Genomic DNA, 144,179 nt, shown 5'->3' on the forward strand with positions numbered 1-144,179 from the left:
TTTTTCTTCACCAAACTAAGAAAACAGTCCATAAAAGCCGGTGTTTCTGTTCTGCAGCTACTGAGCTACTGTTATTGCCTTTGTTTGCTCAAGGAAGTTTATTCAGCTTTTTTTATTTGTACATGTTTTAATGCACGCTGTAGCTCACATTATGGCCACTTTTCTACAGTGCAGTCCATTTTCCGAAAACACTGCCTTTCTTTCCCCCTTTTTTTCGTTTTTTCCTGTTTGGTTTGTGCAGTTCTTTGTACATCCGGCGTGTACCTGCGCGAGAGGCGCATCTGTCCTACCTCGTGGTGACGTCAGATCAAGCCAGTAGTTTGTCCTCAGTCGCTGCCTGAGCTGGGACTGCTGAAGATATCTGCGAGGAGGAGGAGGAGGAGCTGTCAAAGTTTGAGTTGCCCACAGAAGGAAAAGTCTTTTTTACTCAACGAGCAGAGAGGGAGAAGGAAAGGCGACGTTTTTAAGTTTTGGGAAAGCGGAATATCTCGGCTTGTTGGCATGGAATGACACCTTCTCACCGGGAGCTTCAAAATAACACGATGGCAGCCCGTTTTCTCAAGTGGATCAGTCTCACGTCTCTGCTTTGGCTGAGCTTCTGCGGTCTGGCAGAAAATAAAGGTATGTGAGGTGTACGTAGTTGGGTCTTAATGGTAAGCAGGCTTTCACTTTCTTCTCTGTCAGCGTTAACTTAAAATCACAGAGAAATCTCGGGCCGGTCACGAAGCCGCAGAGAAACTTGATCCAGAATAGGAGGAGGGGGGGGAGAAAGTTTCTCACAGTCTCGCTGCTCCGGTTGTAACCTGGTTAAAGCTACAGAGGGGCTCAGAAGAGGTTAGTCACTGAAAACGAACACACTGATTTTATTATTATTATTTTTAAAGAAAGAAAGAAACGAGAAAAAAAAGTGATTTTTCCTTTTAGTCAATTGTTCAAATCTTTCCCCACCAAAAAAAAATCTGGCACTGACCGTACCGAGAAAATCTGCACCACTCTGAGGACCATGCAGGCAGGCAACGGATGTGGATTTGGGAAATTTCTGCCTTTTAATCTCGTCTGTTTATGAAATGTGCGAGCACTGTGTGAGCTTTCCATACTCCGTTTTGTGACAAAACTCTTACTGGCATATGCTGAAGTACACTTCATAAATGTGGATTTCTTATCCTTTCTCACAGACCAGATCTCACACCAGTGGTCACATTTGTTTGTTAGTATTTTTAAGCATCTTCAGACGTGATAAACATCTGATCCTAGATCAGCTCGAACATTCTCCTTAGTCGACTTGCGCAAACGATATGAAGTTGGGTTTTGTTTAAGTGTTCTTTTGGCCCTGAAAATAAGGTCAAAGTAGTCTTATTATTTTTAAAGATAGCAGTGTTATGACTGTTCCTTTACTTTTCTCCCCCTATTTTCAGTATCCTTGAGTTATTTGGAAAATCAGTAGTACGTTAGTTGTTAGCCTACTTTCAAAAACTTACAAATTATATATATATATATATATATATATATATATATATATATATATATATATATATATATATATATATGTATATATATATATATATATATATATATATATATATGTTATTTACTCCTTGTTGGTTTGAGTTACTCAGGACCCACAGAGGGGAGATGTTAGGAGAGAACGTGACCAAACATATCACTTTAATCCCTAATGGATTTAACTTCCTATTCTCGTGAATCATGTATCATTACTCATTACAGTGTTGTTCCCCTTTTTAAGCGGATAAGCGTGTACTCATAGTGCCACCGGCCCACGTGCAAGCCCCATCTCTCCTGTCTGGTTCCACGAGTGGAGACCAGTGCCGCTTTGAAGAGAACCATAACAAATCAAAAGTGTTTGCGAGCCAAAAAGACAGAGTCCCTAAATATTTCTGGGCTTCTAAACAAACTGGACATTTCATGCAGCAGCAAGTCTCCCACAGTAAATAAGGATTTTGGAATTTTATTAAGACAAGAGAAGATTAGTGATGAGCAGCTGTGATGACAGATACGCTGTGCAGTACTATTAGGTTTAATTACACTTCTTTTTGTTAGTTTTTTTTTTTTTTTTTTTTTTACAACTGATCCCATTTGAATTTCCAGTGAAGTGTGAGCTGCAACATATGTTTCTGACAGTTCAAGTTGTTGTTGTTGATTCGTGTGTTTTTGGCCAGGGGCTGAGACAGATGTTTCTATGTGCCACGCTGTGTTTTAACTAGCACACAGTGTCCAGAGCAGTCAAATTGATTTGAACAAGATGGCAAATACATCTCCATGACGCTCCTTTGGAATCAAAAGTCCAAATAACAAACTATTGGATATTTGGGCTGTTGTGCAATCGTAATAAACTCAAGTAACATGTAAATGAAATCATGTTATTGATTAAAGAAAGAGTTACTAGGAGGGTCGTGCCATCGCTGTGCTGCAGGTTTATCCAGTAACTTGAGAAGAAACCAAATATGGAGTGAGTTTATTAATAATTACATGATGAACACTTGAAAACTTGAGCTGTTTAGTGCTTGGATTATAGTCTTGTCTTGGGGAGATTTACATGTGTATGTGTAAAGACATGCTGATACCAGTATACTTACTGTAGGACTGGATATACATGATATTACTATGGTAGTAATGGGGGCGCGAGTGTGTTACGCCTTCTAGTATTTAATTACTTTTCCTGATGTTTTACATTTTTACGGGCACACCTTCTCAATATTTTTATTGTGATATTTGTGGAGATGTCATATTCATACATTTTCTTCTCCAAGGTCACACTTGTTCTGAAAACTATACTGGCTGTCACAGGGCAAGAGGTGGGGTACATCCTGGACAGACAAAGACATATTTTCACCTATGGGCAATTTAGAATCACCAATTAACCTAGCATTCATGTCTTTGGACTGTGAGAGTACCCACACAGGACAAACTCCCCAGTAAATGCCCCAGATGTTTGGTAGATTTGATCCAATGCCTTTTTTGTTGTAAAGTGATGGTCATCACCATGCCACTCCAGCTTAAGCTTTAGAAAAAAGTAGGGTCGTTTTCTTAGGACATCAAGGAGAGTGTAATCCTTGGACTTTAAAAAACAAGACCGGCAGATGCACATTTTCCAGGGATGCTTGACTAGTCAGTCTAACTAAGCAGTGTCTGTTTGACCTATTAAAATGTGTTTGTGTTGCTGGGAAGCAAATGAACATCTGGCCAGTGGTTTACACTTAGAAGAAGCAAAAAAAGAAAGAAAGGAAAATGTAAGTTTAGAAAAATTTGAAATTGGTTGAGATCATGGAAACTTTTTTGCATATTGTTCTGTGTTTGGACTCCTGTTTTTTGTTTTTTTGTTTTTTATCTAAGTTTACAGATCATGTGACCTATTTCACCCTGGAGGTCTCTGTGCTGGAACTGAGTTTCTGTCATGGAAACACAATCAGCGGCATTTTTTTTTAAAGGTTTCACTGAAGAGGCCACCTGGTAGAGCTAAAATACATGCAGAACTGCCGTGCTTCAGTTCTGTTACATCAGATTTAGGAGCGTTACAGTTGAGATCAAACTTGTGGTCGCTGGCAAGATTCAAGAAGCATTACAGATGTAACTTTGTATTTATTATAATCATAACTTCATATTTACTTTGGAGGCATAGCTCCGGTAATCCAAAGAAGCATTTAAATCAGCCAAAGTTGCCATCTGTGATGATTTAGCTTATTACATTTCTACACTTTGCTCGCCCATTTAGCCCACCTGTTTCTAGGGGTGCTACTGACAGGCCATTAAGGCTTTTGGAAATGAATTTGAGATTTGATAATGCAGAAGCTTTTCCCTCAGGACGCCCGCCTGTCACTCTTGTGTTCCTGCTGCAAAATGGAAAAGCTCCTCGTTCCTTACACTGGCATAATTAGTTTGTTATTGCGAGTAATGCCCACAGCTTCGCCCAGCAGCCGACCGCAAGTAATAATGGATGATTTATTTCACATTTGCTAAATGGTTTTAGAATGATTACTCCTTTGTGACTGTTTGTGACTGGCTTTGTACTGCAAAGGCGATGATTATATATTTTTTTTATTGTGCACTCAAAAATTTCTAAGCACTTCTACTTTTTGTTGTAGAATGATGCCAAGCCGGAAATATGCAGTAAAACCTTCCTAAGAGCCACTCTAACTGACACATGAGTTAACCAGTGAAAGATGAAACTAATCACAGGAGCATGTCAAGAGCTAAATCCTTAATCCCAAATCGAGGCTCCCTCGCTTGCTTTTGACACAATGTAACCCGCTTATATCAATATGCTTCCCCCCCAAGTTAATCAAGTTCTGGATAGAAAGCGATAGAAAGATAGGAGGAAGTCTGCCTCAATCACTGCATTTACATCTGCTTGCACACCTGCAAAAGTTAAGCTGACTCATGACAACATTTCAGTCCTGCAGTGCATCCTGAGTAAGTGCTTTTCCCTGTGTAACAAGCCAGCTTCCCCCATAAGTCATCTGTTTTTTTTCTTTTCTTTTTTCATCACTTTAAGAAACCCATTTCTTTTCTAGGATTGGATGAATGTTAGTAGTGAAATATAGTTTATGATCTTGTGTAATCCTAGAACATCTTGCATGCATTTTAGTGTTCTGAGTGATCCTAGTACTGCTGTGGCTGCTGCTATCTCTTGCAGGTCTGCTGATGACCTTCCCAGATTTACATCTGCTGCAGTCATTGTCAGAAATCATGTTTTTTTTTTCCCTTAATGTTTGGGCCATGGGAGCAGGAATATAATTTCTTCGTCCTTCTTCCGCCTTCTCTGCTTGCTTTGATGAACTGCACCAGGTCTGAGCAGCATAGACTGCTGCAGAGGTGCAGGATTTCGGTTTCACCCTGTGACAATAGTGCCTCTGTAGAAAGCAGGTTATCTGGCAGCACTGATACTTTTGTCGAGCAACTGAGATCTGTGCTGTGTAGCAGACTCACCCGAGGCTAGACATCCATGTCATCAAGAGGAAGCCTAGAAGTGAAGCAGCTTTTGTTCTTTTTACCTCATTTTTTTTTCTGAAAAGACAATAAAATCTATTGTGTCGACCTACAAGTCAAGTAGTATTGCACTTCTGTAAATGTTATGCATTTGGTTCCACTACCATGAAGCATAAACCCAGAAATCCTCGAAAGCCTAAAGAAGAAGTTTCTTCGATGAGTGATGAAGCATTTCTCCAGATGAGCAGAATTAGCTTTCTGGGGTGTAGCGTGTAGACTTTAGGCAATATTATCCATTAAATGCTCCAAAAGCCTCCAACACCACAAACAGAATCTTGTTCATTGAAGACTCGATAGTTTATAGACAGTAACCAATGGATATTCACAGCATTTGTGCAAATGCCATCCCTCCTTACCATACGGACTGTTTACCTCAAGGCAACCGAGGCTTGCTCAAACATGACTGGTCAAAAGAATTCAGACTACAAAAGGAGGACAGATTGAAACCAAACAGCTAGAATACTAAAAAAAACAAAACAAAACAAAAAGAACTGCAACCATTGCTGCAGATTAATGTTCATATTGAGATATGTGTTTATAGTGGCAATGGGGATTGTCTGGCTTTTGGAGTCAGCCTCAAGTGGCCTGGATTGCAGTCTCTAAAAACTTTGTTTTCTCAGTCAGTAAGCCAGTGTTTTTACTGCAACAACTAAAGATGCTACCCATTCTGTAGTTTATATACATTAAGTGAGAAACCAGCATGGAGTAAGGGGCTAGATATGTGGGTTACTTATTGGGTTACTTATGGTAACAAAGCCATCCGCAGCACTTTATGGCCTTTCCATGATCCGCTGGTTGTGCATGGAGTATTCAGTGGAAAGAGACCCAGAGTTGAGCTGGAAAAAAAGGCTTTCTGCTATCTCTCATCTCATCAAGTGCAGTGTCGTGTCAAAAGGGAAAGGAGGCCAAAGCTCCAATAGTTTTATTATGACTGCATTTGTATGTCTTAAAGAATGCTTTGCTGAGGTGGGGGGGGAAAGGGGCGTTGTGGGATTGTCACACTTTTGTCTGATTTCATTCTTTTTCCTTTTGGAGTAATGCTTCAAGCCCTTGTTTGGCTGAAAAATAACTTTATCTTTGGTAAACATGCCATACAGCAGCTCACATCTGATTCATAATGTACTAGAAATTCACAGTGTGTTGATAATCAGTGTTTTTCTAGGAGTGCCTCATGTGTAAATATGAAACTTGGGTTAAGCTGCAGTGAAACTGCTGAAACAGTAAGCTGACTTTAGCTGGAAAGTGGGCGCTGAACATATTTCCATCCTGCAGGCTTTTAGCCTGAATGAAAGCCATGGTTCTGCCACACTGCATAGCCTGTTCTGAAACACGTTTTTCTTTAGAAAGAAATAGGTTGCTGTATTTGTATTCAGTGTGGAGCTCTATAGATGTGCATGTCATTGAGATGTCAATGGGACGGACAGGGGTTGTGCACAGATCAAAGGAAGAATCTCAGCAGCAGAGACAAGCAGGAAAGTCGGGATACGCAAACAAACATCAGAAGGATGGAGTGCGATCTTTGACTTTGTTATCCGTGTCCTTGTTTAATTGTTCATCAAAGAGGCGTCGTCTTCTTTTTTTAGTTTGCTGCCGCTTCAGTGTAGCATCCAAATTGCAGATGAGAGTCTCTCAGCATTATCCTGCAGACCTCCTGCAGGTGTGTCGTCACCTCTGTTGACCTCCACGTCATTATGAGGCGCGATGCTTCAAACTGCATCCCAGCCAGAAGAGGAATCCCCTACAGGGACGAGAACAATAGCTTCACAAATAAATGTCCATCTCAGAATATTTCAGAAGAAAGCATTGTTTGTGAGGGGTGGTGACCGATCTCAGAAACTTGCTTCCCTAATAGCATTTAGGCTCTTCCTGTGCGGTCTGAGCGTGATTCACTAATGTGAGACTGTGTTAGAGGTTTGGACCTTGTGGCACAATATGGTTAATTAGTCCAGGTTATGTATATGAGTCCCAACGTTTGTCAAAAACTATTGCATTAAAGGTCCAGGATGTTTAATTGTTCACCACTTTGCAGTGTAAAGAGAGGGGCTTTCCTGCTTCTCTTCCTGATTACAAAAGGATGTTAGAGGTCCCCCAAGAGCATTTAACCAGAAGCATTATGCTATTTTTTTTATTGGCGTGCATTGGCTTTGGTCCATTTTTTTGCTCAAAAGATTTGTTTTTTCCATGCTCACTCCTAACAGTGCTGACAGATACTGATGTAAAATTGTTCTGCTTCAACTGATTTAAATTGACTTCATGCAGCTGACTGTGTAAAGCTTGGCTTGAGAGTGAACATCAAACTTTATCAGCTTAATTTTTGGCAAACATAAATCCTGATGCCTTTCAAAGGAGTTCTGATCAGGCTTGTCTGGTCCGTAGTTTTTATTACCTATGAAAAAGAGTGTTTCCTCTGTTATTAAGGCATTATATGCGCCATTAAACGTTTGCATGTCATGTCAATCAAGACAGACTTACAGTATATGACTCCCTTTTATAGATTGAAAAGGTAGTGCTGTTGAGTAATTTCTAGTCAAATAGAAAACAAAAGGGATTTGTCTTGTTTTGTCCAAAGAATTTGGCATGTACTGTGTGTTCAGTGTGGAAAAGAAAAACAGGTTCAGTGGTGTTTCTACCTTTTCTCTGTCATTCAGCTCGGCTTACACTTCGGCATTAAGATAAAATAGGCTTGTTGACTTCATGAATTTAGTTTAAACTCTATGTACACAGGAAAATTGTGTGGTCATGTGCTATGCTCACATCTACAGACATTCAGAATCTCTTAACTTATTTCTTTTATTCCAGTCTAGACCTCCTTTTCCTGTCATTGAAGATTGATCTGAGCTTACTGGGTGCCAGCTGTGGTGAGCTTCCCTAACAGGAAGGATTCTCTCCTAAAGCAAATTTTAAAGCTCGAAATGAAACAACATTCATAGTCTGTTTGTGGCTGCCTTCTAAATAAGGTAATAGGAGTGCGCGCTTGACTGAGAAACGCACACAAAGAAAAGGAAACATGAATACATCAGCCTCAGAAACCCCAAGTCTGGACAAAGGGTTCCTTATTCAAGACTTTGTCGTCTTCTTTGACCTTATCTTGTCATGTGGACATGACTTTACAACCCTGTGTCAACAGGGAGAAGAGAGGCGTGCCTATTAGCTCAAATTCATGAGGCTGCTGCGTGAATAGCGGAATCAGTTGAGCTGATATTGAATCAGGGCAGCAAATCCAAGTTAGATATAAGAGTTTTTTTGGAAATGAAAAGCTCCACTAAGGCACACAGTGTTACATATTACAATGCTAAAACACTGATATTTAAGTATTGTTTTAACTGTGTTAATGATCAGTACAGCTAATCATTCAGATTCCTATACAGATAAAGCTGGGACAGGTCTACTGATATAACTGAATGTAATAGATTGTAAAGCAGCACATCCAATAGTCTAATACAGTGGTCCCTCGCCATAACGTGGTTTACGTTTCGTGGCCTCGCTGTTTCGCAGATTTTTTTGTGTGCAATTTTGCATGCTTTTTTCTTTTTCTTTTTTACAGCGCATTGTGTTCTGCGTCCTGATTGGCTGTAGACAATTGTCAATCAATCTCGTGCCGTGTCTCCTGTACAGTACAGAATGCGTTCAGCTTGTCAAATTTACATAAATCTTTGATTGCTGGCAGGGTGACTCTGAAGTGCTGTACTGTATGTTTGTAAGTTTTCTCCACAACAAACACAACAATGTTGACGAAACGTTTGCACCGTCGAACGCACCTGTGGTAGCACCCAAAAGGCAGAAGAAGATGCTAACCATCACTCAAAAAGTTGGACTTCTGGACATGCTAAAGGAAGGTAGAAGTTACTGTATTTTACAGATTATAAGGCGCATTAAGCGAAAACAAAACATTCAGATAAGTCAAACTTTACTCAACTTATTCTTCTTTCTTCTACCACTTCCATACCATTGATTCATTAATGTTGAATTCTCTCACAGCTGCTCCATTCCCATGTTCTGAACCAGAAAACAGGGTTTGATCTTTGGTTTCATTCTATAATACTGGACTTATTTTTCTACGAAGGTCGAACTTTGAGAGTGTTTAAACAAGAGAGAAAAGTGTGACAATGTTCATGCCTGTCTAACAAAAGTGTATAAAGTGTGCAGTGAGGGGTTTTATAGCCTTAAAACATCTCTATATATAATTGTAAAAAATAAAGCTGACTACTTCGCAGTTTTCACCTTTCACGGGTTATTTTTAGAACGTAACTCCTGTGATAAACGAGGGACTACTGCACCACAAATTTCAGCCAGTCATTCATATCAAAAGAAGAACCGCTGGACACCAAATGCATTAGGACTTATCTTTTAGTTCTTGTCCAGTTTCTTCACATTCTTTTCAGGACACACTGCTGACCATGCTGAGATATGCCAAGTTCTCAGCTAATAGCTCATTGGGATTCAACCTGTTGGTGCTAAAAGACTATTTTTATGCTTATCAAACTCAAACTGCGCTATTGTTGGCATTTTTTGGGAGATTCGTTGAAAGAACAAATTATGTATTTCTAAAATCACTTTAAAAAACTACAGGTAAAGGCATCTCATTGGAAGAAAAACATAAAGAAATGAGGCTTATGTTTATGCCTACAGGTTTGTCTCCAAAACAGAAAGAGCTCTGTGATTACCACCAGGTTATCTCCTGATAGCAAGTAAAGTACAATTCTGACAAGTGAATAACCGTCCTTCCTTATGACAAACCTCTGCCTCAGTTACGAGCAGTTATAACGCTGTTGGCAGAGTTTTGTGGCAGGGTGTGTTAGAGGAGGAAAAGAAGATCAGCTCTTCTCTTGCTTTGGTTCCAGCATTTTACAAGCCAGCATCACCTCTCGCCGATTTCATCACCATCGTAAAACGTGTTTCATCGCAGCCATTTATAGATGGGCTGACAGTGTTTTTCATGATATTGTAGCTGTGGCAGTGACTTCTACAGAGTTGATCCTTGATTTGTTTTACTCCAGCAGCACTAAAATGTAATATACTCAACGCCCCTCGTGAGGTACCTTTTCTAATTGCCTGGTAGGTTTCAACAACACCAATGTTTCGTTGAGCTCAGAATTAATTTCCTGGTGGGACTTTGAGCGGAACATCTTCATTACTGCATGTTTTCATAATTGAAGCCAGAGGCTTGTAAAAAAAAAAAAAAAAAAAAAAAAAAAACAAGCACTCCTTCACTGGCAGTGTTTCCTTCAATAAAAAAAGATTGAACCCAACCCTGTCATTGCGAGACTTCCCACTAAACCATTAGTCAAGCTCACATATTTTATATACCCACAAATCGTATCACTCTTAAAGCATTACTGATAAATGGTCAATATATACACCTCCATTTTCATTTTCATAACAAACCACTTCAGCTGGGTGGAGGATGGGTAGGGCTGATATGCCCTGGAGAGTGCAAATCTGGACCAGTGCCAGGAAGTAGGATTAGCCCGCTGAACTGTCACTGTATCCACTTCACCAACAACCTCTTCCTGAGCTGATTAGGCAGGAGTCTGCGATTATTATTTTTTTGTCATATCAATCCACTTGTTTTAGTATTGTTCCTATTATCAGTCACCAAGATTTACACAAGATTAAAAATACTTAAAACCAAATTGGGTTTTCAGGTCAGAGGACACGTAAGCAGGCGACTAAATTTGATTCCTTTTAAACACTCGAGTCACTGACAATATTGATGTTAGAAAGCCGTCTTTGCTGTCTTTCTTTCTTCCTTTTTTGTCCACGTTGGTTACTGTTTAATCCACTGATTCCTTATGCTTCTGAGCTATAAAATGATCAAAGTAATAAATGTTTGGCAACTGCTGGTCAATTTGAAAAAGAACGTGACAAATCTGAAATGGGATTCTGTGTTTGGAGTTGGAAGCATCTTTACATCTGCTGAGCTGTGTTTAAATCACGGTTATATAATGAACAAAGCAATCGCACTACATGGTTCACTGAGGAACTAGACTGAGGCTTTTGATTATGGTAGATGAGACGTTCAGATTTCCTTTTTCCGCCACTTGAGAGACCTTCTCACTTAAAGGTTAAGTCAGTTTAACCTCAAGGTCCATTTAGTAGCCGCTCTTGAGCTTTCAGATATGTCAACTTATCTATGCCTGCTCTAGAAATTTGCACTCAAGCAAATTTCCCTAATTTTATTTGTTTATTTTAAAGGAAATCCACCTGGGAGAGTGGGGATTTAGGCTTGTGCATAGTCAGAACTGAGTTTTAACTTATTTTTAGCCAGTATAAAAGACATGCTTAGGCCGCATGCCTGTCTGTTCGAAGACAGGCATGCGGCCATGGGGAAGGATTGAAGATGGTTGCCTATTTTTTTCTTCTTCTATCTCTGCAGGTTTAATGTTGGAAAGTTTTTTTTGTTTTGTTTTTTTGTTTTTATCCCGCGTGCACACTTATCGTCCATCCTCCGGTGTAGTCATTAGAATTTGTAGTGTGTGTTTTATACACTGTGCATCCGAGCCGTGGTCCTTGTGTTCAGCAGTGTAGCTGATAGCGGGAAAAGAGTCTAGTCTGCCAAGTCTCATGCCTTTGATGACTGACGCAACGCAGCCAGGCTTGAGGTTGTGCAAACGCCCTTCTCTGTCTCTAGTGAGGGGGTGGCCTCCTCAGTCATAATCAACTTAAGCAAGCAAGCTTTGGACATTGTTTTGGAGCTGCATGTGTGATGTGCTTTTTTTGTCAGGAAAAGGAGAACGCCCCGCACGTTAACAATGGAAGAAAACTGAGCTGTGGGCTTTGGAGAGAGGTGTTCGATGAAAAACTACCAACACTTTCTGTCAGTCCCTGCTATTCATGCGTCTATTGTGGAGATGAAAATACTCCAAAGGTTTTAACAGAGCACTCCCTGGCTTCATGTGCTTGGCAGCGGCCCACCATAGCATCTCAAGCATTTTTAGCTTGATGTGTCATCAGGAAGACGTAGCTAAACTGTAAAGCATTTCTGTGCAAATTAAATCGGTCATGCTTCTGGCAAGTACAACACAACATGCAACTAAATACCCTTTCACAGCGCTGAAAAATTATGAGAGTTCCTCAGCTGTACAAACTTATTCCCTGAGCTCCGTTTGTCCCTGACACTTGCCCTCTGCCAATGTGGATGAGGAAGAAACTACTCATCGGTGGACTTGGGGCCTGCTGATGTGTAAAGCGCAGGCTGAATTTGTGAGTAAGGGATGAGCCACAGAGCAAGGCTTACTAACACAAACCCCAGGGCTTTTACAGAATATTCCTTTTATGGGGTCACTCTCTGTGAAGACTCCAGTGGGGCAGAATTGCTGGAGACATGACTAAGGCTCTAACAGAGTTGTTGGCAGGCAGCGCTGTGAAGCAGTGGCTAGAGCTACACAGAAATGAGCCTGTCAGCTATCGGGCTAAAAATAAGAAGTCCTTAAGCAGAAAGGGTGTCTCGAAGAGCGTTTATCTCTTTTGTTTGGATGAACTGAGGACTTCAGTCGATGAGAGTTATCTGTCTGTCCTCTGTGTTGAGGTGCTCCAACCTGGGGGCAGTTGAACTGGGCTGGGAATGCTTAAACCAACAGGGATTTCCCGATCCACATCTGCTTTGTCTTGCTGGAACGATGTGTGAAGTGTGTGGGCTACTTTTGCTAGTGGTTGTTGGTTTTCTTTCTCGCTCTCACTCACCCTCATTTCTTCTTTTCCAGGCATGGCTCAATGATGATTGTTGGAAAGGAGGATTTGGGGGGGGGGGGGTTGGACGCCCACTCGCTCAGTCTTCCTCTCCAGCTTCCTGTGGGATTGAAGAGTAGTATGGTTTTAACAGGGAAGGAGAAAGAGAAGGAGAAAAAGTGGGGGGGGGGGCTGGGAGTTGTCTTGGCCAGAACGGTCTTCAATAGGGAGAATGTCTGGATGTTAAAGAGGAAGTGGGTTAAATGTCAGAGCATTTCAGGGGAATGGTGGGTGCATTATTGGAATGTAAATGGGGATGAAGTGGTGAGTTTTGAGTTACAGCAGTGGAGCTGATGGGTGCCTTTACTGAGCACTAATGGACTTTCCAACAGGCTATGAAGGAGACTCGCCTAATTAAAACTATTCCTCAATTATTTCAGCTGTTCTTTTATACTCATCATTTATACAGGAAGTGTTTCAGCTCTGGAGTAGAAGGAGCACAGTTTTGTTTAGTTCACTCCGGAAAAATCGACTTTCTTCCCACAAATTTCCTTCTGAAGGTTTATCTCTTCTGTTAACTATGAAGAGAAATGTTGATTATTCACAGGAGAAGCTCAAACAATAACTAGGATGAAAGTCAGTGAGTTAGGCCTCTTGTAAGTCAATAGGCACATACAGTAACATATTTATTTTTTAAGGATTGGGTGAACTTTGTTCACTGAAAGTTAAAGAAAACCAACACACTTTTTTCTCTCTCTTGCCTCCAGCAAACAGTTGCTTTTGTTTCTCTAGTTTCTCCTTCTCTTTGTCTGAGACTTCTGCCCATGGTGCCCCCCAAAACACATCATTTCATTCAGCAGCAACACAGCAGGCTATAAACACAAAAATGACACATATAATCACACGATGAGTATTTAACAAACACAAGCAGTAGATAGCAAACAAAGCTTTTTAAGGATTTTCTTTTTCCAAGCAACTAGGCAAACAAAACTTTGGCATCCACTGTCCCTTTCATTCTGTTTTGGTTTCTATTAACTTCTAAGCGAAATCATGTTTGGCGCAGTGGAATTATTGTGCAATAACCTAAACTGCTGGACCAAAACGGTAAAGCTGTTGGATGAGAAACCAAAACAATGAGCTGATAGAGTTTCGTGGAGCTCAAGGTAACTTCATAATCAGGTGTTATTTCTTTGTCGAGGTTTGTCCTTTCACACACTGTGAGCTGACCTGTTGTTAATATTAAATATTGATTATTGTTGCCTAAATTAGGAAAAGTAGTAGTTTTTTTTTTTTTTTCGTTTATAAATAGAGCTCACTGCTTTCTCCCAAAGGTCAGTTGATTATCCCATTAATGTAGCCTTTCCAGCACTGTGTACTGCCTTAAGGTCTTGAAAATGCTGATCACAGTATGCAGCAGTGAGTATACATACTTTTTTCCTGTGTTTGTGCAGAACCTAAATCCACAGTTTCCTCACACTGAGGTGGAGAGTAAACATTATGATGGGTCCAGCCACAGGTATCTGGAGTGTCTCAGTGACTGGTAGAGAGGAATCATCAGGAGCAGAGAGTAAACATGAACCTTTTTGGTCTTTATTTGGTCACTTTGCTGAGCTTTTAACAGCTAAACTTCACTGACTGCGCTCCATCTGCAGCGGGGCCAACAAATGTAGTCACTGGGACTGAACTGTTATGAGGACATGTGATGTATTGAGTAAGACCCTTCATTTGCTGGTCTTCTACAGCTGTCCACCCCTATGTTTTGTCCCCTTTGTTGGCCTTTAGGGAAAGGTCATCCACGGCCATACGTCAAGTGTTCAGCTTTACACCCTCTTTCCACAGTTTGACCCCACAGCCGGGTGTCCCACATTTACTTCTCTGTTGGCTAAACCACAAACCAATCCTGACATTTTTTTTGTTCTTTTTGGTTTCAGTTTTTTTTTCCCCTGTCTTTTCCTTTCAGTCACTTCTTATTCTCAAATAGTACATGAAGTTCAGTTTAAATCATTCTTCGTGTCCTCCTCTCCCTAAAGACGACTGTTAACAACCATCTGGTTCAACATTGAGGGGTAGCCAGCTAACCCCATGCAAGAGCAACTTCCTGAGATGTCAGAGGGCCTTGTGTTTTTGCATTCATTGGGGATAGGGAGGGAGAGTGTCTCCATGTGTGTGTGTGTGTGTGGAGGGGAGGGTATCCTCTGAGTCCACTACTGACCCCTTTTTCTTTTCTGAGGCCCGAAGATGTTTTCTCTTAGGGATTGATATGACTCCCACGCAAAGGAAGAGTGCATTTCCCCTCAGCAAAAAAAAGCAGGACTTAAAAATTCCTGATATCCTAACTACAAAGTATGTTTATATGAATGAAGCGCAACACCACTGAATGCACATATGACCACTTGTAGTGCCTTCTCAATCTCAGCCAATCAGAAAACATAAGAGAGGGAAAGGGGAGCTTGAATGTACTTCTTTGAATTTTTTTTTGCATCATTAACTTACTTGCCTTTGGGAAATTTACAATTCCCTTAAATCTGAAGGTTCAGGAACTAAAATAACCACAACACCAGTAATCGTCAACTTGAAACTGAAGCCAACTAAAGCAGATTGTATGGTTTCTTCTTCTCTTCCCATCACCATCCTCTTACAATACACATGTACTTCTAAATAGGTGAATTAATCTTGGCATCGATTTGTTATAAAAGTGGCGGATACACTGGAGATTGAATTGTGCAAGATATTTTACCGTAATGCTGTTGACTTGAGAGAGTCCTGTTACTTAGCATCGTTACCTCCCTTTAATCATGTATACGTTTTCAGGTAATGTAATTATGAGACTCTGGACAGAGCATAATTGAATCGCAGGTAGTGAGTGAGAGGAAGAGAAAGCGGCAAGACCATTTCTGTTGTCTGCAGAAAGGTATAAAGCATTATGATTTAATTTTGTAGATGGCGGCTCACTTTGTTGGAGGAAACCATTAGAGGGATATCAGGGGAAGTTTGGTTTACTTTCGTGAGGACTCGTTATTGCCTTAAAGGGGGGGGGGGGGGGGGGGGGAGCTAGGTTTCATCCAAACATGCAAATAAGACCTCAAATGTAAATTTGTGCGACTGACTTTTTCTTTTCTTGTCTGGGTTTAGTGAGTAAGATTGTACATTCGATCTCATCTTGTTTGGTTAATGTCTCTCAAATGTTTACACTATATTGTCTGCTTTGACTGTGGTGTTGTGGCCCGTCGCAATTTGTACCCATTTTCTCAATAAATAATTATGATTTTGCCAACCATCAAAGAAAAGGTTTACATTATATACATCAGTCTAAGAATATAATCTAAGAATATTTATGCTAACACAAACATACCACAGCCCTTTAGTCGTATGGGATGACGATATAAAAACGTCTATCGTTTCATTCGTTGACTGTAGAAAACATGGTTTCATTTTAGGCTATCGTTTGTTTCGTGGTGTCGCAAAATTTTACGGCAATATTTTTTTTCATGGTTTTGATGGTCACTGTAGTGGCTATATTAATTTCTTAAAGTTCTCTCTTTCTCTTATATTTAATATAACCACACTATGGACAAGCGCCTGTTTTTATGGGCTGTCGTTAGCAACAACGACGGTAAAACCATCGCATGTCCGCTTGTTTATTTTCCACATAAACCTTTCACAATAAAGCTCAAGATCCTGTTGAGACTTTTCAAAATAAACGGAATCACGTGAAAAAGTATGCAGAGTGTTGACGGATGAGAAGCAAAAAAGAATCGTCAGGTGCTAAAAAATAAACCTTAGACTCAGACGTTAGAACAGGCTTTCCCCCGCAGCACGCCGTGTAATAAATACTCACAAAGAAAACGGCGGCCGTTACAACTTATGTCTAAAAATGTGTAGTTTCATGCATCAGTTATAACACTTGACTCCAGCTACACGACGCCCAGCTGGAAACACTTCACCTACCCGAGATTCACAGAATTTACAGAAAATATTACATTTTTTGTGATTTATATCGTTATCGGGACGATAGATGTTTTATATCGGGATATGAGATTTTGGTCATATCGCACAGCCCTACCCTTTAGTTCATGTGTCATTTTAAAGATTTTTAAAGGAAAAGTGCAAGATTTGGAGCTCAGCAAACGGTATTTACCAGGATAGAGAGTGTTGACGTTCTAATGTAACCCCTACATCAGAAAACAAATGTGCATTCGCCAAAACGTTGACCCATTCCTTTGAGTCCTCAGTCATACAGGCCTAGAAATCGATCAGCAACCACCGGCTGCTAATGAAAAATGTGTATTCCCCGAATGGTTGGCTATTGGTAGCTGGAGGTTGATGGTGTTGCAGGAAAAGCCTCCTTGTGATTGCTTTGGTTGTTAGCAGGTTGCCTGTAGTTTTCAAGGAATCTGCTCATGCTCATGCTCATTGAATGCAAAGTGGTCGCAGCAAGGCCTTTGGTGCAGCACATGTACATCTTCACCTAGCAACTGCCAGCGGCCTCCAGCAACACACACACATTTTTCCTTGACAGCTTTAAGCTGACAGGTGAGTCATAAAAACTAGCACCAGTATAGTTTTTATAGAGACAGAAATTAGTTATAAAAGCCCAAAATGTTTTTCTTTGTTTTCACTAGGCAGAAAACATGTTTATTTGTGCTTTAAAGGTGGGCATTTTAATGCTTGGACCTGTGAAATGGACTCATTTCTGAAGCCAGCCTCAAGAGGCCGAGGGAGGAATTGCAGTTTTTGGCGCTTTTGCCTTGACTTCATTTTTCAATCCTGGATGTTGCAGCTCATATTTATGCTGTACAGACATTCAGTCTCAATTCTCTCCAGCCCATTTTCCAGGATTACTAGGTTGCCTACTCGAACATTGACTTGAAATCTCAAGAGGAGCGCATTTGACTAATTTAATAGAGCACCTGTCGTAAAAACAAAAACCAAAAAAACAGAAATCTTTTCTAAATCTGTCATCAAAAAATGTTGAAAAAATATAAAAGATGTTCTTTATTAGGCAAATAACAAACCAAAGTCACCTATATTTGAGCTGGCACACAGGACTTCTCTGAGAAGTAAAAAATGAACAGAACATTCAACGGCAAATATACGTTTTCTCTTCAGGAATCCATTACTTGTGTGGTGTATTTTCATCTTTTTTGCAAAACAGTAAAATTAAAGATTCATGCATAACAACAATAATTGCACTTTAGCATAGCATTTTGATTAAAGACGGCTTGCACACACTGATTTATTACAGCAACACAGCAAACAAGAGCAACCAGAGAGCACAACTTCCCCTGAAGGGCAAGGGCCATAGCCTACTAAAACTCTGGTGTTTTATGATGTTTTTGTTACAACATGCTGACATCAGCCTTTTGTATACAACACGCTGATGACTGAGCTTTGACCATGACCTTAAAGTATTACATATTAAAATGGTGTATTTTATTATCTTTATCCATATGATTGAAGCAGTATTGGCAGAATTTTTTTGGCTTCCAGAAGCTGAAAAAATGAGAGATTTTAAGATATTCATGTTGTGTGTGCTAAGCTGCGAACAAACAAACAGACAGACAACCGATTAACCCCCTTTGGGGGAAGAAGGACTTTGGTCATTACCAATACTGTTTATTTATTGTTGTTTTGTATGTGTGTATGTATGAATGGTGAACCAAAGACAATTTTCCATTGATCAGGATAATAAAGTTATTTTATTGTGGCTGTATGTCAGGTGGCAGAGCAGGTCAGCCACTAATCAGAAGGTTGGTGGTTCGATCCCAGGCTGCCTCCTGGCTGCATGCCAAATATCCTTGGGCAAGATACTAACCCCATGTTTGCCTACTGGTGGTGGACAGAGGGCCCGGTGGCGCCAGTGTCCGGCAGCCTCGCCTCTGTCAGTGTGCCCCAGGGCAGCTGTGGCTACAATGTAGCTTGCCATTGCCAGTGTGTGAATGAATGGGTGAATGACTGAATGTAGTGTAAATACGCTTTGGGGTCCTTAGGGACTGAGTAAAGCGCTATACAAATGCAGGCCATTTATTCTATTCTGTATTCTCTTTGTAAATGTTTATTAAAGACATAATGAGATAATTATCTCAAATACTAAACAATGGTTTCTTTTTTATGTAGTGGTGCAGATGCCATAGCCTCCAGAAACAGATATGTGCCCGCACACCCTCGACTTCCAGCACTAGTTCCCAAGTAAACATCAAAACATGCGACTGGACGTTTCTGCAAGTTTAGATGACTCGTGATCGGGTTTATCAGGTCCTTTGTCATTCTCTGACTGGGTACTGATCAACGGAGCTCAATCCAGCTTGTGCTGCTTAGAGTGTTGCACACTTGCATATATGCTAGTGCACACACCCACACACTCATGCCGTACCACTCCCTGCACCTACCTCCTGGACGTTTTGTGACGACAGTACAGCTGAAATGAGTGAAGCAATCTGCAATTAGTCTTTGTCACAGTATCAGTTACATCATAAGAAACCCCACCCTTAACCTTGCATTATAGCAGGCTGCAGACAGTAGGTTACATTTCAGAATCAACGGTTTATGGACAAAAAAAAGCAACTAAACAGGTTCCTGTCATTTCCAGTCTGCGTGTTCATTTCCTCACTAGCAACAGTTTGTCTCTTTCAGAGCGAAGGTAGCTTACCACGTCTGCAAACTTTTATTGTAAATGTGATTCAACATGAGTCATCTTCATTTGGAGAAGGTTCCCAGGTTAAAGTCTAACACACATTATTCCCAGCACAATTATAGAGCAATCTTTTTAACAGCAGATTTTAACAATTATGTCCCACAGCTTGACCTCATTTGTTTTTTCTTTTGTTGCTCCTGGAAGTCCATTTATGGTCGTAGAATATCAGATCATTTACCACCTGCAAGAGAGTTGTGAAATCACCAAGTGGACAAGGAGAACCTTTACTGTGGCTGTGTGCCTGCTTGCTCGGCCAATTGGCTGTTTGCTTTACTTCCTTGTTTGGCACTCAAGGTCTGATCTTCCCTTGGAGGAGATTTGTTGAACCATCAGCCTCACCTGTCTTTTTCCACCTTCACTGCTCATTATAACTCAAAAAGGGAGCAGGCTGCTTATATATAACTGGGAGATATGCATGTATATATACTCTAAGTGATTGTCTCTGTTTGCAAAATAGCGTTCAGGATGTTCAAATCAGGTTTATTAATATTCACAGCTGCAAAAACCCGACAACCTTTTGTTTGTTACAGTTTGGTTTTTGCGATCTGAGTAATAATTAGAGGGCTAATTACAACTCACGTGGCTCTTCTAATTAAAACTGTCAGCTTGCTTTTGCTCATCTGCCTCTGTTACTCTGGTGTTGGGCTGCTGGACTGCAGGGTTCATGTCAGGGAGAACCCTCAGGGACCAGCTAATGAGGAGGAAGAAGAGGGAGGGCGGTTGACAGCTGTTTGTGCCTAATTCTCACTGATTAGCTTCCTTTTGCGCTTAGTGTGTATGAACCCAGCACAACATCATAAGTAAAACACACAGTGCGATTGAAAAACGCAGTTTTATCCTTTGATACCAGTTGAGAAACCCTGTTCTTTTCCCTCAGTGATGTGAATCACATGTGCCTTGGTTAGCACAACTGCATGAGCTGTTATGTGTTGTGAGGTGTGTCTGAGAAATCGGACCAAGTTGTTTGGCTTTCTTTTGTCAAGAGCAGGCATGTTTGGGAATGTGCTTTAGGGATTACGCCAGCACCGCAATTTCTAATAACCACGAGGAGGAATATTTTGTTTTTCAGAGTTAATTGCTCAAGTGAACCCATAATTTAAATCTCAATCAATTACTTGCTTATTATGCGTGCATACACTGTGTGTGTGTGTGTGTGTGTGTGTGTGTGTGTGTGTGTGTGTGTGTGTGTGTGTGTGTGTGTGCGCGCGCGCGCGCGTGCGTGCGTGCGTGTGTGTGTGTGTGTTAAAAAGCTGTTGCAGTGATTAACTCTGCTGGCTCTCTCTTCATTGCCAGTCAGAACCTGTTTGACCAGCTTGGGGCCTAAACATGCATAAGAGAAGATGAGCTGTTCTAAATAAAATCCATTCATTCATTAAAACAAAAAAAAGAGCCTCCCTGTTTGTTGCACTACCTTCCTTATTCACGCATTGTATTACGTAACATTAAATAGGCGAATTTATCAGCCCATAGTTGTTCTCTGGGAGCTGAAAACTCAGAGAGCATTCATTTATCAACATTGTTTAAGCACTAAATTGTCATTTCGTCATGTCATGAATCCTGCGATTGAGTCAAATATGGTTAAACTAGAAATTAGACTTTTAATTTTGAGATGTAGACATGTGAATCTCCTCTCCAAAAAAACAAAAACCTACAACTGTCATGGAATTTGTGACACACCAGAACTTTTCTGGAGAATACCACAATGGGTTGGACTTACTGGTCACAGGGATTGTTTTAACCAGCCTTCATACAAGTGGAAAGATTGAGACCTTTGCCAGCATAAAAACACGCAGCTGACTTTGACTCGTGGGCCAGAACTTAACTCGTCACTGAGATTTGATTTTGTTGCAGATGCAGCCCAGATCTGTTATTTTCACATGAAAGCATGCCAAGTTATGACTGCACAGACTAAATTCTCCAACAGAGATACACACACACACACACACACACACACACACACGCACACACACACACACACACACAGACACAGAAAGTCATAAACGGAGCCAGCGTGTTGCGTAAGCAGGGAATGTTTCTGTTTCTGACTGATTGCACTGTGGGCCTTGGTTTAAATACTTTGGTGACTCTCCACTGCAATTCCACATGATTTACAATCTGAATCTTTTAACATTTAAATGAAACAATGATGAATTCTCCTTTCTTGCAGTGTGCCAAGGTGTAACCAATCGTTTAAACCTTTTGGGAACTAAAGAGGACCACTACAGGAACATGGTGAAGACCTACAGCAACTGCACCGTAGTCTTGGAGAACCTGGAGATCACACACATGGAGGATCACCGTGACCTGTCCTTCCTCCGGGTAAAAGCTGCACTTTGTTAGGAGTTGAGGATAAGCATGTATATAGCAGATTAGAGAAAGAGTGCGATTAAAAGTTGTCCAAGCCCCTTATACTGGATGTGTGTAGCCTCTTGCATCGCTTCAGTTCAGATAATTAAAATCAGTGGAGAGTGAATAGGTATGATGATTCGGTGTATTTATAATGCTGTGGATGGAGCTTTGCTTAAGGTTGTATAGGGGTTTGCACACTGGGCACACACACTCTCATGAAGGGTTGCACACACAAAGACAGAAAAGCATACAGTCAGCAGATATTATTCAGAGGTTTTAAGGCTTTATTTCCACTGATATTAAGAGGAAGTGTCTTAAATGATGTCACTTTTAGAGTCCTATTTTTTCATCCTTACTTTTCTCTCTCATCACTTTGGACCTGCCCAGCGTCCACAGTTCAGATTAGCCCATCTCTAAGCCGACCCAGTATACTAATTAAGATCACCAGAAGTTATTGTGGCTCTGTGTATCACCTCTTGAGCAACATACTGTACATACTGTGCTAACCATTCTATTAGTAGTACTGGTGGGCTGTCTGTAGCCCTAGAGGTAGACCTGAGGCAATATAGTTTGGCTGAAAGTTTTATGATCCAGTGCCATCGACACATGTTTTTGGCTTGTGAGCACATCTGTCTATTTCTTATGTATTTGATATGTGAAGAGCGCATCGAAGGAATCCTTTACATGAAATATCTCAAGAAAGATGTCAAAAATAAAGGTCACCCTGACTTCATGAAACACATTATTTTGTCATAACTTAAGCATTCATATGCTATTGATGACCGCTTTTCACCAGAATAGTACAGAATAGAATTAAAGGGATGACATATAAAGTGAAACTTGACTGGTTAGCAAATACAAACAACTGTGAGTCTTATTCTAGTTAGACAGAAAACCCTGATTTGATTTATAAGATTTAGAGTTGACATTGTGGAGTTAACCATACATCTCATAGCTTTTATTTATATTTTCTTATTTTTAGCATCCATCACATACACTGTATGAACAAAAGTATTTGGGCCACACCTCTTAATCTTTGAACCCAAGTGTTTTCAGTCCCATTGCAACAGGCGTGTAAAATCGAACGCCTACCAATGCAGTCTGCATTTACAAACATTTGTGAAAGAATGGGGAAAGAAAAGACTGAATTTGACTTTGGTGCTATTTTAGGATCCCACTGTTGCATCAAGTCAGTTTGTGAAATTTATTCCACCATCAACTCTATGTGCTGTTATTGGAAAGTGAAACTCAGCCTGAAAGTGGCAAGTTACCAGTCACCAGTACCTGAGGAGCACGGTGTGCAAAAGTCACCAACACTCTGCCAGAGGAGGTTTAAACATCCTCTGGTATTAACATCAGCACAAAACCTGTGTGCTGGGAGCTTCATGGTATTTTTCGATGTCTAAGCAGCTCATTTAGGTGATATGTGTAGGTGTTCCTGTGCTTCTGAACATTAATTTACACACCTCTATCAGTCTACCAGTGTTATGGACCACCAGTTTCACAGTTTTCTCTTAAAATATTAATGTAAATGTATATAAAGGTCGTTCAGAAAATACAAAAGTTTTTGTTTTTTTAATTCAAAAATTAAGTTTGTCTTTTTTTCGTTCCAGTCAATCAAAGAAGTTGGTGGCTACGTCCTGATCGCCCTCAATACAGTATCCAGGATTCCTCTGGAGAACCTGCGCATCATTCGAGGCCATTCTCTCTATGATGGAAGTTTTGCTCTTTCTGTGATTTCCAATTATAACAAATCTACAAATAAGGGCACCGATCAGATTCTTCTGACCAGCCTGACAGGTAGGTTGACCCCTAAATATAATCATGTTTTATATGACACTCAGTATTATTACAAACTATGTAAATATTCCAACGTGTGCATGTTTGCGTAGTAGTTCATATGAAGTTTTCTTTTTGCAGAAATTCTTAAAGGAGGAGTAAAATTTTTGACCAACCAGCTTTGCAATGTGGAAACAATCCAATGGTCTGATATTGTTAATGTTGGAAACATCAGCATTGATCCAACTCCTAGCAAAAACAAAAATTGTAAGTATTACTTTACACCAGAACACAAAGAAATAATTTGTTGTGAGTTAAAAGGTTTTTAATTTTGTGCTTTGCAATGTTTCTTTTTCAACAGGTGGAAAATGTGACTCAGGCTGTTTCAATGGCTCATGTTGGGCATCTGGTCCTGAAAACTGTCAGACTTGTAAGCACTGTTTTATTAATTGTTAGCTTATTCACTGCAAACAAGAGCAAGGTAAAACAAATCTGTGCGCACAATCCTCCAATTTTTCATTTGAACATGTTTAAAGTACTGTAATGCACGGTGATGATAGGGCATCAGAATCAAAAGCAGAACAAATTCATTCCTGGGCTTGGACACTCCACTCAACTTCTGCTGCTCTCATCTCCAGTGACAAAGCTGAACTGTGCCCAGCAGTGCTCCAAGAGGTGCAAAGGACCTTCACCAAGTGACTGTTGCAATGAGCATTGTGCCGCGGGGTGCACGGGACCCAGAGCTGAAGACTGTCTGGTGAGACAAAGACACTTTTAATGTTACTGTGTGATATCGTATAAACATGTGACCAAGGCCTGTGTTCACCAGCCAATGTTTTAGTTATGCCTTGCTAATATAGGTCGGATCCCCTTTTGCCTTCAGACGACCTTAATTATTCATGCCATTGATTTTACAAGGTACTAGAAACTTTCTTCAGAGATTTTGGTTCATGCTGACATGATAGCATCACACACATTTTGCGACACAAAATCTTCTTTTGTCCAATTTTGGTGAACCTTGTTTGAATTGTACCCTAATTTTCCTGTTTTTAGCTAATAGGAGCAGCCATTAGTGCCACGTGATTGGTTGATTAGATATTTGCATTAACAAGCAATGGAACAGGTGTACCTGGTGAGTGTAAGACTCCCAGTCAAACAGAAACCAACGCAAAGTCACCAAAACTAATAAAAAACTGTTCCTAAGTGCAACACTACACTACGTAATTCTGCTACTCTGTAGGTTCCTGAAGAAGACCTTCCAACAGAATAAAGCTCTCACTCTCAGACATCTGTTTTTATCATCCGAAGTTTGTTATTGGTTTCAGTAGAGATGAGATGTGGAGCGTCTGATTAGATCTTGCACTTGGCAGTGCCTTGAATAACAGCGTCTGTTCTGCCTCTCTGTGCAGCTATGAGTATTAAGTCAAGGCTGTGATAAAGGAATGCAGTGTTATCATTAGTGCGGGGCTCTGTTTTGGTCCCAGTGTGCTAGATGACGCTTGTTTGTGCTGCAGGCCTGTCGGGACTTCCAGGATAATGGGGTGTGTAAGGACTCCTGCCCAGGCCTTCATCGTTACGACCCCAACCTGCACCAGCTGGTTCCTAATCCGCATGGAAAGTACAGCTTCGGGGCCACCTGTGTCAAAAGCTGCCCACGTAAGGCCGGCTTTAACCAGATCATTTTTTAGTTTTTTTATTTTAGGGTTTTTTTTTGCCAATTTCAGTTAAACTTTTAAGCCTGCTAGACAGATATATTACATTAGCCTACATTGATGCGTGCATTGTAGCTATGTCTCGACAGTCAAGATAAATAAAAGTAAAATAATGGGTCCCAATCGGCAGTATGAAGCTCATCATGCATGATTACACTTTTGTTCCATATTGCGGCATGCTGACTTGCAGAACAGTTGCCCAGGTTGTCCTTCAGGGTGGTTAGACATTCAGTCGTGACAGTTTGTCCAAGTTTAATTTTAAACTGTATAAACAAGAAAAGCAAATGATTGAGAGTGTGTTAATGCAACAACTGCGTTTTATCATTTTAACTTGCACAGGTCTGTCCCTGTATTTCTGTGTTTATATTCTGTCATCATTATGCATTAGAATAGAGAATAGAATAGAATAATCCTTTTATTGTCCTACAAGGGGAAATTTGGTTGTAACAGCAGCAAGAAAAACACATATACAAACAAACAGGACACAGGAAACAGAACAGAAACATACACCTGTTTTTTTACATATTTACATCAAGGACAATAATTACCAAAAGCAGAGTACTGTACAGTTATTAAAATTAAATATGTATGTAAACAAACATGTTCAAATGTGTTTGTTGGGAGCGGTTTTGATTGTACAATCTGACAGCTGCAGGGTGGAAACGCTCCTTCATGCATCTAGGATGCAGCAGTCTGTCACTGAAGGAGCTCTGCAGTTCAGCAACATTGCTAGTTAAACTGCTGTATAACTAATAAAAGATTATTTGCTACAAAAAAGCTTTTTTTCCCAGATATTTTAATATGATTTTAAGATGATTTAAGATCCATCTAGTGCACATGAATATGAGATTATCAGCAGCAGCAGCTCATGTTTTGCATATTCTTCCAGGTAATTATATTATTTCTGATTACGGCGCATGTGTGCGGACGTGCAACGATAACACATATGAGGTGGAGGTAGGAGGAATCAGGAAGTGCGCCAAGTGTGACGGGCTGTGTCCAAAAGGTAAGAAGATAAGCTGTTACTGTGCAATCTGGACAAATATTTCTCACCGTGTACAAAAAACAAACTGTTTGTAGCTACGCTAAGAACAATTTCTTATTATGTTGTTTTCAGGTTAAGCTGTAAAATGTAAATACGACAGAATGCAGTAATTTGTAAATAATTTAACCCTTTTAATTGAAAAGAGTGAAGGAAAACAGATGTTTCATTGTTTTTAACTTGATGCAAACGTCTTCAAAAAGTTGGGACAGCAGCATGTTTACCACACTGTAAGTTCTAATGGAAATGTATATAACTCCTGCCAAGTTGAATCTTTATAATGAATGCACATTAGACACATGCACTAAATGCACATAAGATTTCAATTTCAAAGACATGTCACTCATCCTTAAGCTATTTCTGTTTGGTTTTATATTCAGAGGAACACAGATACAACTGAACAACATTTTTATTAAACTCAGTCATTTTAAGGCATTTTAAACAACTGAGATGATTTTTTTTTAAAGCAAATGGCATTGTTTTGGTGAAAACTCATAGGCCAGATTTTATGCACCAACTTGTTAAAATGTATGTAACTCCTGAATCTTTATAATGAATGCATATTAGACACATGCACTAAATGCACATAAGATTTTGATTTCAAAGACATGTCATGCATCCTACGTATATTCAGAGGGATTTTAAACAACTGAGATGAATAAAAAAGCAAATATTATTGATTTGGTGAAAATTTATAGGCCAGATTTTATGCACTGACTCACTTCATTAGGTGTGGCTTATTAAAATGTTCAAGATGACCTGCTGAGGTGAGCATCAGAATGGGCAAGATTTTAGTGACTTTGATTGCACCAGACGGGTTGCTCTGAGTATTTCAGAAACTGCTGATCCACAGAGAAAATACCCAGTTAGCTGCAGATCTCTAGGCAATTAATGCTGCTGCTGACCATGTCTTCCTTTTATGACCACAGTGTTCCCATCTTCTGATGGTTGCTTCTAGCGAGATAATATTTCACGTCACAAAACTGAAATTATCTGAAATTAGATTCTTGAACATTTTGAGTTCGCTGTACTGAAATGACAAATCGGCAATAACTGTGTGATGCTATCACATTAATATGGACCAAAATCTATGAGAAACTATTATTAAACTATTATGATTATTTTTTATTGTTATTAACTAGTATTTTTTTTAAATATTTTTTAGTGTGTAATGGACTTGGAACAGGAGAATTGGTTCACACTCTGTCTATCAATGCCACAAACATCGGCTCCTTTGAAAACTGCACCAAAATCAATGGAAACATCGACATCATCCACACATCAATTTATGGGTAAGTCTGGGCTATGACTAGCATTGCTGCCTTTGTGCTCGATCACCTTTACCAGCAGTCAGTACGGTGTATTTTCTCATTTTTAGGGATCAATTCACCAAAACACCAAAGATGGATCCTGCCCAGCTTAATGTGTTTAAGACAGTTAAAGAAATTACTGGTAAGACTGCGTAAGGGCTGAGTCATGCATCTAAATGCGTGCATCTAAACAGTTTTAAGGTTAACAAACCTTGTTGCTTCAGGGTACCTGTGGATTCAAACGTGGCCAAATACCATGAGCTCACTGAGTCCTTTTGAGAATCTGGAGGTCGTTCGGGGGAGAACTAAACGGTATGTTCCTTGTAAAGACCCCCTGTTGATTCAAACCGCAGTGTTATTCAACCCGTCACAAAATGTTTTCTTTTTTCTTCTTCTTCTTATTTTGGTCTCGTTTCCCATTTGGTAGCGGAAGCCGCAGTTTGGTTGTGGCTGGTCTACATATCACCCACCTGGGCCTGAGGTCCCTCAGAGAAATCAGTGATGGAGATGTGTTTGTCTCTAAGAACTCTGAACTCTGTTACACCGATGCAAAGCACTGGCAGAAGCTTTTCAAATCACCACACCAAACTGTTAATATAGAGGGCAATGCCAACGCTGCCACCTGCGGTAAATTCTGTTTGTCTCACACCGGCTTCAGTCGCATCTTTGCTGTTGTTGTTGCTTTTGATTATGCGCTGCACGAGCAAGATTTAATTACAGGATCTTAATTTCAAAATTGGATAATTATGCAGGAAAGAGCTCTCGCTGAGATTGTGTGTTTGTGTTTCAGCTCTGAGAAACGACACTTGCGACAAGAAGTGCACGGCGGACGGCTGCTGGGGTCCGGGCCCCAGTATGTGCATTTTGTGCCGCGACTACAAGCGCGACGGGAGCTGCGTCGACTCCTGCAACATCCTGGAGGGGTGAGGGAGGCATCTCTCTGACTGCCTTTAATAAGCTTTGAAAAACAAACAAGCTAAAAACACAACAGGTCTCCATGCTGTACAGTTCACTCCTTCAGAGTCTATTTTTGTATTTCCAAGACTTTGACGCTACACGAGCCTGAGGGTTAATTGACAGAAAAAGAAAAGCAGATATGATCCGAAGCATTTTGAAATTCAGTCTCCAGTGGATTTAAGACAAACACTGGAGGCGAAACGACACAGTTGCTCACATCTGTTTATCTTCGGAGACCTCTGTCCAACAAAGAATCTCGACGTGCTTACAGTTTAACTCCTGTCCTCAAAAAAACTTTAAAAATAAAACACATATAATAGTTTCAAACTAGGCATGTCATGCTTTGTTATTGTTTTTTTTTCTTTCTTGTTTTTGCAGAGAGCCGCGCGAGACAGCTGTGAATAAAATCTGCATCAAGTGCCACCCCGAGTGTCAGCCCATGAACGGGACTGCAACCTGCAGCGCGCCTGTATGTTTGCCATCAGCAGCTAAACTAATATTACAAAACAAAACACTTTGCAGTTGTGTTAAACAGTTCTGTGAGCGTTGCTTAGAAGAGATTAACATTTGCACAGCGTGAAATCCAATCCAGACACGTTAGTTCTGCGGATTTGTCAGTCAGCAGCAGCTTTGATCGGCTGTAATGCAGCACAGCCACAAAATGTGCAATCTGGTTGTTTTCTTTTTCTTTTACTTTGATAACTGGGAAATAAACCCTCCAATTATCAAAAACAGAAGCACAACCTGACAAAGAGAGAGTGGGAGGCAGATCTGGGAAACGTATTAAATTACCGCTATTTTATTCAGGCGTGATCAGTGCATTGAATCGTCTTTTCACTAGCCTGAACTAAAAAAAAAAAAAGAAGAAGAAAAGAAAAGAAAGATCTAACTTGACTGCACGGGTCGTATTTGCCAAACATTTGCTTTGAGAAATTATTACTATGAGACAGTGTAGTTTACCAAATATTTATAACTGCTCTCAATAGAGTCGTAAACATAATAAATCTTTATCTTCTTTTTTTTCCACTTTCAGGAGTCTGCTAACTGCACTAAATGTGCTAACTTCAAAGATGGACTGTTCTGCGTGCCCCGCTGTCCCCAAGGCGTGCTGGGGGAGGACGACGCACTAGTGTGGAAATACGCAGATGAACAGAAAGTGTGCCAGCTATGCCACAAAAACTGCACTCAGGGGTAAAAAGCACTGCTCAGCTGACCTGAGAACAGGCACAGGCATTTTCTCTGTTTTGGAAACATTTGTCTGTTGTAACACTGATGCAGAAATGTGCCCCGAGCTTGAAGCGTCTGCTGAGGCGGTTCTTGGACTTCTGATTAAAATCAGACACCCCAAGAGACGAGTTGTTGTTCTAGACTGCAGGACTTTTGTGTGGTTTTGTGTGTTTTTCAATTTAAAACAAACCGATTATGTCTGACTTAATTTCTTCTTCTTTTAAATGCTTTTTGGACCTAGAAGGTTTACAGTCATGTGAGGAGGCTCTCTGTGAAGAACTAAGAACACCTTGTGATGCTGTGGCTTGTATAGGCACCTTCAGCAACAATAGCAAAAGTATATATAACACCTCAGCTATACCAAAGGAAAATTATCTCATGTCTTATAGTAAATCTTGTTAAACACAAGAATAGAGGCCTCATATGAGTTTTTTATATAAAGGTTTTTCTGTCTTTGAGCGTATTTTGGTGGAAGACAAAGACCACCTGATCGCTTCAGAGCCCTCATGACAAAGAGATGGGCTAATTGACAGGGAGTGAGGTACACAAGTCCTCTGGACCTCCTTGGAGACCCATCAGAGACAGTATGAGAAGGTAAACATGGAGAAAACTGAAACATACGGTACCAGATTTTCTGAATACCTGCCAGAATAGATCAAGAAGGAGAATTCACTGATTGGGTGAGCTAGGTCGACTCCCCTCGAGAGCCCCGCAGCAGGTCTACCTTTGATTGTGTTCAAGTATGTTTTTTGGAGGGTTTTTTAGAGGAAGAGGTATTTTCCAAACAAGCCATACTTAGTCTTTTTCTGATTGTACTATCATGAACTCCACTTTCATTTAACATCCTAACTGAGGCCTGTAGAGTCTGAGATGTAGCTCGTGGAATTTTTTTCCAGTTTCTCTGACCTTGGGGTGAGTTTGCTGGTGTACAATCCTGGGAAGCTTGTGGCATTTTGTTAACACACACCTGAATGCTCCAGAGATTCTCACACTTAGTGGTGATCAGTTAAAGTGCTTTTGATTAGCTGAATTCCTTGAGAGGACTGGATTAGATTCCTGTGAAAAACTTTCCTTTTCAGACAACTATATGTTGTTTTTGCAAGTCTGTAGTACTTTTGAGAACAAAGAAATAATAGCAACAGCAGAACTAAAAGCAGACACAGTTTTCACAATGATAGAGGATCAGTGTTAAGCCCAATGAGTAACTTGGGAAGTCGTCTGAGATACCTTTAAACCACCGAAAGCTGCTGTGTAAATGAGCCTCAGTGACTGTTACGAAGAAGAATAGGATATGTGTTTCCACAACTGGGTTTAGTAGTTTCATAAATAAACCACTGGACTGCGTGGAAATAAACAGTCCCCGGTTGACCCCAGTGACTGATGCATTGATTGAAAGTATTTAGTTTTGTAGGCATTTTACAGACGATTTTGGTGCTTTATGTGGCAGAAATGAAATCAAGTACGCTGGGAAACATAAGCGTGGCAACAGCATTGGTTTCTGATTGGTTGCAAAGGGTTTTTCATAGGAAAACAATGCCTCTGTGCTGATTTTGTCAGTTGCATTAGACTCTTCGCACTCATTTGTTTACAGGTGCATTGGACCAGGTCTTGAAGGCTGCCACAGCAAAGGGTGAGTAAACACAGCAACACAGATCACCACTTCTTAGGGATAAGTTAACTGAGGTAGATGTGTTAATCACATTTCTGCTGAAACTCACAAACGCACTCTGTTTGACAACCTCCCCCCCCTTCCTGTTTTTCAGCCCCCTTGGTCTTTCCATGGTCGCGGCTGGTGTTGTCGGTGGGCTGCTGGCCGCTCTCATCGCAGGCCTGTCTGTTTTTGTGTTGCTCCGCCGACGCCACATCAAGAGGAAGAGGACCATGCGTAGACTGCTCCAAGAGAGAGAGGTAAGCTGAGTCACCGCGCTTGGAGGAGATGATGAAGGAAATGTCAGCATTCATTTACAGCTGAGACAATATGCAAGACTGTGATTTCTTCTCTCTAGTTGGTCGAACCCCTCACTCCAAGTGGAGAGGCACCGAACCAGGCTCTGCTGCGGATCCTGAAGGAACCCGAGTTTAAGAAAATCAAGGTGCTGGGATCAGGAGCTTTTGGTACTGTTTACAAGGTAAAAAAACAAAACAAAAAGCAGCACCCTGGAGTTGTTTCTTTTTTCTTATAATTGAACCCCAGTGCTGAGCTTTACTGAATCTGGGTCTCTCTCAGAGCCAGAACCAACACACCATCAGCGTTTTCACTCATCTGCTACATCTGTTGTCAATTTTTCTGTTATAAAACCACATTTTTAACAAGCCAGATCATGCACGGGTGACTTCACTCTCACTTTCGGTGCTCGTGTGTTAATTTGGGTTTATGCGTTTATGCAGTGACATTCTGGAAACTCTCCTTCCCTGTGGGGACAAAACACTGGTCTCCTCAAGGTTAACCATTTATTTTAGGGTTCGGTTTTAGGTTAGCGTAACTCTCCAGAGAGAGAGGGAGAGACTGTAGGTCAGCTCGATGTTCTGCTTTGTATTTCTGCCTGTTTGTCGCTTTTTGACCTTCGTAGTGTGGACAGTTTTGCAAAGAATGGACTGCAAGCAGAATACAAATGCACTGTTTACTGTATGTTTGAGAGCAGGTGTAGCTTTGGCTTGCACATGCATGTCAATATTTGTACTTGTACTGCACAGTGTATGCTAACATTTACACATATGCTTGTGCGCTCACTTGATGATTCAGGTCTAATTGCAGCACATAAAATAAAATGCTTGTGTCCATGCAGGGTCTGTGGGTCCCGGAGGGAGAGGACGTGAAAATCCCGGTCGCCATCAAGGTTTTGAGAGAGGCCACGTCCCCTAAAGCAAACAAGGAGATCTTGGATGTAGGTTCACTCATTTTATGTGGTAATTTTTGGCCTCTGTGCTTACTGTAATACTAAATTGGAGCTGAACACAACAGCTCATTTGAAATACTCCCTCCCTGCCTCCTTCTGTTAAGGGCTGGAAATGAAAGTATACATTTTAAAATTTACAAATGTTACGCACATTTTTTAAGGAATTATCACAATATTTTGACTCAAAACTACATCGGCCTTAAGGAGCGACAGTTGTTGGCTGCTGGTTGTCAAGTTTCCACTAATGTGTCCTATAATCTAGCTAATGGCCACTTTTCCTTGTAATGGAGAACGTGTCTGTTTACATGGCATTCATCTTATGGGACTGCTGGAAATGGGATTAATTCATGGGAAGGCAGCGTGTGGGCGTTGGTGTAATCCAAGGCTGAGGTGTTCTGGAAAGGAATGCAGCGCTGATGCAGTGCCGAGAAAGCAGCCTGTGTTAAATGCATTATGCACACAGACAAATGTGCATCTTGGATCCTGTGATTTTGTGGTTCTGCTGCTCAGTCACTGCACGTCCACTCACTGTGGTGGACACAGATGTCCTCTCAGCTTCTTAACTTAAGGGCAGTCTTTCACTGTAAAGTAGAACGTGTTTGGAAACCTTGTTTTCATCAGGCTGTCTGAATTGCGTAGCCCCAAGCCGAGAATTTATTGAGCAATACTGATATCGTATTAGGCGTGTAGACAATATTTTGCATGCATTTCTGCTTTCATGACAGGAAACTAGATAAAGTTCAGTTTGAATTACTGCTTGCAGTGGTTTCCTTATCCCCATTTTTTAAATTCTTAAAGTACTTTGTCTCTTTTGATAATTTCCACTGTCGAGCAATAAAATACACAGCTGTTGGTTCTGTATTACTGCTCCTGAGAAACTTATCGCCTGATAACGGGTATTTCAAAAAATGTCTTGTTTATCATTCACAAGGATATCTCTACCAGCCAATAAGTCACAGGACCTTTGAATAATTAAAAATGTATTTTTTTGCTTTTGTACCTTGAAGGGAACCTGTGCTTTCCCTTACTTACGTACAAAATGTGGACAAAGTTTGCAAAAAATGAAATTAAACACACATAAAAGTATGTGTCCTAAACACTTGGTTATTTGTTTACCTTGTGTTTTCTTTTTAAGTTTTTTTCTTTTAATAATCTTACATGAATCCGATGCTAGCATGGCATGGATTTCCTAAATGGCTTCCATCACTGGGTTTCCTCGCAGAAGTCCATTAAAAGGAAGAGGGCGCTAAGCAGACACGAGCTCAGGGGCTGCATAAACAGCTAATACGTAAAGAAGAGAAATAAACATAATTTTGAATTGTAAATCATGTAAATCATTTATGTCATCTTACAGGAAGCTTATGTGATGGCCAGTGTGGAGCACCCCCACGTGTGTCGTCTCTTGGGCATCTGCCTCACCTCCACGGTGCAGCTCATAACGCAGCTCATGCCTTATGGCTGCCTGTTGGATTATGTCAAAGAGAACAAGGACAATATTGGCTCCCAGTACCTGCTCAACTGGTGTGTGCAGATAGCCAAGGTAAGAGGGAAAGTTCATAAAGGTGTCACGTTACAGTTGAGTAATCTGTTGATTAGGTTGGACCTGTTGTTGCTGGAGTTGTTTTACATGCGCATAGCTCTGTATCAGCCAATGAAGATATAAATCTAGGGATTTTATTTTTTTTATTTTCAATAACAATAATATTAATCACATGCTTTTGCGGGTTTAAGTCTTAGTGGGTGTGCAATTTAAAAACATACGCTTAAACTTAGATTTGCAGAGCGAGTCAAGTCGTCAGCGTTTTTGTTTTTAGAGGTTTTGTAAAGAAATACCGTTTCTTTTATCTGAGTAATCAGATTATCATGACAAGTCTGTCGTGACAGATGTCATTTTTCACTTTGTCGGAGCAAGCGGTGTTTTCACGTTTCCAACAATATCGGCGAGCCCGTGAAAGCACGGCTCTTATGTAATCTGTATTTCACTATTTGTTTGATTAAAGGGTATGAACTACCTGGAGGAGCGCCACTTAGTGCATCGTGACTTGGCAGCCAGAAACGTCCTGGTGAAGACTCCTCAACATGTCAAGATCACTGACTTTGGTTTGGCCAAGTTGCTAAAGGCAGATGAGAAAGAGTACCATGCAGATGGAGGAAAGGTTAGTTGTTTGTTTTTTTTTTTAATTTATTAGTCAGTTGTTGTGAGCACTGTTGCATCACAGCAGGTGATCCCAGAAGTTTAGAATCCACTCGGCGTCCTCCCACAGTCCAAAGACACTGATGGCTTTGTGCTAATTGGCAATGCTAAATTGACCTTAGAGTGAATGTGAGTGTGAATGGTTTCCTGTCTCTCTGTGTTAGCCCTGCATTAGACTGGTGGCCTGTCTAGAGTGTACGCTCCAGCCCCCTCACAACCCTGAATTAAATAAGTGGAAGAAAACTGATGGATAGAGTTGTTGCTGCACACAAATGGGCCTAAATATGAACATGATCTTGTTTAATGAATTTATAGCCAGTTGCCAACTGACAGACCGCTTCCTGTAGTTCACTCAGCTCGACTGCATGAAAGATATATTTTTGTACTTTGTTTTGTTCTGTATCTCATGCAAGTGGTGCTGTATTTAAATAGCTTCTGTCAGTGAATTACATTCAGAGAGAAATGACAAATCAAAAGGGTTTCTTGTCTTTTGTTTCCTTTGGGAAACTGAAGGATTCCTTACTCAAGAATATGCTGTGCTGTTTGTTTTTTGTGCCTGTAACTACAGGGTGAGCAGTGCATGTTATATCTGGTGTAATTAGGAGAAATAATATAATACAAATTCAGCCCAGATATCTCTCTGTATTGCATGTCAACACCAAATGTGCAGGTGTGGAAAAGAACAGGTCTTTAAAAAAACATCTGGACAAATCCAGATGAATCACTAAACTTCAGACACTCTTTTGTGCAGTGCAATTAAAAAAATATCATTGGCTTATGCAGAAAAACTGCCATAAGGTTTGTGTGATGGTCTTTGCATACCTTAAGTCTGCCTTAACCTCCTAGGACCTGGCGTCCACATATGTGGACATCACATTTTGGGTTATTTAGACCAAAATACTAAATTTGCTCTACAAGGGCCTGATATCTACTTACGAGGACATTATACTGCTACTGTTCTATCAAAATTTTAAATGAATATCCTAATTTTTCTTAGAAACAAAAATCAGTTAAAAAAAAATCTGGTAATTCTTTGTTTTTACATTCATCGGGTCCCAATATGCCCAAATATCAAAGAGAAATGAAAAATGCATGCTGTGGAAGAGTTCGGGTCTCAAGAGGTTAATAATAAAAAGAGACTTTTGTATATCTCACCATTAGGTGGCAGCAAAATTGCATCATAAACTCTAATGAATTGGCCAGAGACATTAATCAATTTCAGAAATATAAAGATCTGCAGCGTTTTAAGTTGAAAACATCCCTGCAAATACTTGATGCAAAGTGATGCCAAAAAATAAACTCACTGTTATCAGTAGTGTCACATTTAATTCATCCCATGCATGCATATGCAACATGATATACACACCATACATTATAAACGTGTTAGTGGGTAACTTGTCATTAGTTTAAGTGCACACGGGTTTTCCATTCTTTTTAATCACACTGTAATGATTATTCCCACAGGTGCCGATAAAATGGATGGCTCTCGAGTCGATCCTGAACAGAACTTACACGCACCAGAGCGACGTATGGAGTTACGGTGAGTCACAAGGAAAGAAAACCTCGCTTGCGCTGTCCCAGATTGAGCCCGAATCCTTGTGTAACTTCTGATAAGTAAAACAGCTGGCCCTCCGTGCTCCTGAGCATTGGTGACATTCTCACTGGAGCAATATTCATTCATCGCTAAATAAAGCGTTTTAACAGAAAGTGAGGCAGGGAGCGGGCAGTTGTTTTGAAGCTTCGGATAGCGTGTTGTTTTTGGAGTCAATAAAGCTCATCAAACAGGGAGTGAAAAGGGAGAACATCTTGTTAGCATCTGCGATTTTAGGTAGCGCACACCTACATGCTGGCAGTCTCGGATGGACAATCTCACATCAACCCACATATACAGTTCTACCAGCCCAGGAGCACACGCACACACACACACACACACACAGAAACCAAACACAGTACAGCTTTTTTTGTGGGCCAGCTTCCAAATCTTCTTTCCCCAAGGGTTTGATCATGCCTTCCGCTCAGTATGGCAAAAGCATCAGCAGACCCTAGAAGAAGTGGCGGGCTTCCTTTTCTCCTTTTCCCTTTTTCAGTTCCTCCAACGCAGAGAGGCATCCTGCTCACTCCCACTCCTGCATGCAGAGCCAATTTGTCAACATAGCTATTTTGATACTGTGCTATACTTAAGAAGCGTACATCCTGTCACTCTCATTTCTTCCCTTCTTTTTTTTTTTTATTGGGAGCAAAACAAAGTCAGTGACAGCTCATCAAACTGACATTTACCATCTGTCCTCGTCTCTGTACTGTAGGTGTAACAGTTTGGGAGCTGATGACATTTGGGACCAAACCATACGATGGGATTCCAGCCAGTGAAATAGCTGGGATACTGGAGAAGGGAGAACGCCTGCCTCAGCCACCAATCTGCACCATAGATGTCTACATGATCATGGTGAAATGTAAGCTCGTGTACAAAACCCGTGTGCATTTATTACTTTATGTAAGAGCTGCAGTAATTAGTAGTCTGTTTTGGGGGGTGTTTTTTGTCTGTTTCCTCCAGAACAAACACACACATGACAGTTAACAGCAAATGAATCAGGAAGGAAAAAGTAATAATTAGTTACATCACCATTTGTTTTATTGTTTTTAAGACATAATGCACTTTAGCAAACAGTTGTTTTTTATGTTACCCCTGTACAGCCTACAGCAGGGGTGGGAAACTCCAGGCCTCAAGGGTCCTTGATCCATCACAGCTGATTTAAATTGCTAAATGACCTCGTCAACATGTCTTGAAATTTTCCAGAGGCCTGGTAATGAACTAATCATTTGAGTCCGGTGTGTTGACCCAAGGTGAGATCTAAAACCTGCAGGACACCGGCCCTTGAGGCCTGGAGCTCCCCCACCCCTGGCCTAGTGTATCATATCTGATACGCGAGACTCCTACATCATCGATGTGATGTAGCAAATATGATACAAAGTAATTTCTTTTTTGTTTAGTTTTTTTCGTCTGAATGTTCAATAAACACTCAAATTTTATGGCAGTTGTTTCGTGGTTCAGGCTTTTGTTCTAGTGTTGTCTTTATCATCCGTCTTTCCCAGTTCTGCTACCTGCTGTTTTTACAGATTATGTCTGCTAATGTACTCACAAATTTAAAGCTTCATGTTACTGAGTCAACCCACCCTGATGATCTCTGCTGATGCATGTGCACAGGTTGGATGATTGATGCAGACAGCCGCCCTCGTTTCCGAGAACTCATAGCAGAGTTTACAAAGATGGCTCGGGATCCACCGCGTTATCTTGTCATCCAGGTATAATTTTAAGCCACTTCTTTCTTTAAAATTGCTTAAATATATAGAATATCTGATGATGAGCTGCAGTGATTTGTTACGTATAACAAAAAGGGTAAACTCTTTGATTTTAGGGGGATGACCGCATGCACTTACCGAGTCCTTCAGACAATAAGTTCTACCGCAGCCTGATTAGCGGGGAGGACATGGAGGATGCCGTGGATGTTGATGAATATCTGGTGCCACAGCGTGGCTTCTTCAGCAGCCCGAGTACCTCCCGCACCCCACTGATTCACTCAACAGTAAGACCCTTTATGGAAATGTAGAATCAAGTCTGTACGTGGTTTACAGTAATTTAGCTTTTAGAGAAATCTCATAAATCATGCAATCCTTACACAAAAAAAGAAATGGCGTGAAGCGTTTCTGCTTTGTCAGGACAGGCCTGTAAGAGTAAAACTAAAAATCATTAGAAATTATGCAAAACTTAGGAGTCTTGGAGAGCGTGCTCCTGCTTAACTAGTGCAGCTCAACTGAAAGCGAAATCAAAACTGATGTAATTACGAGACGGGAAATCATCACAACTTGCGTTGGTGTCACACTGAGTAGTGATTACTCCTTATTACACCCACAAGGTGACGCAGCTCACCAGAAACCCACTCTATCGTTCTTGTGAACATCACACAAACTGACTGTGCTGTGTGCACCTAGTAATCAAAAGGCTGAAGTCACTGCTGCTGTGAATACTAGGAACTAAAGTACTGTGCAAAAGTCTTGAGCAATTCTTCATTTCATCACATTTTCCTTCCAAGGAGCCAGACTGTCTTGTAATTTTGTAAGTGATCTTGAGCAATAGTTCTCCAGACTTTCTGAAAGGTTTATTAAGTTTTTCATTGGCTGCTTTTTCACTCATTTTAATCCAGTCCTTGTACATGACCATTTTCCAAGGAATGTTTTTTTGTTTTTTTTAAGCCTCTTAATACTTAATAATGTGTCATTCAAGCATAAAAAGGCACCTAACTCAGGGGATGAGGCAGTGTTGTCTACACATAACAGACAACTTAGGGAAATAAAACTTATTTTAAATTGTTTCTTCAAGCATTTTGTCTACAGCAGATGAACAGTGTCTGAAAAATCCAGGATCTGAGAGATGCATCTGCCATTTTTTATGAAGGGAAACAGGAAGAGTGAGTGAGGCTCAGTAAACGGTGTAGGCTCTGTCATGGTTTGGATCTTGCAAAATTGATGCAATTATGACTATAGACACAGAAAGAGCCCTTATATACTTACAATATATCCTCTCTCTACATATATATATATATTGCTGTCCCTAGATTAGCACAAGGCTGAAGCCAAATGCTGAACTGCTGACCTGTTTCAGCACGTTCACTTCTAATTTTAAAAGATTTTGACACAAATACAGGATCGACATGGAAAATATTGCCACTGTATTTTGTGCTGTGAGCTGTAAGGCCCCTAATGAGCCATGTAATGGTGCGTTTACCACAGACACACACCCACACCAGATTCACTCACACTGACCTTCTTGGTTCACACAGCTTTAGCTGTGAACACTTTACCAACAGGCAGTCAACTGTTTGAAAATGTAATTGTGCTGTGTTAACTGTGTTTTGGGGAAATGAGATTTCGGCATAAATCATTACCCTGTGAGTCTGGATGGAAATAAACACAGTCATTTTTTTCTTTTTCTGTGTTGAAAACAATTGCTCATGCCTTCAGTCAGGAGAAACAGAGCTGCAGCTGCTAAACTCTACCAGAGGTGTTTAGACAGAATTTAACTCATTTTACTGACTTGAAGTGGGAAAAGGCTGCTTTTGACCCCAGCGGCCCTGCTTCTGTTTACCTGGCCTGTCGTGACTGCCACCCACTCGCCCTCCTTAATCAGCGCCTCTCCCACGTTTCCTCCCAGTTGTCCTGTGATTGATGAAGGTGGAATAAGCAGAACTCTTCTACTGCGGGTTTAGTGAAGGCCATGCGTAGGTCTGGCTCTTTTACCTGGGATTATTGCCGGCCACTGACAGCCTGGTTAGTCCATATGAGGTTTCAGGTTTGATTACCTTTACAGGCGCCTTTTTTTCCGTTGTTGTTTTTTATTTCTGTCCAATAAAACTTCAGAATAGGTCTGTTTTTGTAATATTACTGTTGGGACATGGCCCAGTAAGGCCTTCTTTCTTTCTTTTTCCCCACATGATCAGTGCTTCAGCGTATTTAATTTCCTTTTCTTGTTGAAAGTAATTGCATTGCCACGGCTGTCACCCTATTTTCCCTGTTTTCCCATTTTTCATGGTTTTATGCCGCTCACAGCCCTTTGACTTGGACACAGCAAAGCTTGTCAGATTGTCTGAATCCATATGAATCTGCACGGCGAACGTTTATTTTGATCCCTATCAGCTTGTACTAAGAATGGCAGCTATAACTTCTCGGGGACCATAAAAACACGTTCATGTCACAGTTCAGAGAGAACTTGCCGTCCCTGTGTCCAAAAGAAACATGCAGTAACAAAAAATAAGAATAAAAGAAACTAAACAAAGCAGCCTGTCTTTGTACGGTGCCTTATGCCTGCTTAATAAAATGTTAAACCTTCCTCTTCACTCAGTGGCTGCTTTATGGTTTATAGAGGATTATTTAATTATGTTATGGCTTCATAAAACACAATTTCCTGTGTCGCATTTGATGTGGCATCATCATTTGATGTTTAACAAAACGTTTGCCGTACCTATTTTTCAGAGCCTCAACAGCAGCATCGGGACGTGCCACAGCAGAACTGGCTTACTGGTGAGAATGCATTAAACCCTTATTATACCTGTAAAGAAAAGGATTTTTCTCTTTGTGCTGGCCTCTTTGCAATATTTTCACAGGGAGTGCCACAGCCCTGAAAACCTCTGATCTTTGTTACAGAACGGATTCCCGAGCAGAGATGGAAGCATGGCCCTGCGATATATTCCAGACCCCACAGACAAATTTCTCGATGAAGCCTTCCAGCCGTCTCCAGGTTAGTAACCTTCAACTAAATGCCATTACTTTTTAATTTAGTTCAAGAGAAATCTCAGCATGGCTTGCCTCTGTGTTCTTTGGGTGATTAAGTGAGGAAGGGGGACATCTAGTGGCCAACAAGTGTACTGCCCCCCTCTTCTTGTAATGCTATTAGCAGAACATGCAGTAACCCATGTATTGTTTACTGGTTACATTAGTGTTACCACTCAGATCTTTAGCCTAAGAACCTCTAGTGGGGAACTTAAAATGAGAAATGCTTAGCAATCAGGCATTAGATTTTATGAGCAACTATTATTACCATCTCCACTGGGATTTGACCGCTTCTTTTTGTCAGACGTTGTAAGGCTTTTGCATATGTGTCTTTAATGCTTATCAACCTTGACGTGCCACACCTATTCATGTCCCCTTGTCATTTTGGCTACTTGTGACTTTCATTATCCTTCAGCCTGTAAAACCATCTAGCATATAATGGCGCAATAAGAGTGTAAAATACTCAAAGAGATGCAGTAAAATAATCAAATTTAAGAAAACACCTGAAAATATGAAAGCAAATAGGATTATCCAAACCAGTTTCTTTGGAGATGAGAGGGAGGCAGGTGAGGCAGGGATGATGTGAGAAGTAGAGTAGCGAAGGGGGCTGACTTTAAATACCTGGGGTCGACCATCCAAAGATCAGACAGTGCACAAGAGAGTACAGGCAGAGTGGAGTGGGTGGAGACAAGTGTCAGGGGTGATTTGTGAGATAAGGACAGCAGTGTGAAATAGAAGGTTTACAGGATGGTGGTGAGACCTGCTATGATGTACGGTCTTAAGACGGTGGCACAGACAAAAAAAGGGAGGTGGTGCCGGAGGTGGCAGAGTTGAACATTTTCATCAGGAGTGAAAAGAATGGACAGGATTAGAAACGAGTGCATCAGGGGGACGGCTCAGGCTCGGAGACAATGCTAGAGAGGCTGGGCTGAGATGGTTTGGACATGTGCAGAGGAGGGATCGTAGATATACTGGACAAAGGATGTGAGAGATGGAGCTGCCGTGGATGTAATGAAAGAGGACACGGAGAGAGGGTTAGTGATGATGAGGATGATAGGGACAAGGTGAGATAGAGGCAGAAGAAGAAAAACAAGAAAAAGAAGACTTTCTGTGTTGGATAAAATGAGTCTTATTAATGCCTTTCTGCATAGATTTGTAGATTTGTAGCATTTTATCTTCAGAATCAGAATACTTTATTAATCCCTAAGAAAAGTATGTGGTTACAGTGGCTCCAAGATAATAAGAACAGTAACAGACTGAACTAAATTAAATAATACAATATATATATATATATATATATATATATATATATATATATATATATATATATATATAATATAAGTTACAAAATATAAGAAATAGCTCTAATATATGCAAATAGCTCAACGTAAAGATTACAGCATTATTTGGGAGCTTTCGGAAAAGACCTGCACTGATGGTTTCAGCTCGTGGCGCATCAAACCAGGGGTCTCTGCTGCATGTCATGACTCATCTTTTAGCCTTCACTCATGACATGTCTAAATAGTCAGTTGATCTAAAAAAATAAATACCCTACAGTGTGCGGCGCTCCTGTTATGATCATTACTTTTTTCCTATGGAAAGAGAAATTGTCTGGTGCCCTCGTTAATGTAAATGCCTTTCTTGCAGGCTACATGAACCAGAATCCCATCTCAGATGTGGTGAATCCTATCTATCAGCATCCCGGTCCACCTCGCACCCTTCTTCCCACCATCTCCTCGGACCATACGGAGACAGAATACCTGAACTACTTTAAGAACGGGGCCGCCGGACCAGAATATCTCAATGAGATTCTGTCCCCGGCCGTCCTCCCGCTCACGTCAAACGGCACGGTCCACAGCATTGAGAAATACCTGCCTCAGCAAAGCATAGACAACCCCGACTACCAACAGGATTTCACTCCCACCTTCAAGACCCACACCAATGGACACATACCGGCAGCGGAGAATGCAGAGTACCTGGGCCCGGACTGACTTAGTGGAATGTGACAAGAAATAAGAGACTACTTATGAAAGGCGTTATCTTCAGTATCTTGGCTGGATTGCTGAGTGGTACCACCCTACTCTGTCCTATCTTATGAAGTCAGCTGACAGTTTGAGCAGCATTGTTGGCATTCTTTCAAGTTAAACCAGTCTCATTCCAAAGACTTTTTTTTTTCACACCACCTCCAAACTACCAATGAGAACGACAAAAGTTGTTTCGCATGTCTCAGCTGACCTTAAGAGACCAGATAGACTCCACCTTTGTGACATACCTCCTGACAGGAAGAGAAACTCTCTTCTGAAAATGTGAGAAGTAGAAATGTGTAGATGCTATGCACAAAAGATGTTGTGCTCCAAATGTGTTGGTGGAGGAATGCTATTAAAAGCGTGTAAACACCTCCGGTAATATTTCAAGAACGCCGAAGCGGGCAGCGCAACCCAAAAAACACAACTTGAGGTACATGCATTGTAGACTCGCTAGTTAGAGGCTGTTTCTCTGTGGTGAAGTCAAAAAGATTAAAGGGAGTTTTTTTTTTTTTAAAAGATTCCCCAGAATTCCTTTGGCACCCCGCCTAGAGGATGAGTCAGATACCTTGGAATGTAGGGAATGTACAGTCGGCATAAAGGGGAATTCTGGTGAATTGTCATTTTAATGTGTGATCTTTATGTTCTAAATTAATTCTGTATGTATTAAAAAAGACTGTCGCATCACCTGGCATAGAACAAGAGAGCTGAGCTTCTTGTTTTTCCCTGTCATAACTATGTGGAGAATGTGATGGTAAATACAGCAAATGTTCCCGTTCGTCCTGCTGTGTTTTGTAGCTCAGAATCGGCAGCATTCTTGTAACATGAAGCATATTTGTGGAGACCCACAAAGCGAGATAGTCTGCGGTTTTTTATCAGTGTGTTATACTAAAGTCTGAGTATTAAGGAAGTCATTTGTAGCCCTCATGACTGAGTACTTTTCAGAAAACAGCTGGGGTTTTTTTGTTTTTGTTTTTTATTTTTGGCAAGCAAAAACCGCATCATAGATAGACAAGTTGGGGAAAAAACTCAGCAGCACCAGTTGTGATCTAGATATATAGTACGTTTGTCTTGTTTGTACCATGTTTGAAATGCTGGTTGACCTGTCTTAGGCCGTTTGAGTAAATTGTTTGAACTGTAGCAGTAGTTGCACTTCCCTGGGACATATTTTAGAGATGAATGTTTCTGACGCCCGCGGTCTGTTATTATCACCAGAACCCCTTTGGCTGGTTCCTTGTTGTTTCGCACAAAATGTTGACAGTGAATCTATGAATCTGTTCCTAGCTTTAAAGCCTTTTTTAGTCCTGCAGCAGCATTAAGCCTCGCAAATATTTATTCCTAGTTTTAAGGGAATATAGTTTTGTAGCAGCCTGTAAACCTACCTTTGCAGATTTTACACAGGTACATGTACAGGTAACAGTGTGTATGCTGTAATATAACCCGGCATGGTCGCCTGTAATTTATACTCAGTACACAGTTTTGTCATATCATATGTGAATATGCACTTATTCCTGAATTGTGATTATTTCATTCAAAAGTGTAAATGAATAAATCTTATTTTCTATGGACATGTCTCCTGTTTGTTGTTATTTCAGTGCAGCCTGAATGCTTTCCTGTTTCTGTTTTAGTGAAACAACGATGCATTAAGGTGTTCTGCTCACAGCTTTAAAGAGATCCGGACATCAAGATATGCTCTTGATTGAATTTTAGCTGTGTGCATAGACTAAAACATTCAATTTATTCGGCAGAACAAATGACAGGTTTATATGTCGCTTATGCACTTTTTTCTGTCCTAGCAGACGACTTTTGGTGGACCTCAAAAACTAGGAATGTGAAGGGAAACAGAGTCATTACAAAAAACACAAAAGGTTTTTTGCAGTACCAGGACATGAGATAAGGTAATGACTGCTGGGTTGTGGGCAGAAAAACTTGAAATTAAAACGTCAGCCTGCAGGAAAGAATTATTTAAATTAGATTTGCGACTGCAGAGAGCCACTAACATCACAGCAGGATCAAAGGTAAATTAAATCGTTTGGCTTCAGGGGAAATGTGGAAATATCCTCTGCTTTCTTGAAGTTTCTGTCCTGTCTTTGGACATTTCCAGAAGACATAATTATAACAGTAATGTAAAGCTGTTCAGGTGACACATGAGCCAGAACTCTGCCCTGTTTTGGTAAAATATTCAAACTTGTGTGTTTCAAAGGAATGCTGAAAACACATGTGGTTTGTGGTATCAGAATAAAATAGAAATGCTCACTTCCTGGTTGGCAGTGTTTAAAAATAGTTGGGAAAAGGAAGGCCAAGGAATGCCACATCAACCCCGGGACAAATCTTGAAACAAACAAACTCTTGGCACACATATTTACATAAAGTACAGTCTCTTTTTTAATGATTATATTTATGACATAGGTCAGGGTAGGGCTGTGAGTGGTAAACTGATACGGATGATTGACTACTGTATGATATGTTCCATAGATGTTAAAAAATGTTAGATTTTATTATAAGGTATATGTGGTTTCCCCTTATAAGCTAAGGTTAAATAATTTTTCTATTGTCTTAAAATAAGGTAAATCATTTATTATGTAAGCTGTAGCAAGAAGATGTCTATCACTACAACCCAAATGTATCTGACTCAAGAACACTCTAATCCCTAGTTTAATCATGTGAATTCACGTGAAGACAATAAAAAAAAAAAGGTAACGGGGATTATTAAATTAAATGGGGAAGTTCCTTTCGTGGCCTTCGTGGTGCAGTGGGTCATCTTCGTCGCTAGGGGGCAGCGCTGGGATAAATATTTATCTCCGCCCCAAATAAATATTGGGAGGAAGAAGAAGAAGAAGACAGTTGTGAGGAAATGTGAAGTTTACCTGAGCAAGTCAGTTGAATTTGATCGTTTCAGGCACCGAGATGGGGCTCATGGCAGGGAGAAGCTTCTTAAGTCTGCTCTTCCTCGTTATATTCCTGGCCGAGGGTTATTTTAGATCGGTAAGTTTGATTTAACCTCACCGCTCTCGTGACTGTTTAATGACTCAGCTCAGGCGTAGCTAGTGTTTGTTTATCAGTTGTCGAGGGAAACTCGGATTTAGGCTGAGTTAAGCTATTAAAAGTGTTCAACCTATTTTGCATATATTGAAGACAATATTAGCCGATAATTGGCTTAATGTCGGTTTGAACATATAGCTGGGGTTAGTACTGCTGCTTTGTGGCGGACTAACATGAGACCGGCGGTGCGTGTACAGGTTCCAGGTTCCAGGTTCAGCGAGTGTCGAAACCAGATTTGTGTGCTGACTAATGGCTCCCGAAATGTCATCACAGCTATGATAAATGTCGCTAAAATCTCAAGCCTGTCAAAGGGTGAACAAAACCTGCGAGTTAAAAGCTAGCTAGTTAGAAGGAATAGCTGTGGTGAAAAATTCGCTTTTTATTTGGATGTATCAAGTATTTGAACTACACGTCATGTAGCTGATGTAGTAACCGCGGAGCTGGTAAAAAAAAAATAGTGCAATGAGAGAATACAGACGCTCATGAAACTTGAAACTACTGGGGTTTATTTTGAGATTAACATCAATTCACATTAAAAAAAAAAAAGCACAGTTTTGTGTGCCAGCTTCAACTTCTGCATGTATTGATAAACGTTTAAATTACTGCATCTCCTTAAGAAATACCCATAAAATAATTTAAGATCAGTTTAAGAGATTTTTGATCAAAGCAGACAAAAAAAAGAATTTGTCTGTGATTTAATCAGATGTAGATAATGCTAAGCCTCCCAGCTCCTGACTGTCACTGCATTGTTTGCTCTCCTCATGATGTAATTAGGTCAGTCCACTGACTGCACTTTTTTGAAATCCTGCTAAAACACCAGAATCTGATTAATCATTACCTCTTTAGGATAAGATATCCTGACAGAAGCAGCAGGAATGTCAAAATCAGTGAAAGAGTATTGATTTGTGGCTGCTGTGGATGAAGCTGAAAGTATTTTAGCAAAGGCTCTGAGTGTGCATGGCTCCTGAGTTGAGGTGAATTTCTCTGAATATTCCCAGGCGGAGTTTTTGCTTTTTACCCTGAATTAACAAAACTTAATTTTGATAGATGCAGAGTTTGGTCACTAGCTCTGGCTGCACTTTCAATTTTTAGTGATATTCTAATGTCAAGTGTCATCTTCGCACCACAAGACACGAGTAGGACAAAGTGTGACAGGCTTTCCCATAAAAGTTTGTGGAGTAAGTGAATCAACTTCCTTAAGTTACTCATCGGAAAGCAAAAAGCATGTGAGAGCGCACTGATGCTGAATAAACAGAAAAAAAAAAAAGTTTAGTTTTAAATCTTTATGTAAGAGTATCTCTCCATGGTTGACTGATTGGAAAACAAAAACTGAGAAATGTGTCTGTCTGCTTTTCAAAGGGTATTCCTAAAAATACCAGATGAAAAGAAAACATGATTGCAGAAGTGAAGTGACTATTTTCAGACATACAAAGCACAAGATACTAGAAACACAGGAAATGAGACCCGGTCTGATATTTAACTCTGTTAAATGTCGTCTGCATCCAAATTTGTTAAATCCCCTTAAGCAGTTTCAATGAAAGTCACACAGTCTGCTGGAGGAAAAGCTGGCGGAGAGGAGTGAAAGCAAGGAAACCTCCCTCTATTCACTTCAGCTCTTCACCCTCTTGGAGGGATGACAGGAGAGGAACGGAGAGAGACAAATGTGGCCACTCTTTGCGTTTGTGTAAGGGAAGTGAGAATCTGCAGTCATGTACCGATGAACTCTCATTACTCTCAAACACAAATACAAGAATACATAAATGTGGCTCTGTTAAGGGGTGGTCTCTTTTCACACATATTTGAACGCTCGTAAGGGCCACCCACTTCTGCTGTGGCTCAGGAGGTAGGTTGGTGGATTGATTCCCCAGTTAGCCCCAGCCTGGGCACAATGCTGAACCCCAGTTTAAGTTGGTGTGTGCGAATATTAGACCTTATAGAAAAAAGTGATTGAGAGTGAGTGAGACGAATTTAAAAAAAAAAAATCACTGTGTAAGTGCTAGCATTTCTAACTGCTGCCACTGTTTCAAGTCTCGTTCCAACATCCTGAGTTGATATTTAATCTTGTAAACTTTTATCAATTACATTTAATCACAGTTTTAGTTTTTTGGTTGTTGTTGTTTTTTTCATAAATATCTGCAGCCCTCAAAGCACACTCATTCTGAAAGTCTTTGAGGCGGAAATGTATCTAAAGGAAGTCGGGTCATTGGTCTACAAAGTCATATGGTCTGCTGTAGCCTTTAGAGAAACTAAATGCGTCTGGGCTTTCTCTTTGCCCTCTTGGTTTTGACCATATCATCACTTGGTGAAAATTGAAGTTGAGTCACATGAGTTAAAAAAACAAAAAACATGTTGTACTGGACTGTGCAGCTGAAACGAGCATAAACTTGCACTGCAGTTTTCGCTGCGATCACTAAATAAATGACTTCTGATTTTCTTGTTTTACAAGTATCATGTTGCGGCCCATCACTGCGTGTGGTACGGTGAGTGCGGTAACTCGCCGGTGCCTGGAAAAAAGTACAACTGCAACTACACTGGTCCACCTAAGCCACTACCACCTGATGGTTATCTGCTTCTCACCGTACGTACAGCCCTTCGATGTTTTTTTGGGGGGGGGGTTCTTCTCTTATTGCTCACATTTTTTGACACCTAAAGCATCCCACAGGTTTCCTCTTACAGAAATCTTCTTATAAAGTGTTGTCATTCTCTTTGTGTTTGAATATGAAGGAGCTCTGTCCTGGGTACGACTATGGAAACAAAAGTCTCTGCTGCAACGTTGACCAGTTGCGAACCCTCAAAGGCAGTCTCCAGCTGCCACTTCAGTTCCTGTCTCGGTACGCAAAGATGTTATATAATAAACTGCCAGAACACATGACCTGCTTGACTTGGCATCGTTGTTCCCTTTTTTAAAAATTTCTGATGATAAACTCTGCAGTGGCACACACAGCATACTGACAGTCTTCCATGTTTCAAGTGTCAACGTTGCATTTTCCAGTTAATTGGTTTAGACATGGACTCGCTCAAAGGCCAAAGGAATTTCATTTTATGTCAGCATACTTTTGTTTTCTCCAAGAAACCTTTACAGACTCTTACACTTTAACTTGTTTTATTATTTTGTGAGTTATAGCAGCAAATCTGTTTCCTTGTTTCTGTCTGACTGTGCGGCTGCCTGCAGGTGCCCGGCGTGTTTCTACAATCTCATGAACCTCTTCTGTGAGCTGACTTGCAGTCCACACCAGAGTCAGTTTATGAATGTCACCAATATTACTGGCGAAGACGTAATGGCAGTGCAATACTATATTGGACAAACATTTTCTAACGGTGAGGTTTTTAGCCAGAATTCCCAGTATTGTAACAGTAGGGAGCTTGATCAGTTCTATACAAATTCTTGTGTAATTGTTTCATTTTTGGTGACTGATAATTATAACATTTAAATTTGGAGTTGACTTAATTATTTATATGCCACCTTTTTGTTTTTTGCCTTGTTTTTAAAATTGTCATTTGACTTCTGCCAGCCATGTACAATGCATGCAAGGATGTCCAGGCACCATCTAGCAATGTGAAGGCCTTATCTATTCTGTGTGGCAAGACTGCAGAAGCATGCAATGCTACCAACTGGATCCAGTTCATGTTCAATACCAAGAATCAACAGACCCCTTTTCCCATCGATCCAGTATTCACAGGTCAGTATTTTTCAAGTACTTTTTTTTTTTTTTTTTTTTTCTTCCCCAAAAGCAGTAGTTTTCTGAGTTTGAGTATTTTTAAGTGTCTGATCCCTCTATTGTCCTGTGATGTGCAATGTCTTTACTCTAGATGTCCCGTTGGCTGGTTACACTCCCATGAACAACAATACTTACGCCTGTAACGAAAGCCTGGACGATGGTTCAGGTCCGTGCTCCTGTCAGGACTGCGCCAAGTCCTGTGGCCCGAAACCCGTACCTCCACCGCTCCCGCCTCCATGGACCATCCTTGGTATCAATGCCATGGCTGTCATCATGTGGATCTCCTACATGGCTTTCCTGCTCATCTTTTTTGGAGTTCTTCTGGGAGTGTGGTGTTACAGGTAATGGAATTTTTTAGCTTTGAACACACACTGTATAGTTGGATGTGGAGAGATTTGTATGATGACACACTTCAAGGTTAAGCAGGGTTTTTCTGGTACGAGATAAGCCTTGAGGGTTGACTGCACGCGCATGATGGGTAAAGGCGATGACTGTGTGAAGAGGTTTGTGATGCTTTGCCAGGCCTTAACTGCAGCTGATTTCAGTTGTCAGGTTTTTTGTTTTTCTGCTTATGGTTTGGTTTTCATCTGGGGAAATACATCGTCACTCATGCTGATTTTGCGTTTGTCTGTCCAAAGAGTTGATGTGATTCTTTTAAATTATCACTACTGTTCAAAGGATCCTGCAAGCATCCACCACTTTTGCATTGAGTTGGAACTCGAGCCTTTTCAAGTTGCCACGTTTTGTGATTCATTTTATTTTTCCCATAAGTTTACCAGACTGTTTAGCCCACTCCTGATATTCTCTCTCTCATTCATTCACTCAAACATTCATATGAAAAGAGCAGGAACCTGTGTTGTTTTTACAGCATAGGAATTGTCTGATTTACTTGCCCTGAGAATTCATTTAGTCGCAACTTCCAAATGCAAATGCCACTCTCTGAAGTTAAGCAGGCAAAAGGTCATAAACTAATTGATCAAGCAAATTTAAAAAGAAAAAGGGCGGGGGGCAGAGTGCCGTGCACCTTGCTTTACATTGAAATTGTAACTGCATCTTATAATTCGTTGAATAATTGAAATAACAAATCTTTCTGATTGTATACTGTTGGTTCCTGTGTCAAGCAGTACATAATGTAGCTGAATATATTTCATAGTGGAAAACAGATTTGGATGATATCGTATGTTTGTCCTTCTTTGCAGGAAAAGAGCTATCACATCTGAGTATGGCCCCATTTTGGACAGTAATAACCCACTGTCACTTAACAGTGATGATCCTGATCAAGGTACAGCTATGAAATGTCATTGAGACTGCATAATTTCTCCAAATGTGTCTTAATGTAATTACCACACAGCCCAAACTAAGTTCTAGGTATTTCCTACCTTTCAGTAAATGCATCATGCTGTGAAATGCTGGGTGAGCGTTTTGAGAATGGCCTGCGGATGCTCTTCAGCTCCTGGGGTTCCTTCTGCGTGAGGCATCCATTTCTCATCCTCTTCTGTTGCCTGGTACTGGTGGGAGCCTCAGCTGGGGGCCTGGCCTACATGCGCATCACCACCGACCCCGTTGAGCTCTGGTCATCTCCCAAGAGCCAAGCTCGTCAAGAGAAGGATTACTTCGACAAACACTTTGGACCTTTCTTCAGAACTGTGCAGCTCATCATAACTACTCCACTCAAGCTCAATGAGACCTACAATCCGTATTTTGGAGGATCTTTCCCATTCGGTTCGGTTCTGAACAAAGAGCTCCTGCATCAGGTGAGTTGAAGTCAGACTGGTTTGAAAAAAAACAATTGGCCTGTATTTGTATAGCGCTTTACTTAGTCCCTAAGGACCCCAAAGCGCTTTACGCTACATTCAGTCATTCACCCATTCACACACTGATTTATTTTGGAAGCCTGTTCAGTCTACTTTGACTATTTTTGACACACATAAACTATATAGAAGTTTAAACAAAAGGTATTAACGAACCATCCAAATATTTCAATGAGGTTAGATATGATTTAATGCTCTACCAATGTACACAAGCGACTTTCTTATCTTCAATAAATAAATAAATACAGCACCATGGTGTCTCTGTTTTGAGCGTATCCTTGGCTAATATATTCCACATTAATGGCATTGGCTGAACATGCAGACTCACTCAGGTTTTCAACCAGAGACTGTTCTGCTGTGAAGCAACATTGCTAACCACCGAGCCACAATGCTGTCAGTGTGTAAATTCTGTAACAACGTCACTGTTTCCTTTGTTAGATAAAATGGAAGCTTTGCACGTGAAAAGCAAGAACATTTTTCATACGGTGGTTAAAAGGTTCTCCTTTCTTTTTCCATTTTCTTTCAACTTACCAGGTCCTGGATCTGCAGCTTGAAATTGAAGGCCTCGTAGCCTCATATAATCAAGAATCCGTTACCCTGAAGGACATCTGCTTGGCTCCTCTGGCTCCGTACAATGACAACTGTACAATTCTTAGTGTCCTAAACTACTTCCAGAACAGCCACGCTACACTGGATCACTTGATGGGAGATGAATTTTTTATCTGGGCTGACTATCATGACCACTTCCTCTACTGTGTCAGGTAAAAGTATTTGTATCTGTTTTATTGATAGATTTAGCCTTTACTTTTCTTATCAGCTTGTTTTAATTGCTGTCACATTTGTGTTGAATGTCTAAGAAATATTTTTAAAAGTTAAAAAAAGCAAACCAACAGTTGAAAAATGGCGCCTGCAGTTAACAAGAATCTCCTTTGTGCAGTTGAGGTCACTGAAAAAAGTGTCTTCTTAAAATAGTACACTCAAACTTCCTCATTCGCTGTCATGTGCAATAGATGTTTATGTGACGCAGATTTCTGCAAACCCTTACTGACGGTTGTCTTTAACCTAATTGTTTTCTCTTTGCTTGTGCAGTGCACCGGCTTCCCTCAACGACACCACTATGCTACATGACCCTTGTTTAGGCACCTTTGGTGGCCCTGTCTTCCCTTGGCTTGCACTGGGAGGATACGATGGTGAGTTGTGAAGTATATTCACATGACTTCGGTTTGACTTTTTTTTTTTTTTTTTTTTTTTTTTTTTTTGGGTAATTAATTTGAGTTGGGAGCATTTACAACTTCAATCAGAGCATGGGGGTTATACTGGCACAGCTTTGTATGTTAAAAGTTGTTTGAACGCCATCCTGGTAGTTAAACTGTTGCATTGGTGGGGGGGGGGAAACTTGCGTATTCACCAATTCTGAATTTTCTTTTAATGAAATTGTACATTTAAGTTGCATGCAACACGTTTCATAGAAAAGCAATTCTAAGTGCAAATCATTACTGCTGTTTGTCCCAGAACTGTGGGAATAGTTTTTTTTTCTCCCCTACAGTAGTTACATAATTGGTTTACAGCTTCTTGTATTATTCTTTTATTGAGTTTTACTGCGCTGAAAGAAACACTTTGGTCTTTGATCACTCACTGTACTCTGTGTATAAACTTTCCATTTGTAGCAGGGTGTGGAGGGCCTAAAGTGCCAAAAATTTGATTAGAAATTATAATTAAAAAAAAAAAAAGTGCCATGAAATGCATACAAAACAAACAATGAAAAAAGAAGAAAGATAATTCTGTGCAAGTTAAAAGCAGGAAAAATCCAACGGGGAAATAACATGTCTAAATTTCAGTGTTGTTAAGTTATAAAATATATAAATAGGTACTCCTTGGTGGCAGAGCCCCTGGTGTTGATGAGGTCCGCCCCGAGTTCCTGAAGGCGCTGGACGTTGTAGGGCTGTCTTGGTTGACACGTCTCTGCAATGTTGCGTGGAGATCAGGGGCAGTGCCTGTGGACTGGCAGACCGGGGTGGTGGTCCCCATCTTTAAGAAGGGGGACCGGAGGGTGTGTTCCAACTACAGGGGGATCACACTCCTCAGCCTCCCTGGGAAAGTCTATGCCAGGGTGCTGGAGAGGAGAGTTCGTCCGCTAGTCGAACCTCAGATACAGGAGGAACAATGCGGTTTTCGTCCTGGTCGCGGAACACTGGACCAGCTCTTTATCCTCTCGAGGATACTTGAGGGTGCATGGGAGTTTGCCCAACCAGTCTACATGTGTTTTGTGGACCTGGAGAAGGCATTCGACCGTGTCCCTCGGGGTGTCCTGTGGGAGGTGTTGCGGGAGTATGGGGTGTCTGGCCCATTGCTACGGGCCATTCAATCCCTATACAACCGTTGCAAGAGCTTGGTTCGCATTGCCGGCAATAAGTCGGACTCGTTCCCGGTGGGTGATGGGCTCCGCCAGGGCTGCCCTTTGTCTCCGGTTCTGTTCATAATTTTTATGGACAGGATTTCTAGGCGCAGCCAAGTGGCGGAGGGCTTTCGCTTTGGTGGCCTCAGAATCTCATCTCTGATTTTTGCGGATGATGTGGTTCTGTTGGCTTCATCGGGTGAGGGCCTCCAGCTCGCACTGGAACGGTTCGCAGCCGAGTGTGACGCAGCGGGAATGAGGATCAGCACCTCCAAATCTGAGGCCATGGTTCTCAGCCGGAAAAGGGTGGAGTGCCCACTCCGGGTCGGGGATGAGTTCCTGCCCCAAGTGGAGGAGTTCAAGTATCTCGGGGTCTTGTTCGCGAGTGATGGGAGAAGGGAGCCGGAGATCGACAGACGGATTGGGGCTGCGGCTGCAGTTATGCGGACGCTGCACCGGTCAGTCGTGGTGAAGAGGGAGCTGAGTGTAAAAGCGAAGCTCTCAATTTACCGGTCGATCTACGTCCCTACCCTCACCTATGGCCACGAGCTGTGGGTAGTGACCGAAAGAACGAGATCGCGGATACAAGCGGCGGAAATGAGCTTCCTCCGAAGGGTGGCTGGCCTCTCCCTTAGAGATGGGGTGAGAAGTTCGGCCATCCGGGAGGGGCTCAGAGTAGAGCAGCTGCTGCTCCACATCGAAAGGAGCCAGCTGAGGTGGTTCGGGCATCTGGCAAGGATGCCCCCTGGGCGCCTCCTGGGCGAGGTGTTCCAGGCATGTCCCACCGGGAGGAGGCCCCGGGGCAGACCCAGGACACGCTGGAGAGATTATATCTCTCGGCTGGCCTGGGAACGCCTTGGTATTCCCCCGGACAAGCTGGAGGAGGTGGCTGGGGAGAGGGAGGTCTGGACCTCTTTGCTTAGGCTGCTACCCCCGCGACCCGACCTCGGATAAGCGGATGAAGATGGATGGATGGATGGATGGATGGATGGAAATTAAAAAATAATAATAATAGTACTACAGTGCATGATTGTTGTAGAAGAAAATGTATGTCTGGCCTTCCAAATGACTGATTATATAATTCATTAATACCTACGTTAATTTTATTTTATTCATTTTATGTTGTAATATTTTGTTGGAGTTACCAGGGAAGGATAGGTTTTGTAATAACTTTAGAGGGGACAGCTCAGGTTGGAGACAAGTATCGGGGCGAGGTTTAGATGGTGTTGGGCTATGTTGCAGTTGTAGTAGTGTTGATTCAGAATAAACTGTGGCATTGCATTTATTATAGTGTAGTGCAACATCATTAGAACTGATCTTGTACTACAATTAGAAAATGAAAAACAAATGACTTAAGTACTAATAGCAAGAATATGGAGCATTACTAGATCTGAAATGTTGCATCCAAATAAAGCCTAAATCAAAAGTAAGAACAACTTCCCATTTTTGTCTTCAGCCAACTGTGACGATGTAATTTAGAAGCCATTTTAATCTGTACACTTTTTCAAAAGGAACATTAAGCAATAACTGTCAGTTCAGTAATCCTAATTATTATGATTGATAAATGAGAAGCATTTTAAGTGGTTCATGCATCTTGTTTTTCGTTTTCCTTCTTTCCCCACTACAGACACAAACTACAACAATGCCACTGCGCTCGTGATCACTTTTCCCATCAACAACTATTTGAATGATACTGTCAGACTGGAGAAAGCTCGGGCATGGGAAAACGAGTGAGACAACAAACGATCAATAAGCTCACGGTAGCTCAAGATGCTGCTCGTACGTTAACATCTGGGTTTTTTGCTTCCATTTCAGGTTCATCAAATTTATGAAGAACTTCAGCAACCCCAACCTGACCATCGCTTTCAGTGCAGAGAGGAGCATTGAAGATGAGATCAACAGAGAGAGCAACAGCGACATCAGCACTGTGGTCCTCAGCTATGGCATTATGTTCATCTACATCTCCCTGGCCCTGGGTCACATCCACAGCTTTAGAAGAGTGCTGGTAAAAATTAAATTCTTTTTCTTCACTGTGCATGTGCTTTTAATGATCAGTGAACATAATCCATGCCTGAAATAGTTTGACACATTATGCTTTGTAACTCCTCCTTCCTGTTTGTGACCATAGAATTTAACACATGACTTTAATTTAGCTAAACTGGATCAACATGATTGGCGGCTTTTTTTCTAGTCGTGCATAAAGTGTGCACATAATGGGCTTTTTATACTTTTGCCCCTACAGGTGGACTCTAAGATTTCCCTGGGTATAGCAGGTATCCTGATTGTGCTGAGCTCTGTGGCCTGCTCACTGGGGATCTTCAGCTACTGTGGTGTCCCACTAACGCTCATTGTGATTGAGGTCATTCCCTTCCTTGTGCTGGCTGTTGGAGTGGACAACATCTTTATCATAGTACAGACATACCAGGTAAGCTCTTTCAATCCAGTCCATTAAACTGACACATAATTAACAAGTGGTTTGCCATATAATGTGGTGCTACTCTAGACCTTTATTAATATTAAATATAAATTATTGTCCAGTTTTCTGTCTCTCTATTATGTTTTTTTATTTTTTATTTTTTTTATTTTCTTATAAGCATAACTAAACGTTCAGATAATGAGGTCAGCTTATCTGCAAGTGATCCATGTTTGCCAAAAGGTCAGTCAGGCTGACAGTCAAGTCAGAGTAAAGAGGGGGTGGTCTAAATAGAAGGGGAGATAAGATGGCATGTTTCAGATGGATGATAAACTGAGGGGCTGCGCTCAAGCCCAGTGTAAGATTAATAAGGATTATTTCGGACGGTGAATCATGTTAAGCTACTCTGGTGAGTCCAAGAATAGAAAAATGGAGCTGTAAATAAAAATGGGACCCTTTTGTACCAGCTACGTGTACTAAATTGGTTCTTCGTTTGTATTTTCGAACAGAGGGATGAGCGGATGCCACAGGAAGAACTCCACCAGCAGATCGGTCGTATTCTTGGAGACATCGCCCCAAGCTTGTTTCTGTCCTCCTTCTCTGAGACTGTCGCCTTCTTCCTGGGTAAAATAGATCGGTTATTAAATTTTCCTTTATTACTACATCAAGTACACAGACAGCTCTCAGATCAAACTGCTCTTTTTATCATCAATACCTACCCTGACATAGTGTTCATACAACAGTGATTGTATAATAAATGCTCTGTAACACTGTTTGTACTGATGGGACTATTTCAGATCTCTAACAACTGAGTCACTTGGCAGTGACGGTGCTATTTATTTCACTCTTCTGACTGTATGCCAAGGCTGTGTAACGCTGATTGTCTGAATCTTGATTCTAATAGTGTTTGTTTCCATTACACTTATTAAAGCCATTAAAAGCTAGAATAATTTTTTTTTTTGTTTTGTTTTTTTTTTTTTTTTTTTTATTTAATTTTTTTTTTTTTTATTTGGTCCGAATTGTTGCCATGGCCACAAAACGTGTCAAAGTGCCCTGGTGAGTCACATACTGATAAAATAATCTTTTCTTTTTCTTTTCCAGGAGCGCTGTCCAGCATGCCAGCAGTCAGGACGTTCTCCATGTTTGCTGGCTTGGCTGTTTTTATTGATTTCCTTTTGCAGATCAGTTGCTTTGTCAGCTTGCTCGGTCTGGACGCTAAAAGGCAAGAGGTGAGACGATCATATGAACAGAGTTATAGATTTACAGACTGAGGGTTTATGGAGATGTTTTGCCAAATATTTAAGCTGAAAGTTTCAGTCCCAGCAAACTCTTAATCTAATTTTGAGGAGATTTAAAATGAAATTGGTGCAGTGATGTCTCTTCTTATTGTTCAAATTTCCTAGTGGAGTTTGGAGTGTATTTGAATCTCAATAACAAATGTTTGAGTGCATATTCTTGATAGTTTCAGACTAGGTCAGTAGTGGTAACGTACACTTATCAAATGCTTTGTTGTTTGTGTCTAATAGAGGAACCGACTTGATATCTGCTGCTGCGTGACGCTGCCAGAAGGACAGGAAATCAAAACAGATGGCTTCCTGTTCCAGTTTTTCAAGAAAGTCTTCGCCCCATTCATCCTCACAGAGTGGGTGCGACCGGTCATAGTGAGTACCTCAGTGCAGTCATGCACGCCTGCCTTTTAATAATTAGCTAAAAAACAGGTTTTTGGGTTTGATTTGAAGAATTGTTTATCACGAGCATGCATTCATGATCATTGTTATTTATAGGTGGCAGTGTTTGTGGGAATGCTCTCCTTCAGTATTGCTGTGGTGAATAAAGTTGAGATCGGACTGGACCAGAAATTATCCATGCCGGATGTAAGTTTTATGTACACCATTTCAACCATTTTGATACTTTTGGAAAAGTTTGTCTACAGGTTGATTGTAGCAACACTCAGCAGTGACATTGAAATTTGTAGTCTGGTTAGTTTGCTGCTTAGTCATTCAGGAAGCTAAATCATGCATGTAATGTGTCGTCATTTCTCACAGCTGTGTGTGTGTGTGGGGGCATGGAACAAGCATGATATCTTGTCTCACATCCTTTTTCCTGCGGGCAGCTCTGACAGTTTCTTTCTCTCTAGGACTCGTATGTATTGCAGTACTTCAAGAACATGAGCGAGTATCTCCACACTGGAGCACCTGTTTACTTTGTGGTAGAGGAAGGTCTCAACTACAGTAGCCCAGAGGGTCAGAATGCTGTGTGTGGAGGGGTGGGGTGTAACAACAACTCCCTGGTGCAGCAGGTCTACACAGCCTCACTTATAAGCAACTAGTAAGTTTGAGCTGAGGATGACATGAGCTCCTGATCCAACTGTTTAAGTGTTTGTGTAAATTAATATATCAATTGCTAAACTTTAGATCCTGCAAAGGTTTTGAAACCTGTCTGCTTTGATGTTGTGATGCCAGAGCTATTTATTTATTTGTTCTTCTGCTTATAGCACAAGCATTGCCAGCACACCATCCTCCTGGCTGGATGACTACTTTGACTGGGTGAAGCCTCAGTCCACCTGCTGTCGGTACTACAACACCACCGGGGCCTTCTGCAATGCCTCCGGTAAAGTTTTATTCAGTGCTTTGAACGCTTATTTCATAACCCCATAACCCTGCCGTTACAATGGGCCAGTCTGGCCAAAGGTTTTTATTTCTAGTTCTTCATATGAAACAATGGCTGTAAAACATATAATCCATGCCAAAACAACAAGGCAATATAAGAACTCAAACGGTTAAAGTAAGGTGCATTACATTTTTCAGAACAAAAACAAAAAACAGGTGCAGGAATCTGTATCCATGGTGATGATAATGGTAATCTTAGTAATAATGTTGACAGTGTGATCTGTATATATTGTATGTTAATCACTTCTATGTTGTATATCAGACTTTCCAAAACATTCACTTGTTACTTTATTAGTTTTCAGTTCTTGTGTTTTTTGTCACAATAAATGTGCAGAATTATATGTACTGATTAATGTATTTTTCCAGTGGTGAACTCGTCCTGTGTATCCTGTCGGCCGATGACTCCCAGTGGAAAAAAGAGGCCTGAAGGAGAAGACTTCATGCACTTTTTACCCATGTTCCTGTCTGACAACCCCAACCTGAATTGCGGAAAAGGGTAATTTTAAAGCTCTGTCGACATCTCCTCCTTCTATTGAAAGCACTGTGTACCAGTTTTGTTGTGGATTATGATGTTTCACTTCTTCCCATATTCCTCTAGTGGCCATGCAGCCTATGCTGCCGCAGTTGACCTGTATCCCAACAACACAGGGGTAGGAGCCACGTACTTCATGACTTACCACACCATCCTAAAGGAGTCCTCAGACTATATAGAGGCTCTGAAAATGGCTCGAATCCTGGCCAAAAATATCAGTCAGTCCATGGACCACAAAGTTTTCGCCTACAGGTAAGACCTATCGTATCAACCTGCCGCGCATATATATATATATAAATCATTTTATAGTTCTTTATTAAAGTTTGTTCCAAATGAAAAGTTTTCAGTTTCAGCCACTGTTTTCTGGTTTATGGTGGTGTATGCTGAATTTTTTGAACTGAAACTTTAGGGTTATCAGAGGTGGGGAAGTAGGTTGTAGATAAACACACAGCAAAGAAAACAACATTGCAATACAATACAGTAGAATTTTATTTATATAGCAGATTTAAAACCAAAGGTAGACCAAAGTGCTTCACAATAATGCAATAAGTTATTGATATAAAGCATTAACGAAGTACAAAAACAGGTGGGAAGCACTAATTAAACCAGGAGTGGGGGCTAAATAAAATGGGTACCGCACCTCAGGGTCAATTCAAAATATAAAAATATTATCTAGGAGGAATAATGCAGTGAAAGGTTAACATTAACATGCAGATGTTTGACATCAAAGCGTTTTCTGTTCTCTACAAATTTCACTTTATTTTTTATGAAATTACATTTGCTGTTTGTCAGAACAGGATGATTGGTAACTAGTTTAAAAATGCAATGTAATAAAGCGACAGTTCCTTGTTGTTTTTAAACATATAGACCAATATTTCAATACAAGTATTAAACACAAACTCTTTTATCTATTGAGATAACAGTTTATTGCTAACTAATGTGTCTTCTCCTCCTTTGCAGCGTCTTCTACGTGTTTTACGAGCAGTACCTCACCATCATGAATGACACGATTCTGAACCTGTGCGTCTCGCTGGCAGCCATATTTGTGGTGACGACAGTGCTGCTGGGCTTCGAGCTGTGGGCAGGCGTGCTGGTCAGCATTACCATCGCGATGATTCTGGTCAACATGTTCGGTGTCATGTGGCTGTGGGACATCAGTCTCAATGCAGTATCACTTGTGAACCTGGTTATGGTAAGAGCACCTTGAATTCACTGGACTCGGAGTTTAGGTTTGATAGAGTGAGCCTGTTTTACACTGTAATCATGTGAAAGTCTATCATTTAACCAAAATATCCACTTTAATACAGTGGAAAACCAAAAAGCTTTGTATTTTAAACCCAGATTTTGTTGATTTTGTTTTCTATTGCATGCTTTTCACAATACAGTAACAACTAATCCTAATATACTGGTTCATTGAGCGTTAAGTGTTTTATATAGGTGTTGTTTTTTGTGATATTATTAAAGATATAACCTTTAATAGCTCAGTCACAGTAAAAGAAAAATGCCGATTTTTTTTTTTTTTGCAAATAGGAGTAAAATCTGCACTGAATTCTTTATTTTATTTTTTTTTTACTTTAACATCCAGCAACTCATTGTAAGCAGTTCCAGCAGCTACTTGAGTCAATTGCACAGATTGCCTTGTGGGAGGCAACCTGTCTTCAAACAATCACAGTCTGACTGCAATCAGTGAGACAAATTTCCAAAGAATTCTCTCACTGTTAAACGCCTATAGATTGGCAACACATCTTTGCAATCAGTGATCCCGGTGGCTGCCAGCTTGACTGTGTTCTCGTTATATTTGTATATAAAAGCAAGGTTGCCATGGCCGATGTCATTTTGTGCTGCTGCCTCCAGCCACTGTTTCCCCAATTGTTACTGTAGAATAGGTGAAATGGAACACAATGTAGGTGTAGTCAAGTTTTGTTCCTGTTTGCATCTGGTTCACACGCTGTACCCTTTAAACTGGGACTGTTTACATTTTCAGTCCTCCAATCAGGGATTTTGTCTTTGCAATGTAACAGTGTCCCTAAAGGTTTGCAGATGTGTTGGCAAAGTAATATGTTGTATTAATTAAAAAAAAACAACAACACAAAAACATTAGAAAACCTCACACAGAATAGAACTCCTGAATGTTCATGTTGGTGGTGCTGAGGTGTTTCCTGTCCTCTGTTGCAGAGCTGTGGGATCTCGGTGGAGTTCTGCAGTCACATCATGCGAGCCTTCACCGTCAGCGTGAAGAACAACAGAGTGGAGCGTGCTGAGGAGGCCCTAGCTCACATGGGCAGCTCAGTAAGTTTTTCACCTCTCATTAAATCCACAAGAGGGCGTCGTATTATGATCTCTTTTGGCTTAAAGAATAATTTTGGCACTTTGGTAATGCAGTTCATAAAAACTGCTAGATGAAAGGGTCACGTTTACTTTTAATTATCACTGCCTCATGTAACTTTTTCCTCTTTCTGCAGGTTTTCAGTGGGATCACATTAACAAAGTTTGGAGGCATCTTAATTCTGGCACTTTCCAAGTCGCAGATCTTCCAGGTCTTCTATTTTAGGATGTACTTGGCCATAGTGCTGCTGGGGGCGGCGCACGGCCTCATCTTCCTCCCTGTACTGCTCAGCTATATAGGTCAGTAATGCGGTAAATAGAAGAAACAAGTGCACCAATATAGAGGCTGTTTATACTGACTTTAACGTGTTTGACTCTTCACAGGTCCGTCAGTGAACAAAGCAAAGGTGTTTGCCGCTAAGAAGCGCTGGTCTGGCACAGAAAGGGAGCGCCTACTCAACTACTAGCAGCTTGCTTGAGCCAGTGAACAATGAACTAACTATTTGTCTGTGAGCGACGTGCGTGGGTGTGAGCGCGAGCAATTTCTGTGACCACTGACGCACTCGTCGTCATTGCCACTACTATGCATGGATTCACTCAGGAATATACTTTGGGAATGGGAGCGCCAGAGGCCTTGCCCGAATACATACTTACCGAACTTCCTCCGAAGACTTTGGATCCCACCAATCCTCCTCCTTCCTCTTCTGCCTACTCACACTACAGGATAAGTATGACTTCAGAGTTTGAAGCTTGAGCAACCTACCACAGAACAGACACTTTGTCAGTCTGAATGTGGGAGATTCACCACCCCCGGCATCATTTTACAGACAAACCCTCAGTCAGTTCCAAATGGTGCGTGTGGTTCTGATTCGAGAAAACTAAAAAGGGTGATATTGGTTACTTTTATTATAAATGTATATAACCACAAAAACATGCAAATGGATTTTGTCAAAGCAGGACTTTTATATAGCTATTTGATATTATACAACATTAGAGCTAATGATGATAATGGCATCACAGGCTCTTATGATATCTGGCATTAGCATGAATCATAACTTCAGCTTCACATCACACAAAACAACACATCAAGCAAATAATGATCCACCACATTTTCCAATTCCAGCGATTTGACCCCAGTGGGCTGCGTGTAAACATCTAAGGTTAATCAGGTTTAACAAAGCAATACAGAAACTGCAGCTCACACTATGCTTAGCAGCAGCGTTAAAGAAAGACGACTTTTTCTGCATCTGGTGGATATAAACGCCATCAGTGTTGAAACACTGTGACACAGAGCCCAACCAAAACATTCCATATATGTGCATTCCGCATTGTTTGCTTCCACATTGGTAGTTGTCGCTTTTTACTTTCAAACCTGCTTATTTATCTTTAGTGCCTCAAGCGACTGCAGATGTGGATTGTTGGACTTAAATGCAGCCAGAATGCATGTTGATGCCAGGTGCAAAGGGAGCCATGGTGCTTAGAACGGTTTTATATTGAAGTGTTTAGATACAGTTACAGTGCAACGTGTTGCACCAAGAAGGTGGAGAGATGCGGCTTCACATTCAGCCATGAAAAAGCTTTCACAGGACTGAATTAAAATACACTTTATTGTGCTGTGCTCATCTAGGGTCATCCCTTCACCTTTTAATTTATTATGTAGTTGATTTTTAACTATTAAAGTTTTGTTACCATGCATTACTGTCTTAGAATTCCTTCTGGTGTCCTTTTAAAAACAAAAACAACTAATTTGTGGGCACTCTGAAATTGTAACTACATTCCAGGACCTTGTTCACTTGCTTCACCCAGGTCACAGCACGTCTGATACGGGTGATGGTGTCTCTCCACTAAAGGAGGTGAACTTTTTTTTTTTTTTTTTTTTTAACACCCATGGTATGCTCTGCTGACACCATTGATACCTCCCATTGCTTCCCATTTATGGTTCCATGTTTGTTTTTTAGTGATGCAGTGATATTGTTTGGAATTTGAACTGGATATGAAGAATGCTTTTGCACAGCTGATGTAATCATTAATAATGAATTGTGGTGTTTTTGTTTTCTTTTAATAGAGCTGTGCTTTAACACAGTTAATCGCGTCTAAAATGATGAATTTTGTTGTCAAAACTGAATTTAACAAACCTTTGGGATTCTTAAGTTTCTAAATATTTTAAAATAAAATAAATAGTACTTTTAAAAATACTGCAGAGCCTACTTCATGTTGTTTTCAGAGTATATGCTATAAATCTTGCTGATGTAGCTTTTTGTTGTTGTTGTTGTTTTTCATTATTTTCAGTGCTGTGAACTGTAACTGTAGCAGACGCTAATGTAGCATAACCCACTCAGTAAATGTAGCTGAGGCTGCTCAGACTGACCACTGTGTGGCGCCTGAATCCATGCACTGAGCTCTGTCTGCATCACGCTCTCAGTTATGTAGTGGAAGTGACCTAATTTTTATGGTTTGCAGAGACGCGGTCCTGCAGTGCTTTTAATTAGTCAGTGAATTAGTTTTCTGCATGTCACTATTTCACAGCTACACAGACGTCTTAATGGAGTTGATTGTTTAGCATCTAAGTTTTGCAGCTTTTTGGAAATCAACACCAACACTTCGGGGGCCATCAGTCACAGTCGCATCCCATTTGAAAGCAGTTGCCAAACCTAGAGCTGTCTTCTTCCTGCCAGCATGTGTTGTTGTGACTGTCTGTCGAGCACTGTTGTCACACAATCCTCCAGCTCATGACTTATTTATCCACTGCCCCGTGAGAGCAGGGAGTGTTCTTTGAATCAGGCAGACAGGTTGTCGGAGTACTATTATGTAAGACGTGCGAGGCTTGCCTCTCACTGGACTCTGACCTGTCCTCATCTTTCATTATGACAGAGACAGATGTGCACAGTAAGGTTATTTTAGAAAAACAGGAAGCATGGCAAACATTTCGCTGCAACCCTTTGTGTGTGTGGCTAAAATCAGCTGGTGTGAAATTATTTCCTCTGCACTACTGTACAAGAATCTCTTAAATACGAGACAAATTTTGCTGGTAGTAACGCCCAGAATAGATGATGACTCATGATTATTCCTGAAACCCAAAACCTGAAACTAAAGTGAAAATCGAAAATTGTGGTCTGGAATTGAAACTAAAGATTAGTTGATTTACTAGTGTGATTGTAATCTATAATTTACCGGCAGCCCAATAAAATTCTAGTTATTATTACAGCTGCTGAAAAGTTTGGGTTACCCATGTTTTGTTTTTTCAAAAAAGAGAAGCACGTTTGTTTTTATCTAGCTACATTAAATTGATCAAAAATGTACATGACCATGATTAACAGTGTCATTCATGACACATTGTTTATAATTTGTAATGTAAGCTTGTGTTGGCACAACTAAAGCTGTTTTACTGATTAAAGAAGCAATAAAAAAGGGTGGTGTTTTTCTGCAACTCATCAGCATTTTTAAGCTTCTAACAGATGAAGGTTGCAAGCAGGAAACTCAATTAAAGCCGAAGCTTCCATATTTACTACTCCCTGCAAAAACCAGCACAGCTTGGCTCTGATAACGTTTCATTAAGTTAACCCTTGAGGTGTCCGTTTGTCAGATTAGAGAGTCGGGGATCCTGATAAACCTCTGGGGGAAAAAAAAAAAAAGAGCCAAAGTTGTTTTCTACTGCTCTGCTCTGTCTGGAGCCAGTGTGCACGGTTTCGTCAAAGGTCTCAAGTGTTTTTAGCCATTCTCTTCATCTCTTACAATAAACGATAGAACAAAATGTTTCTGAAGAAATTTCTTCTGTTTTTGTTTTTTTTTTTTTTTGTTTGTTCATTTTTTTTGGTTTTCCCTGAATAGATTTTGGACATCGAAATTTGTTGCATCTTAAGATTATTCTTCAAGTCAATCAGCTTTTTAACATGCTAAACCAGGGGTGGGCAATCTCAGTCCACGAGACCTGGTGTCCCTGCAGGTTTTAGATGCGTCCTCGAACCAACACAGCGGATTTAAATGGCTAAATTAGCTCCTCAACATGTCCTGAAGTTCTCTCAGAGGCCTGGTAACGAGCTAATCATGTGATTCAGGTGTGTTGACCCAAGGTGAGATCTAAAACACCGGCCCTCGTGGACTGAGATTGCCCACCCCTGTGCTAAACAATGATTGTTGGTTTAAAAAAAAAAAAATGGGTCTAGTTGTGTATATTTTCTAATAACCACTTATATTTCATCTTTGCAATACCATCTACTTTTTGTGCAAAGTGTGCCAGCTCACCTAATCGCAAATCTACTCGAGGTAGATTTCATTTCTGTGAAAGGTTACAGTATGTTGTGTAAATCCCCCACATACAAAGTCACCGGGGATGATTTTATTATTTTAAAAAAAATCTCATTGTATAATTTGTACTGTGACACTGACTGCTGTCTGGGTGAAGGTGACTCTGGATTATCAGCAGCTGGAAACTATATTATTTTTTTCTTAGGTAACAGGACTATTCTACAAAATAATCTGTTAGCTAATACTGACTGTTTTTAACACAAGTGTATCCTGGTAGATTTTAAATTCTGAAATGTCATCTATCACCATCGCATCTGCTTTCAAAGATCAAACATAAAGCCTCGTCCTTGAACTCGCACTGGAGCGTCCACTCAACCTACTTAAAAAGTTGATCTGTGTGTCCATCAATAAATAAGTGGAAGAAGCGTTTAATGACCTGCTTTGCGTCACTGGTTTTTTGTTACAGTGGGCTCAGTTGTCCCTGAAATAGACTCTTGGGGTGGAACAAAAGAGATTAGGTAGCCTCGTCAAACATGAGGAGAGGATCAGAGTTTTAGGTCTGCCTGCAGAGTTTTCCCCTCCTGACCGTGCAGCAGCATTAGAAAAATAGCACAGTGGTTACTGAAAGATGAAGCAGATGTGAACAAAGAGACCACCAAACTCGCTGCTCAACAGTAATTTGCCTCAATCCTTAGCTTTCATCGTTTCCTTGTTTACAAACTGTACATGATGGAAAAGCCCTGAGTCACTGTATCATGACAGGAAAGGGGGCAAAATGCCATTTCAGCCAAATGTTGTTATTTTAAAGGGAAGGGCAATAGGCTGCAGCTTGCCCCAAACGATGGTACACATATTTTCACAATGAGGGTCACTTATGTGTGAGCAGGGCTCAGGAAGGGCTGTCAATAGATCCCTTTATGAGGTGGTGAGGGGGGAATTAGGCCCTCAATGGAGGGGACTAAGCCATGTAGGACATGTGCCCACACTCAGGCCTGACCTGTTTGTTTTGATGGCAGCACGAGACCGGCGTGACTGCAGGCCTTGTTTACTTTGGACGTGTCAGGAAGAGGACAGTTCCCACTTGATAAGAAACAGACCTCTCAGATTGCATCAGAGGAGCAAGTGCAGAGATTTTCAGTGAAAGCAACTGAAGGGAAGCATGGTTTCATGCACCTAAGAGAGATACTGGTGCAGGCACTGTGCAAGTAGCTCAGTTTGTTCCAGCTATTTTGGATTTTGTGCAATATTACATGTGCTCAAAATAAATCCACAATATCGGCACGTCAAACTGACATTACCCAACTTTAAGTGTACAGCAAGACTATTTATCAATAAAATAATATGCATTGTCTAAAAGATGAGTTACCTGCCAGCTCGATTGTGCTGCACAGTTATAAAAACAATACTTACAGTTCGACTTTCTTCCCTTTCTGTATTATGGCATGAGCTCAGGTCAAGTATGCAATAAGTGTAGCTTGCATTACAACATGATTAATGTATCTCAGCATGCAGGCCTATTGTAGACTATATCCTGCAACAGTGCAACACTAAGGGAAGGCTTTCAGGTCTGTTTCAAATGGACGGTTTGCACTGGTTAAGCCTGAAATTATGGTACATTGAGCCTGAAAACTGTGGGAGGACCTGGTTTATCAGGTTTAGATGATGGGGGGAAAAAAAACTAAGGTGGCCCGATGTTTTGTTTTTGTTGATTTATTTATTTTTAAATTAAAGCAGTAGTTACAAAACGGGGCAAATGGAAAGAGAGGGGAGACATGAGGTCTAAGGGGGTGCTGCAACTATGGTCACTATGCTAACATGCTAAGTAGGTGTAATGATTAGCATGGTTCAATTTAATATTTTTAGCTGGAAATATTCATTCCCTCATTTACTAGTAATAAAAAAAAAACAAAACAACATATATCTGAACAATATTAAGTTTGATGACGCTGGAGCCAAAGAATTTGAAACTTATTGGAAAACAAAGGCAGACACACTCCACTAAATCTAGTCACCATCACTTATGCGCAGCAGATTTGGGTAAAGCAAGAAAGAAAAAAAGAAGCATGCATCAGTCTTTTTCTGTTTTGATTGAACAAGCAAAGCAATTTATTTACACACACACGCACGCACGCACGCACACGCACACACGCACGCACACACACACAGAGAGCATTTAGTGTGCATCTTACAACAACGTCTTTGGGCTTGCAAACAAACATAAGCTCAGCATTTTTACCCAACTTTGAATCAAGACAATCAAAAGCGGTTTGGTTTCGTCTCGTGATCATTTCAGCTCATAATGCTCTGAGTAGCATCAAATACCATCGTTCTCTGTCGCCTCAGCTTCTGATTCAGTGGAACACTCTGTGGTAGTGTGCGAGACAAGTGCAAGGTAGGAAGCAAAAAGATCAAGTTGTGAAAGTGACATGCCAGAAAAATGGAATGAATCACCTTTAAGTGGTCGCGCCGGTCGAGATGTTCAGTACTTTTTGTTTTTTAATAAAAAACATTGTGGATTTCAAATCAAATGATGATTCAAGGTATACGTAAATGTTTGATCTATGACTAGATCCCACGTGAGATTTTGTCTGGATTTTTCCCCTCTGCAGAGATCAGAGAAAGGTCAGAGGTCAGGGTCAGCTAAAGAGATGCATCTCTGCAGCCTGTAGGGGCTCAAACACACTTGTAGTTACTGGCATGTCCTCTCGGCACCCGAGCATCCTGCTGATACTGATCACTGGTTAATAGCGTGTCCTCAGAACAAGCATCTGTTAAAGCACTGTAAACGTGCTAGCGATACACTCTAACATAGAGCACAGAAAATTCAACTCTGATAAAAGACTGTGGTAGAAAAATGAATGGAACACTTCAGTGAAAAACAGGAAGTCAAAACTTCTCGGCAGGTACCTGCGTACAAAGAATCACTACTTTTCATGCAGACTGTGGTCGGAAAACTGTGAATAAACCATAAGAGAGAGAGAAAATAAAAACTGAACAGTCCGTTCCAATGTCTTCTGTACGGTGCTTACGAAGACCGCATACTTTTCAGCAGGGGCTACTTCAGGGTTAGTTCTCAAGCTTATTAAAAGTCTGAAAAACCGTCACCCTGCCCCAGTGTCTTCTTCAAAAAAAGTGCACTTTTAATGAAAACATGATTCACGCTGAGGAATAACAGTCCAGCCACAAAACCAGCCTCTTAAAAGGCTTCTGTTTAAATTGTATGCAGCTCATGAGGCAACCAATCATAAAAAGTTTACAAAAAGATTAAAGAAAGGATCAAATTGTTACAATCACAGATTGTTTTAACTGACAAAGATCACTATCAGATTCAGTTGTTTTTTTAAAAAGAGCCTCGTGTCAACATGAGGACTAAGAATACAAAATGATGAAGGATGCGATGTGAGAGATGCAAACTAGAAAAACCAGCTTGCTTCCAGACGGTTGAACCCTTTTCTTTCAGTCCATGTAGTGATGCCGAATGCAGAAGTCAAACAGTGGAGGAAAGTTTGTTTAAAAACACGTGTCCCTTTGGCTGATGTCGGTCCAACGAGGGGAAGGAGCGGGCTGTCTGTAGTGATCAGTGGCTGTGGCTCGCCAACAGCCAGAGGTACCTTGAAGTGATCAAACAGAGACGAGGAGAGAAGACAGAGGATGGATACTGTGGTAAATGTGGAAAGCTGGGAGATCAGAAGGAGAACCTGGCGGTCGTCCTCCTGATGGATCACTAATGCTAGGAGGTCTGCAGGAGGCGTCTGTAGTGAGGCATGATCTCGTGCTCTGGCAGGTGCAGATTAAACTCCAGCGCCACCAACACGGGGAACTCGAAGGCTATCAGCTCTCTGCGGTTCACTCTGAACCTTTCCTCCAGTTTCTGGCAGAAAAATAAAGCAAGTCCGTGTGAGAGGAAAAAAAAAAAAAAAAATGCTTCGACTCATAATCTTCTTATTTTAATTTATTTATTTCTAACCCTGGATGTCGTAACACCTGGCCCTGCACTGCTCACAGCACACTTGGCTCAGAAGTGTGAAAGTGACGGCTTTATATTTAGTCGCCGTGTGCAAGAAGCCAACAAATGGTCACAAAAAGTGGAGCATTTGCTACTCTAACAGGGCTTTATATATTAAATATTTCCTTCTCTCATAATCATACGATGCACTTCTTTTATTCACTTGAAATTGAAAACCTGAAACTGCACTTTTTGGAGATTAAACACATTGAAAACTAAAAATATTTAAAAGGTTTGTTTTTATTATGCCGCTGTGGTAATGTGGGGGTGGACTTTAGGACCCTGGGAAACTGGGTGGGGTGTGCATCCAGGTACCAGGTTGCCAGGTGCAACTCAGCACATATCTCACCACACCCAACCAGAGGTTAAGGGTTCAACACTAATTCCCTTGGATTCCCAGTTAAACAAAGCTGTTGTTAAAGCATTGAAGAGACTAGCAATGTGTTACCCTGTAGGGGGAAAAAACAAAAAGCTCTCCTATTTAGAGAGTCGAGCTTCAGGCCCTGTTCTCACTATTTTTTTTTCAGGTCAATTAAATATTAGTAAGTTTTTGAAACACTTTATCTTGTAGACCACTTATTACAGATGATGTTATTCCATTATGTTATGTTGTGTAGGCTGTTTAAAGTTACACTTGAACCCTGAGGGGTCGATTTTGCCTCATCTGCTACCCACACCCAGCCCAGTGGACTCTGTCACTGAGAGCAGTGAAAAATGATGCTCAAATATTTGGAAAGAAAGCCCTCTCCCTTTGATCAGAGTGAACTGACCCTTTAATCTCTTGTACTGTAATTAAACATTGGGGTTGGATGGGGGAGGGTTGGATGTGTGCATGAGGAAGCTTACATCTATAAGAAGTTTGACCTCCTGTTTCTTCAGATCACCCCCGATCTTGGCTGCCAGCAGGACACAAGCTCCAGCGCAGAGTTTACGGTTCTGCTTGTTTAGTTTGCCTTGGAGAACGAGTTTTTCAAAGTAGACGAAAGCCATGGCCACCGTCGGTTCCTCAAAGCCACACTCATCCTGAGCCAGTTTTCTTATCTCCCTTTTCAAGCTGCACAGAGTTAAAAAAAAAAAAAAAAAAAAAAAGAACAAGGAAGGAAAAAATGAAGAGAAAGAAGTTGGTAAAGAAAACAAAAGAGCTTCTGTTAAGGTGAATATATTCTGTGTGGTGTTTGTTTTACCTCCTTATTTTGCTGAGTGTCAGCTTTATGTGTGGGAATTTTTCCTTGAAGGTTTCGTTCATGTCCTTTTTGAGGTCAGAGGGTTTCACGTATTCGATGACCGTAGTCTGGAAAAGAAAACCAGAGGTGGTGTCAAAATAACCACACTTTCTATCGAGTAATTAATCCTAACACTTCACACATGATACATTATACTGTGTCAATATTTATTTGAAGAAAAATAAAAAACTAAATGCAGGAGCAGCTGTGTGTAAAGCTGTAGTTGCATAGCAGCAATAACTTGAAGTAACTGCTTTCTCTGGAAAGTTGTGAAGGACCTTTGGCCCACTCGTCTTTATGATGTTGCTGCAGTTCATTGAGGATTGTGGCCTTTCGTTTATGCGCAGCTCTCTCAAGGTCCTGCAGCAGTATTTCAGATGGATTGAGGTCTGGACTTTGAGTGGGTGCAATACTTTGTTTTCTGTTTCACTCATGCTGTTGTAGGTTTGCTGCTGTGCTTGGCATCACTGTCCTGTTGCATGACCCAATTTGTCCTACAGCCCAAATCATCACCGCGCCACCACCGTGCCTGACAGTTGGCAGTAAGTGTGTGGCCACAATGCACAGCACCAGGGTAAAACAAATAAAACAACCACAAAAATTTCCATTTATGTCTCGTCCATTTTCTCCTGGCATGACTGGTAAGTCTTCTAAACAAGCTAAACTTGCTCAGTCTTTTTCTAATTGTACTGTCAGTAACTTTAACATTTAACATATTAACCAACGCCTGTAGGACTTTTGGTTTTTTTGCAGTTTTTCTGAGCAATGCACGCTCTGACCTTGGGGTGAATTCGCTGGGACATCCACTTGCTAGAAGATTGGCAGCTGTCCTGAACGTTTTACACTTAATAATAAGTAATCTTTCTCACTGTAGCACTTCAAATTATTTGGAAAGGCTTCTCTAAGACCATTGCTGGCGACTTTCCTCATCGGCATTGTGTTAACACACACCTAAATGCTCCAGGCCAGCAAACTGCCAAAACTTTAGCTTTTGTAGGAAGTGTTCACACCTGCTGAGAATCGAGTGCATTAGAGCAGCACTACCTGGCTGCTACTTTCCCTCTTAATTCCTATGGAAGCAGTGAGGGTGTATTTAATTTTTCACACACTGCTTCTGCATTTTGACTTTGCCTTCGTTAAATAAATAATGGCATTATATAATATGTTGTTCTTCTGAGGTTGCATATGAAATGATTTTAGAACCTAGTAGAGACCAGATTAATTTTTTATTATGTCCTGACACATAAAACTATAGAAATGATGAAAGAGTGTGTGGTTTTTGGGGGTTTTTTTGTTTTGTTTTTTAAAACCAAGACTGTAAAAAATTTTTTTTAAATTGCTCCGTGTCACAAAAAGTAGCATTAAAAGACAGTAACAAGATAAACTGATGCCTTTGGCCAAATTTTAATTCATCATGACGGCCACAAACTATTTAGCAGTCAATCCCACACAGATGGTTCTGCTGCTAAAAGCAGGATTTTCAGTTTCGCTGCATCTTTCCATCTTATTTTAGCATTATTTTAATCTTAGTTTTCAGTTTTATATGGTTTATAGTTTTTTTTTTTTTTAACTTGCCTTTCTAATGTCTCTTAAACAATCCTTAGCCACATCATACTCAAAGCATGCCATAACAAGCACTGAGTCACACTGGGAGAGCTTAGTGTGGGTGTGAGTTTGGGCTAGGAGTTAGATCCCTGTCGAGGCCTGTCTATTAATCCCAGGATTAAAGGTCCATAAAAAAAAATGCTTTTGTTGCTCTGGGATGGTGAATTTGTAGTTTGAGAGCTGATAGGACCAAATAGGGAACCTTCCTTGGGTGTAACCCATTTACTATGCAACGTCGCCAGAAATACAAAGAAGACTTTCAATATGCACAGATAATTTTATCCCCTGTTTGAACCTGAAAGCTTGAGAGTCAGGTCTCCCAAGCAGCCTGTGTCCAATTCCTGAAGTGCTGAGAATTCACTGCTTCCATTGCGGTAGTAAACACAATAGCTATTGTTGTCAAGAGTAATTGGAGGAAGAGAGGACAAAAAAAAAAAAACCCCTGGCCTTGACTAACATTTCAACTGTGTCAGTACTCGTTGTGCATTCTGCCAGTCTCCACAGCGAAAACTGAACCCTGGAAAGAATGAGGAGGGAATCGGGCCGTTTTGTTTTTTCCCTCGCTTTTCAAACCAAAATAAAACATCCGCGCTTTTCCGGAAAAGTAAAAGGAATGATTAGTGTTGAGGGAGAGCCACAGTAGCTCTTTAATAGCTACTGCCAACTACACAGAGATAAAGTATCTGCATCGTTTCAGGCCCAAAGCGGTGGGAGAGCGTCTCATCCAGTGACCTTGCTGATAAAGACTAAATAAGCAGATAAAACTGAGGGTTTTTTTTATTTTTGGTGAAGGAACCCTTAGACAAATATTTCTGGTTTTATTGTTCTCTGTTGTGGTGGGAAAACTGAGCACAGAAGCCCAGCATGATAAAAAAAATAAATAAATAAAAAAATACCAGTGAGATATTTCAGAACATTTCAACAAAACATCTCAAAGCAAATGAAGCTGCGGATAAAAACAACCATTCCTTTCTGCTCTCAAGAGGCTACGAGGCAGCTGCTGCTGTTGTGATTGTGATGTATTAGATTAGTATTTTCTCACCATGTAGGAGGGGAAGATGAGGACTCTCTTGTGTTTACCACAAGGCCACTGTGGGTCATCCAGCAGATTAGGGTCGTACTCGCGAAAGTCCCCGAAATCATTCCCTGCCATTTCCACGCAGACAACAACGAAGGTTGAGTCAGATTTAGAATTTCATGCATTTCCTTTTTCAATAAAAATATACAGTTAGGGCCAAAAGTGCTCGGACAGTGAGACCGTTCTTCTATTTGTACACCAACACAGAGCATTTTAAGATCAAATAATCATGGTGTGACTGACATGTGGACTTTGAGCTTTAATTCGACAACTTTACCCAAAATTTTTGGCATTAAATGTTTAGGAATTACACCGAGCTATAGACAACGGGTGATTATGGTTGAAAAACTCAAATACAGACTGAAAATGGAAGAAGAATACCATACTGGGAGAAATAGTTGCCATACAAAGTGAAGAAATGACTTGAATTAAAGTAACTTAAATTATTAGAAGAGGCAGATTTGCTCCAACTCATTGTTTTTCTACATATAAACAAAGCAAATAAAATAAAGTTATAAATGTTTAGGAATTAACAGCCATTTTTATTTGTAGTCCCCCATGTTCAGAGGCTCAAACAATCAGGTGACTGACTGATCCTTATCCACTTGTACTGAGAAGCGTCGTCTCATCAGTTCTGCGGCGTTTGGCTGAATCTGAGCAGAGAGTATAGCCCTGGCCACGTCACAGTCCAGCCTGCTGCTGCTATCAGCGCTCACATCATAAACAAACACTAGTGGCCCAGTTGCACTGGCAACCATACAAGCCCACAACACAACACCTCCTGTAGCACATTTAGCAGGTAATGTGGTTGAATCACAGACTGTTTCTTTTCACTTTATTCGAATATAATAATAATTATTATTATTATTATTTTGTACACTATTCTGATATGAGGAAATCTTGCTTTCAAGATTTTTCTTTTGGATTGTACGGGCTCTTTTAAGTTTGTTTAGATGCTCTCTGACAAAGTCTAAATTGTCCTTCCTGTTTTTATGTGTAACCAATAGCTGTTGCTGATCTGGCTGGTGAAACGCTTCTTTTTAAGAATGAGCCAGATTTTTGCTCTCTCTCTCTTTTTAGCCTAATTACGGCCTCTCAGCTCCAGACGTTTTATCTAATCAATTTGTCGTGAATAACAGGGTCTCACCTGGCCAAGAAATGCTCATCAGTGAGCTGTCCAATTAATTTTGTGCCTCTGAAAGATGTGCAAGGCTTTTGTTATACCCTATGAATTAAAGCTTAATGTTTGTACTTCAATCACATCTTGATTTAAAATAAACCGATGTGGTGTACAGAGACAAAATTGCCAAAAAAAACCCCCCAAAAAAAACAAAAAAAACAACGAGCCCTCATTGTCCAAACACGTGGACCCAACTGTAGTAAACGATGAAAAGGTAAAGCCTGCAAACCAACCTGTGTCTAAGCTGCTCTGGTTGCTGTTGGCTCGGGCCAAGCTGAGGCTGCGGTGGCTTGCGTTGCGAGACTGAGAGAAGGACGAGGTGGAGTCGATTGTGTTTCTTCGGCCACCCAGCACATAAGTGGGATACAGGAACTGGGTGTACGACACAGTCTGCAAACACAGATACAAATTATTATGTCTATTCAGTAGAGCCAAAAAAAAAAAAAAAAAAAAAAAAAAAAAAAAAGACTTGCTCGCTCTGATGTTAAACCCGTTCAACCTATTAATGTTATCAGATCCGTTTTCCAGCACAAGAGGACCACAAATACCGTAAGTATTAGCACTAACAGTGTCCCAGTATAATGTACCCATGAGACATCACACACAATAACAAGAGACTGGAACTGACTTGGCTAAAAGGAATGCAGTTGTTATTAATGTGCTTAATTGCACATGGGGCGTTTGGACTCCCCTGACAGCAAAATAGTGCCAAAAAAAAAAAAAAAGGCTCATTGCACAGGGTTCTGGAAAAAAAAAAATCTAAGCACTAAAAAAATAAAAGCCTTTCACTTCATTTTCCTCATTTATGAAAACTAAACAATGTTTATAACATTAATATTTAAATGGAAGTAATTTGTGCGAGAAGAAACTTTTATACATTCTAGCTTCTGTAGCAACTACCAAGCTAGTTTGCTAGCTAACGTCCATCAACAGTACAACACTTCTGAACTATTACGATGCTAATGTGCCATTTTTAGCCAACCTTAACCATTTTTGGCCTTTCTGTATGTGCAATAATGTGCACAAGTCTCGATCTACCCCTCATTTCTTTATAGTTTGCTGGAAAAATGAGAAATCTTTGCTAAAACATATATACAGTTCTCCAGACCTCTTGAAGGACATTCAAAGCTCTTCTTTGGATGTTGGCTACCAATCTCTGTTGAGACGATCACACACACCGATTCAAAAATGTTGACGTTCTGGCTCTGGAGAGGCCAGGATCAAAATCTGACTGCACTTCATGCATTCATAATTCCATCAGTTTTGATAAGATCTCAAACACCACTGGCTGAAATGCAGACTCAAACCATGACAGAGCCTCCACCATGTTTTACAGACAGCTGTAGACACTTACTGTTATACCTCGGTCCTGACCTTTGTACATAAAGATGACGATTTGAACAAAAAATAAATAATGTGTGCATTTTGCCCCTTTCTCCCAGTTTCCTTTCCCTAAAAATGGCTTGATGCAAACACTTTCACTGACACAATTTTAGCAAATAGTATACTGTATGGATCAACTGAAAGGACAGATGTAGCTCTAGACTCCATTTTTACTCATTTCTTCAGGCCATGCTTTTCAGATATTGTCCTTGTTTTAGGTCAGCCACTTCTTTTATTTTCCACCTGTCTTTGAGTTTCTGGCTAATAGCTCTTTTGAAATCCCCTTGTTGGTGTAAAAATCCTGTTTTATGCCTTTCAAGCTGTGTTATCTTTGGCTTTCTTGTAGATTCAAATAAAGAAGTGAGAACAATTTATATGTTTTGTAAAAAGTAAGGCACTTGTAACAAAGTTCCTAAAGATACTTTGCAAAGTTGTTGGGTATTTGTTGACGACACCCTCGAGTTAGGTGCCTTTTTATCAAAGACAAACTTTAAAAAAAAGCTTTAAAAGTTATACCAAAGTCTGACTTTTGGAAACAAGATATAAAGAAATGAGTGGTGGTTTAAGACTTCTGTATCAAGTATCCAGTGAAGTGTCCCAGTAAACACACCAATCTATATTGATCCACCACACATACACATATTTGCTGGTTTCTCACCTTTCCATCTGCTCCCAACTCCACTCCCTCCAGCCCAATCACCATCTCCCTGGCGCCTCCTGAAGGATGCCGCTGACGCCCTCCTTCCAGCTTTGCATCCCTAACGAGAACAAGACTTTTTTTTAAAAACAGATCTTTCATGATACAAAGTTTTCCTGCAGCTTCTTTAAACTCCTTTTCCTTAGCAATCTTTCAGAGGCCTGTTCTAGCTCACCTCTTCACTTACACACTCTCCATTTCACAGATTTGGGTCCTGCATCGATCTGAGCTCATCAGCTGGCCTAGTTTCTGTAACCGCTCGTGTCTTTGGGTGCATCTCGGGGCAATCAGTAATAAAGTGCGCCCTTGGGAGGCAGGACGGAGTAGAGTACGGTTTCGTTTTAGCAGGCAAGCCTCTTCAAACTCAGCTGCTGCCTGAAATGCCATACTGCTGTGGGAGATTTGTAGGTCAAAAGCTCTCCTGAAGCAGAAAACAGATGGCCAAAGAGGGAAGTGTGTCGGTGGAGCTTGACCGACACATGGCCCAAATCAAATATACCATAATTAAAGTAAACACTGTTTACTGCTAAGATTTAACGTGATGCGATATTTTTAGGCCGCTGTCAGTAAAAGCTAATTTAAATTGTGTACAGTGACAGAGAAGATTACATGCCTGCAGTCTGCCACAAAGAATAACCGATAACACTGATGGTAAGCTGAAGGCTAACTCTTTCCAGCGATTTGTGATTAAAAGGTTGGTAGAAAATTAAAATGCTCTAAGCAGGAGCTGATATTCATGTTCTCCCATTTTTCCTTGGGTTGAAATAAAGCCCACAGCTATTAAAATGTGGCCTGTTTGCTGACAGATAAATTTCCACCTGTGTTTGTGTTACATTAACTTTAGCCTTATCTCAATATTTGTACTGTTGCAACATTTCACAGCGGCGGCAGAAAGTACAGGCTCTACACAGTCTTGTTTTTCTGCGGCTCCCTTATCTTTCCTTTCCTTTGTCTTGCATTCTCTTTAAAATGTCGTTCATACACAAAGCGTTAACGACACGGCGGGTCCTCACATGACTATGCCAGTGTTTTGTTGACATGTGGGGCCAATCGGTTTTCATAAAAACAGCGTTATCTGGCAGACAGGCACGGCAGGACACGATGATGACAGATGCATCGTAGACACGGAGATCCCCAGGCAGTGGACCTCTTACAGAACAGTGAAAATCAAAGAAGAAAGGGGGGAAAAGAAGAGATGGGAAGCTTTCTAGGGAGAGCGCTTTTCTATGAAGCCATCCAGAAAATAAAAAGGTTTTGCTTCATTTGGTTGAGAATACAGAGAAATGAAAGGAAATGACAGGAAAAGCTGCTCAGCAGCATGCACGAATAGGAATCACTGGCGCCAAACATCTGTATGTTAGTATTGGTGAAATTCTTGCAAAGTGCTCGTCACGCATGCTTCGAAATTCAGCGTCAAGAAAGTAAAAATAACCACAGCTTAAACAACTTTGACCCCATTACAAATACTTCACAGTTCACACGAACAGTCGAGGGTGACTGCTTCCAATTATATTCCAAAGTCTTTTTTTTTTTAACTTCAAATATCCCTGTGAGGAAATTCATCCCGCATTCGATCCATGTAATTTTTTCCACTCCGATGCCAGAAGTGTTCCTTAACGTGCCAGAGAAACATCGGAATCCAGCGCTGCTAAAGAGGAAACATGCAAAGTCTACACAGGAGTGTTTGAACTCAAAGAATTAGCCCATGAAAAGACAGTGATGACCCACAGCCTGAGGTTTAACCGCCTGAAGCCTGCTGCATTCCACCTTCTTAGTTTACAAAGTCCGAGCTGGACTTTGAGCTGCAGATTTAACCATGTATTTAACTTCTGTATTGAAAATTTGCAAAATTACTCAAGATGCAAGGCATACCAGTCTGCTGAATGTACTCTGAAAATAAATAAATAATTTAAGTAACAAGTTGTCTAATAAAATATTTTTGAGTTTTGGCTGACCCAGCCAAAGTCGAGCTGGAAACGGGCGATTAGCGTGAAGGAGCAGTGAAACATGCTTATCGGAGAGCCCCGGGAGGTTTATTAACCCTTGACCTTGCACTGATTGGCTGGCTTAGGAAATTCCCCGCTCTTCACTAAGCCGTGGTGTGTTGCTTTTCTTTCTGTGCATTGTTTCCTCTGGTGTTTATCTGTCGCCCTTTCACTTCCTCCAAAACACACCGTTTTTTGTTTTTTTTGGGGGGGGGGGGGCGTCAGAAGTAAGGCCATACAACAGCTAAACTCCCCAACACAGGGCTCATGTTGCTTTAAAAGAAAAGCAGGAAAAATTATCTATAGATAAGATCTACGCCGCTAAGACATGTAAACCCTGGCAGTTAAAAAAGAAGTGGTTAATAACATGTTATAAGTGCGCAGACAATAGAAATCCTAGTCTGTCAGCACAGTGGAGAATTAAAATCAGTTGACTACACACCGAAAACGTCTATTTCTAATAACCAGGTAAGGTTCATATTAAATGCTGAATAGCGAAGCCAGCAACAGCTGCAACAGACAAGAATGGGTTGACTTGAACAAAGAAGGATGAGTGCCCAAGAGCCACCACGGGAAAAGTATCACAAGCAACAAGCATTAGGCGACAATCTAAGTCTTAAAGTCCTTGTTAGATTACTTTAAAAAAAAAAAAACAAAAACATTTTTATTAACCTATTAAGATAAAAATGCATCCACCAAAACAAGAGGGATGAGGAAAACAAAGGGAAAGAGGAAGCACAGGTTGGAGGACGTTACGACGTTCGGCATGCCGTAGGATACATACCCCACTTGGCTACAATCTCGATAGGGCAGGACAGAAAATACACTATAGAAGGATCTTCTGCCACTGATAAGGACTATCCTACAAAAACAAAAATGGCAAACAAGCTAATCAACATCTATCGGACAAGATGCACAGGTTACACTTGGTAATAGTTTGCAGTAACAGAATGAACTGAACATTCTTGGTGTGTTATTCTGAGTTTCTTGCAGTTTGGCACATACACTCAGTTTGTGTGTAACAGTGATGCATTTGTTACAAGACCTTATTTTTAATGACTAAGGCATCCAATCAGAGCCCATTTCCCGATGACCTGAGGTCAACAGCACAGCGAGCAGAACGGCTCTGACTTTAACTACAACAACCTCATAATTCCAGCTTCCTAACTCGGGCTCGCAGACACGTAGTGAACCTTATTACTACAAATCAGCATCAGGAAACAAACTCCACATGAGGGTCTCAAAAAGCTGAGTCTTTCAACATCAGCTGAAAACTGGATAATAATTTCAGAGGTGGTACACGGAAATGTTATCCAAATGTTGGATAAAATAAGTGAAGACTAACTCATAGAGCTACACTTTGAGACAATTGAAAATCACCGGAGCACGATTGTGCCACGCAAATCACCGATAAATAAAAGCTAACTGAACTCTCGTCTAAATCCAAACGAAGTGGCAGTGATAATAAGAGTCACCCCGTCAGTATTACACAGAAACGCTCCCTAGATACGTTGACCTCAACTTCAACATCAGAACATTTCTGCCAAAATTTGTTTGCATTTAAAGATTTGCGTGCTGCATTCATGCTACAGCACAGTCATCTTATAATTTAGTAGCGAGTGATTTGTGGCGTGATTACAGAATTTGTGACAGTGATCAAATAAAGATTGACATCAAAATTCATCAGATTCTTCTGCACGTGCAGGATTGGCAGTTGCATCTATCTATAAGCTGAAACTGTGGCCGGGGCCTGGCCTGCTTGTCTGCGATGTGGCTTGTAATGTGAGAAACATCCAAACTGCAGTTCATTGACTGGGGCAGCCTCCATTATTCAGTGAGGACTTGTATCAACTGCGGGGAGGCGATGTTTGGCTTCATACCTTCCATTGCGCATATCGTGTTGCCTCATGTTCTTTACGAAGTGGACCTTCTTGAAGCTCTTTGGTCGGGGTGAACCCGATAGGGTTCGACATCTGAAATGTAAAACAAACAAAAAAACTTAGAAACAGACAGTTCCCCAAGTGGGGCGCACGACACTGTGCTAAGTGACTCATGTTGAGACACAGAAATACACAGGAATGGTAAAAAGAAAGCAAACCTTTTTTTAGCTTTAAGGTTTTACATATTGGTACATTATACATCTTTTTTTTTTTTTTAAATAAAATCATATAATCCTTACCAGTAATACTAGGGCTGTGCGATATGACCAAAATCTCATATCCCGATATAAGAATTCTATCGTCCGATAACGATATAAATCACAAAAATGTAACATTTTCTGTAAATTCTGTGAATCTCGTCTTGCGTGAAGTGTTTCCAGCTGCGCGTCATGTAGCTGGAGTCGAGTGTTTTAACCGATGTATGAAACGATACATTTTTAGACATAAGTTGTAACAGCCGCCGTTTTCTTTGTGAGTATTTATTACACGCGTGCTGCGGGGGAAAACCTGTTCTAACGTTTGACTCTAAGGTTTATTTATTAGCACCTGGCGGATCTTTTTTACTTCTCATCCGTAAATAATCTGCTCTTTCACGTGATTCCGTTTATTTTGAAAAGTCTCAACAGGATCTTGAGCTTTATTGTGAAAGGTTTATGTGGAACATAAACAAGCTGACACGATGATTTTAGTCGTTGTTGCTAACCACAACGCATAAAAACAGGCGCTTGTCCGTCTGTAATGTGGTTATATTAAATATAAGAGAAAGAGAGAACTTTAAGAAATTAACATAGCCACTACAGTGACCATCAGAACGGTGAAAAAAAATATTGCCATAAACAGCTTATTTTGCGACACAACGAAACAAACGATAGCATAAAATGCAACGATAGCAGTTTTTATATCATCATCATCCGATATATATCGTTATATCGAACAGCCCTAAGTAATATTGTGCAATACTGCAAAAATGTTGGTATCAAACCAGGTAAATACAGAGCCAGTAATGTCGATACCAACACTGATATAGATACTTTTAACCTACAAAAGCACCTTATGTAGGCGATAGCAGTGTGTCATGGTTGCTGAGATGATCACCATCAATTTGCAAATTGTGAACATATTTTAATGGACGGTTAAATCTCTGTGATTTTTACTTTTTTTTTTTTTTTTTTTTTTACTTCAGCTTTTCGTGTATTTGAAGCGAGGTTTTTGGAGACCAGGGATGTAAAAGTGTCCGTTTCCAAAAAAGCAAATTATTTAACTAAATTCAGTGAGCTACATTCTGAACTCAGAGGATGGAAACAAAGTATCGATCTTATCGTGCTATTATCAATCCAATACCAGCATACTGATACTAATCGATATTTGGATCGATCTGCCCACCTCTACATACCAGACCTTAAAATAAGCTACATACAGCCTCAGAAAACACATAGTCCTTGTTTAGTTAAGAAAAACTAAGCCAATATGCAGAAGCAGTGTGGGAAAAGCTAAGTGCCATAAGAATTAAGAGAGAAAGAAGCATCCAGGTTGTGTTAATCAAATACATTTGTTTTATTAATCATGAGTAAATGTGAGTAAATGCCTCTATAAAAGGCAGTCATTTTGGCAGTTTGCATGTCTGGGGCATTGGGGTGTGTGTTAAATCAATGTGTTCTTGCAAAGCCTTTGGACAGACGAGACCAAAGCTGAGATGTTTGGCAGAGGGGTGATGATTTGAGTGGTTTTTGCAATCGGAGGATCTGGGTAACTTTCAACCACTGAGGTTAAAAAAAAAAAGAGAAAAGAATCAAGGTGTTGCAACGGCCCAGTCAAAGACCAGACCTCAACCTGATTAAAACGCTGTGGAGGGACCTGTGCATAAATGAATGCCTGCAGCGTTGAAATCGACTAAACTTCCTCTAAAATTTTGAAGAGACTGATAAAGTCATACAGAAAAATATTACATCAAGATATTGCTGCTAACGTTTCTACCTGATGCAGCTGTGCACGTAGTTTTTCACACTATGCTTCTGCATTTTGAATATGTTAAATTCATATTAAATGAATGTGTGATGATTTTGTTTTTAAACACGTCCAAATATGTAAAAGCTTAATGAAAGAAGGTGTTTCCCCCCCCCCTTTCCACATGACTGTAGTAGCAGTGTGAACATGTAAAGCGTTTACCTGCGCAGAGGAGCATTTTCTTCAATGTCCTCTAGAGTTTCAAGCGACGAGCGCTGAGAGATGAGCCTTCGTCTGGGGGGGCACATAGAAGGGAAGTTACATGTTACGGGATATGAAGAAATATCAACATCACACCAACACTTCACAAGTTCAACAGTCAGCTTTAAGAGGAACTACCTTTTTGAATAATTCTTTCCACTGTGTCAATGTTATATTTTTAGTCTGTACTCAAAAAGGTTGAATGTTTAACACCCAGGTTTAAAAACAATACGTGTGGTCAGCAGTGGCCTGGAACAAAGGTTAAACTGTGGTTTCCAATTTTAACTTTAATTTTAAGTTTCTATAAATTCTGAGATTAATTTGCAAACACCGGTTTTGGATGGTTGACTTATAACTGTCATCAGCGAACGCCACTGTGCCCCTGTGTGGTCAATGATCGCCCCCCCCACTCAGTCTTGCGTGGATCACAGTGAATTTTCCAGGATCAGAGCTGCTGAGAGGATAACGAGCTGGCTCTGTGAGCACTTTGTGTAACACATTTGGTCACAGATGGCCTTTATTTCACACTTAAGTTGCTCGACTCAACAGTCTAATTCTGCTGGATCGCTTTTATATGATCAGCTGCCAGTTTCAGAACAAACCCACATGTGACAGCTAAGAAGGTCTGAGCCGTGCCAAAATTAGGTTATAATTGCACGTTTAGCACCACAATAACAACACGTCCTTCAAAAAAAAAATAAAAAAAATAAAAAAGGGGTCTACATTTAAAGGAGTGGAAATTAACGTATTAGAGGTCAGATAAGAAAAAGCTCACACATTTCCCCAGCGGGTTATCTGTCATGACGTAGAAGACAAATCTGTAACAGTGCCAGAGGGTAAATATACTTACTACTGTATACAACGCAGGACTTTTTCCTGCAGAGAGAAATTTGCAAGCAGTCTGTGTTAATTGGGGTTTGGATCGCTTGAGCAAACTGTCTGAATTAGCATAAAAATGCAAACATTTCTGTCAAACAGAGGTTGCACACACTTTGACTTTACTGTACAAGGACAGATAATGGTTATGTGCATAGGCACGCTCCCCCCAAATGCCCATTCTGAGCCAGGAAAAAGCCTGTAATTGTGCAGCATCCAATTCTCCTCATAAATCAAGACGTGCTATAGCGCTGCAAGATGCTGCAGCATCAAGACAAACCGAAGACATCCAACCGGACACACTTCCCACCCGCCGGAGCGTTTCAGCTGACCAAAGGGAGAGACGGTAGAGTGTAAAGTAAAGCGGCTGGTTAATAAGTGACAGAGCGTGCAGACAAATGAACAAAAAAATAGCTCCATCCTCGAGGATCCAACACAGGCTGAGTGAACAGTGTATACTAGAGGAGACTGGGTGAGCTGAGTGTTTACATGAGAAGCCAGGCCACTGGAGCAGACAAAAAAAGCTTAAGGCCTTTGTACTGACTAACCTTCTGCACTCAATATAATGGGCCTAATGATCATAAACTGAAGGGGAAAACATCAAGCCTTCATAAAAGGCATGAGCAGTAAAATCGGAGTCTAAATGATAAGAATGATCAGACCTGTGGGCAGCTGACACAAACTCTGTCTCCTGCTTGCGTGAGTTGAAAGGGCCATAATAAAAGGGTTTGGCCTGACCTCTCCGTGAGGGTCAGACAAGTGGTGTCATGTGATTTATGGCCAGTCTTACATCATCCTCCTTCAGTGATAACCCTGAGGGATGGACTGGCTGGGTGATTTGGGATCTATGAGTGCAGATACGGAGGAAAGTAAAGGCTTCTCTACTGAACATCGCTTCATTCATTAAACTACTTTATGCTGCATGAAGCTCTTAGAGCGATTCAAAACAGGTTGATCGTTTTATATGGAGAATTATCAATTAACAGTACAGTCCTCTTCAGCGTTGCAGAGCACTTTAGGCTTTTCCAGCTCCTTGTTTTGACATTATGGCCGACAAATTACCATTTTGGTTTGCTCACCACTTTTATCCTCTCTGTTTGCAGCTGCAGCATTTTAGCAACTCAGAAAACGCACACCAGACTCCAAAAGCCCTCCACTACTACTAGTGTATCCTGGTTGTGTAAATAAGCCAGTGTTTTCCAGCAATAAGACCCATGTTAAGGGTATTACCATGTTGTTTTTAACAGCCCGCATGAAGGAAAAAAAATTTAAAAAGTCACAAAATGAATCTTTAAACAGGTTTTACTTGCTTTTCAAGTTTATCTGCATGTATTACTCACATGCTAATGAATCCACTGAAAAAGTTATTCTTTACTGTAACTGTTCTTCCACGTGGATGTAAAGAGAGGAGATAGAATCCACATTCCACCAAGACAATGTATATTGGAGCTAAAGCTAATTTAATACTGGGGCGGATAGAGTTGTTTTCTTTGTTAGATAAATCAGGCAAGCTTTCAAATTTACATTCTTGGCAGTCTCTCTTTATGACCATGTGGTGCTGCAGTGAGTGAATTGCATTAGAAGCCCACAACTCTGCAAGTTACCTGCTTCATTTCATTATCTTGAAAGTTTCTGAGCTACATTTCTTTCCAAAGTCTATCAATCAAGTTACCAACCGCTCCATATGCATGTAGGACTACAACAGGAAGAACCCCCCACCCCCCTTAAAACTCTGCAAAGAGTGTGCTAAATGAGAAATAATGTCTCCACATGAACATCAGCAGCAGCACGTGCTTTTAATGCAAAAGATGTTTTCCAGGCTGGTGCAAATCCTGGAAACAATAACACGGGACAGGCCACTCATTCACTTCAGACCCTGCCAGAGAGGGTTAGAGCAATCCGTTTCCATCCAGTCTGGCATTAACTAGGCCCAGTGAGAAGGGTCAGACAAGCGTCCGTGTAAATCAACAGCAGAGTCTCTGAAAGCAACTCCTGCCACTGTTGCCTGGGAAGTGATTTTATTTAAACACCTTTTCTTGAATGAAGTCAGGCACAGTGTAAAATTATTTTCACTACAAATGCACACCATGCTCCTGCAATATAAGAAAGAAATGTTTTTGAATGCTATTGACAATCCTGCTAAGCAATGAAGCCGTAAAACTCAGGTTGACTGTTTAGATGTGGAGATTAAACGGTTTCACGCGTACGGCCTGTTGGCAGCTTGCCACAGGACACAGTCTTCCATTTTCCTGCAGAGTCGCTGAGTGAAAAATACATGTAATGTTGTGGGCTTATTCACACAAATATAGTCAGGAAAAAGGGAAATGTGATTACTGTGATAAAAAAAAAAAAAAAAAAAAAAAAAAAAAAGCACTCTGGGGAGTTCAGCCCGTCTGGTCCGGAAAGGTTCAAAAGTATAATGAGTACAAACGGGATGTAGCAACAAACGCGAGGAATGAACGGGCAAAAAGGAAACAAGAGAAAAAAAAAAATAATAATACAATAATTACATCAAAATAACTTTCAAAACACGTTTCCACACACAGGCTGATCCTGGTTAATTTTGGGGGCTTTTCTTAGCTTTCCTTTTATCCACGACTCAGACGCCGAAAGATTCAGGGAAGGAAAATGAGGCATTCTTATATAATCCTGAGATTATGCCAACCATGACCTCAGCGAACAGCAATCGGCCTCATAACCAGAAGTATGTGACCCGAACACACAAGACTCCAGAGAGCCATTACGGTGGCTTGTGCTGCTTGCTTTCCAGCCACAGTTTTGCTTCCACGTGCAAAAAAAAAAAAAAAAAAAAAAAAGTCCTGTTAAAATACTTTAAAGTACGTGTTTCTGGGTAATCTAATAGTGATGGGAATATAACCCACGCAGGACGTGATAAGACTCAACCTGCCGGTGTTTTACAGGGGAAACAATATAATGAACATTGCTCTACACCTCAGGCAGACAGCACCAGATGGTACTCACTATTATATATTTAAAGCACAGCTCTTGGCTGATTCTTGATGGATGAACGCTGAGGAGTGGAATATGAAATTAGCTATCGTTTCCACGCATTAGATTCTGATGAGGATATTGTCTGAAGCAGCTTTGGGCTCAGAAAGTCTATTTTGGCGGCACATCAGAGGCTCTTCGGCTTCCTCAACGAAAGCAGGATTGAAGGCCAAAAAGTGTGAGGGGAGAGTGTGTCTCCGATTCCCCTGGGAGAGGAAGTGGAGGACAGAAAATACAGAGCTGAGAGCCAGAGCTGCTCCTCAGAAAGCCCGGGCATCCTGCCTCTCCCGGCGAGGGACCTCTGTACACGTTTCCACCAGCTGCCCTCAGAAAACAGACCAGGCACTGTGCAGAGCGCTCGTCTGTCCGCACGCTGGTGGAATATGGCCGCGCTCAATCAGCAGGTTGCATATTTCTCGACATCAGAATTCATTTTATGTGGGCGTCCTTCGAGCGGATATCAAAAACAGGGGGTAAAGTCAGGCTTTAACAAATTCCGACTGTATTTGCAAAGCAGAATAAGAAGCATCAAATCCATTTTCTTAACCGCTTATTCAGCTGAGGATCTTTGGGGGATGGAGTCTCTCCCAGCAGAGGCGGGGTAAAAAACACAAACCGGTCGCTGGTACATCACATGGCAAAGCAGAAACTGGATCCAACATGTGCAACACTGTGGCTGGAACTCAGTATTTCTCTGGTGCTGAGCTTATTAGCACAAAATATGAAAAGCTGGCAGGTTTGTACAAGCTGACTTCCAAGTATTTAAAACCAGCATTTAAAAGCAAAAGCTTATCGTAATCTTTAAGATGTGTAATGATTAACATTTGAAAAGTTTGGCTTCTAATGATCTGCAGCCTGACCAATACTGGATACCAATGTTTTAAAGGTGAAAAAAATAAAAATATGATATCAGCAATGAATGTCACAAATCAATCTGCAGCTTACTGTGAAGACGCTGCTTCACTACTAGGGATGGGGCAACAATACAGCATAGTATGGCGCTATTATGCATAGCGATATTGTGTGTGTAAATACTCTGGTGATGCTACTATACTTTAAGAAGAGGGCTAATCTCCTGCAATATATTAAATCAGCTAGCTTAGTGAAAAAAAAGCTAAAAATCGCAACAATATCGTATTGAGTGTGAAATATGGGATGATTCCCCTTTCTACTGATTGATGAGCTCTGATGCTACTCTGCTACCTGTGCTACAGACAGCATAGAGTAAACAGGAGCTGAAGCCCTCTGCTGGACAAACTATGTGATGACACCCTGATCAACTTAACAGAGATCTGCATGTTCTATAGGTAAGTTTTCATACTAGTGAATACTGCACAACATATGAACCAATACCACTTCTTTTTTTATTATAGCAACTCTCATTAGTAGATATGTTGTTTGGTTCAATAATGCTGCCTCTTGTAAGCTAAACAAGTTAAAATGTGTTAGTGGTGTAATGATGTCAGTCATACATTTTTCCCCCCCCACTATTTAAATATATAGCAAAAAAAGAAAAGTAGAGAATAAGACATTCCAAACAAGTTGATTTGACAAATCAATTTCAGTGCGGTAACTAGGCTCATGAGCGTTTCCCTGTGAAGCAGAACTTCCTGAGAAGTCTGGCACGGCCTTCAGCAGGAGGCGAGGATTTGGATAAAAGACGAGGGGGCTCTGAACAGAGAAGATCTGACGGCAGGTTCTGACAGTGAGAGAACCACAAGATGATCCGCACTGACAGTCGTCCCTCTTCGAGGTGGAGACCTCCAAACTCTCCCCCTTGTGTGAAAATAAAGTAGACAAAGAAGGCAAATAAAAAGACACTCGTGTGAAACAACAAGCCCCTGTTGCATGCGGAGCTGGACAGCAGTGCAGAGTTACAGGATGTTTACGTCACACAGAAATGAAGTAGACAGTAGGTGTGTGCCAAGTTTTGTCAAGACACTCACTAAAAATAAGCTGAGGACAATTTGACAAAGAGCCGAAGAACGTTTATGTAAGAAAGACAAACAGAGACTGAATAAGATGCTGGATTTTCTCCTCGGGGGGGAAACGAGGGTGCACAGCTCCACGGTTTGCTGGACTTGTGATCAAAACTATCTGCCCCCCATCCCCTGTGCATATCAGTGAGTCATAAGCCTGCAGGCACCTGCATGGAGTAAAGCATACAGCTGAACTTTTTCCTCATGCTGTGTTGGAAAGGCTGATTTCTCAGAAGTGCAAGTATCTTTTGAAAACAGCTGATCATAAGAAACCTGCAAAAAAATTGCCAAGAGTTCATTTATTTGGACGCCCCTCCGTTTTTGTCACACAACAATGAGAAACTACTAAATCAGGGACGCTTAACTTAAGAAAAATAATCTCCTTCATATTTTCAAGACCCATGCAGTGGGGCTGGTGCCCCAAAAAGTGATTTCCAGTGTTTCTATGTGTTCTTATGTCTAACACCTCTGTTTATTATTGATAAGCAGTCTGCAGTCAACAGGATTTCTGAAGGGGTTATATATGAGATAAAGAATTGACCTGTTTTGCAAGCATCTTTATGACTCTGCGTTATTGAACATAACCTGTGTTGTACCTTACGATGAATCCAGTCCTTTTTGATGGCTTAAAATATCTTTATATAACTGTTACATGATATTTGTTGCAACTTCTACTGCATCTCTTTTGAAAAAGACATTCTTAGTGTCGCTGATTGTTTTCCATTCATAAATAAAAGGATATATAAAAGTCACTTTGCAAGAAAGTGACAGCAGCTTCAACCCCCTAACAGAAATGTTCTTTCTGGCCTAAAATTGCTCAATGTCATTGACGAGAGATAAGTTTGACAAATGTTTCAAAGATCATGAGCCAACAAGTCATTTACAACACCGAATTGGAGTCCTTGCCTGGCTAAATATGGCCCCTGGGGCTTATGTTTGACACCCCATTTCTAAATCATAACATAATAAATAACAACTGATGTAGGAAAATCTGGAAAGCTAATCATCCTTAACATTTCCTTAAGAACTTGCTGGAACACAACATACCCAATAAAACTGGTTTTGGAAAGTGCCATGGTGCTTTAGAAATACTAACAGATATGCAACATACAGTGAGTGTGCAAACACTTTGCAACTTGTTCTCTAATGTGTGCCTTTCTCTTAATTTGTACATATATACGTCTCTTGATTGTGTATATATTCCTGCTGCCTACTATTAATATTTCATTCCTGCACAGTTGCTGTAGAGCACCCACAATCTCGATGTACACGTACAATGCCAATAAAGGGCTATTCTATTCTGCTGGCGAGATTTCAGAAGTGAAAAAGAAAGGTTTGCCTGCGAGATGCACTTCGTGTGCAGTTTAATGAGCAGTCTATGGCGATCCTGCAGTGCAGAAGTGAACTTTGGTCGTTGTGCGCTCAGACAGTGAAGTAAAACCGTTGTGTACACAGTTACCTTGACCTCTGCTGCTCTATCTGTCCGCCCTCCGGGCAGTAGTTCTGGGAGACTTGCCTGGAGTAGGTCGCAGGTAGGATTCCCTGAGTGTACGTCTGCAGCCTCCCTCTAGTCGAGGCTGGGACCGCGGAGAAAGGCGAGCTGAACGTCGAGGGCACAAAAGCGTCGCCCTCCGCGTCTGTACCGGCGGGGGGAGCAGTGGGACCCGTCCCAAAACTGGCCCTGCTGCTGGCGTGGAGAGCCTGGTTTGCTAAAGCGAGCGCCTGGGTGGCTGTGGTGGTGGCCGCCGCCGCTGCAGCCGCCGCGGCCGCCGCAGCAGCAGCGGCTCCGTACGCCGAGGGCTCCGTAGAAACCAGGCTCTGTCTAGTCCGAGCTTCCAGCGGGGTTTCCCCTTCGCTCTGACTACCCGCATCGTCCTGCACGGGCCGTCCATCCAGAGAAATGTTGCTGAGAAAGGACAGCGCCGCTTGCCTCCTCCTCGGGTCGATGCGTTTCCGCGTATGCTCGAGACTGGAGTGCTTTATCTGAAGCGTGGATGTGTTGCTGCTCGTGGCAGCCGCCATGGTCCACTTCCAGGTGTCCGAGTCCCACCCTCAGCAGCGGTCTCACCTCGCGGGCATGAGTGCTGATGGGATGGTCGTGCTTGTGTTGGCGAACGGTGGTGCCCGTCTTTTTAAGTACACGCGTTAAACTGGGTGAAAACAGCGAGGTCACGTGTGCGCAGTATTGTGGCAGCACAGGGAAAATTTGGACCAATGAGCTGTCGGGAATACATGTGTTTTTTTTCTTTTTCCTGACTGCTGAAGCCTCCACTTCTCTGATAGTGCGTGCTAAAATTACATAAACTCCGAGATGTTCGTAACATCTTCAATAAACTTTTTCTACCTGCTGTATTGTTTTTGCAGCCTTCACACTCCTGCAGGGTGAAAACTTTTTTTTTTATCCTTCTTTGTGCATTTCTAATTTTATTCATACATGTAGAAACTGGACTTTCTAAATGTGCAGACGTGTTATGTGCGGGGATCGGTGTGCGCTGATAGAATGGGGGCCTTGCTCTGTTTGTTTTGATAAAATCCATCGGTTTCGTGCACCGTATGAGTCAGCATATCTGAAGCGATAGCGCCATCTGTCCGCTTGTCATGTACTGGGTATGCTTTTTTTTGGCCATAACCCAATTAAATATGCCATCTAGTGGAGTTTTTTGACGGGTGCTTGCAGCAACCAGCATATTTTAGTCTAGAGCTAAAAAGGGAAATTTGGAGCATGTTCAGTGCTGGGCCTAATGTTTGATACCCCTGTACTACATAGTTAGCAAATCAATTATAACGAATAGAAAACACACATTAACAATAATAATAATAATAATGGTTGTAACAGTGATAATAAAAAATTAAATATGACAGGAAGACATAAAAGGGGTATCTTGTCCCATGCCTTGTAGTCTACTACATCTACACTATGTTTCCAAAAGTATTCACTCACCCACCCAAATGATTTAATTCAGGTGTTCCAATTACTATCATGGGTGAATAAAACCAAGCACCTAGGTGTGCAGACTGCTTCTACAAACATTGTAGGAAACAGTTTGGGGATGACCCCTTCCTGTTCCAACATGACCACACACCAGTGCACAAAGCAAGGTCCATGAAGATGTGGCCAGAACTCGACTGGCCTGCACAGAATCCTGACCTCGACCCATCAGAACACCTTTGGGATGAATTAGAGCGGACACTGCAAGCCAGGCCTTCCCATCCAACATCACCTTACAAATGTGCTTCGGAAAGAATGGTCCAAAACTCGCTTAAACACACTCGTAAAGCTTGTGGAAAGATGTCCTCGAAGAGTTGAAGCTGTTACAGCTTCGGAGTGGGCTGGCATCATATTAAACTCTATGGATAAGGAATGGGATATCAGTTAAGTTCATATGTTTGTGAAGGCAGAAGAGAAAATACCTTTGGTATTATTCACCATAGTTCTTCTCTTCTAGAAGCCCTTTTCTCAGGCCTGAAGGTAGATACTATAAAAAAGTGACTAGACCCTCAAAAACAGCTCATCATTTCCTTTTATAGTTGCATGTAGTTTTTCATGTGGATAAATTAAAAATTCCCCGGTACCAAATGCTAACACTTGGCAGAGAAGCTTTGATTCAGTTGTGTAAAAACCAACTTTCTGCCAATTAAAAGAAGCTTCTCCAGATGTCTGTAATGTGCTGTGGGTAGATGCAACTCTCTAGAGGGCAGGCCTAAGAGTGAAACACCAAGATCCTTTTTTTTATTATTTGTACTCAATTAAATTCCTTAGAAATAAATGTTCAGAACCTGGAAATCAATTTACACTCCCAGAAGTAGTGAAAATATGTTCCCCTATCAACAAGGCATTTCTAAACATATTAGTTTTCGTTAGAAAGTGTAAATTATTTTTATTTGCACACAATAACAGAATTATTTCAGAACAATGAAAAATTACCAGGGTCAACATTATTAGCCACCTAAAAAACGGACCTCTTTATGGAGCCATAGCACAAACCACTGTTGTGCAACGGTGTGCTTTAACATTGTTATGGTCAAAGCTTGTAAAATCCAGTTAAAAGTTTGCACACAATATAGAAGGATTTGAGCTTGAGAAAGCATCATGCACAAAACAAAAGAAATCGGTTTAGACTTGAGTAGAGTAGTTGATATACAAAGTTATCACAGCATTTCCTGCGTCATGAACTAGAGTGAGAAGCATCATCGAGAAATTCAAAGAGAGCCACACAGTGCAGCACAAGCCTGTCAGAGGCAGGAAGTGAAAGATTTCGAAGACTCTGGAAAGAAAATTGAGGTATGCTAAAAACAACCTGAGGAAAGATTACTCATACTGGAAGCTCGTTCTTTGGTCAGAGCTTTGGTTTGGCCACAGAGATGCACTCAGAAAAAAAGACATTGAGTGGTTGTTACTTTTACAAGAGTCTAACTTGTAATTTGAAGAAAAAAATCGAATGTTTCTATGGTGAATGTAATTAAATCTTTTATGATCTGCATGAAATTTAACAACTTAATTTGTTCTTGTGGAGATGACATGATGCAATAGTGGTTAGTCGCCTGGACTCGAGAAATTCACAAGATGACATGAGATTTCAAACCACAGGAAATCACTGGGGTTATAAGAGGCAGAAAAGCACATGCACACTTGTCTGCTATTAGTATTTATTATGGTTTAACCTGTCAAAAACAAAAATCTAAAGAAAATTCTGTATCAAGCTTTGTCGTCATAGCTTTCCTACGTTTTTTAAAGTATGGATTGACAGCTTGGTGGTGCACTTTCTGTGTGGAGTTTGCATGTTCTCTGCATGTCTGCCTGGGTTCTCTCCTGGTACTACGACTTCCTCCCACAGTCCAAAGACATGCAGTTAGTGAGGTTAGGTTAATTGGTAACTCTAAATCACCCATAAGTGTGAATGTGAGTGCAAATGGTTGTCTGTCTCTCTGTGTTAGCCCTGCAATAGACTGGGAACTTGTCCAGGGTGTACCACACCTCTCACCTTATGACATCTGGGAGAGTGTCCAGTACACCCCGTAAGATGGATGGAGTAACCAGTTGAGTAACACTGGAACTGGGAATCTTGTCAAGCCCCCAAAAGTTGATTCTGTTCATGTGGATGTAGCATTTTCAGTGGGAGAAACATTTCGTCACTCATCCAAGTGACTTCTTCAGTCTCAGCCGACTGCAGGTTTCCCCAATCTTATAAACAGGGAGGAACGCTGGTTTGAGCGGGGAGTCAAGGAGGCCATTTACCTGAAAAGGGAAAGACCATCTCTGAACTGAGGAGGGGGCCTAAGGGTACATCTTTTGCCATTTTGCAATGCTGTGATTGCAGCCATTCCCCAACTCTCTGTGAATGGTACTCATGGCCATTGATCAGTGGGCTTTGATCAGTGGTTGTTGATCAGTGGTCATGAGAATCTGCATATTAATCATCAAGGAACTGACCTTCCAGCCCATTGCTCCTTCAGTGGGCTGGTTTCTGTCATTATGCAAATGTACTGTTTATAAGATTGGGGTGACGAAATGTTTCTCCCACTGAAAATGCTACGTTCAGATGAACAGAATCAACTTTTAGGGATTTACTTACCTGGATGATTGAGTATGCACCAAAATCTTGTCAAGGCAGAAGGAGTCATGAAGAAACAGGGAAGTGAAGATTTTGAAAGAAAACCTCCAGCAGTCAGCAGCAAGACTGGCTTGAAAGACATTTTCTTTGTCTTTCAATGCGACAGTGACTCAAAAGATACATCATTCCTGGCGAAGAACTACCTCAAGGATCCAAAATGAATGTTATTGACTGGACGTAGGTAGCACAACTTGACCGGGGAAAAAAACAGTATTCACAAAGAACTATTGGCAAAAACTTTGCATATCTCATCATAGTGTTCACTGTGTTCTTAAAAACTGAGGAAACTGGACAAGATGAGGACAGAAACAAATGAACAGTTCCTGAAAATCATGTTCTTAAGAAACAGGAAAAAAATTTTAAAGTCCTGACAGAGGACCGGATAAATATATCTGACCCTTCAGTTGTTTGCTGAAGCCTCATCAGAAATGGTCTCAAAGGAAGGATGGCTGTCAAGAAGCCATTCTTAAGGGGAACAGGGCAAGAAGCTGTAATATGTCAGATTAAACAATAGCTGGAGTAAAAATCATTGGCAACAGGTTTTATAGAGTCATGAATTCAACACACACTGATGACAATTTACCACCAAAATTAAACCAATTTAAACAGTGTGTACAGAGGACGTCAGCAGAGAGGTACAGAAGTGAGTGTCTACTGCCAGCTGTAAATCAATGTGGACGCTCTGTCATGGTTCAGGCAGCGCTGTTGGGGATGTTGCCAAAATGTATAAAATCATGAACACAGAAAAGTGCCATCAGATTTTGAACCACCTTACAATATCATCTGGAAAGCAAATGGTTAATTTTCTTCTAACATGGCAATAATCCCAAACACACTGCCAGTGTGGTAAATGCATACCTGGATAGAAAACCATGCAGTGCAACACTATCAGTCATGGACGGGGCTCCCCACAGCCCGGAGATCAACATTACTGAGGATCATCTTGACAGGAAATAGAACAAAAGAAAGTAACCACAGTTTGGTTTATTTTGGTAAATGCATTCAAAAGAATTTGAAAAACAGTCTAATAAATTATATCTGCATCTATCCAGTTTTATAATTGTCATTCTTGGCGAATGAAAGCTTTCATTTAGGTCAGTTCAGGAGTTTAAACCATACTTGACTACCTGATGTCAAAGAAGCGATTAACATGATTTTTTTTTTTACACAGTAGGTAAACATAGGTGTAACCGATAACTTTAACAAAGACTCAAGAACCTCTGAAAGGCTTGACAGTGTGACAACAAGCCCTATCATCTCACTGAAGCCAAAACAACCGACTTTCGTTTAGCCATCAATCCCTTTATTTGCTCGTTTATTTGCACCTGTTCCTACACTGTGACCTCTGTGACGTCTGTTTAACAATGTGTGCAACTTGTGAGAAAATACATACTTGAAGCCAAAATGTTAAATTATCATTATGGTAATGGAAAGAAAACAAGAAAATAATACAGTCTGTCCTAAAGAACAAAACCTGTTAAATCAACTTAGAGCAGATGTTATAAAAAAGACAAAATGGGCCTACTGGTCGTTCTGCTCTTAAAAGATTGCAAGTAGCATAACGTTTTGTTACCACTAGAGGTCTCTGTTGCACTGTGTTGCATGTTTCCGACTGAATGCTCTGCATTGCCAAGAGTTTATATTAATTTATACTAACTGATGTTTATGACACTTGTCGCCACATGTATATAATGACATTAGTAATAAAATCCTGGCAGTGTTTTTATTTTATTTTAGATATATCATAACTAGGTTAATATAATAATGGCATTGACGATTTTGACCTTATACTTAAGGTTATGTTAATGATATTTAAAACTATACAGATTTAAAGACTGATTCAGTTCAGTTCAGTTTTATTTTATTTATACAGCACCAAACCACAAGAATAGCTGCATTAAGATCCTTCATACTGTAAGGTAAAGACCCAGTAATACAGTGAAACCCAACAATTAGACAGCTTCCTGTGAGCAAGTACTTGGTGATGGTGGGAAGGAAAAACTCCCTTTTAACAGGATGAAACCTCTGGTAGAACTAGGCTCAGAGAGGGCCATGATAATATATTATAGTTACATAGATAATACTAATTTTACCTTTTGACCTGGTTCCCAACATTGAAATCCATATATATATATATATACATACTATCTAAATTTAACATTAGGCTCTTTTTTTTAGAACACTAGACCATATAGATCTATGCAGCGACGTCTTTCTGTAGACAGTCTGGACAACAATGAAGAGTAGGAACTGCAGGTTCTTTGGCCCCCGTTAATCTGAGCAGCCCATCAGTCCCTGCAGCGCCACAGCAAAGACTCCTGCCCTTGGTGAGAAACAGTGAGCTTCCTGTGTTTGTGTGAAATTTCCTACTCATGAAGTACTTCAGCACCTCATTGTGAGGCTCTGCGCACATGACTCTGCTATTACTTGCACAATGATTAAAGAAAAACATGCAAGCATGCATCATACATTTTCCTTGCCCAAAGAGGTATAAACACAATACAGTCAACTCGTCATGGATATATTACTGTGCAGCACAGCAATAATTAGGAGAAAGGAGAGGTCTGAAAGAAAAATGAGATGAAGGTGAGAGGGCAGAATGTGGAAGGAAATGGGTAAAGATCAGCCACAACAATGGGAAAATAAAGTTGAATCGTCCATAAATTTACTGTACTATTAAAATCATGGAATTTCACTCTCAGTGGGAGAAAGTCGTTGCCATGACGTGCACTTGAGTTCCTGGTAATTTACACCAGGAAAGGTTAGCCTTTTTGGTTTTTGGTTTATTTCTATGCCAGCAAAATTTTGAGCGATTGCAGGGTAAAGCAATTAAAATGCCTGTCAAGCTATTTCAGGCGTGCTAATGTCACTGCTTGCCTTAGCTGGCCTTGCTGGAACACACATTTGACACTGATACATCACACAAACACTCATTCAAACACACGCACACATACACACAGAGGAATGCATGACAGAAAGAAGAAAAAAAAAAGCAGGGCATTAAGTCTTTATTCAGGGATTTGAAAAAAAAAGGTTTTGATTTTTTTGACACTGAGTTACTCCCGAGAGAGAAATCTATCAACATTAACAACTGTGATCAGATTAGGTGTGTGCTGATGAAGGATTTAGATAAGAGCAAGTGTGTGAGGCCAGCACAGAGCTCTCAAACGGGGATGGCCGGTCTTAATGGGCTGGGGTCTTATCAGAGGAATCTAACGAGCTCCCTGAAGTTCACCTCTGTTTAACCACGTGCTTTTGAATGACACTTATACGGCTCAGTGATGTGCTCTGGCACGAGGACCATTCACTTTCACCAGAGTGAGCATCATGGGAAATAAGTTTGTGACACAGAGAAGGGGGGGGAATTAAATTAATATTCATTAAATCCCTGAGGATTCTACTAGAAACTGAAGATTATAAGAAAATAAATATTAGGAATATTGGACTTTTGGGGACTTTTTGCCAACACTTAGAACGGATACAACACCTCATATAGAAAATATGAAACCAGCTGTCAGCTTAGAAAACAAGAGTAAACCGCTAGCGTGCCTCTCTCTTACCAGCACACCTAACTCTCAGAAACTTGTGTTTCAACAGGAGGGTTGTGTGCCACACTATTTCTTGCAAATTCCAGCGACAGTGACTTCCTGAAATCTTGTTGCCACTGTGCGTTTTGATTTAGGAATGTGTGTCTATGTGTCAAAAGCTTACAGCCTCCCAGCCTGCACAGCTGTGCCTGACACAGGCAGATATGCTTATCCTGGTTGAGTGTTAATGCTCTGTGGTCAAGAGGGCAGGGCCGGTTGTGGTTGGATACACCAAATGAGGAGAAGGTGGGTTTAGGGAGGGGGGTGGTAGATATATTTGGCAGACGGTGTGATGAGGTAGTTGGATGTGCAGTGGTGTCCCAGGATTGATGTCTCCGTCATAGAAGGCCCACCCATGTGACACAACCCCCACCCCCAACATCAAACGTGCCGTATTACGTTGATCTATGGAGATGGCTGGGCAGCACTTTCAACCGAGTCAGGCCAGGTCCATCAAAGGATTTATCTCTTCACAAGATTAAAGGAGGCCAAGGCGTCTGCCAAACAAAGACTAACTCTGAGGGTCAGCCTGGGTCCTGAACTGAGAGATTTAAACTGATACAAGCTTCATGTCGTACTAAGAACCAGGAGAACGCTTAAAATCAGACGGATCCTAGCTTATACTCATGATTGTCAGCAATGATTGATACATTAGTAGTTTCTGCATGTACAGCAACACTGTAAACACATTAGCGCATACTTTCTGCCAGACCTTAAGTCAGGCAGGGTTATTCAAAACCTCCTTTATATTTCTGACATGTTCCTGGCATCTTTCAGGATTCCTCAGTAATGAGGAAATCACTTTTTGGGAACATTAAGGTCAATTATTTTTTCCTGTTTCCCTTTTAAATGGTACGCTGGACTCTATGTACGTGAAAATCGGAACCGCCTTTATACAAATTCATGTCACGTCCAGTGACTTGTTCCTGTTGCTTTGACCTTTGCACTCCTTCCTATTAGTCACTTTGTAGTGTTTTTGGGTCTAGGAATGCAGCCTGGTTTCACTGTTTGGCTGAGACAGTTTGGCTAATCTAACAGATTAAATGCCAAAAACAAACCTGCATATGTAGAAAGTGGTTTCCAGCATGAACATAATTACTGGATTTGTGCCCTGTTCTCATGTTAATGGTCTTCCTCACCTTACTCTTGTGCCCCAGCTGTTCTTCAGTTTGTACTGAATGCAGACATGAAAAAAACAATTTAGCTACTTCTCTCTTTTTCTTGGCAAGAATTTCCTTCTTTTGTTTTTCTTTTACACGAGCTTGCTCTTTTTAAGAGTATTAGTGTTTTTGGTCACATAGTTTGCTGTTTTTGGTCTGTCCCACAGTGAAAACACTCATTTATATTCATTTGGAATTCAAGTGGGTGAGAGACAAAGTGGACTGGTAGCGAGATACAATCAGGTACTGGATGACGTGGCTCCTTTCATATTAACGTGTAGGTTTTCAAACGAGCTGAGAGCCCGAACATGAACGAGACGGCCTTAAATCAGGATAAAACATCCTCAGGAATGTAGCTTTGCATACCTTGCAGTTGCTTTCACGTGGGAATATTTGTCTCACTTATAAAATCAGTGGCTGAGAGTGTCTGGTGATGTTAATGGAAGAGCGAGATGAAGGAGAAAGACGACTTTTATTTGAGTTCTTTTGTTCTTGTGGAGCAGCCAATCCATAATAATTATACAGTAGAGGAGAAATGTGACCCGTGCTGACTTCTTTTATGCACTATCATCATTCAGCTGATTCGACTGGCGGCTTGCAAAGCGATGTCTGGTTCACAGTTAACAGTGCTGCTATGCGCTGCGCCGCCAAGCCTCGCCCATAGTAGGAGGAGAGTGCAGGGCAGGGTGAGCACTGTGGAGGAGACTCTGTGCCTGGCACGGAGACACACACACACACACACACACACACACACACACACACACATGCACAAACACATGCACACACTAGATAGGTAACCTTGGGAATCACAGCCAAAGCAGAACAGAATGTACATTAAGGAGGGAATTTCTCCTCCCCTTTTCTTCTTATTTCTCTTCCTGCAAAACTCTCTCCTAACTTAACGGTGAGGCCGAAAAGTTCCCCAAATTATCTTCCTCATTTAGGCAACTTTGTTCCCTCTTGCTTTTTCAGTGGCGCAACTTGCATTGCCTCCATTTTACTGCAGCAATGTTTGCTTCTCAACATCAGGCGTGTTTAAAGGTTGAAGAGCACTATGCCATAATCAAGCCCTCACCCTGCTGCTCCCTTCCTCCTTCACTCACTGTCAAACAGTTCAAGCGCGGGAGGTCACATGGGTAAACTTTGCCTTGTAAACACCCATCAGAGGGTTTTACCTTTGTGTTAAAGGTCCTGCTTTAACAGTTCATCCAATGAGGAGCAGATGACGGCAGTGGTGCCAGTAAGGGTTTTAGGTGTCTGTGTGTCAGCGTCAGGTGTGCTGTTATGCTGGACGTGGAGGATCTATTGCAGGTCTTTGGTAATGTAGGATTAGTATGAGGAGAACAATGCTCTGTTTTGCAGTCAAAATGTCAAACTTTATCCTTAAAGGTAACTGACCCACCGAACACAGAGAATTTAAAGCCAAGGAAGCATAAAAAAGCTGCGCCTATAAAAGGATAATTCTCTTTTATTAGAGGTTTGGAGGTCTTGGCTTTACAGCTTAAAGATGACATGAGAATTTCAAAATGTCATTGTTTTTGAGCATAACTACATACCCCCAGTGTTTCTTATGAATATGATGCTTTGATTTGGACCCTGCTGTGGTGTCAAAACAGGCGAGGCTCCTCCCCAGCTGGAACAGACCCAGCTGTGCACTGTCAAAGGGTTAGACAGCCAGATGGTGACGTTGTTTCCACATGCAGTAACGGTCCAGTTAGACTCTTTCTTTTTTTTAACATATTTTTGAGGCTTTTTAGCCTTTATTGCATTAGGACAGGAAAGCTAGGTGAAATCCCAAGGGATCAACATCTTAAAGCAGATTCAAACTTGGGCCTAAGCAACAAGCCTTCCAACATTCACCCAGTGAGCTAAACCAGCATACAGTTAGGCCATTTCTTAAAAATCAGGAAATATTAATGATATTGTAATAATTAATGCACATACTGGTATCTGTTTGATTGAAAACAGTTTTTAAAGATGAAAAAACACATTTATGTATAAACAGTATACACGTAAATTATATTCTTTCCGCATTGTCTGTTATATGGACTTTGTTAGGTACACCTGTTTAACTGCTCATCATCACAAATATCTAATCAGCCAATCACCTTAAAGCAGATGGCTGATTACATCACACCAGGTGTACCTACCAGACTCCTGACTGGTAGGTACAGGAAACTGAGGTTCATCAAAATTGGGAAAACATTGCCTGGTGGTTTAATGTGTGTGTGTCCCCTTAGTACCAGCTGAGACATTTAAACACCACAGCCTGCCTGAGTCATGCTGATGACCATGTCCATCCCTTTATGATCACAGTGTACCCATCTTTTAATGCCTGCTTCCATCACATAATACACCATGGCGCAAAGCTCAATTCATTTCGAACTGATTACTTAAACATGACAATGAGTTGTCTGTACTCAAATGGCCTCCACAGTCACCAGATCTCAATCAAACAGAGCATCTTTAGGATGTAATGGAATAGGAGATTCCAATCATGGATACGCAGCCAACACATCTGCAGCAACTGTGTCATGATGTCATGTTAAGATTGAGACATTTTTCCAGCACCTCGATGAATCTGTGCCACAAAGAATTGAGGCAGTTCCGAAGGACAACCTTGTACAAGTAAGGTGTACCTAATATAGCGTCCACTGAGCCCATGTGTACTGTTACATCTCATAACATCCGCCCTTTTTCAGTTCCCATGTCAGCCATATAAGCCTGTGATTTCAGTGTGTTGAGTGCTTAGCTCTATAGACGTGTTTAATTCTGAATTTCTTTGTCTTCCAATGATGTAGACTTTTTTATTTTGTTTTCTTCAGTTTTAAATGGATAATATACAAAATTTATTTGCACAAACTTCCCCTTGCTAAAATGTCCAGGATGGATGTCCAGCCAACAATAAAGAAGGACATTGAACAGACGGTGAGGTAATGTCGGCGACATCCACACAACTTTAAGTTTGAAACTATTTTTCAACCAGGACTAGATGTCTGAAATGGACGGTCAGCCAACGGTTATTCAGCACTGAAATGTTTTCCGGGAAACTGTGCCCTTAAATTCCAACCTAGCAGTCGCTTTGCTGTCTGTCATTTAATTCATTTTTAATCGCACTCCAAAGCTGCTTCTGCTAACTCTCACTCTAAAGTGTCTCAGTTAAATTTGGGTGAAAGATGTACAGCGTTCATTGGAGTTCAACCGTATATGTTCCAGCAGAAAGGGTGCCGGCATTATGGCCATTATGGGCCATTATGGGCCAGGATACCATGGGTATTGTACGGTATTTGAGCTGGAACTTGAAAAACACAATCCGGCGACATGTCAAAGTTAAAGTAGCTTTTTAAAATCATGTAGGACCTTTAAGTTGTGATTCTGAATGATAACAACAACACTCTGAACCTTTTAACTTTCTTTATATTGGTCTGGTGATGTTACAGAATTGTCCAACTAGTATAGAAAACAGTGTTTGAACCAAAGAGTCGAGAGTAATCAAGCTTACTTCAAAGATAAATCACAGGTGAATGACCTGTAGTACCTACATGTACTGCTGTTTTCACTTTCAGTTTTGCCTCCAGTAAATACGTTTTGATAATCTGTTCTCCTATAAGTGTTGTTAAAAACATGTGAGTGTGTGACTGTGATTGTTTTAATTCTCAGCTCCATTGCACCGGTGTTGCCAAGCACAATATTATCATACCCAAAAGAAACGAAGGACAAAATTACAAAAATACGTCTGAGAGCAAAATAAAAGATGTAAACGATTGGGGGGGGTTGTTGGTGGCTAAGTGGTATTTTGTATAATTTACATGCAGCGTCTGCAGGTCAGTTTTGTTTGGGGATGTTAATCGCGTGTCACTTTGTCCCAGTAAATCAGAACTGCCGACTTCTTTGTCCTGCTATCCCTTTTTCTGTTGATGAGAAAGGGTTGAGGGAGAGAAGAGAAAACACAAGCAGCAGATTTCAGGCATTCTACAATGCATTAGGTCATGAGAATTGGAACTCGTACTGTTTAAATGATGAAATGGCTCACCAAAGGGACCTCAATTGAGGTCTACACGATTTGGTCACCAAGAGGTCATTTCCATTCGAGAGAAGAGAAGGAATGATAAATACGCTTGGCTCCACACAATTATTAAATTTCTGTGTTTTTTCCCCCCCTCTCTCTCTCATCAACAGTAAATGAAGTTGTTCTCGAGGGCTGTTTAGATTCGAACATGAGCTTGGTCTTCGTGTGGGAATTCAAAAGTGACAGACGCACAGAGAGCGACGAGGGCCAGAAAACAGAGAGGTCGTAGCCAGACATCAGAGCTATTTTTGTTTGTAGAAATTCAGAAGTGGTCCTGTTACCCTGGAGGCGGCTCGTGTTTTCCATATAGCTCAGCGACTTGGCAGGCCTCTGGAAGGGGCAGTTTCACATTGAGCCCCCCTCTCCTTCCCTGCTTTATCCTTCCCTCCTCCTACCCATCACCCCCCCCCCCTCCCACCCCTCTTCTTTCCATCTTATATCCTCCAACCATGCTGCTCTCACCCCCTAGCAGGAAAACGCTCGTGGCCCGCAATGGAGACAGCCTGACTGCGCAGGCGGCCCGGCAGATGCACTGGAGATAAGTTTGTGTGCGTAAGCTAGGCCGCGACCCTCGGCGGCAGGACATTGACCAGATCCTGTCAGTGAGAGGGCAAGAGCCGGCCCAGCACCTCCTCTGTTCATATGTTTCCATGCTGCCCCCCACCCCTCCACCCCCATCCTACTGTCTCCACGCCTGATTTCCCCAGGCAGCCCAGGATGGGGCAGAGGGAAGGACAGGCCCCCCTGGAGCCACAACTTTCCCCTGGGATCCAAGGCTGCAGCCTTGGTCTCCCCAACACCCATACCCAAGCACAGTACGAGTGTCACCAACTCAATTAAACACAGTCAAAACTCCACCAGACACACAATAGGTCCCCAAGACAACTTCCCCTGTCCCAGAGAAAGATAATGGATGGTGTTGTGTGGCAGGCTTTGTGACAGAGACGTCGAACCACTTATGAAAACACCATCCTTCATGCTACATCAGCACTTTTTGGTTTCTTTTGTCCCTGGAATGGTTTTGGAGGAAGCACCTAGGCTGGCTGGAAATGTGAATGATTTGTCATGTGAAAGCATAGCTGGTGGCACCAAGTGGTGACTGTGAGAGAAAGTTGCTTACGTTTTTGTATAGTCAGTGTTTTTTCTCCCCCCAACAGCTCTAATGCAGTCTATAACAGGATTTCTTCCTGTCTGCAGACACTGGCTCAGGGATTCAGTGATAACTGAAAGTAAAGTTAGGACAAACTGCACCATTAGATTACAGGTTACAGAAAGAAAGTTTGGCCATATAAGTGTTCTTACAAGGATGGTTGTTTCTATGTCGTATACAGTGTTCTGTCTGTTTTTCCACATCCCAGAATGCCAACTAGTACCAATGACTTCCTGGCTCCATCTAAGTGCCTGCTTCTCAAGGACCATGTGTGAGATGAAAGAACTGGCACAACTTGAAATGCTATGCGGAAGTATTGACAATTTGGCTGCTTTGAAGTACAGATAATTGAGCTTTCACTAGTTTTTATCTCCTCCTGCTGTGACTATATTTAAACCAGTGTGCGCTGGCCAATGTCATTTAGATCTTGCCAGCAAATGAGTGTCCAGATCTCTCTAAACAGAAATCATGCATACTGCACTATTACAGCAGTTTGCATGTTAAGGGAAGTTCAAACAGTAGTTGACAGTCATACCTCAGCCTTTCACAAACAGGGACGACAATTTTAATCTACACTTAGCGTCCACTTCATTAGGTATACCTGTTCAACTGATCCTTATTGCAAATATCTAATGAGCCTTTTACACGGCAGCAATGCATTTAGGTTTTTGTCAAGATGATCTGCTGAAGTTCAAACTGAGCATCAGAATGGGGAAGAAAGATGATTTAAGTGACTTTGATTGTTGAATAGTTGTTAGTGCCAGACGGGTGTATCACTCTCAATCATGTGTTGTTTTTGTTTTCCCAGTAAATGTAGACATAGAACTTTTTCTCTTTCCATTATTGGCATTATTATAAAGGAAGGTTTTACCATGCAGACCTCAGTTGCAGCAACTGAAATCAAAGATTTGCTAAACTAATACTAATGCAAAACATTGCAACCAAAAATAGTCCTGGTAAAATTAACAATAAAGCTCATAAACATAATATAATGGAAAACAATCTAAAGAGACAATAAATTGTGTAAACCCCCCCCCCCCCCCCAAAAAAAAACAAAAAAAACCAAAAAAAAACAAAAAAACAAAACAAAACAAAACCCATCATGACACAATATATAACAGTTTAGCCAGTCTAGGTTTGTAAAGTAAAATAACCAAATTTACCACCTGAAGGTCAGGGACACAAAAGAGGATCTTTTTGATGTCAAAGGGCTGAGGAGAATGTGCAGACTGACAGGAAGGCAACCAAGGCATATAGACGAACATCTCTCAACACACAACACGTTGAACCTGGAAGAGGATGGGCTACAGCAGCAGAAGACCACACTGGGTGCAACTCCTGTTAGCTAACAACAGGAAACAGTGAGTTTACTGTATTCAAATGGCTACCATATTCATGCAAATGCGCTTCTGGAAGAATGGTCAAAAATTCCCATAAACACACTCATAAACCTCGTAGAAAACCTTGCCGGAAGAGTTGAAGCTATTATAGCTGCAAAGAATGGACTGACAGCACGTTCTCTATTGCAGTTCAACTAAGGATTGTCGTGCGTCAAATCACAGTATGCTGAAAGGAAAATACTTCTACACTTCCTTCTTCTCTGAATCATAAACCACCACTAGAATTCATCTCTTCACTAGACAAGCAACTCCTCCACACAAAGCAATATGAAGCTAAACCCAGCGCCTCATAGCTGGGAGGTTAAACCTAGTTTGTCATCAGGGAGGGATGAAGACATTGTGCAAAGAGCAACCAGGTCTGTTAACAGGCAGAGTCAGACTCCTACTGACACCTTTTCTTGGAAATCTCATCAGCAAATTTCCTTTAAAACCAGATGCTTCATAACTTTTAATATGAGTCCTCTTCTTGCTCCGTAGTTTTTCTGGGAAAATTATTGAATAACAATTCACTGGTCTCTACCTAACACCTGCAAATGCAAAACAAAATTACATAAGTTTGTGACTGAATAAATTTATTTTACGGGAAAGCTTGACATATTTCGTTCTAAGTGTTGACTGTTACTTGTATGTATTAATATGTCTAATATAAATCTGGAGCCAAAAAAATGTGAAAAAGGAAGCACTATATGGCTTCTCCAACAGGTGCACATCAGTAGGACAGAAAGACTCTTCTGAGTAAATCTGGAGTCATTAAAAAGATATGTTAGCTTAGTATAAAATGCATGTAAGCTAAAACAAACTGTTACTCCCCAAAGTTAACAACATCTATGTACAGCACCTCAAAGTTTTCCAGTTAATATTTACAGTATTGCTACATCTTTGCTAACAACAGATTATATGCTAGCTATACGCTAGTCCAACGATAGCTTAGCCTTAGTTACGCTTCAATAGACTTATAGGCCTGTGTATCCAGGTCCTTATTCACCTGACCCTACATTGCCACATGTCCAAAATGCGAACACAGTAATGTCAGATAGTTACACGTGGTGACTGTAAAACCTTAATACATATGTAAGAAAATTAGGCAGCACCATCTGAGGCTGAAAATTGCAACCAACATGGTGGCTCTGAAAATAGTTCTCTTGGTCACTTGAGGCCAGTTCCACAATTATCTCAATCCCCATCCGGTCGCATGTTAAAATACCCAGTGTAAACCACGAAAATAACATTTCTATAGTTTTGGTTTTTATAGCCATAATTTTCCTATTCATCCAAACATATGGGTGTTATTATGTTTTCTTTAGAAAACTTTACCTTTTTAGGTTTTGTTAAAGCTTAACATTGGGTGTGTACTCCTGCCTAATGAAGAGTCTTGCCCACACAGGCTGCTGTAGGTGATGGTTGTCTCTGCTAGGTGTTATCTTTGCTATATCCACTTTCTGAATTGGACGTTTGACTGTTTTGGAGTATTTTAATGAAATTATCTGGGAAATAGTACAGGCTATCGAAGAACTTGGTGTTTCAGTTTTGGTGAGTGGAATTTAAATATTTGTATGTTACTTGCCAAAAATTAGCAGCTTTTTGCTTCTATGGATGCAACCAGGCTTGCTAGTGTTAGCTGATAACTTAGCACTAACCCTCTCATTTAAATATATAAATGTGAACATCTGGCTTTTAAAAAGTCATGGCTAATACTCTAGTTTTTAGTATTTCAAATGTGGAAACAAATGGCGTGTGCATTGTTAAACCTATGGTAAAATGAACTCTTGGCACTGGCAGGTGGAGCACTGAAATTAGTTCATCTCTTTCTCAATCACTTCACTATGTGTGAGTCACACAAGCTGTAAAAGGCAGCAAGCTAGGATTGGTCCTGGTTTAAAATGTAGTCACTCACATATGACCCTATTGTAATCTGTCACTATGACTGTGTCAAGCAAAATAAAATGGTCTGCTCCCAGAATACTTAAAACATCCAAGGTCAACAAAGGTGAGTCACTAACTCTTGTGAGGGAGAGAATTACACTTAAAAAGTCTGCAGCCAGCAGATGTGTTCTGATTATGTTTTGAATGGTCGCTCTGTGGATCTAAAACTCTTATATTTACAGCAACATTTAACCTGATTGTGTAAAAAGATGATTTTAAAGTACATCAGTGTGATTAAAAGCTATTTTTGCCAGCGTCAAAACAAATGCCAGTATCATACTCACTTTCTCATGTATTCATGCAGGCAAATGAGGCAGATTTAGATATTGACAGCAACATGTGGAGGTAACAGAGTCAGTGAAGTTGCTTATCTATTGTTGTGGCTGAAAATAATAACTTTACAACAGAAGTAATGCAAGCAGTCACACTCCCTTCTATCTTCCCATGAATTTCCTGTTTCATTGCTCATTATTTGAGAGGCTGTGATCCAGAGTAAATATTGCCCTAACATGATTCACTCTCCAACGCTTAAATGGCGATTTTCTTAGTCATCAGTATGCTTCTGTCCCTGGACGCAGTAGCGTGGTGTGTTTTTATGTCATAGTGGGAGTGTATTAAATGTATTATCTCGTGTCAGGGTCAAAACTAAACTGTATTATATTTTATATCAGCGTTGGTAGCATGGCCATTAGATTCAGTCTATAGGTGCAGAGAGTCCTGCTGGAGCTCAGTCGTGGAAAGTAACTAAGTACTGAAGTACTTCGCAGCTTACATGTTTAGTTGTTTTGTTTTGTTTTTTTCTAAGACTAAAGCTACACTAATTGTGGCAGGTAGAGCTAACAAAGAAAAGATTCCTGTGTCCTGCATGCCAAAGGTTGTAGATGTGTGTGAATGTTTGATTAGGCACAGAGGAAACGTGCTTTTATGAATGCCTGTGTGAACGAGGCTTTGAGTGAAGGTTGTATAAAAGTACCAGCCTATTTTCCAAAATGGGAAATAAGTACGCTAATCTATTAAAAAATGTGCAAACAGAAATAGAAATACAGTAACTTATGGAATTAGTACCATTCTTACAAGCTTGAAAATCAATGTTTGGTATGACCACCTTTATTCTTCAACACAACCTGAACTCCCAGGCAAATCTTTCGGTAATTTCTCTGAGTAGTCTTCAGGAGTAGTTTTCCAGGCTGCTTGCAGGACATTCAAAGCTCTTTTTTGGATGGTGACTGCCTTTTGTTCTGTTCTCTATCAAGATGATCCCACACTGCTTTAAGAAACAGGTTGCCAATCACAGGGCTACCACAGAGAGACACCTACGGCCTATTTAGAATGACCAGTTAACTTAACCCCACTAACTGCATGCCTTAGTACTGTAGGAAGATGGCAGAGTACCCAGAGAAACCCCACACAGACATGGTGAGAAAATGCAGACACAGAAAACACTCATCGAGACTGTAATACTGAGAAAACCCAACAATCAACCCCTCTCTGCACAACCAATTGGTGACAGTGGGAAGGAAAAACTTCCTTTTAACAGGAAGAAACTTCTGGGAGGGGCAGCCATCTACCGCAGCCAGTTGCGGGTGATGGCGGTTATTTTTCTTCTTCACCATTCAGTCTTGTTTACATAAGAACTATAGTTAAGTAAAAAATAAAGATTTAGTTGAAACTAGCTCATCCTCAGCCGGCATCAGCATTTCAGTTCTGCTTGCATGTTGCTGCCTTAGTGAGATTAATATCACTGAAGTTACAAATTGAGAAAAGCTCTGATTAACTGTGTTTGTTCAGTGTTAGGTAATACACTCTCACTGTCTACTAAGAGCGTGTCGCAGATAACTTCTTCCTGTTTGTTTTCTGTGCCATGAAAATTAATACAAAATGCTTTTTATGAGAATTGGTTACGCCATAAGTCACATTAGTATGTGTATCACCATGGTCCTCAGGGAGGCTCTTGTTGCAGTTAACATGCCATTTCTTTGTACTGTGCTCGGCAATCACGGGAATATGTTTTTTGGTCTTAAGACTTTGTCTTTCAGCACGGGCAAGGTTTTCCAAGCTAAAAGATTTAATGAATATTACAAAAACGTTGGGTTACTTCCCAGATTAGAAGATCAATGATGTTCAAATTGTTTTTTCCCTTGGCTCTTCTGAGAATGACAGAAACATTAGCATGACAGATGTGGCATATTTGCTGCAGTTATGGATGAACTTTGTTCAGTTTCTACTGAAAAACATCTTTATTTAATTTCAGGCTACTAAACATGTTTGGTAATGGTAAAGCATATGCTTTGAAATACATTTGTTGTTAATAATTAGGAGAATGTCAAGTGATTAGGCCAAGGTTATTCCTTATTTAAATATTTTACTGAGTTTTCTTTCTTAAATTAAGCCTAATTTAACACATCAAAGGCAAATATCAGTCAAGTAGTACACCAATAATCTGCACATGTTCATATGTCATAATAACAAGCATAAAGAAAGTAGGAACGCTCTATTTTGCCACCATACTACACCCAGCTTTACAACTTACAGCTTAAAAGTAAAAACATGATGAGAACAAACTGCATGCTCACAATCCTCGAAACCTTTTACTCAAAACTAAATAGTAGAAAGAAAACTGACTGACACCAACATCCGCTGACTAAACCTGAAGTGGGTAAAATATTGTTCTCTGCTGTTTACCTCAAACAGTGACTGCCTTTTAATCTCTAATCCTACTCTGAGCCATAAAACAACACGAGCCAGAGGATCCATTGTATGGAATTCCACGTTGCTCTCTCAAGGTGTGTGATTAACCCCTACTGTACATAAGAGTAAATACACCATCAAAGGCCAGCCACAGAGGGAGTCTGCAGGTGACGGGTCAGCCAGAGGTGAGGGGTCAGTTGCAGGTTGACAGAACAGCCCAGGATTTTACTATTGAACCTTCACTCTTGCTCCTCCGCTGAAATGAAACTGCTGCCTTTAAAACCAAATCGTCCCAATGTGCCTGATGAAAAACGAGCCAACAAACACTGCCGCTGGTCATTATGTGATAAAGCGGACAAGACACATTCATCAAAGAACTGGCTGAGTAAGCTGTGTGTCTGGGGTAGGCACAGATTTTAAGACACTGTTCTTGTAATTGGCTAATTTGCAATAGCTGTCTTCTCCACAGTTTAATATACACTCATAAAGTCTGTAAAACATATCCAATACTAATATAAATTGCCCGTGAAGGTGGAAATACAAAACAGACCCATGTTTAATGACATGAAACATGTTTTTGTTAACATTATTTTCCTGCACGGTTCACACAGCTTAATAAATGATTTGTTTTCTTAGTCTTTGGTTTGCTGTAATGTGTTGTCGGTCTGTCTGTTGTTACATTAGCTTTCAATTTTGTTCCTTATGCATACCGTATACAGTCTGTCAGATCAAGTTCTGAAAGTCCAGTTTGCAAGACCTGGATTATAAAGGATCATTCTAGTTGAGTGCACTTTGGGTCTTTGAATGTTTATTGCTCTGCAACTGAACTGAAGAAGCTTCTCGGATGAGAGGTGAAACGCCATCAAGCAACTTAAAGAAGTCCAGATGCTTTTCTTTCCAAGCTCCTTAGACTACGATGACGTGGATAGCTGAGAACCTTTACAGACATATTCCTCTGCAACCTCATGCAGCTGTGCAAAAAAGGCAGAAATGCAGAAAAAAGAGGAGACACTTGAAGTCGTTCATAGTTCAAGGACTACACTTTCATCCGCAGTCACACAGGACCACAGGAGCTCGCTAGCAGTTGAAATTGGTTTCAAAGAAAACCGTCACGTGATTGTTTTGGTTGCTAGCAGATTGCTGCAGTCTGCTGTGTCTGTAAACACTCGTCAAGTGGTGGTGAATCTGTAACAATTGCAATGAAAAATAATTGAGACAGTTCCTCATCAAAGTAAAAGTAGCATGTCTTGGTTGTGTTACTTTTAAGGCAAATGATCTCTCTTTCTATCTTGCATTACACTTGTTAAAATTTCACTACTTCTCAGTTTCAGAGTGTTTGCAGGTAATGCAGCATCTCCGATGCAAACTACGGGCAACTGCAGCAAAGTTCTAGGAACCAGAACAACAACAACAGACAACCATCTCAAGCAACCAGTCAGCAACTCTGCTTAATTGAAGGATTTAGCCAATCTCCTCTTCAGCTTGTGGGAGAAAAAAATCATCGAACAGCTGAATCAAGAACTCCAAAGTATTCACAAGTGGGGGGTTCCCATCAGGTCAGGAGAGTGAGGAGAACATTCAGCACAAATGACCTTCACCGAGGTGCATACCATCATGGACACACTAAAAATTCCCTCCAACACAATGATCTCATTATCACCTCTACACATCCAGTTTAGCTCCCTTACAATGAAAGTTCAAGTTGAAGTGTTGGAGAGCTGCTCAAAGCTGAACAACCAAAATGTTTCCTTTTTTAAAATCAGTGGACTAATTCAGGTCGATAACGTTTAGTTGAACTAGTATACTGAATATCATGTCATACCATAATGTAATGTAAAACTAGTACTTTTAAGCATACATCACAACTACAGATCAAAGCTCCTGGTCCAAATTTGAGCCACCATTGTGTGAATGGATCTCATGCAATATCTCACTTTGAGATATTATTTCCACTGTGTTTGTTTTTTATGCTTTGTAAAAATGTATTTCTGTCCTGCAGATACAGGTGCAAGCCCTTTTAGATACTGAGGTGATAGCCGTACTTGGCAGGTGGCTGAAACCGAGTGGGGTCCCGATGCTGTTGCTCTCCATAAACAACAAGAGAGTGAGCACAAAGACACGCAAACAGTCTCACACCTCTTCCCACCAACAGAGAGGTTGCCACAGGACCACACAAACTGTATTTACACCTTGCAGTTCTCTGCATAAACACTGCTGCTATTAATTAAGTGCCTGCTGTTTGTATATTGCTATGTGTTGCTCTTGTTGGCCTTGGAGAACAAAGTCCTTTCAGAGCCCTCCTCCTCTCCTCGATGCACTAATTGAGTGATTCATAACAGGGCTCAGACACGACGCCCCTGCGACTCTGACTGGGATATTATCGGAGTGGCTGTCAGACAAGGGTCCAGAGAAGCTTGAGAGGAATGCGGTCTACAATAGTGGGCCAGCAACAGCCTCTCCTCTGCTTCTGCGGACCCTCAGTTCTCCCTCCTTATTCCCCCAAACCACCTCAGGCCAATCAGTCAACAGGACCCCAGGGGCCATTTTCAAAAACAATCACTCTCTCTAAGTAGTCAAGAGGTGCCAGGGCTAATTATAAACAAACTATTGATGTTCTAGCTAAGGATTGTGCTGCACCGTGCCAGCGTGGTAAATGTTTGTGTGTGCGTGTGTGCGTGTGTTTAAGGGTCACTGGAAGGTCCTGCTTGACAGAGCATTCAATTGGCCATTTAACAGACCTCACCCGAAGAGAAAACTCAGTGAACATCTACAGACCACATGACAAGTGCTTGGATTTCCCTAGAATAAATAGAAAGTATCTGTAAATAGGAGGGGAAAATCCCATTATTAATTATTTTTGTTAATGTTCCATCATTTTAAAAAGAAATTTAGCATTTAAATAATAATTAGTGACTAGTACCATGGACCTTTTTATTGTTCAAGTGCAGTTCCTAGAAATCTCAGTATTCTATGTACTAACACATTAACACAAAAATTATGAAAGTTAAAAAATGTAACTAACTTTAAAAAGCAACTAAGGAAATAATGTATCAACATTTAAATCAAGTTTAAGAGTTTTTATGTAGCTAATGCTGCAATACTAAATTGAAGGATTGTAACATGTTAACTTCCTACTTAATAAAGCCATGCAAAAATCTGAGGCCACCCTAATTTCTTTATATGTTGCCTCCAAGTAGGCACTGTTTTTTAAGTGTTCTTGAGCAATAATTCTCCAGACTTTTTGAAGGTCTTTCAAAGGTTTTCTTTAAGCATCATCTGCTTTTTCACTCATACTCAGTCCAGTCGTTAAACCTGACCCTTTTCAGAGGAATGTCTTTAATTTGTTTGTTAAACCACTTAACACTGACCTGATGAATTAGCAGTGTGTGTAAACATAACAGACAACTTGGCAAGGAACTTGTTTTAAATTCTATCTTTAGGCACATTTTTACTACCACCCACTCACAAAAACATAACTTGTTTTAATTTCTTCAGCTGAATATATGGAAAATGCCAAACATGACACAGACTGACATAAAATAGTATTTTTGTGCCACCACGGTGATTCCCAAAGACCTATTAGCTGAAAACATGGCATATCTTTGTTGTGTTCTAAAAAATTTTAGGAAAGTGGATAAGAAGAAGTAACAGGTCTTAAAAAGAGTTTTTGATGTTCTTTAAGAAGTCTGGAGACATAGTCCTGAAAACTGCTTAAAGAAATTACTAAAAGTTTGCCTGGGAGAGTTCAGGCTGTGATGAAGAGGAAAGCTGCATTTCAAGTAAATATTGAAAATATTAAATATTGACTTTCAAGCTAATTAGAATTGTACTTCCATTTATTTATTCAATTTAGGGGAGTTTTTCCTTTCCACTGTCACCAAGAGCTTGCTCAAAGCAGGTTGTTTGATTGTTGGGGTTTTCTCTCTATTATTGTAGGATCTTTACCTTACAATATAAAGCACCTCGAGACACCCGTTGTTGTGATTTGGCACTATATAAATAAAACTGAATTGGGTTAAATTCATGTTTGCACATTTCAGTAAATCGATGTACCTACTTCCTACTTCATAGGAAGTAGGTACCAAGTTGCCAAGTTCTAGACATTTGAAGTTCACAGGGTTGAGGCAAAATTCTGCATCTTTTAATTTGTATAATTTTTCCAGGATTTTTGTACCAGTTCTTAAGCATAGGAGTAAGACACGTAACATTTTCATGGCTGTTTAAAAACAGTTTCAGCCACTTAAAGTGTCCCAATCTAAGCTGTTTTTTTTTTTCATTCAGCATGATTTTTTTCTATAACGAACATTTAACATCAGTATGATGGGATAGCTATAGCAAACCTGTACAATTATATTTGACTGTGACTGTGAATAACAGAAACAAGCTTTTGTCTATTTCTGATAATTCACCAGAGAAAACTTTAAAAACATCTTCTGTAAACACTGTAAACCCTCAAGCGTCGTATCACCATGTGGGATAAGTGGCAGGTCAGAATAAGTTATAGCAACTACAGGTCTTGTGTTTACCTTCATTTTATTCTCGTCTTCTTGGCGTGATACCTGCGGATATAACCAACATAACCAATCTCAGAAATGTAGAGCCAACATGACTTAAAGGTTTTATAGAAGATACAAAAATGGCCCCTAAAACCCAAGGAATCGAGCTCTTGTTCAACCAAAACAACTCCCAATCTGCAGCCAGGGAATCTGGTTTCAAGCCTGAGTGTTGTGGATGTAGGCAATCCACTTTAAATTAATGTATTTAGGTCTAAATCATGTGATAAGAGTGTGAGCTGCTGGTCTGCGCTGTGTGATAGAGACAGAGAGCAGAGTGACAGACACTCTGCAGAGCCAAAGAGTTCCATCCTCCTCCGGTTAAAACAACAGCCTCTTTTGAGGAGCTATCGCTATGACACATAGTCTGATCCAAAAGGGCTATATTTATTTTGGTATGGGCTACATTTCTTTCCTTTAAGTAATGAATTAAGAAAACACAGGACCTGGCGCTGGGATGTCGAGATGTGTGGGAGAGAACTGCTAGCGCTGTCTCGCTACAAATGGGTAAAGAATGGAGCTGGGGAGTGTTGGGGTTGTGAGGTATCCAAGGATAGAAGCATTCCCCTCATCCTTTCATCCTCTCATCCTTTCATTTCTTGACCTTACAGCCTTTCTTTCTGTTGAAGTCATGTTTTCAGTCATGTGTCCCAGAGAGAAAGCCAAACTTGGGAGAACTCGATGATGTGGGAGCTCGAGACTAGAGGAGTTCCAAGGGAGTCGGGGGCGGCGGCATCTTGAGAACAGTCTAAAAACACTTAATGTTTGAGAGAAGACAGCAACTATGTGTTTCTACATTATACCAATATATGCATCTCCATCAGCTTTCCTGTGTGTACTTCTGAGATTTCAGTTTGTTGGTTAATGTTGGCAACAGGTCAGACGAAGAGATTCGGGAACAGCTCCTTTTCCCTGCACTCCCTCTCAGAGAACACCTTCTGCAGAGAGGTTAAATAAATGTTAGTGGTGTGATAACCACCCTGTTTACTGAGGGGCCTCTAGCAGGACGGCTAGTAGGCCTGCTTGGGTTTCCTCTCTGATGATGTCATACCACCAGCTCACTGATTTAGCCAAAGCATTTGTCTCATCTGCTCTTATACAGTCATGTAAAAAAACATTTTCACAGGACTCTATGCAGTCTTGTCAAAAACTAAGTACAGCCTTACTGCTTCCATATGAATTAAGAGTTTAAGTAGCAGCCAGAGACTGCTAATCAAATGATTCATTGATCATCACATTATAAGTGTGAGCAGCTCTATAAAAGTATAAGCTTTGCAAAATGCGCAGGTCTGGAATATTCAGGTATGTGTTAACACAATGCTTCATTCTTCCCAGGAAGGGATTTCACAGCAAATTCATCCCAAGGTCAGACAAACAACCCAAGAGCTGCAACTCAGGTTCTGCAGGCCCCAGTTAGAAGGTTGAATGTTAAGCCAAACCAGCTTATAAAGTTCTTTAAAACAGCAAGTGATGTGATTAAAATTAAGAACTGAATAAAAGTACGAAAAGAAAAATAATAATAATGTATGAGACTGATGACATCATATAGAAAACAATACTAAGTTATTGAAACATGGGGTGTATTTAGGTTTTCACAACTTTCTGTTCCACATGACTATGAATGTAAATACATGTAAACTAATAACAATGAAATTTAAAATGATCCACTTGTGTTTTTACTTGAATAGTATGGCATCAGCTTTAATGCAAGCATGTCCGTGCAACCAAATATTAGTCGCAGAATCACATGTAAAGGAATCATGGCAGAAATGAAGCTCACAAAAGTTCAGATTTTTCTGGTTTTTAGAATTTTCTGGAAAACTATAGTTAAATTATTTTGTAGTTTTTATAAAAACGACAAAAATAATTTTGTTCTTTCATCCACCACATTTAATCCATTGACAACTGTTGTCACAGTGTTCTGCTGGGTGACACACATCACCCGGCAGGATTTATCACACACAAATTGCACACCACCAAGGGATTAGCATTCCCCCAAAAGACCTACAACCAAATAAGATGGCCTGTAGATGTAATAAAAACATAGTTAAGTTAGAAAAAATATATTTTTGTATAAAGAGTGGTAGGATGGTATGAATCACAGGCCTTTTTCCATCCTAGCTGTTAATTGAGATAATGTGAAGAACTTTCTCCAGAAATGTTTGTTGGACTCTTCCTACTTGCCCCCCACTCACACTGTTCTCACAACAGCTCATTAGCGGATATCCAGCGAGTATCCTGGCCACGTCGTTATACAGAATATCCTGTGACTGCTTCTTTTTGAAATAGTTCTTGTATAGTTTGGAGCTGTGCTTTGTGTCATTGCCCTGCTGCAGGAGGAAATCGGCTTCGGTTAAACATACATATGGAGTATGGCATAGTGTTGCCAAATAGAGCAATAGCCTCCTTTTATCAAGTTCCCTTTAATTTTGTACAAAATTCCCAATTCATCACTTCCAAAGCACAGCACAGCATCAAATGTCCTCCTCCAAAACACTTGACAGATGAAAGACTTTAGTGTATTGTTATTTGTTCTACATATCACATTTTCTTTATTACCAGAACAACTAAAATTTTGGACTAAGCATACAGGAGCAACCTTCAGAGAATACACTCAGACTAGTGTTTTGGAGATACGAAACTATTACCAGTTGACAACTTGTAATGCATCTCAAGCTAGAGACTCTGATGTTCTTGAACTGGTATCCAGTGGTGCACCCTGGCCTCCCGTTTCTCTCTCTACTCTGATTAAAGCCTGGTTGTATTTTCTGTTGAGGGAGTAGTATATACCAGTGTCTTTTTATTAGCAGTGTCTTGTGTAGAACAACCTTAATTACTTAATTTTTTTCCATGTATCACTTCTTTAATCATCGCAACAGTATGTAACTATGGCGACATGATTGTATGTTTTTCTCTTTTAATATGATGCATTTATGTTAACCTTCTGAGGTTTAAATTCTCACTGGTGACAGCTCTAATCCTAGCTCCAAATCCTAACTCGATGTTTTCGAGACAAGAAAAAAAACTTTATTGGAATTAAAAAAATAATAATTTTGATGTGTGTCAGTTATTGTGCCAGGTTACTTTTTGTCCTTTAACTGCCAATACTTGGGACAGCAAATTTAACAAGTTTAAGATTAGGGTCATCGCTGATCATGACTTAGACCTCAGAGGGTTAAGAACACAATGAACCACTGGAAGACAGGAAGGGCTGTGTATGTACAGTACTATGCAAAAGTCTTGAACCACCCCTCATGCTTTATGTTTTGATGGGAAATCGGTGCAGGGATTTATTGAAACATGCAAACACAGGTGGAAATGCAGTATGTAAGGCAGAAAAAGAGTTTGTACAAGTCTGACGAGCTTAAAAGTCAACATCAATATTGTCAATAAAAGTCAAAAGTCAGTATTTGGTATGACCACCTCTAGTGTTCAACACAGCCTGCAAGCCCTTTGTGATTTCTTTAAGTAGTCTTCAGGAGTTCTCCAGGTTTCTTGAAGGACATTCTGCCTTTTGTTCTTTTCTCACACTGCTTGTATGTTTAGGTCCAGGCTGGTGAACCACTGTGTGCCTTTCTATGCAGGTATGCTTTTACTGCATTATCAGTGTGTTTGGGATCATTCTCGTGGTAAAAAGTGAAGCCATTGGCAATCAGAAACTTTCCAGATGGTATTGCAAGGTGAATCAAAATGTGATGGTACTTTTCTGGATTCATGATGATTAGAACCAGAAATTTTAAATTTGCATTGATGTTTCATAAAACCTGTTCTCGTTGATTTGCTGTCCAGTACTTGTGTAATTTAGGAAAGTCTCAGTCTCTGTTCCTGTTTCCTTTGATTAATGAAATAGCTTCTTGACAGCCACTGTGACCATTTCTGATGAGGCTTCAGTGAACAATAGATGAATGAGCTGAAGGGTCTGATGCATCTCTCAGGGCTTGCGTCAGCTTGTTGTGGAGTGTTTTTCTATTTCTTAAGGAAATGACTTTCAGACAAAGGCGTAGATTTGGCATGGACGGAAGGGACATGTCCCCACCAATATCCAGCGATTATTGAATTGTGCCTACCAATAATTTGATTTCTTCGAGTAAAGAAAAAAAAACATCTGTCAAAGTCTCATTCACCCAGCGGTGCAGAGTTACGTTCTCTACTGGGGTCCTACGTCATGTGACAAATATGGCCAATGTGATTGGCTATGCTTTTCAGAGAGCTCTGTTTAGTTTTAGCAGCGGCAAGCCTGCGCTGCGAGGACCTGCAAAGAGGAGAGGAGGATGGCAGCACAAAGGAAGAACCTGGATATAAGAAAGTATTTTTCAAAGAAACCTGTAAGTCACTTAAAGCCAAGTAAACCAATAAAATGTGTCCGTCATAATAACGTTACAGGCTATGCTAGGCTTTGGCCCACATCAGTCTAAAATTGTATGCAACCATGATTAACGTGTTTTGGAAACTAACTGCACAACATGCAGCACTATTAGTTATCTCAGTCTCCCAGAGTAGCATTTCTCATTTTGATTGAAACTGTCAGGGGAAAACGGCAGCCTCGAGCAAGCCAGGATATTACAGAGGCTGTTAAAATTATATGTCTAACGTTAAAATGTTGGTGACACAATAATTTCATCCTAATGGTACTGACATATTCATAGGGTTAATTTTTGAGACAATATATCATGAAGTTCATGATTTTGCAAATATTCCACCTTGTAGTTGTGGAACAAATTGACAGAAACACTGAAGCAGCTCCCCATTGTATTCTTATTGTCATGTATGTCCTATTTGTCAGGTGACAGAAGAACCGACACAAAGCTCAGAGAGCAATGGTGATACAAGATCACAGGTGAAACTGGATGATGACTTGTTGGTTCATTAATGTATTTGAAGCACATGTGTGACTGCATGTATTTGGAATGTCTCACTGTTATTTATCAGGTGACAGAGGCAGCTCTGCCAGGTTGTAGCTCAGACAGAGGTGAAGAGGCGAGGTCACGGGTGACTGACTGATGATTTGGTGCTATAGATTAACTAGTATCATGACAATTGTTAGGCTGCTGATGTAAATTGATTCATTAGTGTATATTTGACAAAGAATCTGAATTGACATGTCTCACTTTTTATATGGCACGAATCAATGTGTTATTTTATCAGGTGGCAATATGTCCTAGTGCAGTCAGAGGGGAAGAGCCAGGGCCAAAGGTGAGGCACATCAAGCACACAATAATAATTTTAATCTGAGGATAAAACGCAGGTACTGAGGCTGGAAGAAGCTTCAGTGCTCCCAGAAGACTAAAAAGATGGCTAAGGTCAACAATGACTCAAATGAGATTAAACAATGATGCTGTATTCCATGTCCACCAGGAGAAACTGGACAGTATAGATATAAAACAAATATGCCAGCAGTTTATCCCAGTTAACGAGAGGAGCAGGCATGTGTTTGGCTCCTTCACATAGTGGACATTGAGTTGTTGTGTGGGTCACCAGTAGTCCATGTCTGTTGCTGTAACAGTAGTTCATGTTTAGAATAAAAAATCCCAGCTCACTGAGTTGATCGGGGCAATAGTGCCTAAAATGTTGCATAATTTTGCTGAGAGATCTTTTACTTAGTGGTAATTTTAGATGAGTAGTTTCATGGAGAAAAACCACCAGGTCATTCAGTGTTCCCTTAGTGCTAATGTATCAGAGATGTTGGTGTACTATAACTGAAGTAATGTTGTTAAGTCCTTAAAGTCATATTCTTTTATTGTCATGACTCTATTTTTATTTTTGTATGATACCTGATTTATAATAATAATGGATTGGATTTATATAGTGCTTTTCAAGGCACCCAAAGCACTTTACAATACCACTATTCATTCACACACTGGTGGAGGCAAGCTACAGTTGTAGCCACAGCTGCCCTGGGGCAGACTGACAGAAGCGAGGCTGCCATATCGCGCCATCGGCCCCTCTGGCCAACACCAGTAGGGTAAAGTGTCTTGCCCAAGGACACAACGACCAGGACAGAGAGCCCAGGGATCAAACCGTCGACCTTCCGGTTACAGATGTGACTCCCAACCCCCTGAGCCACGGTCGCCCATGGAATATGGCTGAAGTAAACTAAAGCCTACAATACTTAAGTAATTTAACATTATATAATTCACATATAAAACTATGAATTGTAATTTTAAATGGTTTAAAAGCATGTAGAATAGCATATAGGCAAGTATATTTCACCTTTTTTTTTTATCAAGAAGCAAAAACAAAAAGGGGGGAAAAAAGAAACAGGGCAGGGTTCGGTGGTTGAATCATCCGTCCCCACCAATGCCAAAACTAAATCTACGCCCTTGCTTTCAGATACTGTTCATTTGCTGTTGGTAGTTGTTTAGGTCTGCCACTTGTTCTCCACTTGTCTAGTTTCCTCTGAATTTTTTTGCCACTGAAATCTCTTTGCTGGTGCAAAAATACTATTTGATGCCTGTCAGACTTTGTTCTTGGTATTTTTCTTTTGTTACAGAATGTGTAACAGGCCATTTGTACAAAGTGACTAAAGATACAGTTTACAATTGGTTCTTTGTTGTCTGTGACGTGTAACAGTGGTTCATCCCTTAAGTTAGATGAGGTTTTATGCTTCAAAGGTTCACAGATCAGTGTTCAGTGACTTAGTAAACAAAAGAAAACTTCCTATGAAAAGGGTCAGGTTTAACAACTGGACTGGAAATGAGTGAAAAAGCAGCCAGTGTCCAAAGATCCAAAGACCTTCAGAAGGCCTGGAGAACTATTGCTCAAGACCACTTAAAAATTTACAAGAAAGTCTGGCTCCTTGAAAACAGCAAAATATTTAAAAAATGGGGGGGTGACGTTTTTTTGCACAGTGTTGTTTTTAAGCTAACTAATATGCTTGACTTAAAAACTATAATTTCTTACTGACCTCGGTGCCTGTGACCGTTCTAATACTGACTACTATTAACTTTTTGACTCACAGCAGTTTTAAAGTAATAAAGGTATAAATCATCAGGCCTTGGAAACGGTGTGAAGATAACACCTTTTGTCTGTGTCACATTGCATAGTACTTCTCACCTCAGCGCCCAAACAATAAGGTTCAAGGTTTGTTGAACCTTCTAACCGTTTTGCTCTGGCAACCAAAGTTTAATGGCTTCTTCACCGTCATTGTGTGGAACTGAAAGCAGTCGTGTTTCTTTTATTTTTCTCCTGTAACATCACTGATGTGACACAACAGAAAGTTTTCACCTGCCGTGGCTTATCAAAGAATGAGTCACACTGGAACGAAAGCCAAGCCAGGGCTGTTTCTGATGAAGTACTTCATGTATATTCCCCCATTAGAAATGTTCCGGCCCTGCATTTGCGTCCACGTACGTCTTCACTTTCCCCACCTTTTTCCTGTTTCCTTGTGAACACAGAGGGTGAGGCCTGGAGTTTCAGGTTCAAAGTTGAAACGAGCACAACGCTGAAAAACCGGCAGGCTTTCTGCTCTAAAACACTCACTGGAGATTTAGTGTAAATGGGAAAAAAAAGGGGCAGACAGAGTGAAAGAGAGAGAGATTTGAAGTGTGTGCTGCTGCTGCAGACTCTTCTGGCAGTAGTAAAGTTGTATAGGGGAGCACAGTATGTATATCTGTGCATGGATCGAGGCCAGCCAGTTGAATTGTGCAGTGTAAGTGAAAACTTGACCTCATAACTGCTTAGTTTTAAATACTGCAGGAATTCATTTTCAGGAATTTTGTTTTCATAAATGAGGACAGGAAAGGGTAACAGTGGAAGCATAAATCAGGGATTTTTTTTTTTCTCTTCCCTCAGAATAAGGGACTTACATGAGTGTAATAATAAACATCTCTGTCAGAGATTGATGTTGGATGGGTCTGACTGAAGGCACGTAGTAGCTAAATTGTGCTTTAGCTGTGCCCAGCCCGGGCACCAGCTCTCCCCACAATTCCCACATTACGCGGAGGTAAAGCAGGAAGAAATGACAGACGTAATTTCCCTCTGATCAAACACTGTTGATCCGTACATTAACACGACAGATGCAATCTGTACTGGGCGCAAAATAATTGAATGTGCTGAAATTAGGAACTATTTTGAGGCATTTCCTCTCTTTAGAGCAGCAGGGCAGATTGGCTTAATTAAAGAGGGAAAAACAGGAAGTTTTAAAGTCGCGTCTATAATTAATTGGTTGCCTCAGCCAAAGGGTCTGCCTGGTCAGGGGCGCACAAGGAAGCAGCTCTGTTGTTGAACTGAGCCACTGGGTTCATACTACAGTCAAACTGTTGGCATACTTTAAAAAGAAACCACAGTTTGAGGTTAATTTTTGTATCATTGTGTATCAGTTGTGATGACTTTGTGCACACCAAAACAAGTAACAAATAGGATCCGTTGGGAAGTTGAACACCAACTGAGAGTTGTTATTGTTTATTTTGGGGTAAATCTGTTAAAAAAAAAAATGACTGAAACACAAAAAAGCGAAGACAAGAGCTGAGCAATAACGGATGTATTTGGATGTATTTATAACCTATAGCGCTTTAACACAAAGAAGTCCCTTTCATTCAAGGTTTTGCACACCCACCCACCCTCACACACACATACACTGACAGCAGCAAACTACCATGCAAGGAAAGATTTTTTAGAAAGGAATGTATGTTTTTTTTGTTTACAGAAAACAACAACTGGGGTTTGGCCCAGTTTAAGAGCAGAGCACAGTGTAATATAGCTTTTTTGTAATTCAGTAATCACATTACAGTTACTAAATAATGATGTCGTTACTCGACTTGTTCAATTATGTGCACAATGGATGGGTAGAAAAAAAATCATCAAAAGTGCCCTTTTCCTGCACTTCTCTTGCAATCAGCTGACTTCAGTTCCTGTTGCGAGATGAGAAAAATAACAAAGCCGTCTGCTGCTTTTCAGGAGTGGAGATGTGGACAGTACTTTTTTTTTTTTTTAAATTTAATTTAATGGAAGAAAAATGCCAGTTGTACCCGTGACATAAACTCTGTGCTAACACAGAGCATGCATGAGACCCACAGTCATGTATGCTGACTCCAAGCTTGATCTTCAGCAGGAAATAAAAACAGCGATGAGCAGTCAGACTTGTAGCACTGAAGTCTCTGTTTAAACCTCTTTCTATCGTCACCGTGGCCACAGGATCTTCTGTGTGAGGTCTTTGGGTTTGTTTTCAACTTTCTGTCAGCACTGAAATGCTAAAAATAAGATTCTATGTGTGTGTTCCCAATAGGACAAGGACTTGTGCCTGTGTTTGGAACTGTAGCTTAGGGTTTATATTATTATTACAATAAAAATAGGACAAATATAATAAATCTACAGCTTCTTACAAAAGCTCCATACATTTGTGCACATACATCTCTTTTAGTTTATTGCATATGGCTTGTATTTCTACTAGCTGGTCCATCCATTCTGTTAACCACTTACCCAGTTCAGGGAGGCTGGGTATATCCTGGACACATTGCCAGTCTATAACAGGATTTTGATGAGATTGAAGTAGAAAGAAAAATAGTTTATTTCAAGAAGAGTTACAAAATATGCTAAACATATCTCCTGTAACACATAAAACCCCATAAAAACCACTATCAGACTCACTTCCAGCCTAAGATAAGCAGTCATTACACTTGTAGATATGCTCCACAGATTGTATACAAAAGGCAGCTCTAACCACTGTGCCATCACCTTTTGTTTTGTGAACTGGCTGTTTTGAAGCCTGCTGAGATTTATCCTGTTAGATTTTTGGAGTTAGAAGGTCAGCTGGCAACGTGCATCTACAGACTCTACAAATGAATCACAGACTTCTCAGATGGTCTTTTTAGTTATTAATTACACTTGTATCCTATAAAAATGCTCTAAAAAGCACCAACATCATAATGCTGGCTGAAAAGTCCAGTTCAGTAGAGCTGTGCGATATGACCAAATTCTCATCTCCCGATATAAGACATCTATCGTCCGATAACGATATAAATCACAAAAATGTAATATTTTCTGTATATTCTGTGAATCTCGGGCAGCTCGACTTGCGTGAAGTGTTTCCAGCTGGACGTCGCGTACCTGGAGTCGAATGTTTTAACTGATGCATGAAACGATACATTTTAGACATAAGTTTTAACGGCCGCCGTTTTCTTTGTGAGTATTTATTTCACAGCGTGCTGCGGGGAAAAGCCTGTTCTAACGTTTGAGTCTAAGATTTATTTTTTAGCAACTGACGGCTCTTTTTTGCTTCTCATCCGTAAACACTCTGCATACTCTTTCAGTGATTCAGTTTATTTTGAAAAGTCTCAACAGGATCTTGAGCTTTAGTGTGAAAGGTTTATATGGAAAATAAACAAGCGGACACGCGATGGTTTTACCATCGTTGTTGCTAACGACAATGCATAAAAACAAACGCTTGTCTGTCTGTAGTGTGGTTATATTAAATGTAAGAGAAAGAGAGAACTTTAAGAAATTAATATAGCCACTACAGTGACCATCAAAATAATGAAAAAATATTGCTGTAAAGAGTTTATTTTGCGACACCACGAAACAAACGATAGCGTAAAATGAAACGATAGACATTTTTATATCGTCATCCGATGTATATCGTTATATCGAACAGCCCTACAGTTCAGTATATTGAATTTTTGTCTAATTTTCAGTATTTAAAATAAGAGTTTATACAGGTTGACATATTTCTCAAGCCAGCCTCAAGTGGCAGCTCGAGGTACTGCAAGTTTTGATATCTCCACCTCTGGAGTTTGCTACTTTAGCTTTGTGCTTGCTCTGCTAACCCTATCAGCTATATTGTACTTGCTGTGTAAACTGAATCAAGTGTCTTTGGAGAGTCTTCCATGGACTGCAATGGGGATTAGTGGTGATATTTTATGGAAGAGTTCACATTTGTACTCATATTTCCCCATAAATGTTAGCTTAGAGCGGGTTAGGGTTAACGGTATTGAGATGTCTCAAGCGACATCACGCACACGCTTAACTTCACATGTTTAGTGGTATGTCCCTCAATAACTGATGACTTAAAATACTAAAGTGATAATTAACTGGAATTCTTAAAGTTCTGAAATAGCTACCATTGATGTTTGAATGAAGCTAGTCAAACATGGACATTTTAACGAATCAAAGAGTGTGCTTTAAAACTAGCAAGTAAATTACTTTGTTATATTCTATTAATATTATTTTGCACATACTTGGGTGTTTTTTTGGATTATTCTCAACAGAGCATGAGATTTTAATGAGCTTGTGTATTTTCTGTTTGGGAGCCTGCCATGTGTCAGCTAGTTATTCACTTTAAATGCTCATTTGGTTATCAGGAGCGTTCACAAGAGTTCTCAGCAGATAAACGGCCAATCAGCAGACATGAGAGGAAACCTCGCTGGTCTCCTCTGTCAGGATGCAGCATCCTGTCGTTTCCTCATGATGTGGCTCTGATATCTTGAGCTGCAGATGAAAATTTATAACGTTTCCAGACTCCTGTGAGCTGAGCCGTGTTTACACAAGCATAGCTCATTCTGAGAGAGTGTGGGTGCTAAACTATGAGACTCTGCTTTGAATTCCTGAGAATCAGTTGGTAAAATCCCATCAAAAAATTCATAGCCTTATAGTGACCCGGGTGACTAAAGCTGTGACTCTCTGGAAGGCTGGAGACGTTAAGCTAAACAACTGCTACCAGCCAGGAAGGCTTGATTTCCCCCTGTTGTATATCCAAGCCAAACAGAGGCACACAGACACACATATAACAAATATAAAATCGTGAGTATGGAGCATGGAAATCACCATGTCTGAGTCATTATAGCTTTTCTGGGGAAAATAAAGCGCAAACAATGGCAAAGTCACAAAAAACAAACAAGAAAAGGAAAAATCCCATTATTTTTCACAATAGTCAGTCATTAAAAAAAGAAACAAACCCATTGGTCCAAGTGTCCCATGAAAGTCCCAACTGACTTCTGATCATACTTCAGCAGGAGAGAATTTGGTCTCCCTGTGGAGTCAATGATTAGCATATTGCTTGTTGACATATGTTTAATTGATTAAAACAGGTCTGCTGTGATTTCACTGTGTTTTGTTTTTAAAGGCTGGGGTTCTGACAGAAATACTCGGGGAAGTATTGCATTTGGCGGCGAGCTCGAGTTCCCATACACAAGAGCACTGAACTTAATTCAAAGCGCCTTGGACACAAGGCTGACTGTTGGGCTAGTAAGAGGGAGAGAGATAGCTGTAACCTTGCACTGAACTCCCAAGAATCTCAGTGTACTCCTTTGGATCACAGCAGCAGAAAATACTTACACAAGTTACATGATTTAGTGGGAAGCGTTTCAAAGCCCGGACCCCTTTAGGCAGAGGGCTTGCTAGTGAAATAACTTTTCCATGAGACACTAAGAGAGCTCTACCCCAACAAAACTGCCCTTGCATTGTTTCAAAAGAGGAACTGATTTGATATGCAAAGTTTGCCATGCTTGTCACAGGCATCACATACTTTGCTTTGTCCCTGCAAATATACACAAAAAGTGACAAGCAACAAGGCTAGAGGAGGACCAGGAACATGGCTCCACAGAGTCCTGAAAAGCCCCTTTCTGCTACTCTTTTCAGGTAACACTTTTTAATGACATCACCAGCTGATAAACACCAGAAATTAATCACAAACCCAGACAGGCAAAATAATAAACTAAGAAAATGTGTGGCTGTTACTTTTATATACAGTCTTTGACCTTAAATAAGCAGAGTTAGATGTAATCACACCCAATTTCACTATATTTTTCCGTAATGCAGTAATATAAGTTTTATTGTTAGGTGCGTTTCAAATGTCCTCATTTGTGGGCTTTTTTTCCTTCTTCCTCACACTTGCCCTGCAATCAGCTGATTTCAGTTTGTGTGTATGGAGGAGGAGATTGGTTGAAAGGTCTATAACTTTTGAGGAGTGGCGATATGGGAAAAAAAAAATTCTTGCACAAAAGGTGCAAGCTACCCAGGCCACAAAAATTCCAATGGTGATAGAGAAAGCCAACAGCCAATAACCCAAAGAGATGTTAATAGGGGCGCCATTGGGGAGGGGGGAGGGGCATGACTGACAGGAGCCCTAGAAAAGAGTAGAGCTGTCAACTGGTCTTTTTTCCAAAAATAATATTAACCTGCCAGCATTGAATAATTTTTCTTCACAAGGTACTTATAAATCTTTCTGTTTCCTATCATCAGTTTTGGTTGTTTTTTGACAACAAAGAACAAAATCCAGTCCACCTCCCCCCTGCTTATTTCATGATTTGGTTTGGTCCGGGTGCACGCTCTTCGAGCTCATGCTGAACGCGAGAGCGGTTAGCCTGTGGGATGGCTCCATTAAGAAAGAAGTTTGAGTTTCAAAAAAGAAATAAGAGACAGGTGAAACTTGAACTCATAGTGAAGTTCCTAGTATTATAAGCTATTATATAGCTTACTTCATTTCTAACAGAAAATAATGTGTTTGTGTTACTTTAGCTAACGTGATTGGTGCAGGCAGACCCTCTCTATATCAGCATACAGAGTCACTTATCTGACAGTACTTAAACAGTGACACTGATAGCTGAAGGAGGGAAGTTCTTTGTGTCAAAAAATGTAATCGCAGGAGACCCCCTGTGAAATCTTTTTTTTCTACGCACTATAATAATAATAATACATTATTATTATAACCCACATCAACAGAGCATTTTTGGAGAAGTGTGTATTGCTCTGGATATATTTAGCGCACTGCCACTAGCATGACTTTAGATGGTCTTTACTAAAAAATAATAATAATTAAACTGGTTGGCAGCCAGTAGATGAGCCCACAAAGAAAGCAACACCAAAAATATCAGCCTTTTTTGTACTCAAAAGCTTTTGAACATAAATCTTAAGATAAATATGATGTGATTTGTCACAATAATAGTAATTTGAGTGGGAGTGAAAGATAAAAACTTGATTCTTTTGCTGTTAGTCACCATTTGTGCGTAATGTCATACCACAGGACTGTGGAAAATTATATACACCCTTAATGCTCCCACAGGAGTTAAGAGGGTAACCAGTAGCCAGGTGCTCCTAATAACATGCACTTGAGTAATTGATCATCCAAAAGTGTGAGCTCTTCTATAAAAACAGAAGTTTTGTCAGTTTGCTCCAGAAAACACAGCACACAGTGTTTCCCCGGGAGTGGATGAGCAAGCAAATTTACCCCAAGATCAGACCGTGCAACCCTCAGAAAATCTGAATTTTTTTTTTTAAAGGAGCTACATCTCAGACTCTACAGGCCTCACATAGCATGTGAAATGTTAAAGTTCCTGACAGTACAGTTATGGAAACACTGAACAGGTGTCTTTGTTTGGAAGGTCTGCTGGGAGAAAGTCTCGTCTCTCTGGGAAAAAAAACACAAAAAAACCAAAAACGTTAAAGCACAGCTTAAATTTGTTAATTTGCATCTGACCAAACCACAAGAGTTCTCCAGTGATGTAATTTGGACAGATGACACCACAGTTTCGATGTTTGGCCGTAACGCAAAGCACCACATTTGGGGGATAACCAAACATGTCATATCAGTACAAACACCTCATACCAACTATTGGTATGGTGGTGGAGGGGTGGGTGATGATTCGGGCTTGTTTTGCAGCCACAGCATCTGGGCACCTTGCGGCCACTGAGTTGATCGTGAACTGCTCTATATAACAACAACATGAAGCAACCTGTCTGACAGCTAATTCTTGGCCCAAATTAGTAGATGCAATGATTAGGACAATGATCACATGCACAGGAGCAAATCTACAACATGATGTCTAAAAGAGGAAGGAATCAAGGTGTTGCGATGGCCCAGTCAGATCCAAGGTCAGGCCTCAAACTGATTGAAATGTTGTAGCGGGCCTTAAGACAGCTGTGCATAAACAAATGCTCGTAAACTTAAATGAACTGAAGCAACATTGTGAAGATGAGGGGGCCAAAATTCCTCCGCTCTAATATAAAATACTAATAAAGCTGTAGATAAAGTCTTTTCCCTTTATTGTATATAGTTTATAATATTATAGCATATTTTATCATTTACAATGAAATTCACTTTGTATATATAGTCCATGGTTCTGTGGGAGGTCTTTTCCTGTTAAAAAGGGAGTTTTTCCTCTCCACTGTTTCCAAGTGCTTGTTCATAAAGTACTGTCTGATCAATGGAGGTCTAAAAACAGGGCTTTTACCAAGTAATTTAAAAGCTCCATCTCAATTTTGTCATACCTTACAATGCAATACAAATAACAAATCTAATAATAATACTAACAAAGCTTTGTCTGACTAAAAGTCAGATGGGTTCGAATAGAATTTGTCAACCTTGCAATGACCTCATGTTTGTGTGCGAATCAGTGGTGAAGTATTCATAACAGAAACTTCCCAGCAGCCTTCACCTTTAGGAGGAACAACAGACTGAACAAACACAAAATGTGAGCAGCTTTCTCGCTGGCAGCCGGGGTATTAATCCCAGCATCGTTTTATTTGTCTGAAATGTTTGCATATCAGAGTGGAGCTTTATTTACTGTTCCAGCAGTACCAGACATGTTGAAGTAGAAAAATATTTCCCCACTCTGTAAAATTGCTCGTATCATTACTTAGTCACTCAAAAACTTGTGTCATGAAGGGGAAGCCAGTCAAAATGTACTCCTCAGTTCGAGAGCTCGACTTTGGAGATGATCTGAGGTTGACACTTTTGATTTGTAGTGAACAACTGGACTGTCATTTCACATTTGACAGGACATTCTTGCCTCCCAAGGATAAATCTCTCCTGCTTGGGTGGTACCTGTTTATCAAATTCAGCTTCAAAATTATCATTTACTTGATGTTTAATTTATGACCAAGTCCCAGGAAAAAAAATAGTTAGCATAACAGTGACACCTGCTTCCCCTGCAATTTTCCCTAATGTTTTGTTGGGGTGTTTATGATAAACAGTGTGCCTTCTGTCAAAGTGCGTGTGAATGGGGGAATGTGGCGTGTGTGGTACAGAGCGCTCCGAGTGGTTCCTAAAGCTAGAAAATCACTTGACAGAGTTGGTGTGTTTACATTTTACTGTTGCCCTCTGTCTGCAAATGTCAGTGAGCATGCCAGCGCTAAACAAGGTTAACACAGAGGTTAACTACAATGAGCTTCCTCATTTCTAATTTATCCCATTGTCCACTGTGGAATTCACCCGGAGCAGGAGTCTTGAACCTGCAGCCACATGTGGCTCATTTTCCCCATCGCCGCTGATTCCCTGCGGCTTTGACATAACACTGGATTTGACCATAGAAATGAACGAAATTTTGTCCTTTTGTCATTTTGATTTATATTTCACATTTCTGTGTGTGATTATTACACATTTCTACATATTTTCACATTTCGTGTGTAGCCAAATCTTGTCTTAATATGCACGTTATATCCTGCATCACCTTAGCCTCTTGGGTGGACGGAGGTTTACACATGACAGTTTGGTGTCGAGTCTCCCAAATCCAAAAAATAAATAAATAAATAAAAGCTGTGGAGAAAAATAGAGCATCAATAATTTATCAGTTTGTGGACAGATTTGTGCTGCTGGCTTACCTGTAGGCTTGAAATCGTCTTGACTTAAATCAAAATTATATAAAAATTTGTTTTTCTTTATTTATTTTTTATTTAATTATTATTTAAAATGCAAATCTTTACACATATTAGTAATGTAGATAGGCTAATTTATACTTAATAGTTTATCACCTCACAATAAAACCAATAGTTACTAAAGGTTACTGACCTCTTTCTGACCTACAAGGTAGCCACAAACTTATCATGACGAATGGAGAGAAAGAGCTTGTATTTATTATATGTGGTTGTAAAGGGGAAATAAATAAATATAAATATATATATGTGTGTGTGTGTGTGTGTGTGTGTGTGTGTGTGTGTGTGTGTGTATTAGTTATGTCTGAAATAAAGTGAAACAAGTCTTTTAATTGTTCTTACAGAGAAACTGATTTAGCCCATAAAACGCTCTGCCAACACATGGGCCATTAAGAATTTACAAGGTGACATTCTTTATCTGGCATCCTTGAGGTTTTTAAATAGTAAGCTACAGCAGAAGTTAGGAACTTGGCTTTATCAAACCAGAAACTTACACGAGTCCGTAAGAAGTGGCAACTGAGGACTGCTGTCAGGTGGCTGCTGCTGCGTCGTGCCTGAAATCAAAACAGCCATGAAGTGGCCACCGGTGCTTTGACTTTACTAACGCTTATAGAGAGGTATTTTAATGCAACCCATATCCACAAATAAATAAATAAATAATAAAAATAGCTACTGTCTCTATCACATCTGTCAGCAAACGATCAAAAGTGGCCGGGATGGAGAGGAAAGGAATGTTCTGGTTTTTTGTCCCCAGCACCCCCCTTTGAGACCGGGTGCTTGCTAATCTTAGCATTTAGCTCAAAGAGAGGTATAAACGCAGAGATCATGTGCATGCTCGTAGCAAGGGTTATCTAAAAGGCTGTCATAATATTTTGGCTACATTCAGGAATATAGCATGATGGTAAACATTCTGGGCAACACGTTCACACTATCACCTCACAGCAAGAAAGGTTCGGCTAGGTCCTCTGAGTGGAATTTTCATGTTCTCCACGTGTCCTTTCGGGTCCTCCAGCTTCCTCTCCAACACCAAGGACGTGTGTTAGGTTACTTGGCAAATGTGAATATGACTGTAAATGGTTGTCTGTCTCTCACTGATATAATAGAATGGCAACCTGTCCAGGATGTAGCCCACCTTCTTTATTTAACTCCAACTCACAGCTGCTTCAGGGCAGTAAAGCCCCTATGATAGAGGAAAAAATCCCAATAATCAGATGACTTCCTGTGAGCAAAAACTTGGCAACTGTGGGAAGAAGGAACTCCCCTTTAACAGGAAATAACCTCTGGCAGAACCAGGCACAGGGAGGGGCATCCATCTGCCTCAAACATTCGGTTGTGAGAGCGAAAGACAAAAAAGAAAGGCGAGTACAGGCTCTAGAAAATGGATGGATAGATGGATAAACACTGTAAATGTCAGATTACAAATTTCATAAGATCACAGTTTGTTATAAAGGCACATGTTGGATTTTATGTTGATGTTTTTCACATAAAATAATGAAACAGCTGTATTTCTTCATTGGCTAATGGTTTATCTTTACTGCTCTGTCGTGTAACTTGGAGTAAAGAGAGAAATCATAACAAATTTGATCAAATTATCCAATAAAACTGTTCTTCCTGCTAATTTGCGACATCTCCCATAAAGATATTCCTTGTAAATAGCAGTTAGAACAGCCATTTCAACATAAACTTGTTATCTGAAGTAATTTCTCTAATTTTGAAAGGTAAATAAGGGATTAAAAGCAACATCATTCACCCGAGCTCATTCCCGGGTGACACGTGTAGCACCTGACTCGCTTTAGGGTCAAAGGCTTTCAGGTTATTGATGAATCATCGGACCAATGTTCATTTCATGTTCAGCTTTCTATCACATCTCCTCCCATTAAGTCCAATTCCTGACAGCTTCCTTGCATTCCTTACAGTACACACACGCACACACAATCGTACACAGTCAGAGTCAGGCCAAGGACATGTGCTCAGCCCTCTGATTTTCACTCTTCTCTGCCACAAATGTCATTCACTTCTCAACGCCCTGCCTTCCCTGAACACACGCCCAGCGTTTCTGTAATAAATAACACTGACTATACATAGCTATATGATGTAATCACTACACTGCAGATTTATTTTTATAGATACTGTTTATCATTGTTTCCTATTATTTTGCACTGTCCCTTCCCCCTCGTGTGTAACAAACTTCCTGTGAATATGACTCGAAGAGCTTACGACAGGGCAGGAGGCGGTACCTTTATGATTGGTTGTGTTTGCCAACCCAGAAGGCCGTGTGTACACGGTTTTGAAAGCACAGTTTGGCTTTCTCTGAACCCTTTTAAATCACATGATAACAATAACAACACGGAACAATAAAAGGGTGATGGACACAAACGCTCCTTCCATTTGAGAGACTTTTTGATGCAAGTCCAAATCTGAAAGACTCTGCAACCAGCACAGCTTTAATGTTTTAAAGTGTTTACTCTACCAGAGTATTCCACAGTGTCTGTCGAGGAAACCCAAAAGGGCTGAGTCAGAGATCCCATCTCTTCCGGAGGCAGGGTTGAGCGTTGCTCTCCTTTGAAAGGCAGCATGGAAAGATCAACGGGTATCTCCTGAGGGAGCCACTGCTCCATACTGTGCTGCTGTCCCATGGCCAAACAGCCCGGGGCCCTGCAGTCTGCTGCTGTTAGCCTGTCTTGTTTACTTAGGGAGGACTTTCAACCCTGGACAGCCATCATGATCTGTATTCTGTCTTTTCTGTTTGTCTGTCTCACCCTTCCTTGCAGCATGTGATCACTTATTTGCAACAAATTCAAACTCTTATTTCAAACCTGCAACTGTGTGACAAGCATCGCAGCTTTCCAGCCTTCTCAGGTGGCAACTCTAGCATGAAAGTGACCCTCGGCTGTGCGGATAGCAATCCAGATGAGAGCGCAGGGAGGATTTCTGCGCTGCCGTGTTTATATTTCCTCCCTCGTAGCACCATGGATACAGTGCCAAGCTAGGACCTCCTCATAAATTCAGATACCCATAAATATTTGCCTGTGTTTTGAGCTCAACAGTAGTTTGCATTTACATATCTAAAGGTGCTTTTGTAATTTATCTCGTTGGAAGCTCGAGGACTTAATGCCCGGTGGTCTCGGTGGACAAATTGGGTTTTATATAACACTCAGCAGCAAATCATCACAAGCCGTGCTTTTCCATTCAGTTTGAACACACAAGTAAAATTTAAAGAAAAAAAGGAAAAGCAAATATTGTGATGGATATGAAGGAAATAGTGAAAAATAGTGTCATTCCGATCTGATGTCAAAAGTCAAGTCAAGAAAAATAGGTGCAATAACCGTTCACCTGAAAACTGTGGATTTGTCTGTTACGCAGTGCCGCGCATTCCTCCACACTCAATAAACTTAGCTGAATCAATATGTCAAAGAGCAGACAGATAACGCTAAGCTCAGGCATAAATCCTAACCATCTCTAAAATCTTTTCATGTGGAATTACTCACAGGCCATATTCTCTTAAGTACAGTAAACATTGTGACAGGTACTTTGAGCTGCTGGTTCAAGAGGACATAGGAAAGTGGATTGTTCTTTAAGCCCACAGGGGCCCGAAGAAAAGGAAAAGTCTCGAGTGAAAACGTTACCAGAAAGGACAAAGGTGTGGTTTGGTGAAATCACCCAGAAAAAAAAGCTGGGTAAGTCTTGCTGTGCAACTTTTAGGCGAAATTCTTGTCTTGCATTAGCTGGCCGTGATGTCTTCTTCTTTCCTCCCAGTTGTGAAAACATCTGAGAAAATAAAGCTCTCTGGTATCTGTTCAGCCAAGGAGAAACGGGGAGTTAAAGTATAGATGGGAATGACTCACACAAAAATATGCAGAAGGTGGTTCTTTCCGTAATTTCCAAAACACTGACGCGTTTTGCTCTTCTTTTAAAAACAAACTGCAGATTTATTTGCATCACCAGAACAATTTATTGGATTGAATTTAAATAATTTCTCATAATGTTAAAAAAAAAATACTAAAACAAAAAGAAAACATGTTATTTCAGAAAAATAAATAAGTCCGGTTGCGTGAATGACATGCTCTTTTTTTAGGATGAAGCAAGTTGTGAACAAAAGCAAAGAAAAAAATAACTCTTTGTGCTAACATTTACATGTAACTTATCAGCCTTCAGTATTCAGTCTCTTCGGGTGAGGGTGGGGGGAGGGTTTTTTTTTTTGTTTTTTAAAACCTGAAATAGCTCTTGAAGCTCCCACACCACTTGCTTAGGTCATGCAACAAAATGAAAAATCAAAAAGGCTTCTCAAATTCATGATTTGGCATGACCTGTGAGCTTCATAAGAACATGTTACATTAACAATTCTCCTTTTAATCATTACAGCGATTCATCACAGTCATCACAGTGAGCACAGATTTGTTCAGAGGTGACCTCACGCTACACTTTGGTCTAATTTTGGCTGAAATATGATGCAACAGCACATGTTATTATCATGAAGGGTATACAGTTTATAGTGAGTCAGGTAGCGCGGCCAGCAGCCTTCGTTTGCAGTTTATGTGTAAGAACATAAAGGTCAGAGGGTCCTACAGCTATTCTGGGCGTTCTTTGTTCAAACAAGCCATCCAACTGCTTTACATGTGCGAGATTTTGTAGAAGTAGTACCGTAATGCTGCCCGTTGGCCGACAGTGTTCTCATGTCAAAAATTAAGTCTCAAGAAGTTGATTGTTTTTTGCATCTTTTTCTCTCTTTTTTTTAAATGATTAAACACAACACGATGTGATATAGTCATTTATACCCTGTTTAAACCAAACTAGTTTCAGTCAAATACAGTAAGTAAGAGCTTTCAGTGGAAAACGTGCACATTCAACACTACTGTACTACCGCTTATCGAGAGACAGAGAATAGAAAAGAAGACATCAGAATGGTTTAACTTCTACTCTATATTGATATCTTTATTAACAATCATAGACATGTTTTTCAACTATGGAAGATTTATAAATATTTTTCTTTCTTTTGATTCATGTAAGTTGTCTCGGCACTTATGGCATGATTCCAGTTTTGGAAAAAAACAAAAAATCAAAAAAAGTCCACAAAGAGTTGAGTGCTTGTGTGAAGCACTGATATCCAATCAACATCTTCAAAGAGAAATCCGTTATGTACAAGATGGCTTTCTTTAAGGAACCCAGATTTGGTTCTGTGTGCCACGGATGGGAGAGATACCAAGTGCAGGTCCAGCAACCATCCATAGCAGGCCACCTAATTGATCATTTGGCCTGGCGTTTCCCTTTTGTTGTTGATGTTGTTGTATTTTAAGGCAAAAAATAAAAAAAAGACCCTGACATCAATCTGGAACCCGATCGCAGATACTCCATGCTTGATTCAAGCTTCTAGTCTGACTTAAGGTCATCTCAAACTTCTTCCCCCCTCTCGTCCAACTCTTCTTGCATCAGCTGAGAGGGAAGGAAACCAACACTGCACCCAAATACTTCCACTGTACACAGCATCCAGACACGAGGGGCCGGGGATCTCTGTCCGCCCAGAAGGTTAAAATGTTCAGGCTAAGGCCATGGGGCACCAGGGTTCGCCTCTCACTGAAGCCACGTCCGATGACTGGGTCAAGCCCACGCTGCCGTACAGGCCGTCCTGTCCCGAGTACTTGACAGCCGAGCCCGAGCCTGCTCCCTCCCCGGAGCTGGACAGCACAGATGAACTGATCTGCAACCAGAAAACTCTCTGTTAGCAAAAATTGTAAGTTTATTGTATAAAATGTCAGTTTTTTAATTATTATTATTGAGGACTGAAATGACATTTGCATTGCAATGTTGGGGAAAAAGGAGCATGATCAATGTGACACTCATATTAGTGTAATATCACAGTGACATATTAGTTAGCAGCAGTCACAACCACAGAGCATCAGTCAGCCTGCATGTCATCTCTTTATCACAGTTTGTATTTTACAAAATATTCACTCGTGAAAATTCTGGCTTTTTATAGTAATTTCAAGTGTAGAAATTCCTATTTAACACACACACACGCACACACACACACACACACACACACATACATGTATATATATATATATATATATATATATATATATATATATATATATATATATATATATATATATATATATATATATATATATCATTGTTTTATTAATTATTATTTTTATTTTAAACTATTATTTGAAAAATTTTAAAAGCAATTAAAAATCAGTTTTACCCCTGACACTTGTCCAGAGGGAGAGCTGGTTTTCGAGCAGTCTTCGGAATTGGATGAAGAGGTGGATGTAGGAGTCATGGAGACAGAGTTGCTACTTCCTGGAAACATAAAAAAAAATGTTGTCGTTACATTATTTTAAAAGAGATAAATATGACATACATATTCCTTCGTGCAGCAGAAATATTGTTCAGCTACTCACCAGAGGATCCCTTTGCTTTATTCAAAGTTTTCGGTTTTCTTTTTCTCGTCTGGATTCCCTCTTTCTTCATGGCGAGCGGCCGAGGTACCTGTAAGATGTGATTTTTTTTTAATGAAAATAAGAAATGATTTTTTTTTTATCAATAATGCGACGATTTTTAAAAATTAAAACTGAATTAGAGGGGGGAAAATTCAAATCGCAGTGAACTTACTCCGTGTAATTTTGTGTAGAGGCCGCACGCGTTACACACCGGCTCTCCCTCCGCGTTTCTGCGCCACAGAGTGGTGGTACTGGTTTGACAGTTGGCGCAGGAAAGGCCGATTCTTCTGGACGTTGACTGTTGAGGCAAGCAAAACATAACATCAGTCACTATAATTAAACGTGGGTATCCAGGAAAATAAAGCACCACACACTCAACCAATGTATTCATACCTGACTTTCCAACAATAATCCACACCCTGTTAGAATCCCAATTTAATTGGCATTTACGCACGGACTTATATTATTATTCATTTATTTATTACAGGTTGTTAATTCGCAGAGAGTTCCTACGTGCCATTTCACTTCCTTGTAAAAACTGTGCGTAATGGCACCATGGAAAATCTGGACCCACTGACGTCTTTTTAGATTAGCTTACCCGACAGTAGCTGGGAGTGGAGCTTGAGATAAAGTGTCTCCTTACATTAACGCTTTCCACGTGTGGATTGATTTAATGTGAATTTAGTGAATAACATTTTTTTCTTATGAAACAACTAAATGATTGTGCTTGACTGATGAATTTAAAACACTGGCTAAGCTAAAACTATCATTGTCCTTTGCAAAGCACAAGTCCTTGATTCAAATGTGAAATGCATGCTTTATTTATTTATTTTCCCCATTTTATAGAAATCACGTGATCTTGCGTAAATAAATTTTCCTTGATTACAATCAGGTTTGAACTGGGGGCTGTATCATTGAAACCTTCATCCAGAGGCCGAATCGTGACAACGACAGTGACCTCCAGCAATTGTTTGAAACAATTAGGCAGGAAATTGGTTGATTTAAGTGGCCCTCGCCCCCCCTCCTCCTGTCTCCTTACCGTCCGTTTCGGTGGTTTAATTAATGGCCGGCTCAGACCATTCATTTTGCTATAGAGGCCGCAGGCGTTGCAGAGAAAGTGGCCCGTGCCATCGCGCCTCCACAGCGGCGTGGAGATGGAGCCGCAGTTCACGCACTCTCTGCTCTCCCCCATGTCGTCCAGAATATCTGAAACTGAAGAGAAATACTGGAATCAGAACAGGGAGCGAGTTTGTGAGAATTACACATTGTTGCTGGTCATTATTTTATAAGCGATTCTGCTTCTGGGACTTCATGTCAAAGAAAGCAAGCGGATAGATACGGCGGGCAAAATGATCTGTTCATGGATTATAAATTGATTAAAATTGATTAAAGCGAAGTGTTTAACAAAATTCACATTTTTAATAAATTTATACTGTTGTGGCAATGTTGTTTTAAAAGCCTCGGTGGATTTTACTTCATGTAAATGATTTATTTTATATATTTCTGGGCAGTCATTTGCGCCTGTTTCTTGCACACACACACACACACACACACACACACACACACACACACACACACACACACACACACACTATCATAAATTCATTTTTGGCAGTGTATGAAACATATTTTTATTCAACATTTTGAGGTCAGGCCTCGACGAGGGGAACCGGTTTCTGTTACAAAGACGCGCAGGCGCTTGGTGCCTTCACTCCAGACACTTCAAGGTTTCGCGCGTGATTAAAATACCTTTTTTTCTTTCCGTCCCACACAGTGAGAAGGAAAACTATTCCATCTTTGTGCCTCCCTCTACTTTGTTTTCGTTTGATTTTTTTTCTTACCTCCATTTGGTCCTCGAATCAAGGGCGCACTCCTGCTTTGCAAGGTGTGGAGCATCGTGTTATCAAAAGGTGCCCCGGGCCAAGGCGAGGGCAGCTGGGGTGCAACGTACGGGGAGTATGGGCTCGGGTAGGGCCCGCTGAGGGGACGAGAAAGGCTGTACTGGTCTCTGCTGCTCATATTCAGTGTGTTACTGTAGCCCGTGTCCCTGGGGGTCCCGTTATTGATGGGTGGGCTTGGAGGGTAGTGAAAACGACTGGAGGCGTGCGGGCTCCCGGTGCTGTACGAAGGGCTCTCCGGGGTGGACTGTGACCACACCGAGTGACTGGAGACGGCGTGGCCGGGCTGAGCAGACACGTTGGCCGGCAGATAAGACAGACTGGGGATCATGGTGCCCACCCGCGAGCTAGGGACATACACTGGGGAGTTAGGGTTGGAGTGCATATAACCACCAGAACTCGAATCATATCCAGTCTGGCTCTGGGCCGCAATGGCCAGTGTTTGGTACATGTCGGCCGGGTCCACCAGCAAGCTTGTCTTGTGTGCTCCGGTGGAGAGGACGAGTTTGCTCCCCTGGTCTAAATCCGTAAACAGCGGGATATCCTCGGTAGTGGTCAGGGTGTTGTTATGGTGTCCGAAGTGAAGGTAGGAGTGCAGGGATCTGCTGTCGGAGCGACGGTGCCCTAGCGCGTCAAGCTCGTTCGGAGGTGTCCTCAGCTCATCCGAGGTGGTGCCGTCCCTCCTGCTGTCACCGGGCAGGTAGTTCTGCTCAGCCGGTGACCCTGGGCTGCTGGACACTTCTCGCTTGACCATGGACCAGCTGTTTTCGCCCAGTTCCATCCAGGAGCACTTTCCATACACCGTAGGGGTAAATAAAAATGGCCAGGGAGTGGTCTACCCTGTAACAAAAAGAGTCGGAACCGTTAGGAAACCAGAAGAAATGACCCTTTTTGCGATGTTAAGGATAAGTGAATTGAAAATATATCCACAAAACATCCTGACAGAAAGTCGGCAGGTTTCTGAAAAAGGGAGGAAATGCAAACGGACACCTGGTGTACAGACCAGCATTCATCTTTGGATGAACTACATTTTTCACAATAGAGAATAGGGTAATAAACTACGAAAGCTCCAGTTAATTATTACTGAGTCAGTATCATCTCGAACTCCAATAAAAACCCAGTCTACAGTGACTGCCATGCTCTCATGAAGCGCTCTTAAGAGGCACTGGATCCATCCGTGTCAAATCCCTGTCCTCCCCTCCACACGCACATACGCAAGTAGACGCACACATAAAGAGATAGGAAACAAAAACGCAATATGTCTTCACAGCAAAAGAGATAACCGTTTGATAAGAGTCAAAACAGATAAGGACCGAAAGGCTGACTGGAGCGATAAAACAATACCCCGAAATTATGAGTTAGGTCTCGCTGCGCTCGCCAAGACACCGCCAGATGTTTAAAGCAGCTGTGCGCGCCGCAAAAGTGGGAGAAGAAACGTTTAAAAAGACGAAGAAGAAGACTTACCTGCTACAAGTGTGCCATATAAGTCGAAAGCAAACTTCCTAACAGTGAGCCTCTGCTTCTCTTGGAAGTAATGGGAAAGTTTACCGCAGTTAGAGGAGGTTTATGAGAGGAGGCGCCTCTGGTGGCTGCGGCCGCAGGAGGCGGACCAATCATGTGGAGCGTGAGCGGCTGGAGACGCGATGGGGGTGCCAGCCTATGAACTCCTCCAATCAATCACGCTGAAAAACAGAGAGAGAGAGCGAGGGGGGGAGACACTTCACTTGATCAGGTCTGAAAGTTGGATTAATGTGTTGATACGATCAGGTTTCATTATTCGAAAGTTATGCTTTCGGTTACAAATGAATACGCCTCCCCCCCAGCTGTTTCTTGTTTTTCTTTTCTGTTTGTTTGTTCTTTAAATGAAATTGTTGTTTGTCTATCTTGATCTATTTACAGGTGATCCACAAATCTGGTGATGAGCCTACAGCAGCTGAAACAAACAGAAACGAGTGTCTTTGAGATTTTAATTTCACCGGACTACTCTTTAATATCCAGCTCTTTCATAGGCTACTCCTGTTTTATGGGAAATTGTGACATTTATATGACAGACAACGGTTTGATTTAATAACTAGATCGTTATTAATTAAACTGCCAAGAAATGCAGTTAAAATTAACTTACCCGTCACCCTGAACAGGAAAGTGCTACTCACATGTTTACGCATTGCAGTAATCACGTCTGCAAGGAGCACGCTTTTAACTTTCGATACTTTGGAGATTTTAAAATGATTATATTTATAATCGTTAATCCAGAGTTTAAAAGCTGGGACTTTCCACTGCAGTCTGTCCACGAGTTAAAGACCTGAATATTTTGTTTTTACTTGGAGCATTAGTGTAATAAAATGTTTCGCCTGGACAACTTTTTACTGATGAGAATCCTTAATAAAGACTCATTTTATTAAAACAACAGCCTATTAAATGATTGATCAAATATATATTCCGTGTGTGAAATGTGCTGTAGGCCTACTTCTTCTTTCTGGTTTCATCTTAATTCAAAGTCCTATCCCCCCCCCGTTTGTTTATTCTCTGTCATCATTCCAATGATCAATAAATCCCCTCTTAATTAGTTTAAGTCAGACGGCTCTCATTGAGCGTTAAAGGTGTGTGTGTGTAGCCTCTCTTTGAAACGCGATGATTCGTTCAGCCCGAATATACATTGAGACGAGTGAAGTGATCAAAAGTGGGGAGGTGTCAATTGAATCATTAACGCATTTGCAGGTCACACTCGCAGCCATTCAGTGGGTATTGTTACGGGGTTTTGTTTGTTTGTTTGATTTTTTTGTCTGGACAGTTGATCAGATTACCTCCAGCAGCCCATTCATTATACTTCCAACTACCGCAGGGAAGTCCGAGAGTACACTCTGATACTTTTATAATATTCACCCTGCATCCATCACACTGATAACAGGCACCGAGCTGCATCCATGTTCATTGCTTCTGCAGCTGTACAGCAGACAAAACTGAGGGAAAAATCAACTCACCGCAATTTATGATTCATACTGTAACACCATCTGTATCGGTTACTCATGTGTCATAGCAACAGAAGGCACAGCTGCACTTTTTGATTTACCAATATCGTCCCAAAAATTGTTAATATGTTATTAAGTATCCCTGTCCCTGCCAATTAGACTACCACAGCACGGAGTTAACAGTTCACAGGGCCTAACAGTAACAGAGTCTTCGGCGGGACTTATGTTCAACGCGTGCCACTGCCAGGCCTCCCATTGTTCCTCCTCTGTCTACCTCTCGCACAAACACTATTATTGTCAGACAGTCATGAATATTATTACTGTAGAGTTATTTTCAATGCTAATTCAATACCCGTGGGCGCAATCGTGCAGCCGCTCTCCAGCAGGTGTTCCTGCCGCTCTTATTTTAATACTGGCGTGATGATTCCTGCTGCTGGATCCTTCTCCTCGCATAACTTCAGAGGGAAACAATGCAGCCCGAGTTGCGTGGCGATCTGTGTCTATTTGTGTAGTGGTTATGCTAATCCATGTTGTCTATCTGATTTCCACAGAACTTTTGCTGATAGAAATTCACGCTTGAGGCGATATTGTGACTGTTAGGCGTCGAGTCTTCGCTCGCTCTCAGGTCCGAGAGGTGATTCTTATCAGAGG

General features: G+C 40.7%; 4 protein-coding genes across 9 annotated transcripts; 2 read left to right on the top strand and 2 right to left on the bottom strand.

Moving 5' to 3' along the window:
• Window positions 1-310: 310 nt before the first annotated feature.
• egfra (epidermal growth factor receptor a (erythroblastic leukemia viral (v-erb-b) oncogene homolog, avian)) lies at window positions 311-44,746 on the top strand. Of its 2 annotated transcripts, XM_040019079.1 has the most exons (28): window positions 311-621; window positions 21,534-21,685; window positions 23,329-23,515; window positions 23,636-23,761; window positions 23,856-23,924; window positions 24,133-24,251; window positions 25,009-25,150; window positions 26,096-26,212; window positions 27,414-27,540; window positions 27,627-27,700; window positions 27,783-27,870; window positions 27,986-28,185; window positions 28,349-28,481; window positions 28,894-28,984; window positions 29,549-29,706; window positions 31,334-31,372; window positions 31,506-31,650; window positions 31,749-31,871; window positions 32,529-32,627; window positions 33,994-34,179; window positions 34,640-34,795; window positions 36,298-36,373; window positions 37,137-37,283; window positions 38,036-38,133; window positions 38,247-38,414; window positions 40,858-40,905; window positions 41,029-41,122; window positions 42,802-44,746. In XM_040019079.1, the coding sequence occupies exons 1-28, from the start codon at window positions 507-509 to the stop codon at window positions 43,143-43,145; spliced, it is 3,621 nt and encodes a 1,206-aa protein (XP_039875013.1). In that variant the 5' UTR covers window positions 311-506; the 3' UTR covers window positions 43,146-44,746. The 2 variants fall into 2 exon arrangements, with proteins under 2 accessions (XP_039875013.1, XP_039875022.1); XM_040019088.1 differs by lacking the exon at window positions 26,096-26,212.
• Window positions 44,747-45,995: 1,249 nt separating this feature from the next.
• npc1 (Niemann-Pick disease, type C1) lies at window positions 45,996-65,702 on the top strand. The gene is made up of 25 exons (XM_040019068.1): window positions 45,996-46,163; window positions 48,667-48,798; window positions 48,945-49,051; window positions 49,393-49,538; window positions 49,733-49,900; window positions 50,031-50,280; window positions 51,139-51,221; window positions 51,326-51,693; window positions 52,285-52,511; window positions 52,840-52,940; window positions 55,773-55,875; window positions 55,961-56,150; window positions 56,388-56,570; window positions 57,068-57,182; window positions 57,660-57,787; window positions 58,085-58,219; window positions 58,343-58,432; window positions 58,696-58,886; window positions 59,053-59,168; window positions 59,594-59,723; window positions 59,826-60,011; window positions 60,720-60,951; window positions 61,935-62,048; window positions 62,222-62,384; window positions 62,469-65,702. Exons 1-25 carry the CDS (start codon window positions 46,086-46,088, stop codon window positions 62,549-62,551), a joined length of 3,819 nt encoding a protein of 1,272 aa, XP_039875002.1. The 5' UTR covers window positions 45,996-46,085; the 3' UTR covers window positions 62,552-65,702.
• A 2,919-nt stretch (window positions 65,703-68,621) lies between these two features.
• Window positions 68,622-91,711, bottom strand: cables1 (Cdk5 and Abl enzyme substrate 1). 4 transcript variants are annotated; one of them, XM_040019110.1, is made up of 10 exons: window positions 90,955-91,711; window positions 83,593-83,664; window positions 81,367-81,459; window positions 80,271-80,348; window positions 77,463-77,562; window positions 75,655-75,811; window positions 74,206-74,309; window positions 71,520-71,626; window positions 71,182-71,389; window positions 68,622-70,200 (listed from the first exon to the last, which is right to left on the bottom strand). In XM_040019110.1, the coding sequence occupies exons 1-10, from the start codon at window positions 91,515-91,517 to the stop codon at window positions 70,060-70,062; spliced, it is 1,623 nt and encodes a 540-aa protein (XP_039875044.1). In that variant the 5' UTR covers window positions 91,518-91,711; the 3' UTR covers window positions 68,622-70,059. The 4 variants fall into 4 exon arrangements, with proteins under 4 accessions (XP_039875044.1, XP_039875054.1, XP_039875035.1 ...); XM_040019120.1 differs by having other exon boundaries at window positions 74,206-74,318; window positions 91,012-91,696; XM_040019101.1 differs by having other exon boundaries at window positions 74,206-74,318; window positions 90,955-91,696.
• Window positions 91,712-136,412: 44,701 nt separating this feature from the next.
• On the bottom strand, window positions 136,413-142,250 carry gata6 (GATA binding protein 6). 2 transcript variants are annotated; one of them, XM_040019144.1, is made up of 7 exons: window positions 142,024-142,250; window positions 140,503-141,399; window positions 139,701-139,873; window positions 138,834-138,959; window positions 138,623-138,710; window positions 138,424-138,521; window positions 136,413-137,913 (listed from the first exon to the last, which is right to left on the bottom strand). In XM_040019144.1, exons 2-7 carry the CDS (start codon window positions 141,338-141,340, stop codon window positions 137,752-137,754), a joined length of 1,485 nt encoding a protein of 494 aa, XP_039875078.1. In that variant the 5' UTR covers window positions 141,341-141,399; window positions 142,024-142,250; the 3' UTR covers window positions 136,413-137,751. The 2 variants fall into 2 exon arrangements, with proteins under 2 accessions (XP_039875078.1, XP_039875086.1); XM_040019152.1 differs by lacking the exon at window positions 142,024-142,250 and adding an exon at window positions 141,550-142,012.
• Between the last annotated feature and the right edge of the window lie 1,929 nt (window positions 142,251-144,179).

Source organism: Simochromis diagramma, unplaced genomic scaffold, assembly GCF_900408965.1.
Source record: "Simochromis diagramma unplaced genomic scaffold, fSimDia1.1 OVJJ01000205.1, whole genome shotgun sequence".
Taxonomy (NCBI): Eukaryota; Metazoa; Chordata; class Actinopteri; order Cichliformes; family Cichlidae; genus Simochromis; species Simochromis diagramma.

Excerpts from the sequence above, each read along its gene's own strand:
- cables1 (XM_040019101.1), bottom strand. The coding sequence starts at position 91,517 with ATGGCGGCTGCCACGAGCAGCAACACATCCACGCTTCAGATAAAGCAC. Across the intron at positions 81,460-83,592 it reads GAAAATGCTCCTCTGCGCAG|ATGTCGAACCCTATCGGGTT; the intron begins GTAAACGCTTTA and ends TTTACATTTCAG. Across the intron at positions 70,201-71,181 it reads AGGTCAAACTTCTTATAGAT|AAACTGGAGGAAAGGTTCAG; the intron begins GTAAGCTTCCTC and ends TTTTTCTGCCAG.
- gata6 (XM_040019144.1), bottom strand. The coding sequence starts at position 141,340 with ATGGAACTGGGCGAAAACAGCTGGTCCATGGTCAAGCGAGAAGTGTCC. Across the intron at positions 139,874-140,502 it reads GATTCGAGGACCAAATGGAG|TTTCAGATATTCTGGACGAC; the intron begins GTAAGAAAAAAA and ends ATTTCTCTTCAG. Across the intron at positions 138,522-138,622 it reads TAAAGCAAAGGGATCCTCTG|GAAGTAGCAACTCTGTCTCC; the intron begins GTGAGTAGCTGA and ends TTATGTTTCCAG.
- egfra (XM_040019079.1), top strand. The coding sequence starts at position 507 with ATGACACCTTCTCACCGGGAGCTTCAAAATAACACGATGGCAGCCCGT. Across the intron at positions 29,707-31,333 it reads CACAAAAACTGCACTCAGGG|GTGCATTGGACCAGGTCTTG; the intron begins GTAAAAAGCACT and ends ATTTGTTTACAG. Across the intron at positions 31,872-32,528 it reads CTTTTGGTACTGTTTACAAG|GGTCTGTGGGTCCCGGAGGG; the intron begins GTAAAAAAACAA and ends GTGTCCATGCAG.
- npc1 (XM_040019068.1), top strand. The coding sequence starts at position 46,086 with ATGGGGCTCATGGCAGGGAGAAGCTTCTTAAGTCTGCTCTTCCTCGTT. Across the intron at positions 49,539-49,732 it reads TGGACAAACATTTTCTAACG|CCATGTACAATGCATGCAAG; the intron begins GTGAGGTTTTTA and ends GACTTCTGCCAG. Across the intron at positions 56,571-57,067 it reads TCATAGTACAGACATACCAG|AGGGATGAGCGGATGCCACA; the intron begins GTAAGCTCTTTC and ends ATTTTCGAACAG.